This window comes from Mauremys reevesii, linkage group 15 (assembly GCF_016161935.1).
Source record: "Mauremys reevesii isolate NIE-2019 linkage group 15, ASM1616193v1, whole genome shotgun sequence".
Lineage (NCBI taxonomy): Eukaryota > Metazoa > Chordata > Testudines > Geoemydidae > Mauremys > Mauremys reevesii.
Genome location: NC_052637.1, coordinates 3,875,636 through 4,016,704, shown reverse-complemented (window position 1 = coordinate 4,016,704; position 141,069 = coordinate 3,875,636). Strand labels below are relative to the sequence as shown.

The 141,069-nt window shown below is 52.8% G+C and overlaps 4 protein-coding genes, 2 long non-coding RNA genes and 1 pseudogene across 6 annotated transcripts; 5 read left to right on the top strand and 2 right to left on the bottom strand.

The window, feature by feature from the left end:
• Nucleotides 1–19,482: 19,482 nt before the first annotated feature.
• On the top strand, nt 19,483–31,508 carry LOC120383924 (tripartite motif-containing protein 10-like). The gene is made up of 7 exons (XM_039502252.1): nt 19,483–20,381; nt 24,146–24,241; nt 24,806–25,036; nt 25,336–25,358; nt 26,250–26,365; nt 29,079–29,138; nt 30,558–31,508. Exons 1-7 carry the CDS (start codon nt 19,965–19,967, stop codon nt 31,070–31,072), a joined length of 1,458 nt encoding a protein of 485 aa, XP_039358186.1. The 5' UTR covers nt 19,483–19,964; the 3' UTR covers nt 31,073–31,508.
• On the bottom strand, nt 28,065–37,096 carry LOC120384004. Its single transcript, XR_005588591.1, has 3 exons — nt 37,058–37,096; nt 35,979–36,179; nt 28,065–28,930 (listed from the first exon to the last, which is right to left on the bottom strand). It is a non-coding gene; the product is annotated as an uncharacterized LOC120384004 (long non-coding RNA).
• Nucleotides 37,097–77,294: 40,198 nt separating this feature from the next.
• On the top strand, nt 77,295–97,389 carry LOC120383505 (tripartite motif-containing protein 15-like). The gene is made up of 4 exons (XM_039501677.1): nt 77,295–77,680; nt 88,060–88,119; nt 89,745–89,832; nt 97,386–97,389. The coding sequence occupies exons 1-4, from the start codon at nt 77,518–77,520 to the stop codon at nt 97,387–97,389; spliced, it is 315 nt and encodes a 104-aa protein (XP_039357611.1). The 5' UTR covers nt 77,295–77,517.
• Nucleotides 97,390–101,899: 4,510 nt separating this feature from the next.
• LOC120383953 lies at nt 101,900–115,357 on the top strand (annotated as a pseudogene).
• Nucleotides 115,358–118,920: 3,563 nt separating this feature from the next.
• Nucleotides 118,921–119,236, bottom strand: LOC120383502 (cystatin-B-like). The gene has a single exon (XM_039501670.1). It carries the CDS (start codon nt 119,234–119,236, stop codon nt 118,943–118,945), a length of 294 nt encoding a protein of 97 aa, XP_039357604.1. The 3' UTR covers nt 118,921–118,942.
• Nucleotides 119,237–130,047: 10,811 nt separating this feature from the next.
• On the top strand, nt 130,048–133,015 carry LOC120383501 (zinc finger protein RFP-like). The gene is made up of 2 exons (XM_039501669.1): nt 130,048–130,587; nt 132,956–133,015. Exons 1-2 carry the CDS (start codon nt 130,171–130,173, stop codon nt 133,013–133,015), a joined length of 477 nt encoding a protein of 158 aa, XP_039357603.1. The 5' UTR covers nt 130,048–130,170.
• A 703-nt stretch (nt 133,016–133,718) lies between these two features.
• On the top strand, nt 133,719–136,078 carry LOC120384009. The gene is made up of 3 exons (XR_005588597.1): nt 133,719–133,851; nt 135,314–135,336; nt 136,067–136,078. It is a non-coding gene; the product is annotated as an uncharacterized LOC120384009 (long non-coding RNA).
• The last annotated feature ends 4,991 nt before the right edge of the window (nt 136,079–141,069 follow it).

Genomic DNA, 141,069 nt, shown 5'->3' with positions numbered 1-141,069 from the left:
GCTTAGGAGTCAGAGTCAGCATTAGCCGCATTTGGCAGATGGGATCTAGGGTACACAGAGGTGAAGTGACTTTCCCAGGGCTAAGCAGAGAGTCAGTGGCAGAGCAAAGAACCAAACCCAGCACACCTGAGCCTCAGGCCTGTGTCTTAACCGCTGGGTCTCCCTTCCTATCCGAGGAGGGGGAACCACCCTCTGGTGCTTTGAATGGGTGGGTGGGAGCAGGCACTAGACAGAGCCACCAGGAGATGGGGAGCAGAGAGTCATGAGAAAATGGACATGGGTGGGAAGCAAGAAGGGGAAACATCAGGAAGGGGAGCAAGGACTTAGAGAAGAAACAAGAGGGAGGGAAAGGGGCAGGGAGAGTGATAGGAAGGGAGAGAGGAAAACTCCCCTCTGCTTGTGCCTCCCATCCACCTTCTTCCCACAGCCATCAGTGGCCCTCAGCTCCCAAACAGGCCCTAAGCAGGGGTGAAGCACAGAGACTGGGGTGTTACTGAAGACAGCTTGTAGCTGAGTGCAATGATTTTAATACACTGGAATTCATGGTAATGTAATGCTGTAGTTCACTGCTACTTTAATAATGACATTGCTGTGATACCTATGATAGACACACATTCAGTAACTAGAGTATGAAAGAAGTGTATAAATATGCTGAAAACTGTCAGTTCTGGGGACAGACTGAGCCCCCCCCCCCAGACACACACGCCTCACCCTTAAGGCAGGAGGGGGCAGAAAGGAGTGAGCAGTGAGTAGAAGGAGGCTGTCAGGGGAGGAGACTTGGGGGAGGGGGCAGAGCAGGGGCAGGAAGCGGTGGAGTGGGGTGAAGTGGGGGCTTGGCCTTGGGGAAGGAGGAGGAGCCGGGATGGGGCACCCACTGGCACAACCAAAAGTCAGCACCTATGGCGCATGGGGTGGAACTAGTGGCAGGAGCGAAGGCAGGCGGGTGGGCATGTGGAAGCCCTGGCCATGCCAGAAGAGCCCCCAGCAGCGCAGTTGAGTGGGGGCCCTGAGTGCAGTCTAGCGCAGGCGCAGCACCACCCAAATGTCAGGCGGACGGGTCCACGTGGGCGCAACTTGTGCATGCGGGCACCAGTGGGGGCCCATTGACTGTTCTGCCCTGGGGCCTGGAATTGGTGTTGTTGGGCCTGGGGGTACTGTGCTCATGTCCTGCTTGGGGCCCACAGCCCAGCTCTGTGAGTTCCCATAGCTTGTTCTCTATCTGTTTCCTTTTCTGTTTACTGTGCTGTGTTAGATCAATGATGACACTCATTTAGGGGATTCCCTTGGGTAACTGAGAGAGATTTATGGTCTGAATTCTCACCGTCACAGCACTGCCAACCCCAGGCATTTAAAAATCTTAAATCAGGCCAGCCCCTCAAAATCATGAGATTTAAGAATAATAAATAGTAACTATTAGTATTATTTTATTTGCCTTTTGGTTTCTCAGAGCTTTAGACTGCACTCAGGGCCCCCACATGGGGTGTATGTGTGGAGAGAAGGATACACTTTACCAAGGCCGGAGACCCTGGGGCCCAGCCCAGACTGCAACCCCCATTACCATGTGTGAGAGGTGGCCTGAGTTACAAGTTTGTACAGGGCCCAAAAAAATTATGCTTGAGCCCTGACTGCACTGGGGTGACATTTTTATGGTTTTTTCTGCCACAAAGAGAGCTAGATACAAAAACAATAGCTAGAAAACAAAAGCTGAGAGTCTCACCTCCTCACATGCTTCCAGGAGCTGGGGCTTCATCAAACACACCAAATATTGCAAAACTCATGATAAAATTATGACAGTTGGTGATGCTGCAGCCCCTTTCCACTGAGCCAAAGCAGCATTAGTGTAAATGAGAATCGGGTCTTGAAAACACTGATTCCAGCTTAACCCAGCTTTTAGCTCTGAGAGTTTATCACCACAAGGCTTGGAAGATATTATCTTTTATTCATAAATGTTGGCAAACGTTGCTTTTGCTGTCTACACACAGACCAATGAAAAATATTTCAATTGATAATAAATAATTAGAGATACGCAAAGTAAGAACAAGGCTGCTTGAGAACTTATTCACATTTGATTGACTCTGCATCTTTTGACAGGTGATGTGACCATCTGTGTTTTTATGGTTATAAAGCTTCAACTTTTTGAATCTTGGTGTCTAGTGACATTAAATCATTGGGGTCTGACTCACTATTGATGTATCTCCCCCTAATTTCCCGTAACTGTGAAAACTGAAATTGAGAACAATTGGAAGGAAATGCTAAACCCAGAGTTTTGTGTAATTGTGAAAATTTAACTCAATATTGAAAAAATGCTTAAAACTAGCAGTGACATATAATTAAATCAAAAACTAGCTGCAATACTCTATTATATATATATATATATATATATATATATATATATATATAATAGAGTATTGCAGCTAGTTTTTGATATATATATTTGATATATATATAAGGAATTCTGCCAAGTCTGATTATTCTTCCTTAGACACACACACTCTGCTCCTTCAAGGGCACCGCGATAGGTGGATGCCCCCCGGCCACAGGGCCCTGGGGCACATGTCACACAAACGCCTGCAGGCTGCAATGTGCCCGGGGCTCCTCCCCGCCCAGCAGCAGCCGAGTCAGTCCCAGGAAGGGAAACACCCAGCGGCTGCTGCAGGAGCTGCCAAGGCAGAGCCCGGCCGGCCTCATGCGGCTTCTCTCCTGCAGCGAATGTTGCTTGTTCTGGGGCTGCCCCTGGGGGCGGGGCTTCTGCCCTGTTTGGTTGATTGGTTTTTAATTTCCCTCCCGAGAGCGTGATTGGCTCCCAGTTACCCAATCGGCTTTAAAAAGGCTTTAAAGGCTCGTTACTGCACCTGCGCGAGGTTTGGTTTCGCTTTCGTGTTTCCCCGACTGCTGCTGGCCCTGTTCCTCGCTCCTCCTGCAGCGACACGTTGCTGCTGCTGGTGCCTGGCTCGGTTGCAGGGCCCAGGTGCCTTTACTTGCTGTATGTGAGGGGGCTCCTGGCTCACTGCAGGGGGGGTTCTGGTTTGGGGGGGGGGCGGATGTGAATAGTTGTAGCTGCAACGGGGAAGGATCGATTTACCTGCCCTTGCCCTGCTCGCCTGGCAACTGCTGTGCGCCAGTCGGGGGGCAGCTGCGGGGAGGGGAACACCCACGCTGTGGGGGGGAGGGGCTGGCGAAGGTTGCAGCAGAGTTTGAGGGTGTTGCAGGGGATTGGCCGGGCTGGGATGGGGGAGGGGTGGCTCTGCAGGGCTGGTTGGGGGGAGGGGAGTGCCACCCACTGTCCTGTGCTAATTTTTGGTCAGTCTTTGGTCATCTGGGGTGCACCAGCCTCAGGTAGGGTCTAGTGGGGCCTGCTACAGGTGTGTAATGGCTGCACCTCGAGTTGCCCCCCCCCCCACTTAAAAAAAACAACAACAAAAGTTGTGCTCTTTATGTTGGTCTGTCTTTCTCTTGGTGTTGGTTGTTGGGTCCTGATGGGCACACTGGACGGGCGGGGGGGGGGGGGAGGGCTGAGAGAGTCAAGGTGGATGCTGACTGTGGGGGTTTAGAAAGGTGTTGCTTGAGGCGAACCCCAGAATGTATGGGGGGAGGTATTTGAATGCAGAATGAGGAGGGGGTGCTGGCATTGGCTGTGTGGGGCATTTATGGTGGGGGACTTGGTCCAGGGTGGTGGGGCTGCATGGGGCCCTGACTGGGGCAGAGTGGGCTGGAGGCATGGTGGTCTGGCTCTGGCAGTGTGGGGTGCATTGTGGGGGCCCTGGCTGGGGCAGTTGGTGCACAAGGCTTTTGTTTTGGGTTTTTATTTGGATTTTTTTCACCGTCAGTGCTAGTACATCACCCCCACCACTAACCTGCCCCTACATTCCTGACATCAGGAAAGTGAAACTACCCTGCTACACTGCCCAGAGGGAGCCATGGCTGCAGAGAACCCCGTGGAAAGTCTCCAGGAGGAAGCGACATGTCCCGTCTGTCTGGAGTATGTCACAGAATCTGTCAGTCTGGAGTGTGGGCACAATTTCTGCCGAGCCTGCATCAGCCAGTGCTGGGGGGGATCTGATACAGCTGCCTCCTGCCCTCAGTGCAGAGAAACTGTGCAACAGGGAAACTTCAGGCTCAAAAGGCAGCTGGCAAATCTAGAAATAGCCAAAGGGCTGCGTTTACAGGCAGCAAAAGGAGCAGGAGGGGATGGGGTGTGTGGGGAGCACCAGGAGACTCTGAAACTGCTCTGTGAAGAGGATCAAAACTTCCATCTGTCTGGTGTGTGACAGAGCTCACAGGGTGGTTCCCATACAGGAAGCTACCCAGGAGTACAAGGTAGGGAATTGCTGTCAAATTTAATGGGTAATAACTTTGGATTTTAGGTACAAGATTCATTTCACTGGAAGTTGCCTGTTACATGTGCATCTGCATCATTCAGCTCTCCAGAGCCTTCACTGAAGGGGAGATACTATTGAAAAATAAATGATCTGGCACAGTGGCAAGAAGGGCAAAAAATAGTCTTGAAAGGTACCTGACATGGGAGACTTTTATCTGAGATGCTGAATCCTTGTCAAACCAGCTTCCACTGGTGAAATAAGGGAACCTTTTTACCATAGGTGCTGACCGCATGGGTCCTGCTAGCAGGCCCTGCTGATCAGTGCCTCCCTGTGCCTCCCAAGGCCTGTTGAGCTCACATGTGCGGGAGGAATAAGGAGTGGTGCCTCAGGGGATGGGGCAGAATGGGATGAGTAGAGTTGGGGGGAGGGCCTGGGGGGGGAGTGGGGACAGAGCCAGGTGTCTAGCCCCTGGCACATTGGAAAGTTGGTACCTGTGCTTCTTACAGAACTGAAGCTGTTAAATGACCAGTGAGGCTTGAATCACAAGAGCTGCAGGCTGGTCTAGCTGAGAGTGCTGCCTTCAGGCTGGAGATGGGGAAGTTGCAAGTTGTTGATTGGAGGGAGGAATAGCTCAGTGGTCTGAGTATTGGCCTGCTTAAGCCTAGGGTTGTGAGTTCAATCCTTGAGGTAGCTACTTTGGGATCTGGGGAAAAAATCTCTCTGGGGATTGGTCCTGTTTTGAGCAGGGGGTTGGACTAGATGATTTCCTGAGGTCCCTTCCAACCCAATAGTCTATGAAATCAAAAACTCTGTTACTGATTTGTATCACAGAACTTATTATTAGTTTTATTTGGATCACAGTCCCCACATCCCCCAAACGAGATCTGGGCCCTGCATAAAACATGAGGGACAATGTTGTAGACAAGACAAAACAAAGGGTGGGGAAGGGAAACTGAGGCACAGAGAGGGCAGTGACTTGTCCAAGGTCATGTAGCAGGTCAGTAGAATTGGGAATACAACCAAGGTATTTGAAGGCCCAGTCCCATGACTAAACCAGGCTGCCACCCCCACAACAGCACTGAGCGGTGATGAAATGTGGCCATTAGGAAGGAAAGACTCCTTGATAAACACCCCAGGCCCAGCAGGGCGATGAGGTTTCTCACTGGGATTCTGAATTCCCTTTTTGGTCCATGAAGGGTTAAACTCAGATGCCGGCCTGCACTAGAGGAGATCACTGGGCTAAATGCTGCATTGACCCTGAGCACCTTCAGTCCACACACAAAAGGGCTCTAGACAGCTCAGGTCCATGCCAAGTACCACTGGGATTACACTGGATTGTAGCAAAACTAACTGCTGGGCGGTGCCAGGGCCGGCTCCAGACCCCAGCGCGGCAAGCACGCGCGTGGGGCGGCCCTTTCCCGGGGGGGCGGCAGGTTGGGCAGGACCTCCAGCTGCGGCAACTCAACCGGAGCCGCCGGAGCTGCGAACCGTCCGCAGCTGCGGGAGGTCCAGCCAAGCCGCGCGACCAGCGGACCCTCCGCAGTCATGCCCGCGGGAGGTCCGCTGCTCCCGGGGCGCCTCCCGCGCATGACTGCTTGGGGCGGCCAAAAAGGTAGAGCCGCCCCTGGGCGGTGCTGACCTGGGTCAGTCTGACCTGTTCCGTGGTGTACGTGGGCAAAGATCAGCTACAGTGGTTTCATGAGTCCCACAATGCAGCCTCTTCACATCTCTCAGGATCCGCTGTTCTGTGATCTTTCCAGGGACTGGGACTGTAGGTAGCTACCCAGAAGGCATTGCTGCTGCTGAGCGTGTTCAGAACAGAACTAGGGCAAAGCCCAATCGTTCTTACCACAAATCAGCCTGTCTCATGGGGCTTGGCCCTAATGCTTAGACCAGGTCTGTCCAACCAGTGCAAGCCCCAGGGCTTCAGGGCAGGAATTCAATGGGGACTTGGCTCCTGAGAGAATCCCAGCCCATATTTTGAGCCTGGCTGGTCTCTGGGATTTCTGTCTCTTTGTTAATGTAGTCTTCTGAAAACCACATTAATTGAGTTACCACCATGTGACTGAAAAGACTGAACCTGAATTGGTACCAATTCAGAATATGATACGCTCCCAGTCGCCAGTGTCAGATTTCATTTCCCAGGTGGCTCTAATGTCATCAGCTATTTAGGACCAACAGTCACCTTGGGTTTGGGAGGAAAAAACATCCCCCTACACACCCTTCTGAACCCTCAGAATGAAACCTCCCAATCATCTCTTTTTCTACAGGAGAAAATCCAGGCCCAATTGAAGACTCTGAGGGAAGAGAGAGAAAAGCTCCTGGGATTTAAAGAGACTGGAGAGGGGGAAAGCTAGGAATATCTGGTAGGTGCCTCTTGTTGTTAACCTGTGGAGACTTGTGGTGAGAGGTCTGTTTGGAGGTAGATTACTCCGTGGTCTTGGTGAATGTGGGCATGTCTGTGTTTCTCCATGATCATGGATTTTCTGGGTTAGGTTCATGAGCAGAATCTAAGCTTTCATTTCAGTGAATGAGTTAAATTCTAGCCCTTGTGGCTTTCTCTGTGTCTGTGTCATTTCTTGCATTGTTGAATTATTTGATTCTTTTTTCCCCCTGAACTTCTCTCTGTGTAATGCCGAGTCCTGTCTCCTGCTGCTCAGGATCTCTGTGCTCAGAGGCGATTGATAACGCGATGTCATAACCACATCAGCCATGGAAGCATCCCTTTTCAGAGACATTGGGGAGGAATGAGAAAGGGATGAGAGAATCCTCTCCCAGGAACCACAGGGTAGAGTCCAGTTTCAGAAATCTTAGGGTTTGCAAAGAAGTTCTCCCTCCTGCGCACTCAGTGAAAGGATCCCCCAGGCTGCCTCCATGTCCCTGACCAGCCCTTTCCCTGTTGCTTTACATAAAAGGATAGAAAAGAAGAGGCAGCAAATTGTGACTGATTTTCAGCATCTGCACCAATTCCTGGAGGAACAAGAGCAGCTCCTGCTGGCCCAGCTGGAAAAGCTGGAAAAGGAGATAAAGATACAGAATGAAAATGTCACCAAACTCTCCGAGCAGATTTCCCGTCTCAATGAGCTGATCAGTGAGCTGGAGGGGCAGTGTCAGAAGCCACCGGGTGAATTCCTGCAGGTGAGATTGAGTTAGAAATACCCAGTATCCCAACACAGGGACAGGACAGCTCCTAAAATGTGGGCATGGGAGTCCTGCAGTCACAGACAACAGTGTAACTCTGTGTGTGCGTTCCGGAAATGTAAATGGCAATCGCTTATTGCAGAGTCACAGACATATAGATATTGAGAGACAAAAGCCCCATTAGTTCAGTGACTATATAGCAGTGTGCTCAGGGCAGGGCCTCTCTTCATATTTGCAAAATCTCTTCCTTGGAATGTTGTGTGTGTCAGTGGGACTGAAATTCTCTTCCCCCCCCCTCACCCCTCCCATGGCTTCTAATGCTTTGCTGCATGTTTGCTGGCAGAAGAGTCCCGCGTGTATCTGTGAATGACTGTCTGCTTTTGAAGCAACACAGAAAAAGCAACAGAAATCAGGGGAAATAGTGAATTTTTCACTAATCCAGTAACTTGGGAGCTCTGCTGCCCACATGGTGCTGATCTTCCTCCTTGCCAGCTGGGAACTTGTATTCAAAGGCAGTTATAGTGTGTGAAATACGTTGTCCATGTGGCACTGACAGACCAGCTCAGATCAGAGCAATAATTCACTTGTCTGAATATCAAAGGGTTAAGGGTATCAATATGTATTCAGTCCAATTCACTTGTGCAGATAGACACCAAACCAGAGATGTTAAGTGTATTGGTTTTGCTTGTCTAAATCTTGTTTATTATGACATTACTGTTCCTTTCTGTAGGCCCTGGCAATTAGATAACTCTAAATTGAAGTGGTTGTTAGTGTTAAGATGAGAAGATGTCTAATGTGGAAACTTTATGAAAACTAATAAAGGGTTGTTTATCTTACATTTAGATTGCATATACCCCTGTAATTATGTTTTCATTGTATATTTATTTGCAACGAAATAACCCATTAAACATAGATGAAACTTTGTGGGATACAAATAAAGAAGTGGCCACCTTCCATGCCAGGGGTGAACCCTGCGGAGTCATGACCCAGACTTTGAAAACCACTGATTTAAATCGTGTCTCTTCAGAACCCCACCTCATCACTTCAGCTTTGGGAATAATTGTTGGGTGGTGTGTGGGCCAGCTGCTGGAGGGAACATGACACATGCCGTGCTAATGGTTTACACAAGTATTTGCCAGTCACCAGTAGAACATTTGCGATCAGGACTCTGGTCTCCTGCTGCTGGCTCTGATGTGGTGTAACTGTTAGCAAGAGGAGAACCAATGAACAGATACTTGACACTTTCAGCTGAGGCAGGAGGGTGAGTAACTAAGACCTGGGGAATCCATTTGGAGACCCCGTTTCTATTCCCCATTTTGACTTCAGTGACTTTGTGCAACTTCTGTTAATTTATTAGCAAAATGGGCTGCAAAGGCGTCCACTACTAGGTTGCCTTCTAGGGCTGGGAATACGAAGTCATGGTCAGTCATAAGGGCCGGGAGGTGCCTGCACACACACACAACACGCAGTAGAAGTGAGATTATTTGTACTCATGGCCTCTAGCTTGTTCCTCTCTCCCCCAGCCCTTGTTTTTTGTCCTTGTTGTTGGAGAGCATCCCCACTCTCCCATCCCACGGTTCCACTAAACAGTCTGGGAACTGTCTCATCGGCACAGTCAGCTGCAAGTGACGTGGGATGAGGGATTCATGTCTCCAGCCTCCACCTCAGCCCCTGGAGGCCACTTCCGTTGGCCAAACATAACTGCATGTTGCATGTGTCTGACTGATGACTGCAATTCCCAGGCAACATGTTCACCAGCAACAAAACCCAGCAGCAGAGAGATCCTCTGCCTGAGCCCCTGAACCAGAGCTGACAGCATCTGGACACCATGAAGCAGCAAGGCTGGTTAGAAGCAAGTTTACAGCCATGTAACCAGTTTGTCTTGCCTAATGGTAACAATGTGTCTCATCACAATGGGAGTCAGGATCTGTAACAATATTGTATCTGGTTGCTCTTGAAGTGACCAGCTGCTTCCCCAGCAGCATCTCCCTCCAGTATGTCTTTCCCGTCTCAGTTGCAGCTTCTTTTCTAGTTCCAGAAGGCCACTCCCCAGATTCCCTATTGAATCTGATCTCAGATCCACTCTGCCACAACAGAGTCCTGGCTGCAGCGCCCAACCACAGGAAACAGCAGCAGAATGAAGGTGTGTGACTGATGGCTCCAGATCTCCAGCCCTGCGTTCTCCAGCAAAACATGGAGCAGTGCCAGCCTTGCCCTTAAGGAAAATAATTTCAGTTCACACCATCCAGCTGCAAGAACATACAAATTCCACAGTATAATGCATTAAATAGCTGCAAAATTGTATCCAGCTGTACAGTAGCCCATTTAACCAGCCACATCCCTGGCAAGCTCTCCTTTCTCACCACAGCTGGATTTCCATTTCTGGTCCCATGTGGCAGCTCCCCAGACACTCCCAGACCCCCTCTGTCTGTCCCCACATCCCCTCCTGCAGCCAGGCTGGACAAGTGGCCTAAGAGCCTTGGGGACAGGAGAGCTCTGGTTAGCCCATCCCCTGTACAGTCCAGGAGACCCAGCGCCAGCTCCCCTCACACCGGCTGCCATCTACAGAGAGCCAGGAGTCCCCGAGAGCTGGGGAGACTGTGCAGGGAAACAGAAGCAGTGTCTGCCCGGGCCGGCTATGAACAGGGGTGACAGCTGCCCTCTTGGCCAGCACACCCAGCACTGAACCTGGGACCCCTAGAGCTAAAAGCACAGGCTGCCCCAGCTTATGCTAAATATTCAACCCTTTGTAACTGTATCAGCTCCACACACACACCCCAGTGGATTACATAAGCACCAGAGAGACATGGGTCTTAAGGAGCCTGAATGCCAGGTAGGGAACAGGCAGTAGGAGTCAGCAGCTGTGATTCTCACCCTCCTTCTCACGCTGCTCCACCATATCCTCATGTCAGGCAGTGAAACTCCCAAGTCGATAGTTACCCTTTTTGACCCAAGTGACTAGTCCCAAAGTTTGGGGCCTGGCAGATGTTTTGGAGGAGCTGGTGACAATTTGGACTCATCATACTTGATTCAAAGGCTCTTTACAGTCCACAGAGAAGAAATCACAAGACTGCACCCAGAAAGGAATCAGCTAATGGTACAAAGTTCAATCAGCCCATTTCTGAGCAGAAGGAAGTGAAACTAAACTCCTCTCTTGTCTCTTTCCTGCACTAGACGCCATGGCTGCTGCAAATCCAGCAAAAACTCTCCAGGATGAACTGACCTGTCCCATCTGTCTGGAGTATTTTAAAGATCCGGTGCCTCTAGAGTGTGATCAAGTATCTACCGAGCCTGCTGTGACATTATATGATTATATCTCATGAAAATGTGCCACATGGCCACAAAGGGTTAACTAACCCATAGGCTGACATGACCCATGGTCGACCTTTAAAGGCTTGTTAGGAAGCTGGGTAACTAAGAGTTGGGCTCTCCCATTCGGATAGAATAGTACTTTGAAATGCAAACCTGCATTGGTAGAGCAGTAGAATGGCAGGTGTTTGCTCGGGTCTTGCGATGTAAACCAGGGGTTCTTAACCTTGAGCCATGCCCCCAGCTTGTTCAGGGAAAGCCTGAGCGTCTGCAGGTTTGGCGGTTTGCCATTCCCGGACAATGGGAGCTGCAAGTGAGCCTGAGCTAGAAACATCCCAGATGCCAACACAGGGACAGGGGTCCAGGAGTCACAGATCACAGTGTAACTCAGTGTGTGTGTTGCTGAAATGTGAATGATGATTGTTCATTGCAGACTCACAGACACATTGATATTAGAGATGGAAAACCCCCATTAGCTCGATGAAACCATGGCCCTGAATCCCAAGTGGGTGTGAAGTGGTCCTGAGATTTTCTTTTAAATCTCTCTCTCCTCTCTCTTTCCTCTAGGATGTCAGAAGCACCTTGACCAGGTGTGTGGCTCTCTGTCAGTCCCCCTCACACTTGGCAATGCCGGGAAAGAGCATTTCTGAGTAAGGAAATTGCCGGCAGTTGTTTGTTTCTACCATGTTCAGGGCACAGGAATGTGTGGACGTTGTTTGTAAATAATAAAGACTGCAACAAAGAAATAATCCATTTCTCCTGCCAATGGAAGAACCTAGAATGCCCCAAACACTGGCAAACTGCTTAGGTCAAAGGATCAGTGATACAACCTGAGTTAGAATCTAGATCTATGGTGGCGAATGCCTTGGTGGGAAACATTTGCGGGAAGCTCCAGCAGCAAAGAGCCTGTGCAGAGGAGCAGATTGCTGCTAACTGTGGACTTGAGCATGTCCAGCTTTGCGTGCTGAGCAGTCCCCATTGTCCCTTCTCTCCGGCCTGACACTCCTCTGCCCACAGTCAGACAAAACCCAAACTAGGATCCCTGGCTCGTATTTCCCCCCAGCAGAACCAGCCCAGACAGACAGTGATGATGGGCTCAGTATTGGCCCAAGGAGAAAAAAGGACATGAAGAGCCTGGGGCAGCTGGAATGGGCTGGGGGGGGGGGGGAGTGGGCAGGATTGTTACAGATTTTAAACCTGTAAATCTTCTTTCCAGCTCTTAGCTGGCGTTTTGAAGGGGCTGGGCTGTGACCTTTAGACTGCACAGTCATAAAGCTGAAATATTAGCCATAAAATCACCCTGCAGCTCAAGGGTTGCTCCTCCAGATTAATGAGCTGTTTACGGTTTCCTGCCTTGTCACTAGCACACACCAGCTGCCTCTGCCCTTAACCCAGGGAGCCCCTGTAGCCCAGCTGGTCCCAGGCGGGTGGTTAGATGTTCAGCAGGACACAGCCACGCCAAGGCTCCTCTGCACACACATTGTCACTGAACTCACTCAAGGGGGTTCAGTTCCCATCTTGTGTTGTTCCAGTGCAAGTCTGTGAGTGACTGTGGACACCCTCACTGTGAATTAAGAATGGCCTGGTTCTACTGAGGGCACGTCTACACAGCACCTGGGAGGTGTGAGTCCCAGCTTGGGTACACATACACATGCTGACTGCTGGTTCAACCACACTACCAAGAGCAATGTGGCCACAGCACCAAGGGGGTGGCTTGGATTAGCTGCACGAGGACAGTCCTGCCTGACCCCCACCTGGACACGTGCTGTGTAGAAAGACCCTGAGTTTAAGTTTTTGTGATCTTGTTTGTATCCGTCCCACCTTTTCCTTTCCTTCCCTTTCTGCTCCTTTACCCCCTATTCCTTGCCTATGTAGTTCCTGCTTCTTTCTTTCCTTATCTTTCTCCTGCTCCACCTCCCGGCCTCTCCTTTCTCTTCACCTCATTCTGAACCGGTGCAGCTGATAAGAAGTGGGTCAGGCAGGGCCGGCTCCAGGCACCAGCCTACCAAGCATGTGCTTGGGGCAGCACCTTGGGAGGGGGCGGCGATCGGGGTTTGGTTTGGTTGTTTTTGGTTTGGGCTGGCGGCACTGCGGAGGGAGGGGTGGGGACTTGGGCGGTGCGACGCGGCGCTCGGGGGGCAGGGACTTGGGCGGTGCTGGGGAGGGGGCGGGGACTTGGGCGGCACGACGCTCAGGGGGCGGGGACTTGGGCGGTGCGATGCGACGCTGGGGGGGGCGGGGACTTGGGCGGCTCGAAGGGCAGGGACTTGGACGGTGTGGCGTGACGCTCGGGGGGCGGGGACTTGGGCGCTGCAACGTGGTGCTTGCGGGGGCAGGGCGGCGCTCTTTTTTTTTGCTTGGGGTGGCAGAAATGTTAGAGCCGGTGTGACGGCACATTGCGAAACCCTCACATTTTGCTACTAGTAGCAGTTTCTGCCGCACAACGTGACCATCTGGGCTCCTGCTCAGGACTTGCTGCCATCTGATCCATGGGGTTGCGAATCAGGGTTTGTGGTTGAAAACTCTCACATTCTGCTTCCTCCTGGCTAATGTGCCAAATTGACCTATTGCAGGGGTCTGGGAGGGTTCTGCGTTTTAATTTAATTTTAAATGAATCTTCTTAAGCATTTTAAAAACCTTATTTTCTTTATATACAACAATAGTTTAGTTATATATTATAGCCCGAAAAAGAGACCTTCTAAAAATATTAAAATGTATTACTGGCATGCGAAACCTTAAATCAGAGAGACTAAATGAAGACTCGGCACAGCTCTTCTGAAAGGTTGCCAAACCCTGATCTTTTGGGTGCTTGAGGTGCGTGCTTTCACTTTTTTGTGTGTGAATACGTGAAAAGGGAGGTAAGGTTTGGGGGTACAGAGCACACCCCTTACCCAAGGTGATAACCAGAGTGGCCCCATTCATTTTCTCCACTGGCTTGCTCCTTGATTATTTCCAATGACTTGGCTGCCTATGCACCTGTCACTGGTCCGGGGATGGTTGTGCCCCTGTCACTGGTCCAGGGATGGTTGTGCCCCTATCACTGGTCCAGGGTTGGTTGCAAATCTGGATGGATGGGGTTTGCGGTCGAAAACGCTCATGATTTGCTTCCTCCTGGCTAATGTGCCAAATTGACCTATTGGATGATTGAGGTGCGCACTTTCACTTTTTTTTGTGTGAATATGTGAAAAGGGGAGGTAAGGTTTGGGGGTACAGAGCACTCCCCTGACCCCAAGGTGGTAACCAGAGTGGCCCCATTCATTTTTTCCACTGGCTTCCTCCTTGATTATTTCCATTGACTTGGCTCCCTATGCACCTGTCACTGGTCCGGGGATGGTTGCAAATCTGGAGGGATGGGGTTTGCGGTCAAAAATGCTCACAATCTGCTTCCTCCTGGCTAATGTGCCAAATTGACCTATTGGATGAGTGAGGTGCACGCTTTCCCTTGTTTGTGTGTGAATACGTGAAAAGGGAGGTAAGGTTTGGGAGTATGGAGAACGCCCATGATGAGACCACTTTCTTTTTTTAAATTTATTTTTATAATTTTATAATTTGCATTATATATATGGACACAAAACCTAGGAAAAGTTTATTCTTTCTGCATCTTATTTAAAGTTTTACAGTAATCTCTTGCTTCAGAATGCCTCATGGGTCACCCATACTGTTTGCAATAGGATTCAACATGTGGCTTGTCATCTGACTCTTTACTGATTCCTGAACAGCTGGTAGCTCAATATTAATCTGAGATAGATACTATATGCAGAAGCACAACTCTGTATATATGGGGAGGGGGTGATTATTGACTTTTGTGCATATGTAATAATTTTTGGTGTTTGTAAGGCAAGGTATAATAATGAACTTTCGGAAAAGTTCCTGTTTGGTGTGAGAGATGTTACTTGTACCTAAATGCACTCCCCTTCCCCACTCCCAGCCCTATGCATGCTGGCTTGGGAATATCACTACTGTAGTGTCAGCTTTTAAGAGAGCTTCACATGCAGAGCCGTAAATAGGGATTTTTGCACACAAGGCAAGGAACAGAGGCAGCATGTCCGGCTCTTCCCTATTGGAAGGAAGGATCCACCAACGAATTTCTGCAAAAGAGCCGCCCCTCTCCATTGCTGACGACCAGCAGCAATTCGGCAACAGGTCCCCCAGTCCCTCTCAGAGGGAAGGACTTGCTGCCGAATTGCCACTGAAGGAGAGACTGTCTGAGCCCCTCACTTTCCGTGCCCGAGGCAAGTGCCTCACTCGCCTTGCCCTCGTTACGGCAATGTTCACATGCACCACTTCTAGTATTGCAGTAAGTTAAAACAAGCTACAGTACATTGGGACATTGATGCTCTATTACAGTGTTTGCATTAGCATACTAAAAGCTATAACACTTAACAGACTAGTTAGGGTTGGCTTTAGGAAGTTTGGGGCCCACCCAATTCAAAAATTTTCAGCAGGGCCCCAGCAGGGATGACTTTTAAAAAAAGAAAAAAAAGGTTAAAAAAAAGCCTTTCCTTTCTTAGCAACCGGTTCCCTATAAAAAGTTCTGATTTAAGGGATGTGCCAGAGTATGTATTTTTGGTACCAATAGGGTTACCATATGTCCATATTTAAAAATTCCTCCCGGACAGCAATTTAAGAACCAAAAAGTCTGACATGTCTGGGAAAATGCGGCTGTATGTTAACCCTACCTACAGTTATTTTTTAAAAAGATGGGACTGAACTAGAAATGAACTCCATTTCACATGTGTGGGTCCCCACCACTCCCAGGGAGTGTGCTAGGGTGACCACATGTCCCGATTTTATAGAGACAGTCCCAATTTTGAGGTCTTTTTCTTATATAGGATCCTATTAACCTCTACTCCCTCCTTTATTAAAAGGATTTTGCTACACTCGGACTCCTTGCTTGCGAGTGGGGAAGTATTGCCTCCTAGAGGTGCCCGGGGGGGTGGTATGTAATTGTCCCAGGTCACTGGGTGGGGGCTCGAGCTGGTTTTGCATTGTGTTATTGAAACGGAACCCCTGGATACTGAACCCGGCCCTTGTTGCTGCCAACTCAGAGGGGCAGAAGGGCTACACCCCATCCCGATTTTTCACACTTGCTGTCTGGTCACCCTAGGGTGTGCACATGTGTGGGTACCAGCTGCTCTCTTCTCCCATCATTGAAGCAGGTATGCAGGGTTACTGCCCAGGGAATTGCAGGACACCAGTGGACATGGGGCTGGCTGCAGGCAGGGCAAGGGGTGCAGCAATGGCTGGAGAAAGGGGTGTGTGGGGTAGAGTGGGGTGGGCTGGCTGGCTTCAAGCAGGGCCATAGGGGGGTGCGGCAGGGGTTGGCTGGAGATAGGGCAGGGGGTGCAGGTACAGGGTGTAGAGACCACCCGGTATGGTAAGTGCTCCCTCCTCCTCCTCCCTCCCCCACCAGGGTAGCAGCAGCCGCCTGGGGCTCCCCCACTTCCACGGCCCTGGCCATGTACATAGCTGCCGGAGCCCTGGGGAAGCGGCGGGGCTCCAGTGGCTATTTAAAGGGCTGGGACGATAGAAGCAACGGGAGCCACGGACTTTGTAAGTAGCCCACAGATCCCCACAGTCCTACCCCAGGGCTCCAGCAGTGTGGCTGTGGTGGCAATTTAAAAGGCCCCCAGGCCCTTTAAATTGTCCCCTGGAGAAGCCGGGCCACCCCGGTACAGTGCACCGACTCTTGCCAATACACCGAACTGGGGCTTGGGCGCGGGACCCTCTTAGGGGCAGGGCCCGATTCAGGGGAATTGGTTGAATTGGCCTAAAGCCAGCCCTGCCAGTATATCCAGGACATTACTAGCACACTTTTCCCCCACCAATACCTAGTAGTTGCACTGTCTTCTCCCATAGCTACTTACGTTGGAGCTTTATTGTTAAAACTAAATTGAGAAGAAAGACGACTGATTCAGAACTTGTTTAATGGTTACTTTATTGCTAAAGGGTGTAGTGGGGTGTAGACTTGGAGAGAGGAAGGTTTCTATAATGTAGGCAAGATCAAGTATTTTATCCAAAACCAGAATATGAATGGTGCTGGTCTTCTTGGTGTCTGACCTTGAGCTATTGTCAAAAGTTTGAGCGTGACTCTTCTCCTTCCTCATATTTTGGTTAGGATTCCATTGATAAAGGGATTGGCCTCAAATACCTGGTTGTAGGACTCTTCTACAGTGTAGTTTTCATCTTGGGTTGCCCAGTCCTAATTATATTAAAGCATGTACGTTAGTCTTTGTAATTATCTGTTAAAACTCTGTAGCTTTTTATGAAGGCAGGAGTAAAAGAAAAGTAGCTGCAATAGTTCCACAGTTAACTAACACTGAAAAGGTACATAATTTAAATCAGACTCCTAATCTTAATTTTTGCTTAATAAATAAATCCATAAGAAAACTATGTTGGGAAACTGCTATAGGGAAGTGCACTTCTCCTATATAGGTCATAAGGATCCTATCTGTCTGAAACTGGCTGTTCTTTCTTTCTTTGATCTGCAGACTGACTGATGCTTTTCAAACATCAGTTGTGGATACAGAAGGGTTTCATTGCATCTTCTCTCTTGGCACCAGCTACTGTTCTCCCTTCTTGTTGTATTGATAGTGGGTGGGTGTGTCTCACCTTTCTTTAAAATCATATATGCTAGGGACAGTCTTGTCCTCTTCTCCTCTCCTGATGTCACTGTAGATGCAGGCAGTGCAAAGTGTACTACAGTCATATAGTATCTCAAATGCAAAGCTGCATTTCAATGATCTGAGGTTTGAAGAACAATGTGGAACTAGCTGTTTTACGGGATGTCTCGATTTCATTCCTGTAGTAACATAACTGGTGATAGGAAAGCAGGGAGAGAGAGAGGTGTGTGCTCTGCAAGGCTGCTGGCCACGGGACCAATGGATGTGGGTGGGCTGGGTAGGATCTCGGGAGTCACGTCTCAGGGATCTGCCCCGCTACTCAGCACTGCTCCAGCTCTGAGCTGTCTCCACTGCCTGGGACCTGTGTGGCCCCACCTGCCTCCCTGGGGGAAGAGCCACCTGGGACTGGTGCAGAGGCTGGGCCAGTCTCAGCCACTCACAGGGAACAGTCGGGGAGGGGGGAGGCTCAGCTGGGTCCTGAGAGAGCCTGGCCTGGGTAGGCTCTGCTCCTGCTCTAGCCTGGCTGCTTCCACCACTCCCAAGAGGCCAGAGTTATCCTGCCCCAGGACCAGCTCTGGCTGCGCTGCCATCTCAGCCTGGCAGCCTGGCTGGGGGTTAGGGTGTAGGAGAGTAGGTCTCTAGTGGGTCTGGGTAGGTGCTGGGCACTGGGGGTGGGGAGATCTGTGTGTTGGGGGACTTTCAGTGGGGAAGATCTGTGTGTGTGTGTGTGGGCGCTGGGAAGTGTGGGGGGTCTGTGCGGGTCACTGTGCAGTTGTGGTGGGGGGGGCACTGAACAGTGAGGGGATCTGTAGAGGGGCTCTGGGTGGGAAGGTGCGGGGCACTGTGCAGTTGTGGGAGGGCTGTGGGGGGTCTTCAGCTGGGAGGCACTGGTCAGTGAGAGGATCTGTGGGGGTTCTAAGTGGGTGGGGGAGTGATCTGGGAGCGCACTGGGCAGGGGGTTTGTGGAAGTCTCTGGGTGGTGTGGCACTGGGCATAGGGAGCCAGAGGGGTGCTGGGCAGGGGGTAGCATGGTGCAGCATGGGCCCACCCACAAGGGGAAGAAGCACAATGGCAGCGCTGGGATGGGCTGGACAGCGTGGGTCTGGCAGCTCCCGGTTTGTAAACAGTGCCCTTGAACTGGGCTGGGTGGAGTGGGCCTGTCCCTGCCGTGCCATGACTCATCTCCCATTGCCCCCGGCCAGCCCCTCGCTCTGAGGACTCTGCCCCCATGCCCCATGTCCCCATTTCCCCAATGGGGACCCACAAATATGTTTAGCACCGGGCCCACAACAGGTTAATCTGGCCCTGTTTGGGGTGCAGGCTCTGGGATGGAGTTGGGGTGCAGGAGGGTAGCAGGCTATGTATAGTTTGAGTGACGGGTGCAGGCTCTGACCTGGGGCAGGGGATTCGGGTACAGGAGGGGGTATAGACATGTGGGCTCTGGGAGGGAGTTACCAAATCAGGACGTTGTATAAGAGAAAGGAGCTGCAGTGATTTCATATAGACATAGAAACTGATAGAAGACACTTTTCCATAGTCAAAATGTGAGAGGCAGAGTGTGAGGGAGGGAGGGGGCGTCTGTACAATATTTCACCGCATTCAGTCTCCTGGCTGGAGCAGTAAGAGCCCCGCAGCACTTGTACAGGATCGAGAGGAGCTGCGGTGTCTGAGCTTTGACAGTCTGGAAATTGGGCTGCCGGTGCCTTTAAGACCCAGCCCCAGGAACCCGCCCCCTGCTCCGGGGCTGACACGCGGCAGAACTGAAAACAGCCTCTGCCCCCCCCCACAGCCCCGACACCCCCAGATCTGCGAGCCCAGCAGGTGGCTCATCCCGAGGGGCCACTGTGCCCCCACCCTCCTAAATGGGGTTTTGTCCCGCACAGGGTCTGGCAGCGTCTCCCGGGCTTAACCCGGCTACCACCCCCACCCCGATTTTTCCCCTTCAGCCTCTCTCCTGCCGCTGCCTACAGCAGCTTGACCCCTCCCCGCTCAGACCCTGGCAGCCCCTCGGCTGCGATTTGCCCCCTTGAGCCTTTTAAACCCCCCCAAAGAGGAGGCAGCAAATCCTAAGTAGAAGTGAGGGCAGAGAGAGGGCAGCGGTGACAGCGAAGATTACTGGGCATGCTCAGTTCAGGTGCACATGCTCAGTGCAGCGGCGACAGCGAAGGTTACTGCGCATGCTCAGTGCAGCCAAAGTAGCGAATCTGGAGTGGTTCATGTGTCTGTCCTTACACCTGCCCTGGGGGAGCTGCACGAGGACAGTCCTGCCTGACTCCCGCCTGGACACGTGCTGTGTAGAAAGACCCTGAGTTTAAGTTCTTGTGATCTTGTTTGTATCCGTCCCACCTTTTCCTTTCCTTCCCTTTCTGCTCCTTTACCCCCTATTCCTGGCCTGTGTAGTTCCTGCTTCCTTCTTTCCTTATCTTTCTCCTGCTCCACCTCCCGGCCTCTCCTTTCTCTTCACCTTCATTCTGCACCAGTGCAGCTGATAAGAGGTGGGTCAGGGTCTGCCCATGATCAGCAAAACCATTTCTGCTGCAGAGAGAACAGAAGCCCAGAGATCCCAGCAGCCATGGCCTCAGCGACTCCGGTACAGGAAATCCAAGAGGAAACCTACTGTCCCATCTGCCAGGAATATCTGACGGACCCAGTGATCACAGAGTGTGGGCACAACTTCTGCCGAGGCTGCATCACTCAGCACTGTGAGACATGGACAGAGAAGGACTCTGACCCTTTGTGCTGCCCCAGCTGCGGAGTCCAAATCCGGAAAGGGTCTCTCCGGAATAACTATCAGCTAGGAAATAGAGTGGAAAAAATCAAACAACTGGATTTCAAACCTGGAAAAGAGACTCTGTGTGAGAGACACGGCAAAGCCCTGGATCTGTTCTGTGAAGAGGACGGGGAAGCCGTGTGTGTGGTTTGTGAGAGATCCCCCCAGCACAGTTCTCACATGGTGCGTCTCATGGATGATGCTGCCCAGAAATACAAGGTAGGAGACACTCTGGATCCGGGTTAATTCAATCCTTCCCTTTTCGGACTCAGTCTCTCAGAGCCACAGAATCTCCCAGTTTCCCAGATTTTCTCCCCTGTTCTCTGGCTCCATCTAAATCTCTGCCCTGCAGGCTCCTTCCTCTGGGCAGGTGCAGGGAGCCTTGCCCACGGATGGCACCCAGCCTATCAACCCCACATTGTTCATTAGGGAGAGGTGGGCACTAGAGCTCTGGGTGAGGCACTTTCCTCGCACACAGGACTGAAGCAAGATGCAGGGAGGCACTGCCAGCAGGGCATTCACATGAATAATGAACAAATCAGCCCCCACTCGGCTGCATGGAACAGACGGGCTCTGGAACAGAGAGGGCCAAGGGGTCATGGCTCTCCCACTTTTCCCCACAGCCCGGCTCCCTGCCTCTCCTCTTCCCTCTAAGGCCCCACCCAGGTTGGAAGCTGGAGCCCAGCCTGAGTAAGCCCAGGGAGCCAAGGCATCTGTGGGGAGCCGCAGACTCTTTACCTGCCCAGGGCAGGCTGAGGGTCCATGGCTCCCCACAGGTGCCAGTGCAGCTCTTCTTCTGACCCAGCTCCAGCTTCCAGCTTGGCCCGGGCGGGGGTTGGGACTCAGGAGCCAAAGAGCCACAGCCAGGCCATGGTAAGAGCTGTGCGCAGCTGCAGGGAGCCACAGACCCTCCACTTGCGCAGGGCAGGGAGCCTGGGGGTCAGGGACATGGGCTGGGGGCTGCTCTCGGATCCCCCCAACCCTGGGCAGATGGAGGGACCTGGGCTCCGCAACTCAGCTCCAGCTTCTGGGTTGGCCGGGTACAGGGCCTTTGGGGAAGAGGCAGGCAGGGCAGGGCCACAGAGGGGGCAGGCCTCATGGCACCTCCAATTTTAGGAAGAATCTTTCACCCCTGATGGAACATATCTACAGGAGTGGGTTTAAGCACTGGTACTATGGGTTCTTCCCTAGGGACCCACCTCTGGAGTCACATGATTAAAACAGAACTTCAGGTTTCATAATAAAAAAATCCACAACAAAAAGTAATTTTCTAGCCCATAGGATTGAAAAGAAAAGTTTGAGTGAGTTATAACTTTAAAGCCTCACTAACAGAGTGCCTTGTGCCTGAGTCTGCAGAGAGCCTGAGCCAATAGCTCTGGGAAGAGGTAACTGCCCCACGGATCTCAATAGGGTGGTCACTCCAAGAACTACTGTTCTGGGGTCCTCAGCCACCTTGCCCCATGTGGTGGGGAAAGGGCTCAGCTGGCAGTAAGCCACTCTGCTGTTTTCTTCCTCCCTCCATGACCGACAGGGGCAGCGCTACTGCCAGGGGAAATGCTGCCTCCTTGCTGTTGGGTGTCCCTGCCACAGGCATCCCAATACATCTGGGGGCACATGCCTCCACCACATATTGCCTCTTTAGCCTTGGGTAGGCACGGAGCAGCAGGGGCTGTGACATCAGTGCCTTCTCCTGGTGGGGGAGGGACTGAGGTGGGCCTTAGTTCCTCCATCACCATGGGACCCTGCCCCCGATCCTCCTCTGCCCACTCCCCCTCCCCCTCCAAGAAGGCACCTAAGAGCTACCCAGGGAGACCAGGCCCTCCAGATGCCCTGGGCAGCACATGGGCCAGAGGCTGCTCTCAGGCCCTCCAGTCCCCCACCCAGGGCAAATGAAGGGTCAGAGGCTCCCCACAGTTGCCTGGGCTCCCTGAGGGGCTCTCACTGTGGTCTGGCTCTCATTTCCAGCCTGGCTTGGGGGAGGGCCCTTGGGAGAAAAGGAAGAGCAGGGGACAGGGCCACAGATCTTGTGGTTGTTGCCCTCCCACCTTCTACACAAGTTCCAACACTCCCGGGCAGGGCTGTCCCTAGCCATTTTGGTTCCCTACGCAGTCTTCCTGGGGTGGGGGGGGGGGGCTGTGTGGGGCCCCAGGCCTCCGTGGGAGGGGCTGGCTTTAGGGGTCAAGGGGGAAACACCCCCCAGCACGGCCAGTGGAGCGGGTTGGGGCCGGGGTGCTCCACTTCCTGCTGCTGGGTGAGTGCAGGCTGCCCCCTGCTGCAGTCCTCAGGGGAGCTGGGGCAGGAAGAGGCAGAGCAGGGGTGGGGGCTTTGGGGAATGGGTGGAGTGGGGCGGGGCTAGAGCAGAGCAGGGGTGGGAAGAGGAGGCGCTGTGGCAGGGCCATGCTGAATAGGCTGGGCAGGGGCTGGAGCACCACGCAGCGGTGTTGGGCACCAGGAAATGTGGTGCCCCAAATTTCCTGGTGCCCTACACAGCTGCGTCCTTTGCATGTGGGTACAGACAGCCCTGCTCTTGGGCCCAAGATTGGCCGGGACTCAGTGGCCCTGCGTGTTAATCTGCCACTGGCCCTTAGTAAAGAGAAATGGTGCAACATAGAAACCTCAGGCCAAACAGGCAGCTGGTGAAGGAGACAGAAACAGCTGGGATTAGAGGCAGCGAAGGGAGCAGGAAGGCAACGGGTGTGTGCGGAACACCAGAAGCCTCTGCAAATCTTCTGTGAAGAGGATCAAACTTCTTCATGCCTGGTTTGAGACAGAGCTTACATGTTTCAGACTAGTAGCCGTGCTAGTCTGTATTCACAAAAAGAACGTGGAGTACTTGTGGCACCTTAGAGATGTCTACTCTACCCACCGGATCAGCGGGTAGCGATCGGTTTATCGGGGATTGATATATCGCGTCTCATCTAGACGCGATATATCGATCCCCGAACGTGCTCCTGTCGACTCCGGAACTCCACCAGGGCGAGTGGCGGTAGCAGAGTCCACAGGGGGAACTGCGGCCATTGATCCCGTGCCGTGAGGATGGGAGGTAAATCAAAATAAGATACTTTGACTTCAGCTAAGCTATTCCAGTAGCTGAAGTTGCATATCTTACATCAACTCCTCCCCCTGGTGTAGGCCTTAGAGACTAACACATTTATTTGGGGATAAGCTTTCAGGGGCTAGAACCCACTTCATCAGATGCATCGAGTGGAACATACAGTAGGAAGATTGTATATATATGATTGTATATACATATACGCACACAAAGAGAACATGAAAAGGTGGAGGTTGCCATGCCAACTCCAAGGCCTGGTCTACACTGGGGGAGGGGGGGGGTCGATCTAAGGTACGCAACTTCAGCTACGCGAATAGCGTAGCTGAAGTCGAAGTACCTTAGTTTGAAGTACTTACCCGTCCTCACGGCGCGGGATCGACGTCCGTGGCTCCCCCGTCGACTCCACCATCGCCGTTAGCGGTGGTGGAGTTCCGGAGTTAGGTCTCCCAAGTTGAGCAACCACACCACTAGGCCATGCTGCCACTCCAGCAGCAGCCCTGAGCAATGATGAAGTGAGGCCATTAAAAGGGACAGACGCCCTGATAAAACTCCCAGGCCAAGCAGGGAGACGAGGTTTCTGGTATTTGTCTCTTTGGTAGTTTGATCTTTTCAAAATTAAATGTAGTGATTCACCACCATGTGTTCCCATTTTCCTGTTCTGTTCTGTAATACGAATGAATTAATAAATACCAGGCAAGCTTGGATAATTCAGGTCTTTCTCCAGTTACTAAAAAGACTGAACCTGAATTGGTAACAAGCCAGAATATGACACATCCCCAGTCTTCATTCTTAGATTTCTTTTCCTTGGTGACTCTAATGTCATGAACCTATTAGGACAAACAGTTAAATTGGATTTGTGTGGGAAAATATTCCCCTACGCACCCCTCTCAAACTCGAAATAAAACGTCCCAAATCATCTCTGTTTCTACAGGAAAAAATCCAGGCTCATTTGAAGACTCTGAGGGAGGAGAGAGAAAAGCTGCTGGGATCTAAAGTGACTAGAGAGGAGAAAAGCCCGAAGTATATGGTAGGTGCCTCTTGTTACTGATGTGCAAAGACTTGTGGTGAGAGGTCTGTTTGTAGGCAGATTCCTCTGTGGCATTGGTGAATGTGGGCATGTCTGTTTCTCCATGATCATGGATTTTTCTCTGTTAGATTCATGTGCAGAATCTAGACTTCCTTCCATTCCAGTGAATGAATGAATTTCTAGTGGCTTTGCCTGTGTCTGTGTCATTTCTTGCATTATTAAATCATTTGATTTTCCTCCCCCACCCCCTGGGAACTTCTATCAGTGTAATGCTGATTCCTGACTCCTGCTGCTCAGGATCTTCATGCTCAGGGTTCATTGATAATGCAAAGTTTTAACCAGGTCAGATGTGAAAACATTCCTTTTTAGAGACACGGGGAGAAATGAAAAAGGTGTGAGGGAAACTTTTTCCTGGTAACCACAGGGTAGAGTCAAGTGTCAGAAACCTTAAGGGTTACAAAGAAGTTTTCCCTCCTGCACACTCAGCACTCAATGAAAGGATCCTCTCCCCCCCTCCAGGCTGCCTCCATGTCCCTGACCAGCCCTTTCCCTGTTGCTTTACAGAAACAGATAGAAAAGAAGAGGCAGCAAATTGTAGCTGATTTTCAGCAACTGCACCAATTCCTGGACGAACAAGAGGAGCTCCTGCTGGCCCAACTGGAAAAGCTGGAGAAGGAGATAATGAAGATACAGAATGAAAATATCACCAAAGTCTCTGAGGAAATTTCCCATCTCAGTAACCTGATCAGTGAGCTGGAGGGGAAGTGTCAGAAGCCAGCAAGTGAATTCCTGCAGGTGAGACTGAGTTAGAAATACTCCAGATCCCAACACAGGGACAGGAGAGCTCCTAAAACATGGGTACAAGTGTCCAGCAGTCAGAGATCACAGAATAACTCCATGTGTGCATTACTGAAATGTGAATGACTATTGTTCATTGCAAAGTCGCAGACACATTGACACTAGAAATAGAAAAGACTCATTACCTTGGCTCTGGGACCAGGACAGAGCCTCTCTTCCCCATACTTGCAAAATCCCTTCTTTGGAATTTGAAGTGTGTGTCAGGTGGGCCTGAAATTCTCTCTCTTTCTCTCCAGGACATCAGAAGCACCTTGTCCAGGTATGTGTCTCTTTCTCACTCCCCCTTACACTTCACAATGCTGGGAAAGAGCTTGCACCACATCTCCACATGAATCTACAGCATAAGAATGGCCATACTGGGTCAGATCAAAGGTCCACGTAGCCCAGCAGCCTGTCTTCTGATGATGCTCAGTGTCAGGTGTCCCAGAGGGAATGAACAGAACAGGGAATCACCAAGTGATCCATCCCCTGTTGCTTATTCCCAGCTTCTGGCAAACAGGCCAGGGACACCATCCCTGCCAAAATGTGTGGGGAAGGTCATGTGTTGGACACAAAATTCTCAAATGAACTTTATCCTGATGTTCTCACCCTTTTATAGAAGACTCTGGAATTCTCCAGTCAGTGGGAAGGCCTGACCTCAAGTATTTCCGTGAGATGTCACGTCCCTGGGGGACTGGCTGCATCAGGATTGTGGGGATGGACTATGGGCCTGTCACTGCTGGGTCCTGGTCACTATTCAGCCCAGGGCAGCAGTTTTCAAGAGCCTTTCCCCATCTGAGGGCTGTTTGGAGACCTGTGTGGAATGAGCTGGGGAAGGGGTAGTTGGTGTCTCAGTCTAGTTCCTAGAGGCAGATTTCTACAGCACTTCACCTGGGAACCTCCTGTCCCTCAGAGCTTGGAGGCCAAGGAGCGAATTGGCCATGGAGACTCAATTCCCCTTTTATCCCCAGAGCTGGTCTCTCCAGGCCAGAGTTAAAGGGGATCTTCAGAGTGCAGGTTTGACTGGCAGAGCGTGAACTACACCTGCTCTGAGGCTGGGAGAAGCAGAGGAATTCTAACTCCAGGCCCATTAGAGCAGCAACTTTCACTGACAACAAATTATAAAGTGTCACTAAGTAAAATGTAACCATGTGAAATTGTTTCTCTCCAGGTGTGAGAAGGGGAAATTCCAGCAGCCGGAGGAGATTTCTCCTGAACTGGAAAAGAGACTCAGCGATTTGTCCCAGAAAACTCTTGCTCTCATGGAGCCTCTGAGGAAGTTCAAAGGTACCTAGAAGGGATCTAGAGTGGAAATTGGGAAAAGCTTTTGTGGCTGTGGGAGGAGAATGGCTCTTGGCAATTGGTTCATAGTTAGATGATGCTTCTCTTTAATTCTTGGGTGAGAATGTCACACACTTGGGGTCCAAGTCACCCTCATTGATTGATTCAAACCTTTGTTTCTACCAAAAGCCTGCCTTGCCATTACAGTTACTCTTAAAGTAAGAAATGACAGACATACAGAAAGAAGAACTAGCCAATTATCTTCTCCTGGGCCATAGGCAGGTCACAGTGAATTTCTCCTATGAAGCTCTGAGAACCCCTTACAATGTCTGACATATTATACGTGTCCAAATGATGTATGTATTAGTTCTTTTCCAATCATCTTTGAGTGTTATGAATATTAAATAGCGTATATAGCTCATACAATACACATACATGAACTTCCTAATTGGCAGGTCTTTGGACGTCCAAGCTATGTTCATGTTGTTGTTCTCTTTTCTGATTGAAATATTATTAAGACTCAGATTTCAGCTCAGATTTTTTTAGTAAAAATCACAGAAAGGTCCCGAGCAATAAACAAAACTTCACGGAAGCCTGTGACCTGTCCGTGATTTTTACTAAAAATATCCCTGACAAAATAGGGAAGAAGGAGGGTCCAGCACCCACAGTGACTGGGGACTCTGGGGTCCCCTCCCCCCACAGCAGTTGGGAGCTCCGAGGCATCTGCTGCAGCTAGGAACTGCTGAGGGCCCGCTGCCAGCAGCAGCTGAGAGCTGCAAGGCTCCCTGCTGATCTCCATGACATAATAAACCTTATTTCTTACCACTGATGCCCAGGTCACTTTCAAGCTTGTTTCCATATCGCAGTTTTTGGACTTTGCTAACTGCTCCTGGACAGTACATTTTGGGGGTGTTGTCTTTGACCTCTTTGTGTGATCAAAACATCTTTGTCCCACAGAGCAACTTATGAACACATCACTTCATAACAAGGTCACTTAAGGCAACACTTCCCTTACGTCCAGCAAACTGCTCACCAGGCCAAAGCCGAGTCAGTCAGTGCAAACACACAATCGTGGTCTGTCCAAACTGCTGCATAAGAAATGACCCTTGTAGCATTCTCAATACTTAGCATAACAAACAGTGGAAAGAAGACAAATGGAGCAGATGTAGCAGGGGCCCAGGAGTCGGGATGGCTCACAAGAATTCGTGATTTATTGAAGGTCATGACATTCGGGCCCCAATTAGCAAAATGGACTAATTTGGGGCAGCTACGTTTCTCTGTCCCATCTAGAGAGCTGCAGGTGGAGTCAATGCAGGTGTCCCACTCCTCTGAGAACCAGGCCCTAGGGCCTAAAAGTCGCCATCCAAGATATAGACCAGAAATGAGAGGCCGTCTGTTAAAGCTGGACCCAGCCCATCACTCTGCTCTGGTACTGGATGGCAGCTGTGCTGAGCCAATGGGCTGTGGGGAAGGAGAAAGCTCCTCCCACACAGTGAGGAATCCTCCAGCCATGGGTGGCAGGTAATGAAGGCAAGGGAAGGCATCGCTTCCCCAAAAAGACATGGGTGGCCCCGCACACGCTCCAGCCCAGCTCAGGCCCCCTCTTAGCTATGTGCAGCAGGCTGCTCTTGGCCCTTCACTGGGCCTGGCGGCTGCAGAGGGAGGAGTGGCCGGGGTCGGGTCTGGCAGCGCGGCCCCTGCTTCCCGGCCCCCTGGTGCTCTGTGACTGGGAAGGCTGGAGCTGGCCGACACTCCATGGGCTGGGTGTGCTGGGCAGGAGCTAGCGGCTACAATGGGTCTGGGTGGGCTCCAGTGGGCATGGAAGTAGCTTCAGTAGAAAGGACAGGACTTGGGGGGGACGACTGGCCTCCCCAAACCAGCCATTCACCCACCTGCCATCTCTCTAGCACAAGAGCCTCTGGTGCCTCCTCCCCAGCAGCTGCAGGCACAAGGCGTGTTCCTGAGAGGGCTGGGAATGGGGTGGGGGTGGTGAGGGTGAGTGGAAGAGGGAGCAGGTGGACGAGGGACAGAGCGACATGGGCCGTGTAAAGCTGGGCCTCTGACACTCTGCACACTGGACAAGACACACAGGGGCCATTATCATAGGGATGTAGCGCTGGCTGGTTCAGAACTTCCTCTGCCTGTGCCAAGGTCTGCACCAGCCCCTGCAGCCACTGAATAGCAGAGTCACAAATGGCCCCTCCCCTCTCTCCTTTTGCCAGCATTGGGGTGAATCTGGCCCATAGAGTCAACCTTCCCCTGCCTCAGTTTCCACATTTATGAAATGATTTTATTATTATTCCTATATCTGCCTGTGGAGGATGGGGGCCCCTTCATGTTGCTCTCTGTAGTGTCAAAGGGACTCAAGTGGGTAAAGTTATTTTTATGCCAAAGTCTTTGTATGATCTGAGTCTAGGTTATGACAAAAGGCCGTAAGTGAATGAGAGAAACCAACTGGAGTCTGAAGGGAGGGAGGGGATGAGGAGGGGAAAAGTAAATCTCAGTTGCAGATTGTCTGTCCTGGGATGGTTGTGAGGCTGCAAGGATGTTGGTTCCATTGCTGGGAGATGTCTGAATGAGAGAGGAAAGAGACGGTTTCAGACCTTTCTATATTAAATAACTGAGTGTCTCTGTCATAATTATAAAAGTTACAGAGTGGGGATGCTGTTATAAGTATGAAAGTCTGAAATCTCCCCTCTCTTATCCTTTCCCCCTCCAGACACTCTGCCGTCCGCACTGGAGAGAAAAAGCGGGGAACCCCTAGGAGCCCCCGGACTGGGTGAGTTTGCAGGTGGAGATTGTCTTTAAATTATGAGAAAATTCCAGAGAAAACATCTTCATGAGATTGTAGCTAAAGTTACCAACCAAACTGACAGCGATCATGACACACACAGCCCTAAAAATAACACATTCAATGGATCCAGGAGCCCATGTCCCCCCCCCCCCCCCCACTCCCTGCCCCACACACACTTTTAAAAGTGGGATGTTCAGGACACTTTTTGACATGGGCATAGTTTGAGGGCAGGGTGCCACGTTCCCCTTCCCCCTCCCCGCACTGCAAGCCTCGGGCAGGCATGGAGTGTCATGAACAGTGTCTGTGCTTTGGGCAGGGCAACTGATCAGCTCCTCCCTGTGTAGCGCAGCCCCTGCCCGCGGCGCCAGCCTCTTTCCAGTCCTGGCCCCTCTCAAAGGCCCCACCCCTGCTCCTCTTTCCCAGAGGCCCTGCCCCATGGCCAGGCCTGAAGCAAGAACCGGGGCCACCACCCAGGTAGGCCAGGCTGCACTGGGGGGCCCTGCACCCTCCACCTGCCCAGGATGCCACACCCTGGAGAGCGGGCACATGGGCCGGAGGTTGCTCTCACAGCCCCCCGTACCCATGTCCAGGGCAGATGGAGTGTCAGGGGCTCTCCATAGTGGGCAAGTCTCCCAGCCTGGCCAGGGGACACGGCCTCGGTCCGTGCCACGGAGGGGGCGGGGACACACAAACAGTCCTGACACCACCCTTAGTGCTGAGTTCATGTCCATTCTGATGACCAGAAACACTCTTAACTGAGTCGCTCCCGAACAGAGCTCCCTGCCACATCCCTCTGTTTCACCTGGTGCAGGGGTCTCCCCATCGCTCTTCTCCAACATCCTGCCTTTCCTTTGGGCGGGGCTGGGCTCTCGCATTGGAGTTGCTCCCTGCTTCCTGGATTGGGGAGCTGCTCTTCCTGTGATGTTGGCAGCTCCTCCCTTCTCTCTGGGCTGGGAATGGGGCTCCCCCAACCAATCCTTCCTCCTCCTCTCTGGTGATAAGTGGCACTTACGCAACACTGCACCTTCCTCTATGTTCCCTGGCCTGGGAGTGGAGGCTGCATTAGGGGAGGGAGTTTCTCGCTCAGTTTTTTAACTCCTCCATAAAAGCTTCTGACACCTTCCTGGCTGTGCCTCTGCTGCTGGGAATGGAGCAGTCCCAAGAGGGGGAGCAGGGAGCTGAAGCTTTTGCAGGCAACAGAGAAACTAATGAAGTTGGTCGTATTACATAGATTGAGGAACTGCAGTGACATCTCTGCTCAGTCTCAGGTACCCAGGACAGAGGCAGCTCCCTGGGATCCAGGCCTGTCCCAGCCAGGACAGGGCTGCTGGGGGGTGTGAAAAATGGTCCCAGCCTCCCCCAGGGCTGAGCCCTGCCCCTAATGCTCTGATTCTCTCTCCCCAGTGCATGTGACTCTGGATCCAGACACGGCTCATCCCATCCTCGTCCTGTCTGAGGATCGGAAAAGTGTGAGACGGAGAGACACACGGCAGCGACTGCCTGACAACCCTGAGAGATTTGACACTGTGTTCTGTGTGCTGGGCTGTGAGGGATTCACCTCGGGGAGACATTGCTGGGAGGTGGAGGTGGGGGATGAGGAGTTCTGGGCTGTGGGGGTGGCCAGAGAGTCTGTGGAGAGGAAGGGATGGATCAGCCCTAGCCCTAAGGGGGGGATCTGGGCTGTGGAGCAGTGCTGGGGTCGGTTGCAGGCTTTCACCTCCCCTCGCACCCGCCTGCCCCTGATCTGGGGCTCCAGCAGGATCCGGGTTTGTCTGGACTGTGACCGGGGGCAGGTGACATTTATCGATGCTGGTGACGAGGCCCCGATCTTCACTTTCCCGCCGGGCTCCGTCCCTGGGGAGAGAATCCGACCCTGGTTCTGGGTGGGGCGGGGATCCCGGCTCAGCCTGTGTCCCTGAGACACGCAGCAGAGGCAGGAACCGGAAATCAGCCTCTCTAGCCTGATGGACCCCAGTCTGTATGACCTTGGAGGACTCCCATCTACCCAGCCCTCAGCACCTCATCTATGTCCCCTGCAAGATCCTCCCCCTCCCCCTCTGGGGCTGCAGGTTGGGGAGAGATGGGGGGCTGGGTAGAGGGCAAAACTAACAGCTGGGATGGGGGTGGCAGGGACACAGCATGAATCAATCAGGGTTCGGGGGGTTGGGGAGAAGCAGCAGCAGGGGGGAGCGTTTTGTACAGATCTGTGGGATTAGATCTAACCAGGATCAGGGCCGGCTCTAACATTTTTGCCGCCCCAAGCAAAAAAAAAAAATAGCACCGCCCGACCTCTCCCTGAGCGTCATACCGCCCGAGTCCCCGCAACCCCCAGCGCCATGTCGGGCCACCCAAATCCCCGCCTGAGCATCGTGTCGGGCCACCCAAGTCGTCTGCCCCTCCCCCAGCGCCGCTTGGCCAAACCACAAACAACAAAAACAAACCCCGATTGCCACCCCCTCCCGAGGTGCCACCCCAGGCACGTGCTTGGTAGGCTGGTGCCTGGAGCCGGCCCTGCCCAGGATCAGCACGAGGGGAAGGGGTAAGATCAGGGAAAGAAGAGAGCAGCCGAGGGGGATGATCTGTGACAGGGGGAAGAGACACAGGGAAATAAAGAGGGATGGAAAGTGAGGCTAGAACAATAATGACTAGAAAAGGACAGTATGGAAGGAAAGGGAACGTGAGCGGGGCAGGGAGATTTATTACATGTTACTGAAAGTGAAACTGTAACTCATTAATTCCCTATATTAATTCCTGGCCATTGGTGCAATTTTAGTGCCATAAAGAAAACTGTTCTCAGTAGCTGGGGATCTCCTGGCCGTGCTGCGGTTATTAAGGCTCCTTCTTAGCTCCTTTTACTTTGCTACGTTCCAGCTACTTACTGTAAATAAAACATTACAAACAATTCTTCATGTTTGTTCCACTTTACTGTCCCAGCTGCAGGTGCTGGGGGCAGCATCATGGGATTTGTTTCCCGACTTGGTTGTGTCCCCCCAGCACCCACAGGGAATCAGGGCTGGCTTTAGGAAGTGCGGGGCCCAATTTGAACATTTTCGGCAGAGCCCCGGCAGCGGTGACTAAAAACAAAATCACATTAAAAAAACGTTTTCATTTCCTCCATGTATTATTTACTTTCCATAACTATATAAATAATAATAAAATGATATATTACGTACATTGCTGGCTGGAGGCAGGGCAGGGGCTGACTGGAGGTAGGGTCTGGCTGGAGGCAGGGCAAGGGGTATGGGGCTGGCTGCGGGCAGAGCAGGGGGTGCGGGGCTGGAAGCAAGGCAGGAGGTGCAGCAGGGACTGGTGTGGGCAGGGGGTGCAGGGCTGGCTGGAGACGGGCTGGCTGCGGGCAGGGCAGAGGGTGCGGAGTGTGGGGCTGATGCGGGCAGGGGGTGCAGCAAGGGTTGGCTGTGGGCAGGGCAGGGATTCCCCTGCTTCTACCATCCCGGCCCTTTAAATAGCCGCCAGAGCCCTGGGGAAGCAGCGGGGCTCTCATGGCTATTTAAAGGACCAGAACGGCAGAGGCAGCTGGAGCCTCAGCCCTTTAAATAGCCCCCGGAGCCCCCCACTACCCCAGGGCTCCAGCAGCTATTTAAAGGGTCCCAGGCTCCCCTCCTTCTATCGCCCCAGCCCTTTAAATAGCTGAGGGAGCCCTGGAGAAGTGGCGGGGCTCCAGCGGCTATTTAAAGGGCTGGGGGTGGGGGGGGGTAGAAGCAACGGGAGCCCCGGACTTTTTAAATAGCCCCCAGAGCCCCACAGCCCTACCCCAGGGCTCCAGCAGTGGGGCTCTGGTGGCAATTTAAAGAGTCTGGGGCTCCAGCCTCTGCTGGGAGTCCCAGGCCCATTAAATTGCCCCCTGGGAAGCCGGACTGCCCCGTTATGGCGTACCAGCGGCGGCAAGGGTGTGGGGCCCTCTTAGGCGCAGGGCCTGATTCAGGGGAATTGGCTGAATCAGCCTAAAGCCGGCCCTGCAGGGAATATTGAACCTCTAGAAGGAGAGTTTGGGTTTTGCTGTGGTGTGCATAAGCACTGACTCCGTGTGTGCTCCGGGCCTGGAGCACCCACGGAAAAAAATTGGTGGGTGCTCAGCACCCACCGGCAGCTCCCCGTGGCCCCACCCCCCTACTCCAGCTTACCTCCGTCTCCTCTACGAGCGCGCCACCACGTCCTGCTTCTCCCCCTCCCTCCCTCCCTCCCAGCGCTTGTGCCGTGACACAGCTGATTCACGGGGCAGGGAGGGAGTGGGAACGTGGTGCGCTGGGGGAAGAGGCGAGGCCGGGGCGGGGATTTGGGGAAGGGATCCAATAGGTTCAGGGAGGGGGCGGAGTTAGGGCAGGGACTTTGGGGATGGGGTTGGAAAGGAGGCAGGGCCAGGGATGCGGTGGAGTCAGGGGGGCCGGGGCGGGGAAAGTTGTTGGTGGGGTGCAGGCACTCACCAGCGCTGAGAAAGTTGGCGCCTATGGTGATGTGTCACTCTCCAGCCTGTGCTCTGTCCCTATCCTGTGCACACCCCTATCAATCAGGAATTGCTCATCTGTGCTCTGCAGAGCGGTGACTGGTTACACAGGGTGTGAGCCATGCAGGGACTCGGGTGTTGCAATGCTGAGTGTTACAGGGCCTAATTTTTAGGCAGCTAGAAAATCACAGGAACAGCAGCGCTGTGACCCTCAGAGCTGAGTCAGGTGTGTAAACTCCCTAGACAATCCATGGGCAACACAGGCACCTTACAATGCGTTACATGAAAGCCCCCCTCAGTAGGCGGGGAGCCCTGTCAGCTGGCCAATGGGAGATGCCAACAAGAGGGGAAGTGGTGCCCCAAATCACACCCCTCTCACGAATAGGTGTCTAAATCTGGGCTGCAGCTTTGCAATCCACAAACAGGAACCCACCGTCTGACATCCGGGGCCTCCAATCGCAGCAACTGCCAGTGCCTGGTAGTGGTGGCAATGGCTGGGAGCCCCAGGCTCTTTGAAATTGCCCCAGCAGGCCGCAGGGCTCCTAGGTGCACGCGCTGGATTGGTGCAGTGGCAGATTAGGGGAAGGAGAAGCCCCGGACCACAGCAGGAGCCACACTGGATGAGGTGGGGGGTGAGAAGAAGCCCATGACCTCAGCAGATGTGGGGCTGAAGTCCTGACCTCCCTCTGTGCAGAGCTGGCTTGAACCCCTTCCTTTCCCGTGACCCCTGCACGGAGCTGGCTGTCACTGTCAGGCTGTGGAGTAATTCAGCCCAAATCTACTTACCTTGGTATCATTATTTCCCTCATCACCACACAGCTATGAACGGATTTAGCCTAGGAGGCAGGGTCAGCATTAGCCCCATGTGGCAGGTGGGAATCTAGGGTACACAGAGGTGACGTAACTTTCCCAAGGCTAAGCAGTGAGTCAGTGGCAGAGCAGAGAAGCAAACCCAGCACACCTGAGCCCCAGGCCTCTTCCTGAATCACTGGGCCACCCTTCCTCCCCAAGGAAGGGGAATCTCCTCTGCCGCTTTGAGTGTGTTGGTGGGAGCAGGCACTAGAAAGAGCCCCCAGGAGGTGGGGAGCAGAGAGAGATGGGTAAAAGGACATGGGTGGGAAGCAAGAAGAGGGAAACATCAGGAAGGGGAGCAAGGACTTAGAGAAGAAACAAGAGGGAGGGAAAGGGGCAGGGAGAGCGATAGGAAAGGAGAGGAGAAAAGAGGAAGGAGCGGGGGAAAGACTCCCCACTGCTTGTGCCTCCCGTCCACCTTCTTCCCACAGCCATCAGTGGCCCTCAGCTCCCAAACAGGCCCTAAGCAGGAGTAAAGCACAGAGTGAACACAGTGTCTTTACACAGGGGTGTTAGTGGTGATGAGCTGCCAAAATCTTAACAACCGGTTCCCTCCTCACCCCACGAGGGGGTCGGGCCCGCCCCCGGGACTCCTGCTCCATCCAACCCCCCGCATTCCTTGATGCCCCCCCAGGACCCCTGCACCATCCACCCCCCTTCCCTGTCCCCTGACTGCTCCCCGCCACTCCATCCAACCCCTCCTGTCATTCCTGATGGCCCCCCGGGACCCCTGCCCCATCCAACCACCCCTGACTGCCCCGGAACCCCTGCCCCTGACTGCCTCCCACTGCCCCATCCAACCTCTGCTCCTTCCTGACTGTCCCCCTGGGACCCTTGTCCTCATTCAATCCCCCTGTTCCCTGCCCTCTGACCGCCCTGACCCCTATCTACCCCCCCCCACCACCCCGAACTCTCCTGCCCTCTCTCCAACACCCGCTCCCTGATCCCTGCCGCCTTACTGCGCTGCCTGGAGGTGGCTGGTGGAGCTACAGCCACGCCACTCGGCTGGAGCCGGGCCAGGCTGCATGGCTGGAGCTGGGCAGAGCCAGGCCACACCGCGGGAGCTGGGCCGGGCCAGGCTGGGCCGCACCACACAGCTGGAGCCAGGCTGAGCCAGGACACGCAGCTGGAGCTGGGCCCGGCCAGGCCACGCTGCACACCTGAAGCTGGGCTGGGCCGCCGCCTTGCAGCGCCTGGAGCTGAGTCACGTCGCTCAGCTGGATCCGGGCCACACAGCACCTGGCTCCAGTCGGGCCACGCCGTCACCTTGTAGCGCCTGGAGCACCGGGTCAGACTGAGCTCGCAGCCCGTCGCCCAGAGCATGCGCCAGCGGCGGAGCGAGCTGAAGTTGCAGGGGATGGGGAACAGCCGGGGACTAGCCTCCCTGGCCGGGAGTTCAGGGGCCGGGCAGGAGGGTCTCGTGGGCCACCGTAGTGGGTGCCCACCCTGCCCCGCCCCAACGAGCCAGAGCGACCTGCGGGGATGAGGTGAGGAGTCCCGGCAGTGCTTACCTGGAGCAGCGCCTGGGAAGAATCTGGCAGGTCCCTCTGGCTCCTGGGGTAGTGTAGCTGTGGGGGAAGCAGGGGGTTACCTGCCACGGCCTGTGGCCCTCCTTGTGCCTGCCGCCGCAACTCACCTCCGCTCCATCTCCCTGACCTGAGCGTGAAGCCACCGCTTGCTTCTCAGCCCTCCCAGGCTTCCCACGCAAACAGCTGATTTGCAGAAAGAGGGGGGGGCAAGAAGGGGAGAAGCGGGGCAGAGCGTTCAGGGATGGAGGCAGAGCAGAGGTGAGCTGGGGCTGGGGGCAGGGCAGGGAGCTGCCGGAGCTTTACTGGTCGTTAAATTTAAAAGTCCTTTTAGAACCGGTTGTCCCGTGTAGGACAACCAGTTCTAAAATGGCTTCTAAATTTAACAACTGGCTCCAGCTCACCATTGGGTGTTAGCGAAGGCAGCTTGTATCTGAGTGTAATTATTCTAATACTCTGTAATTCATGGTAATGTAATGATGTAGTTCTACTATTTTAATGACAACATTGTTAGGATACCAATGATATACACACATTCAATACCTAGAATATGAAGGAAGTGTATAAATATGCTGAAAATTGTCAGTTTGGGGGGGATGCTGAGCCCCCCCCCCCCGGCACACACATCTCACCCTTGAGGCAGGAGGGGGCATAAAGGAGTGAGCAGTAGGCGGGAGGCACTTGGGGGGCAGGGACCTAGGGGGAGGAGGGCAGAGCAGGGGCAGGAAGAGGTGGAGTGGGGCAAAGTGGGGGCTTGGCCTTGGAAGGGGGCAGAGCCATGGGCACCAACTTATATGGGCTCTTGGAGCTAAAGCCCCAGGAATATTCACAGTCAGGGGCTCTGCTCCACCAATATTTAGAGCTAGGTTTCGCCCCTTTAAATCCCAGCGGCGGCTGGGAATTAAAAGGCTCTGGGTTGCCTGCAGCCGCGGGGAGCCCACAGGCCTTTAAATCTCAGCCGCGGCCGGGAATCAGAGGGCTGTGCTTGGCAGCCCTCCCCTCCCCTGCCCCTACCTGGAGGAGACATGAAGGGGACTTCCGGCCAGGAGACGGACATCACTCACCTTAGCAGCTGCTGTGAGTGTTTGACCCTATGATTCCCCCCCAGCCCCAGCCCCCACTCCTGCCCAACGCTGAGGAAGGGGCAGCCCCATGCCATCCCCTCCCACCGTACCCCAGTGAAGCTATGGTGAGGGGCAGCAGGCTGCACAGGGGAGGCAGGATGCCACATGTGAAGGCAATGCCCTCTCCCCCAGCCACAGGAGGGATGGAAGAGGGAGGCTTCCTGGACCTGAGCAGCTGGGGCTTGGGTGAATTTTATGACACCCTGCTCCCCCACCCCATAGCCACCACCCTGCAGACCCCACTTCTGCCCCATGCTGGGCAAGGGGCAGCCCCATCCCCCATCCACAGTGAAGTTATGGTGAGGGGCAGCAACATGGAAGGCCACCTGTGATGGCAACCCCCCACACACACCCAGTACCCATCATAGGGGAGGTGATGAGCTTTCTGGACCTGAGATGGGCCCTAGGAGCATGTGCAGTGACTGTGGTGCAGAGTGAGTGTGCTCTGGGGGGTAGGGGAGGAGAGGAGGGGTCCATAGGCGGTAGGTTTGTATAATTTTTGGTGGGGCCCAAAATGGTGGTGCCCCCCCGCTCCCACCCTGTAAGCCAATATAAAATGAAGCTACAACACGTCAGCGCCACAAGATTACAAGGGTCAATTAAAAGTGGAAAGTCAGAAGCAGCACTTGCCTACTTCAATATACAGTATTATATTTTGTTGCACCTGTTGTGATGAAGTGGGAATGTTCTTAATATTTTTTCTGAATACTGTCTGGGTGCCTCAGTTTCCCCTGCAAGATGCCAACTGAAGGTGTTGGGGACAAAGAGATCAGGTGGCCTCCTTGTCCAGAAGAGACACAGAGGCCAGAGGAGGGAGTGTCAGTTTGGAGCTGGCTGGGGAAATGGGGAGAGACCCAGAACTTGGTTCTGGGCTCCCCACCCCGCAAGATGGACTTGACAGAGGGGTTCTGTTTTCTGTACCAACAAGCTCTGTTTAAACTGTGTTCCCGTCATCTAATAAATCTTCTGTTTTACAGTCTGGCTGAGAGTCACATCTGACTGTGGAGTTGGGGTGCAGGGACCTCTGGCTGCCCCAGGACCCAGCCTGGGCGGACTCACTGCGGAAAGTGCATGGTGTGGAAAGGCATGCTGAATGCTCTGAGGTCAGACCCAGGAAGGTGTAAGCTTCTTGCCCTGGAGACAGTCTGCTCAGAGAGGAGGCTCTCCCAGAGTCCTGACTGGCTTTGAAGGAGTGGTTCCAGAGCATCCCAGCATCCCCTTCCACCCCATGCACTTCCCAGAAGTCCGCACAGGCACTAACACTCCCTCCTCTGGCCTTTGTCAAGAAGGCTAACAGCATTTTGGGCTGTATAAGTAGGGGCATTGCCAGCAGATCGAGGGACATGATCATTCTCCTCTATTCAACATTGGTGAGGCCTCCTCTAGAGTACTACGTGCAGTTTTGGGCCCCACATTGCAAGAAGGATGTGGAAAAATTGGAAAATCCAGTGGAGGGCAACAAAAATGATTAGGGGGCTGGAGCACATGACTTCTGAGGAGAGGCTGAGGGAACTGGGATGGTTTAGTCTGCAGAAGAGAAGAATGAGGGAGGATTTGATAGCTGCTTTCAACTACCTGATAGGGGGTTACAAAGAGGATGGATCTAGACTGTTCTCAGTGGTAGCAGAGGACAGAACAAGGAGTAATGGTCTCAAGTTGCAGTGGGGGAGGTTTAGATTGGATATTAAGAAAAACTTTTTCACTAGGAGAGTGGTGAAACACTGGAATGGGTTACCTAGGGAGGTGGTGGAATCTCCTTCCTTAGAGGTTTTTAAGGTCCGGCTTGACAAAGCCCTGGCTGGGATGATTTAGTTGGGAATTGGTCCTGTTTTGAGCATGAGGTTGGACTAGATGACCTCCTGAGGCCCCTTCCAACCCTGATATTCTATGATACTCTAAACTGACCACCAAATTTAAGTTGCATGTTTTCCCGTCAGGTGAGGACTCTGGGGCAGGGCTGGGTATAAGGAACTTGGGGTGCAGACAGGCTGCCCCAGGGCTAGGGCCAAAGAGGACTCCCCTCCACCCTCCCTGGCAGCAGCAAGCTCCAGGGGAGGGACCCCTCCTCTCCCCCGCAGTTCACTGCACATGCTACTAGGTCCCTCTCAGGTCCAGAAAGCCCACTCGCCTCCCCTATGGTGGGTACCGAGGGGGGAGTTTGCCATCACGTGTGGCCTCCCCTGCTGCCACCCCTCACCATAGCCTCACTGGGGATGGGGCTGCCCCTTGCCCAGCATGGTGCAGGAGTGGGGACTGCAGGGTGGTAGCTGGGGAGGGGCACAGTATCACAAAATTCACCTAAGCCCCAGCTGCACAGGTCTAGGAAGCTCCCCTCCCCAGTGGTGTAGCCAGGTTCTAACATCAGGGGGAGCGAACACGTTAAAAAAAATGCCAGCCAACATATCCAATTACTAATCAGGTAGTTCTATAACAGGCTATAACAGGCTGCCCTGGACCCCATCACCCCCTGAAGCACAAGGTAGGGGTAGGCACCACCATGTTGTGCAACAAACACTTGACAAAATTACTGGACTTAGTGATGGACAATGCGGGCAGATGGGTATTATGTCATTCAATCATTCAACCCATAAAATTGCACATATTTTGCCTCAGTGAAATTAAATATCCAGAGAATTACTGGGCCTGTGATGATGACCAGGGCTTGCTCACCTGTGGCTCCCCCTCCCTGTGCTGGCTGAGCCGTGTGTTCTGGGCTGTGAGGGATTCACCTTGGGGAGACATTGCTGGGAGGTGGAGATGGGGGGTGTGGGAGGCTGGGCTGTGGGGGTGGCCAGAGAGTCTGTGGGGAGGAAGGGAGAGATCAGCCTTAGCCCAGAGGGGGGGATCTGGGCTGTGGAGCGGGACTGGAGTCAGTTCCAGGCTCTCACCTCCCCTGCGACCCCCCTGCCCCTGAGCTGGGCCACCAGCAGGATCCGGGTTTGTCTGGACTGTGACCGGGGGCAGGTGACATTTATCGATGCTGGTGACCAGGCCCCGATCTTCACTTTCTCGCCGGGCTCCGTCCCTGGGGGGAGAATCCAACCCTGGCTCCGGGTGTGGTGGGAATCCCGGCTCAGCCTGTGTCCCTGAGACACACAGCAGAGGGGAACCGGAAATCAGCGTCTCTAGCCTCATGGACCCCAGTCTCTATGATCTTGGAGGACTCCTATCTACCCAGCCCCTGGCTCCTCATCTCTATGGTACCTGGAAGCTCCTCCCCCTCCCTCTATTCAGCCCCAGGGATGGGAGGGGGAGGGGGGAAGGGGAAGGAAGAACAACCCCTGGAGCTGCAGGAGGGGCAGAGGGGCCCCGAGGGGCAGAGGTGGGGGTTGGGCAGGGGGCAGAACTAGCAACTGGGCAGGGGACAGGCAGAGGTGGGGGCGGTGGGGACACAGCATGAATCAATCTGGTTTGGGAAGGTTGTGGTGGAGCAACAGCAGGGAGCGTTTTGTACAGATCTAAAACAACAAGTAGTACTTGTGGCACCTTAGAGACTAACACATTTATTTGGGCATAAGCTTTCATGGGCTACAACCCACTTCATCAGATGCTTAGAATGGAACATATATTTCAAACTTTTAAGTCTGTTATTGAGTGTCCAGGGTGGTTGAAGTGTTCTCCGACTGTTTTTTTTAATGCTATAATTCTTGATGTCTGGTTTGTTTCCATTTATTCTTTTGTGTAGAGACTGTCCAGTTTGACCAATATACATGGCAGAGGGGCATTGCTGGCACATGATGGCATATATCACATTGGTAGATGTGCAGGTGAACGAGCCCCTGATGGCGTGGCTGATGTGATTAGGTCCTATGATGGTGTCACTTGAATAGATATGTGGACAGAGTTGGCAACGGGGTTTGTTGCAGGGATTGGTTCCTGGGTTAGTGTTTTTATTGTGTGGTGTGTAGTTGCTGGTGAGTATTTGCTTCAGGTTGTGGGGCTGTCTGTAAGCAAGGACTGGCCTGTCTCCCAAGGTCTGTGAGAGTGAGGGATCATCTTTCATGATATGTTGTAGATCTTTGAAGATGTGCTGGAGAGGTTTTAGTTGGGGGCTGAAGGTGACGGCTAGTGGCTGTAGACTGCATTTGCTCCACTCCCTCAGACAGAGACAAACACCCGTTGCTAACTGTGTCCACATATCTATTCAAGTGACACCATCATAGGACCTAACCACATCAGCCACACCATCAGGAGCTTGTTCACCTGCACAACTAGCATGTACATTGGCCAAACCAGACAGTCTCTATGCAAAAGTGGCACTTCTTCAACAAAAAAACCACCTGCCCCTGGACATTTCCACTGCTTGCATCCGAAGAAGTGGGTATTCACCCACGAAAGCTCATGCTGCAAAACGTCTGTTAGTCTATAAGGTGCCACAGGATTCTTTGCTGCTTCTACAGAACCAGACTAACACGGCTACCCCTCTGATACTTCAAAAACAGACTCCCATGAGAAACTGCAGAACTGGAATTAATTTGCAAACTGGACACCGTCAAATTAGACCTCAATAAAGACTGGGAGTGGATGGGTCATTACAAGAACTAAAAAAAAACGAATTTCCCCATGCTAATTTGCCCCTACTGTTATGCACACCTTCTTGTTTGAAATGAGCCACCCTGATTACCACTACAAAAGTGATTTTTCATCCTGTTGATAACAGCCCACTTTAAATGATTTGTCTCAACCTCCCACTGGGTAAGGCAACTCCCATCTTTTCATATAATGTGTTATATATCTTCCTACTATATTTTCCACTCCATGCATCTGATGAAGTGGATTTTAGCCCATGAAATCCCAAATAAATTTGTTAGTCTATAAGGTGCCACATGGACTCCTCATTGTTTTTCCTGATACAGACTAACATGGTAGCCAGTCTGAAACTTTGTACAGATCTGTGTCCTTAGCTCTCACTGGGGGCTCCCAGCCCAGGATCAGCACGAGGGGAAGGGATAAGATCAGGGAAAGAAGGGAGCAACAGGATGATCCGGCCCACGGACCAGAGTTCTTTGCCCACCCCCGGCCCTTTAACAATCGGTTTTCCATGGAGGTGTAATTTTAGCAACCGGTTCTTGAGAACCTGTGGGAACCAGCTCCAGCTCACCACTGCTTGGGTCTGGCTTCCACCCCCTCTCCAAGGGTTGCGGCTGTCTGGAGGTGCTGCCTTCCACCCTTTATTCTTTCACACCTCATTCATTCAACAGGGCAATTGATTAAGGGAGTGGGGGTGGGGAAGATCTTATTCTACTCCTAGCAAAAAGACGTTTCTTCTACTTTAACTATCCTTAGGGGCTATAACGTTATACCAGGGCTTAACACAGGGCTGGTCCACACTAGCACTTTAAATCGAATTTAGCAGCGTTAAATCGAATTAAGCGTGCACCCGTCCACACCAGGAAGCCATTTAATTCGACATAGAGGGCTCTTTAGTTCGACTTCGGTACTCCACCTCGACAAGGGGAGTAGCGCTAAATTCGACATGGCTATGTCGAATTACGCTAGGTGTGGATGCGAATCGATCTTAGTAGCTCCGGGAACTATCCCAGAGTGCAACACTCTGCTGACGCTCTGGACGCCAGTCCGAGCTTGGATGCTCTGACCAGCCACACAGTCAATGCCCCTGGAAAATTTGAATTCCTTTTCCTGTCTGGACAGTTTGAATCCCATGTCCTGGTTGCTCATCGGGGCGAGCTCAGCAGCACCGGCAACGATGCAAAGTTCTCCACCAGAGGAGTCCAGGCAATCTCACACTACAAAGAGGTCCCCAGCATGGACTGACCGGGAAGTCTCGGATCTGATTGCTGTGTGGGGCGATGAGTCTGTGCTTTCGGAGCTGCGCTCCAGCAAACGGAATGCAAAGACCTTCGAGAAGGTCTCCAAAGCCATGAGAGACAGAGGATACAGCCGGGATACAACGCAGTGCCACGTGAAAGTCAAGGAGCTGAGAGAAGGCTACCAGAAACTCAGAGTGGCAAACGGACGCTCCGGAGCCCAGCCCCAGACATGCCGCTTCTACGAGGCACTGCATGCCATTCTCGGTGGGTCTGCCACCACTGCCCCACCAGTGACCGTGGACTGAGAGGATGGGATACTGTCGACGGACTGTTCCTCGGAGATGTTCGCGTACGGGAAAGTTTAAGAGGACGAGGCAGTCGACAGCGCTTACAACACAGATTTCCCCGACACCCAGGATCTCTTCGTCACCGTCAATGAGATCCCCTACCAACACTCCCCACCCGTTACCACGGACCCTGAATCAGGAGAAGGATCAATCGGTAACTGCTTCAAACATGTTAACATTTATTTTTTAAATAAACTGGGAAAACAACTAGGCGAACAAAGGTCTATGTACAGGTGGATGGAACTGTCATCTTCCTCTGACATCTCCAGGAAGCTCTCCAGGAGGTAATCGCCAAGCCTCTGCATGAGGTTCCTGGGCAGGGCTTGCTTATTGGGTGCCCCGAGGAAGCACACTTTTCCACGCAACGCTCTCAGCTGGAACTCGGGGACCAGCGCCTTCACGAGCATGGCAGCATAGGCCCCAGGGTTGTGTTGGCTTTCCTCCAGCATGCGCGCTCTCTCTCTCCGTGACACTCTCCTCAGTGTGATGTCGCGCGCAGACTCCTGCATGTAATTAGAGTAATTTGTGTACCATTAGTAATGGTTGTGCTTAACTGTTCCTTTGCATAACAAGAATCATAGAATCATAGAATCATAGAATTCAAGATCAGAAGGGACCATTATGATCATCTAGTCTGACCTCCTGCAAGATGCAGGCCACATAAGCCGATCCACCCACTCCTTAGCCAGAGACCCCTGCCCCATGCTTCGGAGGAAGGCGAAAAACCTCCAGGGCCATTGCCAATCTTCCCTGGAGGAAAATTCCTTCCTGACCCCAAATATGGCGGTCAGCTGAACCCCGAGCATGCGGGCAAGACTCTCCAGCCATACCCTCTGGAAAAAGGTTATATCATATCATTGACCCATTGTACTGTTTACCAGTGTGGCACTTAATTGACCTATTGACTAAGCCCGTTATCCTATCATACCATCTCCTAGAAGCGTCACTGTACAGCCACGTGTAGGAGGCTGCAGAGTGGGAGAATACAGGGATCTCTAACAGGGAACGGCCACGAGGGGCTGCAACAGGGGCACCGATTCTGCTTTCATGTTTGCCTGCAGCAGGAGGACAGTGCTGTAGATGCAACTTAAAGCTGCAAAAAAAAATTGGCTTACCATGCCTGGCCGCTCCATGGATTCTTCTTTCCTGCCCCGCTTCTCTGGTCTGCAGTGCAATACCACAGGCAATGAAAGCGAACCCAGAGAAATCGAACTTTCCCCGAGTGAGTCCTCATGAGAGAGGTGCTGTGCTTGCTCTTGTTCACACACACTGAGTAGACTGTTTCTTTTTTGACCAAAAATATCTCTCTATGGAATTCACTCACTTTTTCCCGTCACACAGGTGCAACTGTATCCCTACCTGATCCAGGCGCCTTGTCGATGTTCTGCAGCACCGCAGGAAGGAGGACGGAGCTCCCCTTCACTGCATCTGCAACCGCCGCCCCCCGCCGCAAAGTCCAATCCCACCATCACCCAAAATGACAAGAGGAAGGGGCACCAGGGGCCGTGAAAAATGTTAATGCACCACAGCAGAATGCTAAACTTACAAAACGCTCTCAGTACCTTACTTTTGAGAAGTCCTTCCCTTAATGTGCTGTTCATTATAAAAAGTTTTTATTTTTTGGTAATTTCTTTTCCCGTCAGGTTTCTTTGCAGAATACTTTCCGTGAAGGGGGGAGAATGGTTTGGGAATTGCATAGGACTTTCACCGTTAATAGTGGTACAGATATGGGGGCAAGATCAACAGCTGGTCACTCACAGAGTGCAGCCTCTAGTCACCCTGGTCAGTCTGTGGGGTGATTTTCATGTTCTGCTCATAGGCGGAAAGTGCCCTGCGCCAGGTATATTTGCAGGTGGGTCTCTCCACCGGCCATGCCTGGATCGTGCCCTGTCCCACGCGGGTCTCCCCCAGCCCCGTCAATTCCCTGCCTGGAGCAGGTACCAGCCCCCACCTGCCACCCCTCCCCCGGCATGTCATCTCACACACCCCCCGCCACGCCGCGTCCCTGTCTCACAGTAGAGAGGCTACCCGCAGAAATGCTGTCTGCTGCCCCAGGGTCATTGAGCATGCCATCCACAAGTGGCAAGGCAGGTTGCCCTCACCCTGCCCTTCTATCGTAGCCCTGAGCCTCTACAATGCATCAAACCATCAGTCCCCAGCCCGCAACCCCCTACACCTCCTCCCCATTATCACACACCACTCACACCTTCCTATGCCCCCAACCCCCAGCCCAGAGCCTGCACCCAAACTCCGTCGCAAAGCCTGCACCACTCACCCATTCCTGCACACGCACCTGTACCAGTCCTCACCACAGAGACCGCTGTACGAGCAGGAGCCTATCAGTCCTATAGTCTAGAAGCGGTCTCTACATCACTGCACACCCAACCCACCACAGTCACCGTCCCTGTGTCAACCCTTTCACGCGAAGTCAGTAGTCCAGAGAAGGTTGTTGCTGAACAATGCTCTATTAACTTTATTTGTACACGTGTGTTGGAAGGGGGCAAACGGGGTGAACGGGATATGAAACTGTAGAGGAGAGTCAACAGAAACTGGGTAAAGAAACAGGGGCAGGTTCCGCTTCTCTATACACAAAGTTAATAGTCACAGGTTACCCTGCTCGCTGAGGAACCTGGCTTTCAAAGCCTCCCTGATGCACACGGCTTCCCGCTGTGCTCTTCTAATCGCACGGGTGTCTGGCTGAGCGTAATCAGCAGCCAGACGATGTGCCTCAAGCTCCCATCCCGCCATAAACGTCTCCCCCTTGCTCTCACACAGATTGTGGAGCACACAGCAAGCTGCAATGACAATGGGGATATTGTTTTCGCTGAGATCCGAGCGAGTCAGTAAGCTCCTCCATCTCCCCTTCAGACGTCCGAAAGCACACTCCACCACCATTCTGCACTTGCTCAGCCGGTAGTTGAAGAGTTCCTTGTCAGTGTCCAAGGCGCCTGTATAGGGCTTCATGAGCCAGGGCATTAGCGGGTAGGCTGGGTCCCCGAGGATCACTGTAGGCATCTGCACATCCCCAACATTTATTTTGTAGTCTGGGAAGAAACTACCTTCCTGCAGGCGTCTAAACAGACCAGAGTTCTTGAACACACGCGCGTCATGAACCTTGCCCGGCCACCCGACGTTGATGTTGGTAAACCGTCCCCTATGGTCCACGAGTGCTTGCAGCACCATGGAAAAGTAGCCCTTGCGGTTTATATACTGGCTGGCCTGGTGGGCCGGTCCCAGGATAGGAATGTGAGTCCCATCTATAGCCCCACCGCAGTTTGGGAATCCCATTGCGGCGAAGCCATCTATGACAACCTGTACGTTTCCCAGGGTCACCACCTTCGAGAGCAGGAGATCAACGATTGCGTTGGCTACTTGCATCACAGCAAGCCCCACGGTAGATTTGCCCACACCAAAGTGGTTCGCTGCTGAGCGGTAGCTGTCTGGCGTTGCAAGTTTCCAGAGGGCTATGGCCACTCGCTTCTGCACAGTCAGTGCTGCTCGCATCCGGGTGTCCTTGCGCGTCAGAGCAGGGGCCAGCAAGTCACACAGTTCAAGGAAAGTGCCCTTACGCATCCTGAAGTTTCGCAGCCACTGTGATTCATCCCAGACCTGCAGCACTATGCGGTCCCACCAGTCCGTGCTTGTTTCCCGGGCCCAGAATCGACGTCCCATAGCATGAACATGACCCATTGCCACCATGATCTCCATGGCGCGGCGTACCGTGCTTTCTGAGAGGTCTGTGCCACTCTGAGACTTCATGTCCTCACCACGCTGCCGTTGCCTTCTCGACCGAGTTCTCAACATCTCACTGTGGAAGAGGTGTTCGATAAGGTGCGAGGAGTTGACAACGGCCATAAGTGCAGCGATGATCGCAGCGGGCTCCATGGTCGCAGTGGAGTGCTGTGGCGTCCGCGCTGTCACTTATAACAGGAAAAGTGCGCGAACTGATTTCCCGCTGGCGGGAGTGATGGTTGAATGATGACAGTTACCCAAAACCACCCTCGACACAGTTTCTCCCCCCCCCCCCAGCATGCATTGGTGGGAAATCCCAGCATTCCGATGGGCGGCGGGTAGTGCGGGAACTGTGGGATAGCTTCCCACAGTGCACCGCTTCAAAAGTCGACGCTTCACCCGTTACTGTGGACTCACACAGTCGAATTACTGTATTTATTGTGGATACACAACTTCGACTACATTAGGTTGATTCCAGAAATTCGAATTAAGATGAATCGAAATAGTCTTGTAGTGTAGACGTACCCACAAAGTTTCTATATGAGGCTTTGATATAAAGTTTCCATATACCAAGGCTCATCAGTACAAGGTTTCTATATGAGGCTTTGATACAAAGTCTCATGAAACAAAGGTCACACGTGGATAGACGCACTACAAGGTTATATGAAGAGGCACAATGTAAAGTCATATGAAAATTATCAGATTTATCCACATTGTCCCAGCTGCAGTTGTTGTGGGCAGAGTCATGGGATTTGCTTCCTGACTTTGTTGTGTCCCCCCAACCCACACAGGGAATACTGTGCCTAGGAGGAGAGTTTGGGTTTTACTGTGATGTGTCACGATCCAGCCTTTGCTCTTCCTCTCACCTGTACACACCAATGTGCATCAGGAATTTCTCAGCTGCGCTCTGCGGAGAGGTGACTGGTTACACAGGGTGCGATCCATGCAGGGACTCGGGTGTTGCAATGCTGAGTGTCACAGGGCCTAGTTTTAGTATTTCGGCAGTTAGAAAATCACAGGAACAGACCTGTGACTGCAAAGCTGAGTCAGGGGCCTAAATTCCCTGGACAGTGCATGAGCATCATGGGCACCTTATAGTGTGATTCAGAAAAACACAGCTCACTAGGCAGGAAGCCATCTAAGCTAGACAAGGGGAGATGCTGACAAGGGGAGGGCTGTCCTGAGCCCTTCCCCCTTCCCGGATAGGTGACTAAATCAGGGGTGCAGAGGGGTGTCTATCCCCGCTTAACCACAGTCTCTGGCATTTCTTGCTGGAATGAGGTAGGCACCTGCGTTGTTTTTGTGATGTCACCTACCTTATAACTTTTACCCTCTCTGTGGTTAGAGCACTCAGCTGGCATGTGGGACAGCCAAGTTCAATCCTCCCATCACACTGTCTAGAGTAGCTCACAAATGTGAGTACCAACCTCAGGGCAAACAGTTACAAACCAAGGCACAAACCCCACGCTGGTTGTGAGTTCTGTATTTAGATTTCACTACCAGGTATCAAGTGTGAACCCCTCAATCAATATAACAGCCTGAACGTGGAGTCACAGACAGTCCCCTTGGGTACTCCTGTCTATCTGGCTGTTTTTCTGCCTCCTCTGCTCAGGGGCGGCTCTAGGAATCCGGCCGCCTCAAGCACGGCAGCATGCCGCAGGGGACGTGCTGCCGGTCGCCGGTCCCGCGGCTCCAGTGGAGCTTCCGCAGTCATGCCTGCGGGAGGTCCACCGGAGCTGCGGGACTAGTGGACCCTCTGCAGTCATGCCTGCGGGAGGTCCGCGGCTCCGGTGGACCTCCCGCAGGCATGACTGCGGAAGGTCCGCTGGAGCCGCCTGCCGCCCTGCTGGCAAAATGCCGCCCCAAGCTCGCGCTTGGCACACTGGGGTCTGGAGCCGGCCCTGCCTCTGCTGCATCTCCCTGCCCCTCCTGGTGGGGCGGCCACATTCCCAGCTGCAGAGTCAGGGAAGCTCCTGCACACAGTTTCTATGGTTAAAGCCACCAGCTTTAACCTGGCCACAGAGAACAGTGGAAGACGTGGAACAGCAGGCAGCCTCTCCCCAGACCAGGAAAACCATGAATACAAACCTTCCCACCCCAAGGCAAAGGGAGCAGGAGGTGGCAGCACTTAAGGCAGAGCCTCTCCCTCATCCAGAAACAGGAAAGAGCCCCCCTCAGCCCAAGGCAAAGGGATGCAATAGCCCTGAGGGGGAGACCTCTCCATTCATGTCTCTGAATTTAATATTTCAGACATGTAGAAATAGTCACCAGAACCCACCTGGGCAGAGTTAAGGGTGTTTGGATGCTCGGCACTGAGAAGGTTTCTGCCAGCGCAGGCTCTAGGCACCAGCAAAGCAAGCAGATACTTGGGGTGGCACATTTGCAGAGGGCAGCATTCGGGCCATTTTTTTTTGTGCTGGGGGGCCAGCTGTAGAGCCCCATAACACTCACTTCCTCCCCTCTCACAACACTGCAGAAGCAGAGAACCCAGGGGAGTGGACCCTGGGAGCTGTAGTTCCTTGGCTAGCTCCCTGCCTATAGAGCCAGCCCTGGAGCAGGGAAAGAACTACATTTCCCAGCAATCCCTTGGTAGCTATCAACAGGAAAGGGATGGGGAGGCAGTGAGGCAGCTGAGCCATGTCACACCATACTGTGAGTCCAGAGCTGCTAGAAGGGGGTCGCACTGTGAATGAGGAACAAGTGTGCCCAAGGAGTAGAAGGCTTTGGCCCAGATATCCCCTTCAGAAGACTTCCCCAGACTGGATTAGGGATACTGGTGTGACCTCACCTTGCAGCCCCCCAAAGAAGGAATTGGGTGGACTAAATGGACAGTGCCCTTCTCTATCTGAAGCCTAGCAAGGGAGGTACGTGGATCCCACTAGAATTTAAAATGAAAAGTAAGGGAGGGGAGGTTCTGGACCTGGGCAGCTTTAGATACAGTACCAGGCATGTAGGAGGAGCCATGGAAGCAGAAATTGACTTTTCCTTTTCAGATTTAGCTAATATTCAGAAAGGGAATCTAGCACTTGCCTTCCAGATTTGAACATCTCAAAATTCAAGAGGGCTCAAGCTCCATTTGGGCAGCTGTTACTTAATTTCTCCCAAATCAAATATACTGATTCAATGTAACTTGCTGTAGAAAAAGTAGGATACAATTGAGCAAGAAATGTTTCCCAGTGGTTTTTAGGACTGGAATTGCTATTTTCAACAGCCATTGCCTTTTTTTATAGTTTAGTTTAGTTTTATTTGTTTAAAAGGAAGACAGTGATTTGCATTGGCAAATTCCCCATAGAAAGAAAGAGTGGAACAAAAGAATAATAAAGTCACCTCAACTTTTCCTCATTTATGGAGGACAGTCTTATAATATGCATCCAGATACCCTACAATCACACAAGCTGAAAATTGTTCCACTTTACTGCATTTCTGTAACCATACGGGAACCAATCCTGTCTGTGTTCTGTGCACATCCAAAATTCCTGCTGAATGACCCACCCTGGGAGCAAGTTACCAGTTACCCAGGGCTGGGACAGCACGAGGGTGCAGGTTGGGGGGGAAGAGCCCAGGGCTGGGGCAGCACGGGGGGGCGTGGGGGGAGGGCAGGAGCCCAGGCCTGGGGGCGGGCAGCCAAAAATTTTTTTGCCTGGGTCGGCAGAAAACCTAGAGTCGGCCCTGGAGCTGACCCTCCAGACTCCCACATGTCTGAACGCACCATCTCCCAGAACTCCACGCTAAGGTGAGAGCCTGCTGGTTTCAGCTGAACTCTCTCCGGAGGCACACAGTAGTTGTGAAGCATTTAACACATGGAGAGACTCTTTGCACACGTCCAACACACTAGTGCTCTTTCACTTAACCAGCTAAAGCACAAGAGAGTTCAAATAATGTAGCACAAAACAACCAACCTAACTACAGTGCCCCTCACTAGCTCCCCCTTCCCTTGGGAGTCCTGGGGGCCATCTGGGTCTAGGAAAGCAGGCCGGGCCTCCAGCCTCATGAAGCAGCTGCATGCTGGGGGACTTTGATCTCTACTTTAGAGTAGGAGAGAAAGAACAGGATTCATGAAGGGATTCAGGTGAATGTCACCGCATCTAAATTCTAACTGCCTAGAAAATCACTGGAACGACACTGTGAGCCACAAAGTCTGAGTTATGGGGGGCTGTAAGTGCCTTAGAATGGGATCCAGAAAAGTCAGCCTGCTAGGCAGGGAGTTATCTAACTGATGGGAGATGCTGAGCAGAGGGGAATGGCATAGGGAGTCTAGGCACCTCACTCAGCGTTGTGGATTGCAGGGCTGTTCCTGTGGTGGTCTAGTGGCCATTGTCCCTTGAAAATTTTGTTTCTAGATTTAATAATTTAGCCAGAGTGGAGCAGTTCGATCAGAAGAGATTGCGGGAGCCCCACATCAGAATATCCCAGACCCCCATGGTTAGGGCAGTCACCGGAGAGGTGACAAATCTCTGTTCAAACCTTCCTCCCCATCAGGCAGAGCAGGGAATAGAACCTGAGTCTCCCATACACCTGGTGAGTGCCCTAACCACTGGGCTCAGTGTTATAAAGGAGTCTCTGCCAGCACCTCCTCTGGGTTTTGCCTGAGCCGGATCCAAAAGCTGTGCTCAGCGCACTCCTACAGGATTGGGCCCCACAGGCATGATAGGCTTTCCTCTGCCTGCCTTCTGCTTGGAGGATCCTTCTTGGGTTTAGGTGTGAGGCCGGTGTCTGGATGCCTAGCATGAGGCAGCAGCAGTGCCCATGCCCAGAAGCAGAAATTTAGGAACCTTGGGAAATTTTACGACAGAAATGTTGGTGCTGAGTGAGTTTAGACCCCTGCAGAGTTAGGGGCAGCCAGGCAGAGGTTTTCTGGATTTCAGTGGCACCTAATTCCGGGAGTCAGGGGTCTAAACGTGGGCTTTAGGCACCTAAGTCCCATTGCAGATTTGGGTCTTCACCATTCCATGCCTCAGTTTCCCATCTGTGAAATGGGGATAACGTCACTTACCTTCACTGTAAAATGCTTGAGCACTACAGATGAAAAGTGCTATGTAAGCGCTAGGGGACAATGCTGATGATGAAATGACCCACGAGTCTCCTTATGTCTGTGACCTGCCATCAGAGGGGAAGAGAAACTTACGGGCAGGAAATTATCTCTCATTTTGACTCTCTGGGCTGGTGTATCCAGGACCAAGAGCAATTCCTGCTGGCTCAGCTGGGGGAACTGGACAGGGAGATTGGGAAGAAACTAAGTGAAAATGCCTCCAACTTTTCCAAGCCAATATCTCATCTCAACAAGCTGATCAGTGAGCTGGAGGGGCAGGGCCAGCAGCCAGCAAGTGAATTCCTGCAGGTGAGACTGTTCCAGCCACCCAGATCCCTGCACAGAGACAGGACAGCTCCTGAATCCTGGGCACTGGCGTCCAGCACTCAGAGATCGCAGTGTAAATCGGCGAGTGCACGGCAGAGACGGGAATTATAACAGTTCTTTGCAGAGTTACAGACGTGCAGATGATAGAGATGAAAAGCCCCATTCGCTCAGACAATCCATGGCTTTGGGGCCAGGGCAGGGTCTCTGTTTTCGGTGTTTGTAAAATCCCTTCTGATCCCCATTGACGCCTGGCGGTTACCGTTTCACTGCTTTGCTTGTTTTCCCTAACTCTTTCCCTGCAGCCTTTACTGTCCCTGAATAGTCTTGTTTCTTAGGCTGCCTCCCCCTTTCCATTCCCAGGACAGGCTGGTTTAGCCTCTGTGACGATGCGGTTCTGGCAGGACCCAACTGAGAGTGCCAAATCAGGACCAATTGCTCAAACAGGGCAGTCACAGCCCTAGGCTGAGGTTTTTCCACCTCTAAGGCAAACCAAACCAGCCAGATAAAAGGGACTTCGGTCTCACCCCACTGGCTAGCCACAAGTCACACAAGCCATTTCCTTAGACACTCCAGTCTCCCAGTATCACCACCAGTGCACTCGTCCTGGGGATAAATGGTTATGAAAACCAACACCCCAATAAAAGAAAAAGGTTCTCTCGATCCCAAAGGACCAAGCCCCAGACCCAGGTCAATATACACATTAGATCTTACCCACAAATCACACTGTTGCCAATCCTTCAGAATCTAAATCTAAAGGTTTATTTACAAAGGAAAAAAGGTAGAGATGAGAGGTAGAATTGGTTAAATGGAATCAATTACATACAGTAATGGCAAAGTTCTTAGTTCAGGCTTGCAGCAGTGATGGAGTAAACTGCAGGTTCAAATCAAGTCTCTGGAGTACATCCCCCACTGGGATAGGTCCTCAGTCCTTTGTGCAGAGCTTCAGCTTGTAGCAAAGTCCCTCCAGAGGTAAGAAGCAGGACTGAAGACAAGATGGAGACGATGCATCAGCCTTATATAGGCTTTTCCAGGTGTAAGAACCTCCATTCGTCCTTGTGGAAAATTACAGCAAAATGGAGTCTGGAGTCACATGGGCCAGTCCCTGCATACTTCGCTGAGTCATAAGGAGTGTTTGCCTTCGCTCCATGGGTCAATTGTGTAGCTGATGGTCCTTAATGGGCCATCAAGCAGGCTAAGCAGAGCTAACACCAACTTGTCTGGGATATCACCCAGAAGCACATCACCAACTTGAAATACAGACAGTATAGAGCCAATATACCTAACTTCAACTAAAAATGATACATGCACACAGACAGCATAATCATAACCAGCAACCCATAACCTGGTCTTAGACACCTTATATGACCCCCTTTACCTAAGATTTGGTGCCACTACAGGACCTTGGTTGCAACCCATGTTCTATATGGTCCCAATTTATATCAATAACGTCACAGCGTCAGACCTCGGGACAACCCCCTAGGGAGCCACTGCCTGATTCTCAGTCCTGCTCTCAGCTCAGCATTGTCAGGGCAGTCACAGGCTGGTGCTGGCCTTGAATTCAGTGGGCCAGACCCAGCCAGCCATTTTTATGCAGAACTCCCCAGTGTGCTGAGAGCTGCATTGATAACACCTGTATCCAGGTGCTCTGCTGGGCTGGGGCCTTTCACAGATTGGATTCTACAACTGCCAGCATGTGGTTTGCTGAAATCTCATCCCCTGGTGCTGCTGCAAACTCTGATCCCTTCCCTCATTCTGTAAAGAGGGTCTAAACTTACCATGCACAGGGCAATCACCCTGGATCCCAGAGTGTGACAGCCCCACCCATAGGCAGCGACTCCCTGGGTGCTCTGGAGCTGGAGCACCCACAGGGAAAAACTGGTGGATGCTGAACACTCACCGGCAGCCCCCTATCAGCACCTCCCCATCCTCCCAGCGCCTCCTGCCCACAGACGGGTCCAATTAGTGCTTCCCCCTCCCCTTCCCGTGCCTCCCACCTGCCGCAACCAGCTGTTTTGTGGGATGCAGGAACGAGGCTGAGGGGAGAAGGGAGGAGCAAGGACACGGCACACTCAGGGGAGGGGGCAGAAATGGGCTGGATTGTAGCCCTGATGGAAGGGGTGGAGTGGGGGTGGGGCCAGGGGCAGAGATGGAAGTCGAGCACCCCCTCCTCCCCCCGGCATAATGGAAGGCTCCCCACTGTGTGAGGTATTAGACTGAGAGCTCTTTTCTCTCTTCCCCCTCTAGGACATCAGAGGCACCTCAAACAGGCACGTGGCTCCTTCTCACCCCCCCTCACACTTCTTGAGCCTGGGCAGGGCTTGGACACCAGGTGAAGCCACGTCTCCCCAGGGCACCTCAGCACAGTGTGCGGCGCAGGGGTCCCATTTCCGCTACTTTCACTTTGTTCAAATTAACCTTGAGGTTCTCAGCCCATGAACAAAACAGTGAATTCACCCATCCCCTGGGAAAGATTATAAGAACATAAGAACGGCCACACTGGGTCAGACCAAAGGTCCATGTAGCCCAGTGTCCTGTCTGCTGACAATGGCCAGTGCCAGGTGCCCCAGAGGCAATGAACAGAACAGGCAACGATCAAATGAACAGAACAGGTAATCGTCAATTATGAACTTATTACAACCTGGGGGGACTGGCTGCCTGTAGACACTGGGGATGTAACATGAGCCTTTCACTGCCAGCTCTCTGCTTACCATAGGTGCAGACTTTTATTTTTCCCTCAGAGTGCTCCACTCCCGCTCAGCCCTGAGCCCCGCCCTCTCTGCACCGCTTCCTACCCCTGATCCAACACTTCCCCAGAAGCGCCTCCCCCCACCTGCGGCTTCCTGCTCTCTGCCCTCACCCAAGCACTTTCTCCAGCTGCCAAACAGCTGATCAACGGCCCCATCGAACAGCTGTAGCAGCTGGGTTCTGAGCACCTGCTATTTTTTTCTGTGGGGGGTTGAGCTCCAGAGCACCCCTGGAGTTGGTTCCTCTTCTGCTTAGAATAACAGGATTGAGCAGAGACCAAGTATAAACAGGGATATACAATGAGTCTTAGCCCACGTACTGCTGTTAATGGGTATAACAAGGCATGCTCTTGGGGGATACTACTGAGAGGATCAATTCAGGAAAGAGCAGGGCATTCACAGCCCAAGGCTACACCCAAGCAGCCAAACAGAGCGGACTTCACTTTCATCCCAGTGGCTAACCAGAAGTCAAACAAGCAATTCCCTCCAGATTCCCAATATCACCACCGGCCCCACTCTATATGGGGATGAACAGTTATGAAAACCAATACCCCAGTAAAAGAAAAAAAAGGTTACAAGTCCCATACCCAGGTCAATATACAAGTCAAATCTTACCCACAAATCACACTGTTGCCAATCCTTTAGAATCTAAAACCTAAAGATTTATTCGTAAAAAGAAAGAAATATAGATGAGAGTTAAAATTGGTTAACTGGAATCAAATACATACAACAATTGCAAAGTTCTTGGTTCAAGCTTATAGCAGTGGTGGAATAAACTGAAAGCTCAAATCAAGTCTCTGGAGTACAATCAAAACAGCTTTGGATGGATCATTCAGTCCTTTCTTCAGAGCTTCAGTTTCTAGCAAAGTTCCTCCAGATGTCAGAAGCAGGACTGACAATCAAAATATAGGGGTTTCCAGACCCTTTTATATCCTCTGCCATGTGGACGGAAACCCCTTTGTTCTTACTGTGGAAAATCACAGCAGCAAAATGGAGTTTGGAGTCACTTGGGCGAGTCACAGGTCCATGCATGACTCAGTTTGCTGGTAGAGCAGCCATTGCTCACATGCTATCTTGAACATTCCCAGGAAGGCTCCTCAGAAGTGGATTGGAGTCTCCCAAGGTCCACTGTCAGTTAAGTGTTTCTTGATTTGGCACTTACTCAGAAGAGTCCTTTCTCAAGAAGCTAACCAAATGCTTCACTGATGCTACTTCAAATCAAACACATTGAGAAACAAGCAGATAGCCACTATTCATAACTTCAAATACAAAAACAATACACACATACAGACAGCATAACCATAACCAGCAAATTACAACCTTTTCATGGACAGCTTACTTGACCTTCTTTGTATAATATTTGGTGCAGCTCTAGGACCTTGGTTGCAACAATGATCTATACGGTCACAGATCATTTCAGTAACATCACAATGGGCAAATCGGTAAGGCCTAAATTTTAAACAATGGCCTAATTCTGTATGTCTTGAAATACCTCTTCAAAATACGGGACTCCAGGGCACGTGTTCCAGCTGCATCCACAGCAGGAACTGGAGTCAGTGGGCACTGCGGGTGCCCAGCCCCTTGGAGAACCAGCCCCTCAGCACTTAGGTCAGTACCCAAATTAGGACCCTAAATCAAAAGAGATTCTTGACATTTGGATCCAGCCCCTCAGTGTGCTCTGGCTCCTGTGCCGGCTAGAACGGCTGTTTGTGCCTCCTCCCCAGCAGCTGCAGGCACAGGGAGCGCCCCTGGGAGGGGCGGGAGAGAGTGGGGTTGGGGCAGGGACAGGCTGGAGGAGGGAGGGGTGGAAAGGACTAGAGGGGTGTGGCCAGGATGAAGCTGCTTGTCTTATATCCTGCACCTTGGCAAAGCTCCTTAGGACCATTAAAGCTGTGATGCAGCTCCTCTGGCTGGAGCTCAGGACTTGCCTGGCGGCTGCTAAGGTCTGCACTGGCCCTTGCAGTTACTGAGTAGGGAGCCTATTGAACCACCCCTCTCTCTGCCTCAGTTTCCCCATCTCTACAATGCCTCTGTGTCTCTTCGCATTACAGTCTATGGAAGACGAGGGCCACATGATGCTGAGCTCTGAGCAGACGCTGAGCAAGTAGACCCAGAAAGCGAATGAGTCAGTGTCCTGATCCTGAAAAGCCTCAGTTTACTGAGAAAGGGGCAGAGCACAAAAATATCACCATAGCTGTCTAACTGAATGTCTCTCAGTAACCAGCTGCACACGGTACATCCCCAGGGCCCGGGGAGAGAAATGACAGGTACGATATGCACCATTCCAGTCTTTTTCCTTCTTGTAACCCTGTACCAAAGCACTGAATCTGCTTTGCTCTGCAATGCTGAGTGAAGACCCAGGTACCTGAGGGAGCAGCAGGAGAAAGGTGTTTGAATGATGTCTGCAAATCTCAAGCCCCACGGAGACCAGCGAAAGATCAGCACTTCCCTGCGCTGAGCTGCAACGTCTCTATTAAGCACGTTGTTAAACTGCTGCAATGCTGGACCCGGGTAACTAGCTGCATCCGCAGCAGCGTCTCTGCCCAGCACGGCTCCCCCACCACAGCTGAATTCCTTCTCCTTGTCCCTGATGGTGGCTTCCATACTGCGAAGGTTGGACAGGCCTGTGACCAGGGCCGATCCTGAGAACAGAAGGGTGTGCTGTCTACCGGGTGCTAAAATACGGGATGTGGACCTGAGGTTGAAAAGGATCCTAAGAGGAGCGGGTAAGAACCCTTTGATCATCCTTCATGTAGGAACGAATGACACAGCTAGATTCTCGCTAGAGAGGATCAAGGGAGACTATGCCAGGTTGGGTAAGACGCTCAAGGAAATTGAGGCTCAGGTGATCTTCAGTGGGATTCTACCTGTCCCTAGGGAAGGGCGGCAAAGGGGTGAGAGGATCGTGACGATTAATAGTTGGCTGAGGGAGTGGTGTTACAAGGAGGGCTTTGGGATGTATGGGCACTGGGAGGCTTTTGGGGACAGACAACTGTTCTCAAGGGATGGGCTCCACCTAAGTAGGGAAGGAAGTAGACTTCTAGGAGGGAGGCTGGCTCATCTGATTAAAAGAGCTTTAAACTAGACACTGGGGGGAGACGGTCGGGAGAGGTCCTAGTGCTCTCCACGCCAAATTTTCACATTGGGAGTGAGGACAACAAGATAACAACAGATATAGCCAGAGGGGGGCGGTTACGTGTAAGGAAGAGGGGGGGGACAGATACTAGATCTACAAGTCATACTGGTAGTACTGTGTCCCTACCGAGTTGGGTGAAAAGAGTGAGAGGAGCCCAACAGGAAAAATTAGGATGTTTGTTCACCAATGCGAGAAGCTTAGGTAACAAAATGGAGGAACTGGAGCTCCTGGTCCGGGAATTGAAACCGGATATCGTAGGCATAACAGAAACATGGTGGAACAGTAGCCATGACTGGAGTACAGGTATGGAAGGTTATGTGCTGTTTAGGAAAGACCGATGCAAAGGTAAAGGTGGGGGAGTAGCACTGTATATCAATAATGAGGTGAAATGTAATGAGATAACTAGCACTGCAATGGACAATACAGAGTCTGTTTGGGCAATGGTCACATTGGGGAAGAAAAATACCAGAGCCTCACCCGGGATAGTGATTGGGGTGTGCTATAGACCGCCAGGATCTAGCTTAGAGATGGATAGAGAGCTCTTTAATATTTTTAAGGAGGTAAACACTAATAGGAACTGCTTGATCATGGGGGACTTTAACTTCCCGGATATAGATTGGGAAACAAGTGCTAGTAATAATAATAGGGCTCAGCTTTTCCTAGACGTGATAGCTAATGAATTCCTTCATCAAGTGGTTGCTGAACCGACGAGGGGGGATGCCATTTTAGATTTGATTTTGGTGAGTAACGAGGACCTTGTTGAGGACATTGTTGTAGGGGACAACCTTGGCTCGAGTGATCATGAGCTAATTTGTTTCCAAATAAATGGGAGGATAATCAATAGTGCATCTGAGACTAGGGTGTATGATTTCAAAAGGGCTAATTTTACTAAATTAAGGCGACTAGTTAGGGAAGTGGACTGGGCTAACATATTTAGGGATCTAAGGGCAGATGACGCCTGGGGTTACTTCAGGTTGAAGTTGCAGGAGTTGTCAGAGGCATGTATCCCGAGAAGGGGGAAACGGCTCGTAGGTAGCAGTTTTAGACCGAGCTGGATGAGCAAGCATCTTAGAGGAGTGATTAAGAAAAAACAGAAAGCGTACCAGGAGTGGAAAATGGGAGGGATCAGCAAGGAAACCTACCTTATTGAGGTCAGAGGGTGCAGGGAAGCTGTGAGAAAGGCAAAGCGACGAGTGGAGATGGACCTAGCGAAGGGGATTAAAACCAATAGCAAACGGTTTTTTAGCCATATAAATAGGAAGAAAACCAAGAAAGAAGAAGTGGGACCGCTTAAAACTTTAAACGGAGTGGAGATTAGGGATAATCTTGGAATGGCACAATATCTGAACGAATACTTTGCCTCGGTCTTTAATGAGGCTAATGAAGGGCTAAGGAATAGTGATAGAGGGACTGATGGGAATGAAGATATGGGGGTAGACATTACTGTATCTGAGGTAGAAGCCAAACTTGAACAGCTTAACGGAAGTAAATCGGGGGGCCCGGATAATCTTCATCCTAGAATATTAAGGGAATTGGCGAGGGATATTGCTAGCCCGTTAGCGATAATCTTTAATAAATCCCTAAATTCGATTGTACCGACTGACTGGAGATTAGCTAATGTAGTTCCTATATTCAAGAAGGGAAAAAGTGACCCGGGGAATTATAGGCCTGTTAGTCTAACATCTGTAGTATGCAAAGTCATGGAAAAATCTTAAAAGAGAGAGTGGTTCCGAGCATGAGGCCGATGGCAACTGGGATAGATGACAGCATGGATTTACGAAAGGTAGATCGTGCCAAACCAACTTGATCTCCTTCTTTGAGAAAGTAACAGATTTTTAGACAAGGGAAATGCGGTGGATCTAATATATCTGGATTTCAGTAAGGCGTTTGATACGGTACCGCATGAAGAATTACTGGTTAAATTGGAAAAGATGGGGATCGAAATGAAACTCCAGAGGTGGATAAGGAGCTGGTTAAAGGGAGACTGCAGAGGGTAGTATTGAAGGGGAACTGTCCGGTTGGAGGGTTACCAGTGGAGTTCCTCAAGGCTCGGTTTTGGGTCCGATTTTATTCAATCTATTTATTGCTGACCTGGGAACCAAGAGTAGGAGTGGGCTGATAAAGTTTGCGGATGACACCAAGTTGGGGGGTATTGCCAATTCGGAAGAGGATCGGGATATTCTCCAGGAGATTTAGATGACCTTGTAAACTGGAGTATTAGTAACAGGATGAAATTCAATAGTGAGAAGTGTAAGGTTATGCATTTAGGGATGTCTAACAAGAACTTTAGTTATAAGCTGGGGACACACCAGTTGGAAGTAACGGAGGAGGAGAAGGACCTAGGAGTCCTGGTTGATCGCAGGATGACTATGAGTAGGCAATGTGATGTGGCCGTTAAAAAAGCTAATGCGGTCTTGGGTTGCATTAGGCGAGGTATTTCTAGTAGGGATAAGGAGGTGCTAGTCCCGTTATATAAGGCGTTAGTGAGACCTCATTTGGAGTATTGTGTGCAGTTTTGGTCTCCCATGTTTAAGAAGGATGAATTCAAACTAGAACGGGTACAAAGAAGGGCCACTAGAATGATCCGTGGAATGGAAGGCCTTTCGTATGAAAGGAGACTTGAGGAGCTCGGTTTGTTTTCCTTAACCAAAAGAAGGATAAGAGGAGATATGATTACACTCTTTAAATATATCAGAGGGATAAATACCAGGGAAGGAGAAGAATTATTTCAGCTCAGTGCTAATGTGGACACGAGGACAAACGGATATAAACTGTCAGTCAGGAAATTCAGGCTTGAAATTAGACGAAGGTTTCTAACCATCAGGGGAGTGCAATACTGGAACAGCCTACCGAGGGAAACAGTGGGGCGAAGGACCTCCATGACTTTAAGATTAAGCTAGATAAGTTTATGGAGGGGATGGTATGATAGGATAACGGGCTTAGTCAATAGGTCAATTAAGTGCCACACTGGTAAATAGTACAATGGGTCAATGGTATGATATAACCTTTTCCAGAGGGTTTGGCTGGAGAGTCTTGCCCGCATGCTCGGGGTTCAGCTGACCGCCATATTTGGGGTCGGGAAGGAATTTTCCTCCAGGGAAGATTGGCAATGGCCCTGGAGGTTTTTCGCCTTCCTCCGAAGCATGGGGCAGGGGTCGCTTGCTAAGGAGTGGGTGGATCGGCTTCTGTGGCCTGCATCTTGCAGGAGGTCAGACTAGATGATCATAATGGTCCCTTCTGATCTTGAATTCTATGATTCTATGATTCTATGATTCCCAGACTGCCCCAGGCCTCCTCAGTCTGTCCCCACATCCTTCCTGCTCTACAAACAGCATGAGTCATTTTCTGGCAAGGAACCACCCCCTTGCTGCTGCAGGCGGGGCAGAGTGTGAATTCAGGAAATTGAAACTAACCCTGATCCACTGCCCAGAGGAAGCCATGGCTGCAGAGAACCCCGTGGAAAGGCTCCAGGAGGAAGCGACATGTCCCGTCTGTCTGGAGTATTTCACAGAACCTGTCAGTCTGGAGTGTGGGCACAATTTCTGCCGAGCCTGCATCAGCCAGTGCTGGGAGGGATCCGATACAGCCGCCTCCTGCCCTCAGTGCAGAGAAACTGTGCAGCAGAGAAACCTCAGGCCCAACAGGCAGCTGGCAAATGTCGTAGAACTCGTCAAGCAGTTGAGTTTACAGACAGCAAAGGGAGCAGGAGGGGAAGGGGAGTGTGAGAGACACCAGGAGGCTCTGAAACTGCTCTGTGAAGAGGATCAAACCCCCATCTGTGTGGTGTGTGACAGATCCTGGGCTCACCGCGCTCACACAGTGGTTCCCATAGAGGAGGTTGCCCAGGAGTACAAGGTACCGAATTGCTCTCAGATTTAATGGGTTAACTTTGGGGTTTTAATTAATTTCACTGAGAGTTCCCTGTCACGGGTGTGACCCATCATTCAGCTCTGTAAAGTCTTCATTGTGTGGGGAGATGCTATAACAAAATTAATGATCTGACAATGTGGCAACAGAGGCAAAATATCAAATCTTGAAAGCAGAATCTACACCCCGCCCCCGAAGCACCGCTCACTCCATACCCCCCCTCTCTCCATTGCTTGCTCTCCCCCACCCTCACTCATGTTCACCGGTCTGTGGCAGGAGGTTGGGATTCTGGTGGGGGTGCGGGCTCTGGGCTGGGGCCGAGGGGTTTGCAGTCTGGGAGGGGGCTCTGGGCTGAGCCTGGGGCAGGGAATTGGGTACAGGAGGGGGCTCCAGGCTGGGGCAGTGTTGGGGTGCAGAAAAGGATATGGGGTGCTGGCTCTGGGAGGAGGGTCAGGGCTGCGGCAGCAGGTTAGGGTGCAGGAGGGGGTATGGGATGCTGGCTCCAGCTGGGCGACACTGGGGGTACGTCCAGACTACCCGCCATATCGGCGGGTAGCAATCGATTTCTCGGGGATCGATATATCGCATCTCATCTAAACACGATATATCGATCCCCGAAAGCACTCCTGTTGACTCCGGAACTCCACCAACCCGAACGGCAGTAGCGGAGTCAACATGGGGAGCTGCGGACATCGATCCCGCGCCGTGAGGACGGTAGGTAATTCGATCTAAGATACTTCGGCTTCAGCTACATTATTCACGTAGCTGAAGTTGCGTATCTTAGATCGATTTCCCCCCGTAGTGTAGACCAGCCCTGACTTACTTCAGGTGGCTCATGGTCAGTAGTGCAGCGGGGCTAACGCAGGCTCCCTGCCTGTCCCAACCCTATGCCACTCCTTGAAGGCGCCAATGTGCCCCTGTGGCCCCTTGGGGGGGGGGGAATGTGGCTACGCGCGCTACCCCTCTCTGCAGGAACCACTCCCGCAGCTCCCATTGGCCACAGTTCCCCATTTCCAGCCAATGGGAGCTGTGGCGGCGGTGCTTGCAGGCAGGAGCCACATGAAGAAAACCCTGCCCTCACCCCAGACTGTGGGGGCATGATGGCCCCTTCTGGGAGTTCCGCACGGCTGGGGCAGGCAGGGAGCCTGCCTGCGCTGCCGGAAACCGCGATCGACTGGGAGAATCTCCAGGATCTACTAGTCAATTGCAATTGACTGGTAGGTGACCACTGGTCTATCTAGACAAAAGGTGGGATGGGAAATAGAGGCACAAAGCGGGGCAGCAAAGTTGCAGTCACCCAGCATGTCCGTGACAGAGCTTAGCATAGAACCCAGATCTCCTTAGACCCTATCCAAGGCCCAAACCACTTTGCCATGCTGCCATCTTAGCATCAGCCCCACCCAGTGATGAATTGTGTCCGTTAGGAGGGAGAGACGCCTTGATAAAGGTCCCAGGCCCACCAGGGAGAGGAGGTTTCCCACTGGGATTCTGAACTCCTGTGTCCCTCCACGAGGGATTTAACTCAGATGCTGCCGGCCTGCACTAGAGGAGATCACTGGGCTAAACGCTGTGTGGGACCCCGAGCACCTTCAGTCCGCACACACAAGGGCTCCAGACAGCTCAGGTCCATGCCAAGTACCACTGGGATTTCACTGGGTTGTAGCAAAACTGTCACGGAGTGTAGGGGAGTCAGGCCCTGTACCCCCGGGCTCCCTGCCGATTCACCAGGACTCTCAGCCAGCTAGTAAAGCAGAAGGTTTATTTTGATGACAGGAACACAGTCCAACACAGGTCTTGCAGGCACAGATAACCAGATCCCCCCGGTTAGGTCCATCTTGGGGCCTCACAGCCCCCCTCGGGGAACAGAGCCCTCTCTCCCTGCTTCCCCTCTTTCCCCAGTCTGCCCAACCCCCTCCGGCCCCTCCTCTCTCCTCCGCTTCTTTCCCGGGCCAGGAGGTCACCTGACCCCTTTGTCTCCAACACCTTTAGCCAGAACCTTTGCAGGGAGGGGCCCGGCCATCAGTTGCTAGGCGACAGAACGTCAGGCATTTGCTGTATGGACTTTTGCTACTAGATACTTAGGATCTGTACCCAGCCCCCAGTAAGACCAGTCCCACTTTGTCACACCTCTCCCCCCTTCGAGACCGAACTGAGCGGGGTCACTCCAGCCAGTGACCTGGGGAAGTTTGAACCCACCTACATTCCCACAGAGGCCCCAGGGTCCCCCCCGTTCTGGGGGGAGAGTTACCCCAGGTCATTCCAGTTTCCTGTCCCCCTGTAGGTCGGGGGGACTCGAGGGCACTTGCAGGTTACAGGGGGGAAGCCTTATGTCACCCGCGCCCTTTCCCCACCCCAATACCCCTGGGGTGCACGCTGGGCTGGGGCCTTCTTCCCACGTTCCAATCTGGGGGGCTGTGATTCGGGCTCTCTCGGTTCAGAGCCCCCCTTTTGACCCTGGCCCCCCTTTTGACAGGCTCCTCCGGGCGGGGCAAGGGTCTTACAGCCATCTTCCCCCTGTCCCGGGCCTTCCTCCCCCTCTGGCAGAAGTCACAGGAGTGACAGTGCTGCCGGACATGGGCAAAGACCCCAGGCCAGTAAAAGCTCCATAGCAGCTTCTGCTGGGTACGCCAGGCTCCCTGGTGCCCTGAGGGGGGAATGTCATGGGCCTGGCACAGCAGCTGGTGGTGATACTCCTGGGGTACCACCAGCTGCCTCCTGATCCCCACTGACTCCATCTTCCCTGGGGTAGCCCATTCTCGGTACAGGAACCCCTTCTCCCACAGGAACCTTTTCCGGCCACCTCGACCCATGGTCTGTCCCCCCCCCCGAGGCTGGCCAGGTCCCCTATCCTCCGCAAGGAGGGGTCTTCCCGCACCGCGGCCTGGTACTCAGCCGCAGGGGCAGGGACAGGGATCTGCTCTCTCTCACCGGCTGGGTCTGAGGCCACAACCTCTCTGAGCCCTGTCCCTGGGCGTTCCCTCCCCACCGGGTCAGGGTCCGGTGCCTCGGGCAGAGTACCTTCCCCGGTGTCAGGGTGCAGAGTCCTGCGTCGACTCTGATTACGGTTCACGGCCAGGGCACCCCGGGTGTTACTGGGCCAGTCCTCGAGATCCCCCCCCATTAACACCTCCGTGGGCAAATGTGGGTGCACCCCCACGTCCTTGGGGCCCTCCTTGTCTCCCCACTTTAGGTGTACCCTCACCACAGGCACCTTGAATGGGGTCCCGATCACACCCCTCAGGGTCAGGTAGGTGTTGGGCACCATCCGATCTGAGTCCACCACCTCGGGCCGGGCCAGCGTCACCTCTGCGTCCGTGTCCCAATACCCAGTGACCTCCCTCCCGTCTACCTCCAGGGGGACAAGGCACTCGCTCCGGAGGGGCAGCCCTGTGCCCACCCTGTAAACCCAAAACTCAGGGCGGGGAGCATCCAGCCCCTTGGAGGGGCCGACCCGGGGCCCCCCTCCCTCCTTCGCAGGTGGTACGCGGCCAGCCCCCATTTCCTGCGAACGCTGCCCCTCATCCGGCTGGGTCTCTACCAAGTTGACCCGGTGTGGGGTTGGTCCGCTCAGTTTGTCCCAGAGCTTGGGGCACTGGGCCCGTATGTGGCCTTGTTGGCCACATTGATAGCAGCCCATGTCTCGTGGGTCCCCTTGAGTGGGACGGCTGGACCCGACGCCAGATGTTTCCCTTTGGTGGGGGCCCTCCCTCGGCCCCTTCTGGGAGGTCCCATGGTGACTCTCTCTCTGCGTTGAGGCAGACCTGCTCCTTCGAGACGCCTCCCTATTATCCCTTGCCCAACTGTCCATGTATTCGTCGGCCAGCTGGCCTGCATGCTGCGGGTTCTCCGGCTTCTGGTCCATCAACCACAGCCTCAGGTCCGACGGGCACTGCTCATACAGGTGCTCCAGTATGAATAGGTCAAGCAGGTCCTCTTTAGTTTGGGCCCGAGCCGTCCACTTGCGGGCATATCTCTGCGCCCGGTTGACCAGTTGTAGGTATGTGACCTCCCGGGTCTTATGTTGACTCCGGAACCTCTTCCGGTACATCTCCGGGGTCAGCCCAAACTCACGGAGCAGGGCCTCTTTGAACAGGTTGTAGTCCCCCGCCTCCGCCCCTCTCATTAGGCTGTACAACTCCACGGCGGTGGAGTCCAGTAAGGGGGTGAGAAACTGGATCCTGTCTGCAGGGTCAACCTGGTGCAGCTCGCAGGCATTCTCAAAGGCCGTCAGGAAGGTATCTATGTGTTGCGTTGCATGCGGGCCGGATAAAGCACAACAACCAATATGATTGCAAGCAGAATCATTTATTAAGTACAATGCACCATATTATATAGACTTCTCCATATTAGCAAACATCAGACACACCAACATCACATTGCTGCTGATTGGTTCTTTGTCTGATACACACGCTTTTCACACGCATGGCCCTTTGCTTACTGATTTCCCATTTCCCATGCAACTTATCTGATCCCAGCTAGGCCACCTGGCATTTGCCTCGCTCTGGCAGTTCCCTACTTTCTCATAACAACTTTATCTCATCCCTCTGTTCTTGTGACCACGCTGCTGTAACTTTCCACCAAGGCAGCATAGGGAAGATGCAACCCCACATCTCCCCCTCTTTTCTTAAAAAGACATCCAATAAACTGCTCCAAACTTCATAGCAAAAGGCATGCAAAACAGGGCAAGCAAATAATAATAATAAAAAAAAAAACTCCCAACGCAATTATTCCCATATGGAAAAGAAAAACACCAAAATTACACAAAAAGCAGAGAAAACTACAATTTAAGCCAGATTTTTCCACTTCTATTACATTGTCCGTCACAGGGGGCGGGACAGCAAAATCTCAGGACAACCTCAGAACTTCATCGCACACATGGCTTCCACTCCGAGGAATTACGAACGAGAAGTTCAGTTCCGCCCACACACCTAACGCCCAAATGAACAGAGCAGAAAAACAACAATAACCGGTTAAACAAAACAGAATCAGAACCAAATAGTATTTCCTTATTCTATAGGGCTCACCTATAACCATGCAATTCTTAACATATAACACCAACAGCACCAAACAAAACAAACATAAAATAACAAGGGTAAAACAGATAGATGGTGTAAATTCTGCAGGGTTCCCCCATACTCTATTGCTCACCAAACTGTGACAAATTTCTGTTACCAATTCATCCCTCATATGTCAGGTGATCAAACTGACACTGGGGGGGGGGGGGAAATAGAGGAAACACACCATGTAACCACATTTTAAATCTTCATTAAAAATAACACAACAACAATTCTGGCCACAAGACAAACACCACAAAACAGAACATAGAACACAAAACATAAATTTTAACTCTGTGAGTAAATGCATGGTACATTAAATGCTATGCAGCTAGCATCAATTTCCTTTAATATCTAAAAAACAAAAACAAATCTACCCCTACTGGGCAATCAATCATTACTTAAAATATACAAATACCCTATTGATTTCAGGCAAAACAGGGGAATCACTTCATCAATTAAATCATTTACATTAATACAGTTGCTTCCTGGCTTGCTTCTGGATTCAAAGCTATTCACAGCTTAAAATTTCTTACTTTAACCTCTATTTTTAAACACTGAAGGACAACATCACCACTTATATGCCCTTAGGACCTAATACAATCTCAATTACATAGCACTATATACATTCTTCAGCTAATACAACAAAATTATTTATAGCCAAACAATTGCAAACTAATTTCTTTGCCTAAATATATATACAAACATTTCAAAAACACCAAAAACTGTTCTCTTTAGCATTTTACAAAATTCAGTTGCTATTCCCTCTAGCAACTACAAAATTAACTTTTTACTCTGCCTTAAATTACTCGCTTGTACTCCAACAGCCACCTTTCTCAACTTAAATCACCATTCCAAGTATCCCCCTGAATATTTGAAATTCCCAAGCTTGTGCTTGATTACCTTTTCTTTCTACTACACCCTCAAAAGTTTCCAACCAGTTTTCTAATCTCTTTATTTATTGCCTGCCCGTCTGGGCCCGATCCTTTTTTCCTCATCAAGTTCTCCGTCTATTGCCTGGCCGCCCGGGCCCGATCCTTATTTCCTCTTGCTAAACCGTTCCTTTCAAGGATACCAACTTATTTTACTACCAATTTAGCTAGGAGGGTGTACCTTTTAACTAGCCCCCATCCTTCTGGTATTCTGTAAACAATTATCTGTACTTTTCCACCGTGGGGGCTACATTCTCATGCATATAACTTTAATTACAACATCTACTTTCAGCCTATCTATTTCAATATAGGCTACATTAAATATAAAGCAATCTTACAACTACCAATAATTAGCACATCACACAAAATTTACAAAAATCTAATAAGGCTAACAAAATCACTTTACATAAAGGTACTTAGGGTCACATAAATTCAAAGCCATTCTTCCAAATTACCTAAATTTATGCCTAATAACCTACAACTCCCCCCTTTGAGAATACTCAACAAACCTTTTGGCTGAGTTTTCTCAAACTTTAAGAACAAAAAACAATTAAGCTCTAAAAAACTGGGGTTAGTAATGGGGGGGGGGGTAATATCATTTACAATCCAATTAGGGAGGGCAATACATGCTAAAAATTTTATCCAAAACACAGGGCGCAGCCTGTAGAATAAATCCCAAAATCCAATTAATATCACACTTCTCAGCAGGAGTCCCAAATTTCTTCCTGCCAGTGTACAATTCTTTGTTTCTTCACCAGGGTCAGTTCTCAATGTCCTTTTAGTCAGGAATTTCTGGACTTTGGCAATGTCAATGATGTGAGTGTTTTTTCTTCTGTTCCACCACCGTCGTGAGACAGTTTTTACGGGGGAAATTACCAGGACATTATTGCGTAGTGGTTTTGCTTCTTTCGGAAGAGAAAAAAAATCCAATAACACAATGGGGGCTGCAGCGGACAAGGGAGAGGTTTGCCAGCACGTCACCTTGTCCTTTTTTCCTGCCATTAAAAAGCACAATGGAGCTAATAAAAAAAATTAGGCCAATCATCAGTAGCAGAATTCTCCTGATGTGAAGGGGTCTTTTCGCAGTAAAAATCATGGGTCCAGGCAGTCAGTCTCCTGGTTGCAAAAAGTGGTAGGGCTGCTAGGATCTTTGGGCAGCTCTTCCATACCTGTGAGAAAAGACAGCTAACACATTCTGTTAGTGCCTGGCAGCGTTTTGCTGCTCTCATTAGCTTTTTTGGGTGGTTTTTCAGCTCTCATTAATCTTAGCTGTGAGCAATGTGTCCTTGACCGGGGCCAGAAAAGAATGAGCTGTCTTCGGTTAGCTCATTCTGTTCCTTTTCTTTCCCTGCTTGGCTTCTTTTAAACTGTAAATCCTGTGTCAGAACACCCAGCTATTGCAGCTCCTACCGGAGAAGCATAACGGTTTTCTCGGCATTGTCCCAGGCTTAGACCAGCCAGCGTAGGACACCTTCTCCGGGCTCCTGCCAAAACAACTTACTTGCTTGTAGGCCCGAACGACCTCCGGGGCCACAGCACGAGCCTCTGCCTGCGCCGTGCACTCCAAAGTCTTCCCGTCCAGGGCTCGCTTCCAACGGAGCACCTCCTCGTCCTGTGCCCGACGGGCGGTCAGGAGGAGCCTCTCCAGCTCCCCCTCTTTGGGAAGACGCGACCGCGATGATCCAGCTGGAAGACCTTGCATTTGATTTAACCTGTTATAAATGGCCTGCAGCTGTTGACCCCGGCGCTCCATTTCCTTATAAAAGGCATTAAACTGGGTACACTGAATAAGCGTAGTCGAATTGGGATATACCTGTGATGACACGTGTTTCACCCGAGCCTCCTTTGTTTCCCCGCATTCGTGACACCCCCAGGTCCCGTGGACACGGCATGGCTTGGGAGGGGGTGCATACGGCAAAGCTGTCTCCATAGGTTCGGGCGTATCGGGGGGTAGTGGGACCGTAGCAGGATCAGTCATGTCGGGGCCGAGGGCCACATTGGAGGGTAGTGGAGCCGTAACAGGGGCAACATCATCCAGGGCGGAAGCCAAAGGTATCACCGTGTCCTCGCCACCGAAAAACTCCCTGGCTCCAACCGGCAACACAGAAGGCATTTCGGGCGTTGGGCGGAAAAGCTCAGAAAGGGCCGCCTGCACTCCTGCCTCGGCCGCAAGAGTTTTCACTATCTTCTTTGTCTTATTCCATACTGGACTCAGGGAAAAGGCTTCCTTACCGCCCTGAGCCACCGACTTCCAAAGCTTGGAGCCTAGCCGCTCCCACACAGTTTTATTAAAAATTGTACTCGGCTTAACAAAAAGTTCCCTTCTCTGTCCCCACCGCAGCAGGCGGGATAACGTATCAGAGGGGAGCTTTTCTCCCTGCCATTCCGCGATGCGTCTTAAATATTTATGCACCGTTTTTTCTTCCGCTGATGCAGCGGTTCCCATATTAGCTGCTCTGCCCTTCTCCGCCGCGGCTTATAGCCGCCCTTTTCCTCCGCGACTTATAGCCGCCGCTTTTCTCCGCGACTTATAGCCGCCTTTCTCCTCCGCGACTTATAGCCGCCGCTTTCCTCCGCGACTTATAGCCGCCCTTCTCCTCCGCGGCTTATAGCCGCTCTCCTCAGGGCTCAGGTGCGCCTCTCTTTTCGGACGCCCGGGGGCTTCTCCAGCACTCCCCACCGCAGCTCCTCCGCCTGGAACAGGTCACCGACACTAGGCCACCGACACTATCATCATTCGATTCGAATCACGTCGGGGTCACCATTTGTTGCGTTGCATGCGGGCCGGATAAAGCACAACAACCAATATGATTGCAAGCAGAATCGTTTATTAAGTACAATGCATCATATTATATAGACTTCTCCATATTAGCAAACGTCAGACACACCAACATCACATTGCTGCTGATTGGTTCTTTGTCTGATACACACGCTTTTCACACGCATGGCCCTTTGCTTACTGATTTCCCATTTCCCATGCAACTTATCTGATCCCAGCTAGGCCACCTGGCATTTGCCTCGCTCTGGCAGTTCCCTACTTTCTCATAACAACTTTATCTCATCCCTCTGTTCTTGTGACCACGCTGCTGTAACTTTCCACCAAGGCAGCATAGGGAAGATGCAACCCCACATCTATGTCCTCCCCCTCCTTACGCTGGGCCAGGAAGCTCTCATCAAAGCTCTTTGTAGGCTTGGGTCCCCCCTCACTCACCGCAGCCGGGGCCTTACTGTTGTTCAGCTGGGCCAGGTCCAGCTCATGTTTACGTTGCCTCTCCTTCTCCCTCTCCTCGTGTTCGCGTTGCTTCTCCTTCTCCCTCTCCTCGTATTTACGCTGGTTCTCCTTCTCCTCCAGCTCACGCTGGCTTTGTCTCTCCTCATGTTCCCTCTGTTCCTTACGCTCCTCCAGCTCTCTCAGTTTTATCTCTCTCTCCAAGTCCAGCCGCCTGCGCTCCACGGAGGCTGAGCGTCACCGGGCCGATCCCTGGCTGGGGGGTGAGCTTTACCGGGCTGATCCCCTGCTGGCCGGGGGGGTCACGGTGGCCTCGGTAGCTGGGCTCCTCCTCCCCCTCCCCCTAGGCCTAGGGTTGGGAGGTCTCGGGAAGCCCTCAGCGGCCGGCTGACCACTCCCAGCGGGGACAGACACTGGTGCCTGTGCTGCATCTGCTGGGCTGCTTCCCTCAGAGACAGGGATTGGTTCATTCACACGATCCCCCTTCTCCAGCTGGGCAATTAGCTGGGCCTTGGTGAGCTTCCCACTGTGCAGCCCTCTCCGCTGGCACAGCCCCACCAGGTCACACTTGCGCTGCGTGACATACATCTTCCTGCTGGCCGCTCGCAGGCCGGGGTGCTCGCCGCTCCCCACGGGTTCCAGGGGGACCCCTAGTATGCCAGTCCTTGAGGTCACCCCCTCTCTGCCAGGGTCAAGCTGCAGACTCCCCCGCCCCTGGGACCGCTCGCTGTGATCCCCCGGGGGACCCTTGTTACTGCAAAGTCCTGCTCTCTGGTCACACTCTCCCAGGGGTTAATCGCCCCTTCGTTTGACTGCTCCCCAGTCACTTACTCCAGGAAGCGCCGTCCACGGAGTGCAGTAGATCCCACCGCTGCCACCAGTTGTCACGGAGTGTAGGGGAGTCAGGCCCTGCACCCCCGGGCTCCCTGCCGATTCACCAGGACTCTCAGCCAGCCAGTAAAGCAGAAGGTTTATTTAGACGACAGGAACACAGTCCAACACAGGTCTTGCAGGCACAGATAACCGGATCCCCCCGGTTAGGTCCATCTTGGGGCCTCACAGCCCCCCTCGGAGAACAGAGCCCTCTCTCCCTGCTTCCCCTCTTTCCCCAGCCAACTCCAGTCTGCCCAACCCCCTCCGGCCCCTCCTCTCTCCTCCGCTTCTTTCCCGGGCCAGGAGGTCACCTGACTCCTTTATCTCCAACACCTTTAGCCAGCACCTTTGCAGGGACGGGCCCGGCCATCAGTTGCTAGGCGACAGAACGTCAGGCATTTGCTGTATGGACTTTTGCTACTAGATACTTAGGATCTGTACCCAGCCCCCAGTAAGACCAATCCCACTTCGTCACACCCAACCCCAGGCTGGAGCTGACCGGTGCCAGTCTGACCTGTTCTGTTGTGTACGTGGGCAAGGACCAGCCAAAGTGGTTCCATTAGTCCAGGGTCTCAAACACGTGCCCGCGAGGTTATTTTCTGTGGCCCGCGAGCTCCTCGCGGCCTCCCCGTAGCATTTATCTAGAGCGGCTCTGGCCCCACGCGCACCAGGGGCAGGGCAGGTTCCCTTCCTGTCGGCCGGCTCTGCCCCGGCGCTGCTCCGGGAAGCGTATGGAACCTGGGGGAGCAGAGGCGCAGGGGTGTGTGTGTTGATTTTGCTTTAGGCACCACCCCCAGCAGATCCCATTGGCCAAGGTTCCCCGTTCCCAACCAATGGGAGATGTTGGGGGCAGTGCCTGAAGCAACAGCAACACACACACCCCGTGCCCCTGCTCCCGCACGTTCCATCCGCTTCCCGGAGTGGTGCAGGGGCAGGGCAGGCAGGCAGGGAGCCTGCCCTTCCCCCAGTGCACGCTGGGACAGAGCCCGCCCCCCAAACTGCTCCTGCAGTCGAATCTCCTGCCCTGAGCCCCCTGCTGCACCCTGCACCCCGACCCCCTGCCATACCCCTCCTGCATCTGAACTCACTGCCCTGACCCCCCCTGCCGCACTCTGCACCCAACCTCCTGCCCTGACCCCCTGCTGCACCCCTCATCCCTCCTGCACCCCACACCCCAACTCCCTGCCCTGAGCCCCTGCCTCACCCCACACCTGGGGGCAGGGAGGGGGCGGAGTTGGGGTGGGGATTTCGGGAAAGGGGTGGAATGAGTACAGGGCCAAAGGCGGCAGGAGGAGGTGTCAGTAATGCGGCCCTCAGGCCAATGTACTAGTCCTCATGTGGCCCTTGTGGTCATGTGAGTTTGAAACCCCTGCATGAGTCCCACCAGGCAGCCTTTTGAAATCTCCCAGAATGCACTGCTTCCGGGATCTTTACCAGGGAATGGGACAGTGGGGCATCTGGCAGGAGGCACTGACACGGAAAGGCTTTAGGACAGTAGTAGGGCAAACCCAAAGCCGTTCTTTATACAAATCTGCATCATGTCTAATTAGGGTGGTCACTGACACATCCCCAGAACATCGGACATGCCCACACCTGCCTGCATGGGCCCGTCCTCACCAGTATCAGTCACCCTGTGTGGGCCCCACCACCGCTTTTTTCAGTGTGCCACCTGCCTGCATCATTCTGCATGAAGGTGCCACTCCCATCCTCATGGATGTCCTCCTGCATCCTCCGTCTCCTCCTCTCCCTTTTACACCAGACAAAGCCACGTTCAGTGCCGAGTCCCTACCGGACAGGGACAGTGCTCCACAAAACTGGGATTGCGCAGCTTCAAACCAGACGAATGGCCTCCCGACGTCTCATGGGGTTTGCCCTGGTGCTTAAACCAGCTCTGCCCAACCAATGCAGTCCCCAGGGCTTCAAGGGTGAAACCTGGGTGGCTTCGAGGAATTCTATCACTTGGTTCATTAAACCTACTACGAAACAGGTTTATTGATTCACCCCCATGTAACTCCAGTGCCCTGTTATGCTCTGTACCACTAATCAGTTCACAAATACCAGTAAAGCTTGGTTATAATTAAAATCTCTAATTACTAAAAACACTGAACCAGAATTGGTAATGAGTCTGAATGTGACACGCTCCCAGTCTCTATTAATGAGGTTTGATCTCCTTGGTGGCCCTGATGTCACAAAGCGATTAGAACCACAGTCATCTTGGGTTTTAGGTGCAAAAAAACCCACTTCCAAGCACCTCTCAACTATCCAGATGAAACCACCCAAATCATTTCTGTTTCTTCAGGAAAGAATCCAGGCCCATTTGAAGACTCTGAGGGAAGAGAGAGAAAAGCTGCTGGGATTGAAAGCGACTGGAGAGGGGAATAGCCGGGAGTATCTGGTAGGTGCCTGTTGTTATGAACCAGCAGGGACTGGTAGTGGGAGGTCTGTTTGGAGGCAAACTCCTGTGTGGCCTTGGTGAACATGGGCTTATGTGTGTGTTTCTCCATGACCATGGATTGTTGGGTTAGATTCATGTGTATACAAGCCCTAAGCTTCCCTTTCAATTGATGAGTAGCCTTTGTGGCTTACCCAGAAATCCACCCAAGTGAACTGAATGTCTCTGTGAAGTGCTGTCCACTGGGTCTAGACATTTTGTGCATTTTTAAAACGTTTGTTTCTTTTAACTCCCCTGATGTCTGTGTCAGTGTAGTGCTGAGTCCTGCCTCCTGCTGCTCTGGGTCTGAATTTCCACAGACCATAAATAACAGAAGATGCTGACCATGACTGACAGAGAAACTTCCCTTTCAGAGGGATACCGGGGCCAAAGGGGAAGGTGTGAGAGAATCCCCTGCCTAGTACCCACAGGGTAGCGTCAAATGTCAGAAATCTGAGGATTTTCAAAGAAAATCACCCTCCTGCACACTCAGCTCTCCATGAAAGGACTCCGGGCTCCATACATGTCCCTGACCAGCTCTTTTCCCTGTTTTCATACAGAAACAAACACAAACCGAGAGGCAGAAGATTGTATCTGAATTTCAGCAATTGCAGCAGTTCCTGGAGGAACAAGAGCGACTCCTGCTGACCCAGCTGGAGAAGCTGGATGAGGAGATTGTGAGGATCCAGAATGAAAATGTCAGTAAACTCTCTGAGCAGATTTCCCGTCTGAGTGAGCTGATCAGTGAGCTGGAGGGGAAGTGTCAGAAGCCAGCGAGTGAATTCCTACAGGTGAGACTGATTGAGAAACATAGGTGGGTGCTTCAGGACAGCCAGCTCTCCCACTCAGTGCTACCAACCGTCAGACCTGCCGATTAACTCCTCCTCCTTCTTCCAGCACCATCTGCCTGCTGCAATCAGCTGTTCCACTATGTGCAGGAGATGCTGGGAGGGAGCGGGAGGAGGGACTGTGCTCATGTTAGGATTCCCTCCCCACTTTGAACTCTGGGGGACAGATGTGGGGACCCACATGAAAGACCCCCTAATCTTATATTCCATCAGCTTAGGTTAAAAACTTCCCCAAGGCACAAATTCCTTTGCTTGTCCTTGCTGCCACCACCAAGTGATTTAAACAAAAATTCAGAGATGGGTCACTTGGAATCCCTATTCCCTCAAAATAACCCTCCAAACCCCTTCACCCCCGTTCCTGGGGAGGCTTGAGAATAATATAGCAACCAATTGCCTTTAATGTAAGTACAGACCAGACCCTTATCTTTAGGACACTAAAATCAATCAGGTTCTTTAAAGAAGAAATTTATTATAAAGAAAGAAGTACAAGAATCACACCTGCAAAATCAGGATGGAAGGTAACTTTACAGGGTAATAAAAAGATTTAAAACACAGAGGACTCCCCTCTGGACTCAGCTTCACAGTTACAAAAACAGGAATAAAACAATCTCTTAGCATAGGGAAAATTCACAAACTAAAACAAAAAAATAACCTAATGCATTTCCTTGCCTTAGTTAGAATTTTTGTAATCTTAGATGGATCATTACAGGTAGCTTTTCAGGAGATGTTGTACCTGCTTGGTCTCTCTCTCTCTATCAGGAGAGGGAACAAACAAACAGAGCCCAAACAAAACCTCCTGCAACCCACCAGATGTGAAAGTATCTTCTTTCCTTATCGGTCCTTCTGGTCAGGAGCCAACCAGGTTATCTGAGCTTCTTAATCCCTTAGAGGTAAAGCGATTCAGTACAGCTGCAAGGAGATATTTTATGTAACTCTTTCCTTTATATTTATGGCAGCTCACAAGAGGAGGCGAGAAAGAGAGAGTGTGGAGGTTGAGTGGGAGGGGGAAGAGTTGGGTTGGGGTGTGGCATTGGGGAAAGGTTTGGAGTGGAGGTGGGGCATGGGGTTGAGCACCCCCAGGGACTATTGGAAACCGCCACTCATCATTAGAAACATGCTAGACTCCCACAGAGGGAGGAGCGGGCTGCTGAATCATAAGCACTGGAATCCAGCAGTCGGAGATCTCAGTGTAACTCGGCGTGTGCATTACTGACATCTAAGTGAGTATTATTCGTAGCAGAGTCACAGAGATATGAAAGATGGAAAAGCCCCATTAGCTCAGGGAATCAATGGCCCTGGGGCCAGGGCAGGGTGTCTTTCCCCCATACTTCCTAAATCCCTTCCCTGGAATCCCCCGTGTGTGTGTGTCAGAGGGGACTGAAATTCTTTTGTCTCTCTCTCCTCTAGGATGTCAGAACCACCTTGAGCAGGTATGTGGCTCCCTCGCACTCCACAATGCTGGGAAAGAGCTTGATGATGAGGGTAGTACCGCATCTCCCCAGGGCTCTACAGCAAAATGTGTGGGGAGATCACATGTTGGATACAAATCTCTCTGATCAACTCCATCCTGGGGTGCTCACTCTTGTACAGAAGGCTCTAGAATTCTCCAGTCAGTGGGAAGGACTGACCTCAAGTATTTTCTAGAGATGTCACATCCCTGGGGGACTGGCTGCCTCAGGATGGTGGAGATGGATTATGGGCCTGTCACTGCAGGGCACTGGTCTCTATTCAGCCCAGGGCAGTAGTTTTCAAGAGCCTTTCCCCATCTGAGGGCTGTTTGGAGACCTGTGTGGAATGACCTGCGGAAGGGGTAGCTGGTGTCTCAGTCTAGTACCTAGAGGCAGATTTCTACAGCACTTCACCTGGGAACCTCCTGTCCCTCAGAGCATGGAGGCCAAGGAGCGAATTGGCAATGGAGACTCAATTCCCCTTTTGTCCCCAGAGTTGAAGAATATTAATGACCTTTGAAGGGAAGGCTGCTTCGCCCTGGGTTGTGTTGCACCTGCTCTGAGGCTGGGAGAAGTCGAGGAATTCTAACTCCAGGCCCATGAGAGCAGCGACTCACTAGCCAGAACTTATAATGAGTCACACAGTAAAATATAATCACGTGAAATTGTTTCCCTCCAGGTGTGAGAAGGGGAAGTTCCAGCAGCCAGAGGAGATTTCTCCTGAACTGGAAGAGCGAGTCAGTGATTTCTCCCAGAAAACGATTGTGCTAATGGAGATTCTGGGGAAGTTCAAAGGTACCTAGAAGGGATCTAGGAATGGAAATTGGGATGAGCCTCTGTAAGCAGTTGGTCGGGGCTCAACCCTCCGGCTGGCGGGAGGGGAGCCACACCGACTCGCTCCTTGTCCCCTCTAACTGGTGGGGCGGCAAGAAATCAGGGTTAGCACTGTCTCACGGCTCAGGCCCTGTGGATCAGGGGGCTGACCAGCAGTCAGTCTCAGTACCGTCAGGCCCTCTGTGTCAGGAGGGCTGAACAGCAATCCAATACAAGCCCAGGCCCTCTGGAGCAGGGGCCGGATAACAGCAGTTCGATATAAGTCCAGGCCCTCTGGAGCAGGGGGGGCTGGATAACAACAGTTCAATATAAGTCCAGGCCCTCTGGAGCAGGGGGCTGGATAACAGCAATCAGTCTCAGGAAGGTTCTCAGGTGCAGGCCCTCAGGCAGGGGCTGCACAGAAGGCACACAGTCAGTCAGTCTAAGCCCAGACCCTTAACCGGGGCGGGGCAGCACAATAGCTCAGAACAAACCCAGGCCCTCTGGAGCAGGGGCCAGGCCACAGTAGTCCAAGATAAACCCAGGCCCTCTGGAGCAGGGGGCTGGATAACAGTAGTTCAATGGGGCTCAGGTCCTGGTGGCAGGACTGAGCAGCAATTCAGTTTATAAAGCCCAAGCCCTAGCTCAGGGCGGGGCAGCAACAGGTACAGGGCTCAGACCTTCTGGCAGGGCTGAGCGATGACAACAACTCAGACTAGTGCAGGCCTCTCTGTCTGCACTGGGGTGAGGGGGAGACTGCCACCCGTGCGTGGGGTGGCAGGGGGGACACAGGCCCACCCACTCCACTGTGTCCCAGCCCGGGGCCCATTTAGCGGCTAACACTGCCGCTGGTCAGTGGGGTCCTGACCGCAACACACTGACATGGGCACCTCGGTGCCTATAGCCTGACATGGGTCGGCTATCCCCGGGCTACACTCCATTTCCCCCTCCGTGGGTACCTGCTCCTCGGTCGCCGGGAGTTCGGGCCAGTCCATCTGCATGGGCTCCTCGGGACCAGGGCTTGGGGGCAGGTCCGGCAACTCCTGCTGGAAGTCCGGCCAGGCGTGCTCAGGCGGCTCCTCCGGATAACAGCAGGGCGGAAGCGGCGGCGGCGGCTCCTCTTCGTAGCCGGCGCGAGGGAGTCTCAGCGGCTCCTCAGGGTACCGATCCCGGGGCAGCTCTGCTGGTTCCTCATCGTACCAGGCGCGGGGTAGCGGGAGCCAGTCTGGATCGCCGCCTCGGGTCCTAGAGGGCTCCCAGTCTGGAGCCCCTGCCGGCACGTCTGCTCCCGGCGGTGGCTGGTTCCTGACCGAGCTTTGGCGTCCTCCTTTTCTACTTCCTGTCCCGCCCCTTGACTTCCGGGGGGGCGGGGACAGGAAGTGGTGGCTCAGCCCAGCTGGGCTTCTGGGAGGGAGCGCCCTCTGCTGGGCAGGAGGGGAGCCACACCGACTCGCTACACACCCCCCCCTTAAGGCTGGCGCCCGCCGGTCGGGGCCAGGCTCTTCCATTCCCCCAATACGGGACATGAAGTCCGCGTTGGCATGGTCCTTGCCAGCTCGATGCAGAATAGTAAAAGCATACGGCTGCAAGGCCAAGTACCACCGCATAATGCGGGCATTCTTGTCCTTCATCCGCGTCAGCCAGGTGAGGGGGGCATGGTCCGTGACCAGGATGAAGGGCGCCCCCAAAAGGTAGAAACGGAGGGCTTCGCAGGCCCACTTTATGGCCAGCGTCTCCTTCTCTACCACCGCATAGTTCCTCTCACGGGGGAACAGCTTGCGGCTCAGGTACAGTACGGGGTGGTCCTGCCCATCTATTTCCTGGGACAGGACAGCCCCCAGTCCTACCTCGGAGGCGTCAGTCTGCAGGACGAATCCTTGGTGGAAGTCCGGGCTGTACAGGACTGGTTCTCGGCAGAGGCATCCCTGGAGGCGCCGGAAAGCTGTCTCGCACTCCTGGGTCCATCTCACCTGCCGAGGGCTGTCCTTCGTGAGCAGGCCGGTGAGGGGTGCCGCTATGGAGGCGAACTGCGGGATGAACCTTCTGTAATACCCGACCAGGCCTAAGAACTGCCGGACATGTCGTTTGGTGGTTGGGGTCGGGCAGTCCATTAGGGCCTGGACCTTTCCCACCAGGGGTTTTACCTGCCCCCACCGACGGTGTAACCTAGGTAGGTAGTTTCCTGCCACGCAATCCGGCACTTCTTGGGATTAGCCATCAACCCTGCTTGTCTTAGGGACCTCAGGACGGCCGCGACCCGGGGTAGATGGTCTTCCCATCGACGACTATAGATGACCACGTCATCCAGGTACGCGGCAGCATAGTCGTGATGGGTTTGGAGTAGGCGGTCCATCAGCCTTTGGAAGGTCGCGGGGGCTCCATGGAGACCGAAGGGCATCCTGGTGAATTGATACAGCCCCGTCGGGGTGGCAAAAGCTGTTTTCTCCTTAGAGGTCTCTTCAAGGGGGATTTGCCAGTACCCCTTGCTGAGGTCCAAGGTGGTGATAAATCAGGCCTCTCCCAACCGGTCCAACAGCTCGTCCACTCGGGGCATCGGGTATGCGTCAAAGTGTGAGATGGCGTTTACCCGCCGGAAATCGATGCAGAACCGACGGGTGCCATCGGGCTTGGGCACCAGGACCACGGGGCTACACCATTCACTTACGGAGGGCTCGATAACGCCCAAGGCCAGCATTGCTTGTACCTCTTCTTCGACGGCCTCCCGCATTCGGTAGGGCAGCGGCCGAGTTGTTTCTCATATCACCTTTCCCGGTTCCGTTTGAATGGAGTGGCAGCCCAGGGTGGTATACCCCGGGACGGCGGTGAAAGTCTTACGGAAGGCCCTCAGGAGACAATTCGCTTGCTTGCGTTGTTCTTCGGAGAGTGACTCCCCAAGCATGGGGGTCAGGGGGTCCTCCCCCTGGGGCACCCGAGGACCCAGTTCCGGCTCGGGCGGACATGGGTTGATCAAGAGGCCTTCTCGGTCTCGCCAGGGTTTTAACAGATTTACGTGGTAACGCTGTGTTTCTTTACGTCTATCAGGTTGGCGCACCTCGTAGTTGACTGCCCCCACCTTTCGGACGACCTCGTATGGTCCCTGCCAGCGAGCCAACAATTTGGACTCGCTGGACGGCAGGAGGAGCAAGACTCGGTCCCCTGGCTTAAACTCCCGAACCTGAGCCTCTCGGTTGTAGGTCTGCTCCTGTCGCTCCTGGGCCTTCTTCAAATTCTCCCGTGCCAGGGTCCCAGCCTGGGATAGGTATCCCTGTAACTGTAGAACATACTCCAGGAGGCCCTGGGCTGGGGAGGCCGTCTGTTCCCAGGTCTCCCGCACTAGGTCGAGGAGGCCGCGTGGCCTGCGCCCGTATAACAGCTCAAAGGGGGAGAACCTTGTCGAGGACTGGGGGACTTCCCGGACGGCCAGCAGCAGGGCAGGTAGAAACTGGTCCCAGCGGCGGAGCTCCCCTGGTGGGAATTTCCGCAACATCCCCTTGAGGGTCCGGTTGAAACGCTCCACCAGGCCGTCAGTTTGCGGATGGTATACGGAGGTGCGGAGCTGTTTTATCCCCAAGAGAGTACATACTTGCTTCAATAGCCGGGAGGTAAAATTATTTCCCTGGTCCGTCAGAATCTCCCGCGGGAGTCCGACTCTGGCGAAGATTTTTAGTAGTTCGCCGGCAATAGTCCGGGCGGTCGTGCTACGTAGCGGGACAGCCTCTGGAAACCGGGTGGCATAGTCGACGAGGACTAGAACATACTGGAACCCAGCCGTGCTCTTCGGGAGAGGCCCTACAAGGTCCATGGCAATTCTCTCGAAGGGTACTTCCATTAGTGGCATAGGAACCAGTGGCGCTCGAGGGACCCCCGGTGGCGCGGCAAGTTGGCACGCTGGGAACGAGCCACAATACCTTCGGACGTCTTGGTGGATCCCTGGCCAGAAGAACCGTCCCAATATCCGGGCCAGTGTCTTTTCTTGCCCCAGATGCCCGGCGGCCGGTACATCATGTGCCAACTTTAGGACGGCCCGCCTATAACACTGCGGAACTACCAGCTGGGTTTGCGGCTAGCGGGTGCGGGGATCCCGGTCGATCCGATACAGGCGGTCCTGCCGTAGCTCGAAATGCGGCCATCGGGCGGCTTGTTGGGGGTCCCGGACTACCCCATCCACCGCCGCGAGCTGCTCATAATAGCGGCCGAGCGTGGGGTCTGCTCGTTGGTCCCTGCAGAAATCAGTGTAGAGGCGGGGGTCCCGGGGGGGTTCCATGGGCTTTTCCGCGTCGGTGGTAACTTCGGGTTCAGCCTCAGAGGCGTCCCCAGTGGGCTCGGGTAGGGGCTCCCGGGGTTCCGCTTCGAGGGTCGGCGTAGCGCGTAGCACATCTTCGAAGGCAGGCCAGTCCCGCCCCAGGACAACGGGATATGCTAAATGAGGAGCTAGGCCGACGATCAAACGCCGGGTGACCCCTGCGACCGTCAGGGAGATGCGGGCACTGGGATAAGGCCGGATATCTCCGTGAATGCATTGCAGGTGTATTGGCTGCAGACCGGGGTCCGGCGGGGGTCCCAAGCTCTGGCGGATTAGTGTCTGGCCACAGCCGGAGTCGATCAGGGCCTTGACCGCCTGGCCCTCGACGACGGCAGCGATGGTAAGTTTGGGACTCAGGGCGGGCCGAGCTCGGTTGTGTCCTGCCCAAACCTGCCCGTAACTGCAGTCCATGTCTGGACAGTCCCTCTGGAGGTGTCCTAGCTTCCCGCAGCCAAAGCAGGGACCGAGCTCCGGCCGTTTACTTCGGGTGGCCCCTCGGTTTGGACTTCGGGGTGGACTCCGTCGGACCCCCGGGGTTCCTGGACCGGGACCGGCAGGTCCGATTCGGGTGGCGGCGTCCCGCCAACGGGCTTGAGGTTCCGGCTGCGAGGTAAGTCCGCGGCCGGGATTTCGCACCGCCTTCGCGGGGCTCCCCTTTTTCTCCGGGCGAGCGGTCTCAGGCCTGGGGCTGGGTCGCGGGAGCGTCGGCCCCATCGGCGGCGAGGAAATCCTCCATAAGTGTCACTGCTGCCGCGAGCGTCGTCGGTCGATGGCGGAGCACCCAACCTCGTCCGCGGGAGGGCAGGATGCTAATAAACTGTTCTAAGACGACCTGCTCTGTCACCTGCTCTGCAGTCCGGAGATCGGGGAGGAGCCAGCGTCGGCCGGCCTCCTTTAGCATCTGGGCCACCGCCCGCGGCCGGGCGCCTTGCGGATACATCTGGCCCCGGAATCTCTGCCTGAACGTCTCGGGGCTGACGTCCAGCGTGTCTAGTATAGCAGCTTTAACCCGGTCATAATCGCATGCGTCCTCAGTCGCGAGGTCTCGATAAGCCATCTGGGCCGCCCCGGTCAAGTACGGGGCTAACAGTGTAGCCCAATGTTCTCGGGCCCATCCAGCGACTAGGGCTACGCGCTCGAAAGTAACCAGGAACGCTTCAGGGTCATCATTCGGGCCCATCTTGGTCAAGCTGAGGGGAGCCGCCATCCGGGGGGTTCCGGCCCCCTCACCACCCGGTCCTTCTGCGGGGCGCAGGAGGGTGACCAGGAGCTGCTGGAGCTGAGTCCCCAGCTGCTGTAGCAGTTGCTGCTGCTGCTCCAGCTGGGCCGCGTGTAGCTCCTGGGTGAGCCGGAGGTGGGCGGCATCCCGCTGCTGCTGCTGCTCCTGCTGAACAGCCTGTTGTTGCTGTTGCTGTTGCAATTGAGCAGCCTGCTGTCTCTCTCGGCTCTCCACGAGGCGTTGAATTAAACGCTCCATCTCCATGTCGTTCCGGGGAGGGGTAGACAAACCCCCACCCCGCTCGTTACCCTTTCTCACAGGGTAGGGTTCGGGGTCCTCAGAGAAGGCACCAGTGTAAGCGGTTGGTCGGGGCTCAACCCTCCGGCTGGCGGGAGGGGAGCCACACCGACTCGCTCCTTGTCCCCTCTAACTGGTGGGGCGGCAAGAAATCAGGGTTAGCACTGTCTCACGGCTCAGGCCCTCTGGATCAGGGGGCTGACCAGCAGTCAGTCTCAGTACCGTCAGGCCCTCTGTGTCAGGGGGGCTGAACAGCAATCCAATACAAGCCCAGGCCCTCTGGAGCAGGGGCCGGATAACAGCAATCAGTCTCAGTATGAGTCCAGGCCCTCTGGAGCAGGGGGCCGGATAACAGCAGTTCGATATAAGTCCAGGCCCTCTGGAGCAGGGGGGGCTGGATAACAGCAGTTCGATATAAGTCTAGGCCCTCTGGAGCAGGGGGGGCTGGATAACAACAGTTCAATATAAGTCCAGGCCCTCTGGAGCAGGGGGCTGGATAACAGCAATCAGTCTCAGGAAGGTTCTCAGGTGCAGGCCCTCAGGCAGGGGCTGCACAGAAGGCACACAGTCAGTCAGTCTAAGCCCAGACCCTTAACCGGGGCGGGGCAGCACAATAGCTCAGAACAAACCCAGGCCCTCTGGAGCAGGGGCCAGGCCACAGTAGTCCAAGATAAACCCAGGCCCTCTGGAGCAGGGGCCAGGCCACAGTAGTCCAAGATAAACCCAGGCCCTCTGGAGCAGGGGGCTGGATAACAGTAGTTCAATGGGGCTCAGGTCCTGGTGGCAGGACTGAGCAGCAATTCAGTTTATAAAGCCCAAGCCCTAGCTCAGGGCGGGGCAGCAACAGGTACAGGGCTCAGACCTTCTGGCAGGGCTGAGCGATGACAACAACTCAGACTAGTGCAGGCCTCTCTGTCTGCACTGGGGTGAGGGGGAGACTGCCACCCGTGCGTGGGGTGGCAGGGGGGACACAGGCCCACCCACTCCACTGTGTCCCAGCCCGGGGCCCATTTAGCGGCTAACACTGCCGCTGGTCAGTGGGGTCCTGACCGCAACACACTGACATGGGCACCTCGGTGCCTATAGCCTGACATGGGTCGGCTATCCCCGGGCTACACTCCATTTCCCCCTCCGTGGGTACCTGCTCCTCGGTCGCCGGGAGTTCGGGCCAGTCCATCTGCATGGGCTCCTCGGGACCAGGGCTTGGGGGCAGGTCCGGCAACTCCTGCTGGAAGTCCGGCCAGGCGTGCTCAGGCGGCTCCTCCGGATAACAGCAGGGCGGAAGCGGCGGCGGCGGCTCCTCTTCGTAGCCGGCGCGAGGGAGTCTCAGCGGCTCCTCAGGGTACCGATCCCGGGGCAGCTCTGCTGGTTCCTCATCGTACCGGGCGCGGGGTAGTGGGGGCCAGTCTGGATCGCCGCCTCAGGTCCTAGAGGGCTCCCAGTCTGGAGCCCCTGCCGGCACATCTGCTCCCGGCGGTGGCTGGTTCCTGACTGAGCTTTGGCGTCCTCCTTTTCTACTTCCTGTCCCGCCCCTTGACTTCCGGGGGGCGGGGACAGGAAGTGGTGGCTCAGCCCAGCTGGGCTTCTGGGAGGGAGCGCCCTCTGCTGGGCAGGAGGGGAGCCACACCGACTCGCTACAGCCTCTGAGAAGAGAATGGTGCTGATCAATTGGTTCACACTTACATGATGCTGTTAAATTAAGAAATGACTCAAAGACTTTAAGGCCAGAAGGGACCATCACGATCATCCAGTCTGACCAACTGCACACTGCAGGCCACAGAATCTCACCCACCCACTCCTGCAATTGACCCCTAACCTCTGGCCAAGTTACTGAAGTCCTTAAATCATGATTTTAAAACTTCAAGTGTAACTGGTTGAGCACTCAGCAGTGCGGCGCCTCCTGCTGGTCAGTCAGGGAATTAGCTTTCCCGCTCCAGAGTGCCCCCTGCTGGCCAGTATCTCTCCTGCCTCAAGCCCCTCCATGTCCCTCCTGGACTCCAGTGCCCCTTACCTTGGGGTTCTGCCCACAGCACTACCCCCACACTCTGGGTCTCCTCTCCCAGGGGCATCCCAACCCTCTATACCCACCTTGCCTCAGTGGTTACTGCCAGTCATCTAGCCCCCTTTCTCTGGGGCAGCCTGCAGTCCGCAATGTCCACTCATCATTAGCAAGGGGGTTGGACCTACTGCCTTTCTAGCTCTAGTACCATCCCTGGCCCTTAACAAGGCCTCAGCCTGGGGACTTGCCAGGCCAGAGCTCCCCAGCTCTGCCTGCCTCACCCCAGCCCTGCTCTGTGTAAGGCACCTTGTGCTCTGCTCCCAAGCAGTCCTGCAGTGAGACTCTTGCCTGCCTAGCTCCCAGCCCTTTGATCAGGGCCAGTTGTGACCGAATTGGGTGTGGCCCCAGCTGTGGCTGCCTCCCCAGTCAGCCGACCTCAGCTGCTTTTCACCTTTTACCTCATTTTATCCCAGGATGGGAGTAAGTGCCCCGCTACACAAATTACAGAGAATCCACCATTGACTCTAGTTCAAATCTGCAACTGACCCATGCCCCACGCTGCAGAGGAAGGAAGGAAAAAAATCCCCAGGCTCTCTGTCAATCTGACTTGTGGGGAAATTCCTTCCCCACCCCAGACATGATGGTCAGTTGGATACCGAGCATTTTGGCAAGACCCAACAGCCAGACACATGGCAAAGAATTCTCTATAGCTCGGAGCCCTCCCTGTCTACTGCCCCATCACCAGCCATAGGGCACATTTCTCAAAGTGGATCCAGCCCATCACTGAGCTCTGGTCCCGTTTGCAGCTAGTTTGGGCCAAATGGGTTGTAGGGAAGGAGAAAGCCCCTCCCCTATGATCAGGGATCCCTTCAGCACAGGAGCCTCTGGTGTCTCCTCCACAGCAGTTGCAGGCACAAGGCGTGTTCCTGAGAGGGCTGGGAATGGGGTGGGGTTGGTGAGGGCGGGTGGAAGAGGGAGGGGGTGGACGAGGAATAGAGGGAGGTGGGCAGTGTAAAGCTGGGCCTCGGACACTGCAGGCTGGGCAAGACACACGGGGGCCATTGTCACAGGGATGTAGCTCGGGCTGGCTTCAGAACTTCCTCAGCCTGTGCCAAGGTCTACACCGGCCCCTGCAGCCACTGAACAGCAGAGTCACAAAAGGCCCCTCTCCTCTCCTTTTCCTTTTCCTTTGAGCCAATCCTCCCCCACCTCAATTTCCACCTTGATAAAATAATTTTACTATTATTTCCATTTCTGCCTATGGAGGACGAGGTCCCGTCGTGCTGCTCTCTGTAGAGGCGCTGCGTAAACAAACCCAACAGTTCACAATTAGAGCCAGAATTTCACAAACTCTGAACATCTCGTTAGTGTCAAAGGGAACCAAGTGGGTAAAGTTACTTTTATGCCAAAGTCTTTGCAGGCTCTGGGTCTAGGTTACGACAAAAGGCAGTAAGTGAATGAGACAAACCAACTGGAGTCTGAAGGGATGAAGGGGATGAGGAGGGAAAAGTAAATCTCTTACAGATTGTGTGTCCTGGGATAGTTGTGAGTTTGCAAGGATGCTGGCTCCATTGCTGAGAGATGCCTGATTGAGAGGGGAAAATTTCAGACCTTTTTATATTAAATACCTGAGTTTGTCTCTGTGCGTCTGTCATAAATAGTTAGTTAAGGGTTAAGTTTACACCTGTAAAGGGTTAACACATAGTACCTGGTGAACACCTGACCTGAGGACCAATCAGGGAAGAGAATTTAAAATTCCTAGGAGGGAACTTTTTCTCTCTGCTCTTGTGTGTATTGTTCTTAGCCGTTTGGAGTTACAAGGGTCCAGATATTTAGTCAAGTCTTCTGCAAGTTTCCATCTTTCTGAACTAATTTCTTCTAGTCAAGATAGTGAGTATTAGAAAGGTACTTTGTGTCCTCATCTAATAATCCTATGTTTGCAATTCTGTGTGTTTGTTATTGATTATTCTTAATTCTGCCTGTATTGTTGTACTGAGAAGGAGAGAGGATTCTCTCCAGAACTTAGCAAGGTTATACCCTATGAGTGTCCAGCTTGGGCTCATAGAGATTATGTATTTTTTTTGTTTTTCTTTTAATAAATTCTTTCTATAAAGATTTGATTAAATCCCTTCTACTGTGGGTACAGGGGGAGGGAGCTAAGAAACTCTCTCTCGGTGGTGAGACAAGCTTATCTCCGGGCAGAGAGGGGAGGGAGGAGACGGGGAGGTTTCTCCCTCTGTGAGTTGATCTGTGTTTCCCCAGGGAACGTCTTTGGAAAGAGGAGGGGGAAAACAGGGGTGTCTCGGCCCACGTAAATTGACCGAGTGGTGGCAGCAAAAAGGAGACCTACCCTAGGATTTTAGGGTGGGGGGGAGATACATGCTGGTCCTCAACTTGAAACCCCCCAGTTTCAAGTGAGGGTGAGACCATGACAGAGTCTCTGTCTGTTTCTCTGTCATAATTATGAAACAGTTTCAGAGAGGGGATGCTCTTATGAATATGAAAGTCAGAAATCTCACCTCTCTTCTCCTTTCTCCCCCAAGACACTCTGCCGTCTGAACTGGAGAGAAAAAGGGGAGAATCATTTGGAGCACACAGACAGGGTGAGTCTGCAGGTGAAGATTGCCTTTAAATTATGAGAAAATTCCAGAGAAAACGTCTTCATGAGATTGTAGCTGAAGTTACCAACCAAACTGACAGCGACCGTGACACACACAGCCCTAAAAATAACACATTAAACGGTATGGAGATCCAGGGGCCCATGTCTCCCCCACCAACACACACACAATTTTAAAGGTGGGATGACCAGGACACTTTTCAGCATGGGCATAGTTTGGGGGAAGAGGGCCACGTTGCCTCCACACACTGCAAGCCTTGGCAGGGGTGGAGCATGGCAGGCAGTGTCTGTGCTTTGGGCAGGGCAGCTGAGCAGCTCCTCTCTGTGTAGTGCAGCCCCTGCCCACAGCACCAATCTCTCCCTGGTGCTGGCTTCTCTCAATGGCCCCACCCCTGCTCCTCTTTCCCTGAGGCCCTGGCCAGGCCAGAAGCCAGAACCAGGCTGCCATCCAGGGACTGCACTGGGGAGCCCTGGATCCTCCACCTGCCCAGGGTGGTGCACCTCGGGGAGTGGGGACATGGGCTGGGGACTGCTGCCAAAGGCCCATGGATCCATGTCCAGGGCAGGTGGAGTGTCAGGGGCTCTCCATAGCGGGCAAGTCTCCCAGCCTGGCCGGGGGCAGGGCCTCGGTCAGGGCCATGGAGCGGGCGGGGACACAAAAACAGTCCTGACACCACCCTTAGTGCTGAGTTCATGCCCATTCTGATGAACAGAAACACTCTTAACTAAGTCACACGCGAACAGAGCTCCCTGCCAGATCCCTCTGCTTCACCCCGGTGCAGGAGGTCTCCCCATCGCTCTTCTCCAACATCCTGCCTTTCCTGTGGGCAGACTGTGAAACTGGCAACTCTTCCTTTCTCTCTAGGCTGGAGATGGTGCTACCCCACCCAGTGCCACCTCCTACTCTCTGGTCTTAAGTGGCTGTTCCCCATTGCTGCACCTTCCTCTCTGTTCTCTGGCCTGGGACTGGAGGCTGCATTAGGGGAGGGAGCTTCCCTCTGGGGTTTAAAGCTGGTACCTGCCACTTCTGCTCCCTCAATAAAAACTTCTGACGCCTTCCTGGCTGTGTCTGTGCTGCTGGGAATGGGGCAACACCAGCAGCGGGATGTGGGAGCTGAAGCCTCTGTGATAAATGAGAAACTAATGAAGTGGGACCCGTTACAAAGACTGAGGAGCTGCAGTGACATCTCTGCTCAGTCTCAGGGCTGGTCTCCACTGGGTGGGGGTGTGGGGTCGATCTGAGATACGCAACTTCAGCTACGTGAATAGCGTAGCTGAAGTCGAAGTATCTTAGATTGATTTACCTCTCGTCCTCACGGCGTGGGATCGACGTCCGTGGCTCCCCCTGTCGACTGCTCTACCGCCGTTCATGCTGGTGGAATTCCGGAGTCAACAGGAGCGCGTTTGGGGATCGATATATTGTGTCTCAATCGATCGCTACCTGCCTATACGGCAGGTAGTCTAGACGTACCCTCAGGTGTCCAGGACAGAGGCAGTTCCCTGGGATCCGGGACTGTCCCAGCCTGAACGGGGCTGCTGGGGAGTGTGAGAAATGGCCCCAGACTCCCCCAGGGCTGAGCTCTGCCCCTAACGCTCTGATTCTCTCTCCAGTGAATGTGACTCTGGATCCAGACACGGCTCATCCCAACCTTGTCCTGTCTGAGGATCGGAAAAGTGTGAGAGGGGGAAACACACGACAGCGACTGCCCAACAACCCTGAGAGATTTGACACTGCGCTGTGTGTGCTGGGCTGTGAGGGATTCACCTCTGGGAGACATTGCTGGGAGGTGGAGGTGGGGGGTTGGAGAGACTGGGCTGTGGGGGTGGCCAGCGATTCTGTGAGGAGGAAGGGAAGGATCAGGTATCGCCCTGATGGGGGTATCTGGGCTGTGGAGCGGCACTGGCTGGGTCAGTTCCAAGCTCTCACCTACTGTGTGACCCCCCTGCCCCTGAGCCGGACCCCCAGCAGGATCCGGGTTTGTCTGGACTGTGACCGGGGGCAGGTGACATTTATCGATGCTGGTGACGAGGCCCCAATCTTCACATTCCCGCCGGACTCCGACTTTGGGGGGAAAATCCGACCCTGGTTCTTTGTGGGGCCAGGATCACGGCTCTGCCTGTGTCCCTGAGACATGCAGCAGAGGCAGGAACTGGAAATCAGCCTCTCTAGACACACACAGCCCAGTCTGTATGACCTCTGGCTCCTCATCTCTATGGCCCCTGGAAGCACCTCCCCTCCCTCTCGGCAGCCTCAGGGATGGGGGAGGAGGGGGAAGACCCCTGGGGCTGCAGGAGGGGCCCTGAGGGGCAGAGGTGGGGGCTGGGCAGGGGGTAGCACTAATAGCCAGGCAGGGGACAGGCAGAGGTGGGGGTGGCAGGGACACAGCATGAATCAATCAGGGTTTGGGGAGTGGGGAGAAGCAGCAGCAGCAGCAGGGAGCGTTTTGTACAGATCTGTGTCCTTAGATTTCACTGGTGGCTCCCAGCCCAGGATCAGCAGGAGGGGAAGGGATAAGATCAGGGAAAAAAGGGAGCAGGTGAGGGGGTGATCTGTGACAGGGAGGAGAGACACAGGGAAATAACAGGGATGGGAAGTGAGGCTAGAACAATGATGAATAGAAAAGGACAGTACGAAAGGAAAGGGAACATGAGCGGGGCGGGGAGATTTATTACATGTTTATGAAAGTGAGACTGTAACTCATTAATTCCCTATATTAATTCCTGGCCATTGGTTCAATTTTAGTGCCATAAAGAAAACTGTTCTCTGTAGTTGGGGATCTCCTGGCTGTGCTGTGGTTATTAAAGCTCCTTCTTAGCTCCTTTTACTTTGCTACTTTCCAGCAACTTATTGTAAATAAAACATTACAAACAATAATTCTTGTTTGTTCCACTTTAATGTCCCAGCTGCAAGGAATATTGTGCCTCTGGGAAGAGAGTTTGGATTTTACTGTCTGATGTGTCACTAACCAGCCTGTGCTCTGCCTCTGTCCTGTGCACACCCATGTCAATCAGGAATTGCTCAGCTGTCTTTTAGGCATTGAGAAAATCACAGGGACAGCAGCACTGTGACCCTCAGAGCTGAGTCAGGGGCCTAGAACTCCCTAGACAATGCCAGAGCGACACAGGCACCTTACAATGTGATTCACAAAAGCCACCTCAGTAGGCGGGCAGCCATGTCAGCTAGCCAATGAGAGATGCCGACAAGGGGGGAAGGGGTGTCCTAAGTCACGCCCCTCTCACAGTTAGGTGCCTATATCTGGGCTGCAGAGGGGTGTGTCTCTCTGCTTAGCAACCCACAAACAGGAACCCACTGTCTGATGTCTGGGGCCTCCAGTTGCAGCAGCTGCCAGTGCCTGGTAGTGATGGTGGCAGCAGCTGGGAGCCCCAGGCCCTTTGAAATCGCCCCAGCAGGCTGCAGGGCTCCTAGGCGCATGCGCTGGATGGGTGCAGTGGCACATTAGGGGAAGGAAAAGCTCTGGACCTTGGCAGGAGCCGCACTGAGCAGGGGTGGGGAGAAGAAGCCCTGGACCGTGGTAGCTGGGTGGGGGGTTGGGCAGAGTGAGTAGGAGAAGCCCTGGACTCCAGCAGGAACCATGCAGGGTGGGGTGGGGGGCAGAAGCTCTGACAGCTGAGTCCCTCTCTCTCCCATGCCCTCGGCGTGGAGCTGGCTCTCACTCTCCGGCTGTGGAGAAATTCAGCCCAAACTACTCACCTTGGTATCTCCAGTTCCCCCCTCACCACACAGCCATGAAGGGATTCAGCCTCGGAGGCAGGGTCAGCATTAGCCCCACGTGGCAGGTTGGATCTAGGGTACACAGAGGTGAAGTGACTTTCCCTTGGCTAAGCAGGGAGTCAGTGGCAGAGCAGAGAATCAAACCCAGCACACCTGACCCCAGGCCTGTGCTTGAACCACTAGGCCACCCTTCCTACGTGAGGAGGGGGAACCTCCTCTGCTGTTTTGAGTGGGTGGGTGGGAGTGGGCACTAGACAGAGCCCCCAGGAGATGGGGAGCAGAGAGACATGAGAAAATGGACATGGGTGCATAGGCGGCAGGTTTGTATAATTTTTGGTGGTGCCCAAAATGGTGGTCCCCCCGCTCTCGCCCTGTAAGCTGATATAAAATGAAGCTACAACGCGTCGGCACCACAAGATTACAAGGGTCAATTAAAAGTGGAAAGTCAGGAGCAGCACTTGCCTGCTTCAATATACGGTATTATATTTTGTTGCACCTGTTGTGACAAAGTGGGAATGTTCTTAATGTTTTCTCTGAATCCTGTGTGGGTGCCTCAGTTTCCCCTGCAAGGTACCAACTGAAGGTGTTGGGGACAAAGAGATCAAGTGGCCTCCTTGCCCAGAAGAGAGACAAAGGCTAGAGGAGGGAGTGTCAGTTTGGAGCTGGCTGGGGAAATGGGGAGAGACCCAGAACTTGGGTCTGGGCTCCCCACCCTCCAAGATGGACCTGACTGAGGGCTCCTGTTTTCTGTACCTACAAGCTCTGTTTTAGACTGTGATCCTGTCGTCTAATAAACCTTCTGTTTCACCGGCTGGCTGAGAGTCACGTCTGACTGCAGAGTAGGGGTGCAGGGACCTCTGGTTGCCCCAGGACCTGCCTGGGCAGACTCGCTGCGGAAAGCGCACGGTGTGGAAGGACATGCTGAATGCTCTGAGGTCAGACCCAGGAAGGTGTAAGCTTCTTGCCCTGGAGACAGTACGCTCAGAGAGAGGAGGCTCCCCCAAAGTCCTAACTGGCTTTGAAGGAGTGGTTCCAAAGCATCCCAGCATCCCCTTCCATACCATGTGCTTCCCGGAAGTCCACTCAGGCACTGACACTCCCTCCTCTGGCCTTTGTCTCTTTTCCAGGCATTAGGAGGCCACCTGATCTCTTTGTTCTCCAACACCTTCAGTTGGCAGCTTTCAGGAGTGCGGCCCAGGCCATCAGTTGCCCGGAGACAGGGTTTCGGCCATTCTCTGTGCAGATGGCATCACACTGGCACTCTAGGGCTCTACAACAATCACACCCCCTTATCCCACCATCTAGATCCTTGAGAAATGCATAGGGGAAACTGAGGCACCAACACAGTATTCAGAGAAACCATTAAGAACATTCCCACTTTGTAACACCTGTATATGACTATATACTTTAAAGGGGTGTAAAATAATCAAGTATTGTGCTAAACACAATGATACTCCAAACTGACCACCAAGTTTAAATTGCACGTTTTTCCCCTCAGGTGAGGGCTCTGGGGTGGGGCTGGGGATGAGGGGTTCACAGTGCAGGAGGGTGCTCAGGGTTGGGGTGCTGGGGGGCACAGGCTCTGGGGTGAGGCAGGGCTGGGGATAAGGAACTTGGGCTGCAGACAGGCTGCCCCAGGGCTAGGGCCAGAGAGGACTCCCCCGCCACCCCGTTACCAGCTGCAGCAAGCTCCAGGGGAGGGACCCCTCCTCTCCCCTGTCCGCAGCATACTCACTCTGCACCACAGTCAAGGCACATGCTCCTAGGGACTCTCTTAGGTCCAGAAAGCCCACTCGCCCTCCTGGTGGGTACCGGGTGTCATGGAGTCCCCGGGTGATGCTCTGGAACTGCGCCCCACAAAGCCAGTCAGGACTTTGGGGAGCCTCCTCTCCCTCGGAGCAGACTTTTTCAGGGCAAGAAGCTCACACGTCTTCACCAGGCATGACTGCGGATGGTTCGCTGGTCGCGCGGCTCGGCTGGACCTCTCGCAGGCATGACTGCGGAAGCTCCACTGGAGCTGCGGGACCAGCGAACCCTCCGCAGCTGCGGGAGGTCCAGCCGAGCCGCACGACCAGTGGACCCTCCACAGTCATGCCCGCGGGAGGTCCGCTGCTCCCGGGGTTCTGGTGCACCTCCCGCGCATGACTGCTTGGGGCGGACAAATTCGTAGAGCCGCCCCTGCTTCTTCCCACAGCCATCAGTGGCCCTCAGCTCCCAAACAAGCCCTAAGCAGGGGTGAGGCACAGAGTGAACACAGTGTCTTTACACAGGGGTGTCAGTGAAGGCAGCTTGTAGCTGAGTGTAATGATTTTAATACACTGTAATTCATGATAATGTAATGCTGTCGTTCACTGCTATTTTAATAATGACATTGCTGCGATACCAGTGATAGACACACATTCAATAACTAGAGTATGAAAGAAGTGTATAAATATGCTGAAAACTGTCAGTTCTGGGGACAGACTGAGCCCCCCCAGACACACACCCCTCACCCTTAAGGCAGGAGGTGGCAGAAAGGAGTGAGCAGTGGGTAGGAGGAGGCTGTCAGGGGAGGCGACTTGTGGGAGGAGGCAGAGCAGGGGCAGGAAGCGGTGGAGTGGGGTGAAATGGGGGCTTGGCCTCAGGGAAGGAGGAGGAGCCGGGATGGGGCACCCACCGGCACAACCAAAAGTCAGCACCTATGGCACGAGGGGTGGTTCTAGCGGCAGGAGCGAAGGCAGGCGGGTGGGCATGTGGAAGTCCTGGCTGTGCCGGAAGAGCCCCCAGCAGCGCAGTTGACAGCTCACTGGGCACCAGCCAGCACAGGCGCAGCACCGCCCAAATGTCAGGCGGACGGGTCCACATGGGCGCAGCTTGTGCATGCGGGCACCAGTGGGGGCCCATTGACTGTTCTGCCCTGGGGTCCGGAATTGCTGTTGTTGGGCCTGGGGGGACTGTGCTCATGTCCTGCTTGGGGCCCACAGCCCAGCTCCCTGCGCGTTCCCATAGCTTGTCCTCGGTGTCCGTTTCCCTTTCTGTTCACTGTGCTGTGTTAGATCAACGATGACACTCATTTAGGGGATTCCCTTGGGTAACTGAGAGAGATTTATGGTCTGAATTCTCACTGGCACAGCGCTGCCAACCCCAGGCATTTAAAAATCTTAAATCAGGCCAGCCCCCCAAAATCATGAGATTTAATAATAATAAATAGTAACTATTAGTATTATTTTATTTGCCTTTTGGTTTCTCAGAGCTTTAGATGGCGCTCAGGGCCCCCACATGGTGGGGGTGGGGGGGAGGATTGGTACACTTTTCCAAGGCCCGGAGACCCTGGGGGCCCAGCCCAGGCTGCAACCCCCATTACCATGTGTGGGAGGTGGCCTGAGTTACAAGTTTGTACTGGGCCTGAAAAAATTATGCTTGAGCATTGACTGCACTGGGGTGAAATTTTTATGTTTTATTTCTGCAACAAAAAGAGCTAGATATTTCCTTTGCTTAGAAAACAAAAGCTGAGAGTCTCACCTCCTCACATGCTTCCAGGAGCTGGGGCTTCATCAAACACACCAAATATTATAAAACTCATGATAAAATCATGAATTTGGTGATGCTGCAGCTCCTTTCCACTGAGCGAAAACAGTGTTAGTGTAAATGAGAATCGAGTCTCAAAACACTTATTCCAGCTTAACCAAGCTTTTAGCCTGAGAGTTTATCATCACAAGGTTGGGAAGAATTAGCTTTTATTCATAAATGTTGGCAAGCGTAGCTTTTGCTGTCTACACACAGACCAACGAATAAAATATTTCTATTGATAATAAATGATAATTGGAGATACACAAAGTAAGAACAAGGCTGCTTCAGAACTTATTTGTGTTTGATTGAAGGACAGCGACTCTGCATCTTTTGACAAGTGATGTGACCATCTGTGTTTTCATGGTTATAAAGCTTCAACTTTTTGAATCTCGCTGTCTGCTGACATTAAATCATTGGGATCTGACTCGCTATTGACGTATCCCCCCATAATTTCCCGCAACTGTGAAAAATGAAATTGAGAACAATTGGAAGGAAATGCTAAACCCAGAGTTTTGTGCAATTGTGAACATTTAACTCAATAAATATTGGGAAAAAATGCTTAAAACTGGCAGCTATATATATTTAATATATCAGTGAATTCTGGGTCTCTCTCATCAGACACACAGACTCTGCTCCTTCAAGTGCATCACCTAGTGTGACCAGACAGCCAGTGTGAAAAATCGTGACGTGGTGGGGGGTAATAGGATCCTATATAAGAAAAAGACCCAAAAATCGGGACTGTCCCTATAAAATTGGGACAGCTGGTCATGCTAGCATCACCATAGGGAGATGCCCACCAGCCACAGGGCCCTGCCCTGGGGGCACATGTCACACAAACGCCTGCAGGCTGCAATGTTCCCGTGGGCTCCTCCCCGCCCAGCAGCAGCCGAGTCAGTCCCAGGAAGGGAAACACCCGGCAGCTGCTGCAGGAGCTGCCAATGCAGAGCCCGGCCGGCCTCGCTCGGCTTCTCTCCTGCAGCGAATGTCGCTTGTTCTGGGGCTGCCCCTGGGGGCGGGGCTTCTGCCTCTTCTGTTGGTTGGTTTTTAATTTCCCTCCCGAGAGCGTGATTGGCTCCCGGTTACCCAATCGGCTTTAAAAAAGCTTTAAATGCTTGTTACTGCGCTTGCACGATTTTTGGTTTTGGTTTCGCTTTCACAATCCTCTGACTGCTGCTGGTCCTGTTCCTTGAGCCTTCTGCGGCGCCATGCGGCTGCTGCGGGCGCCTGGCTCGTGTGCAGGGACCTTGACTTGTTCTTAGATGCGGGGCCGGGGGAGGGCTGCTGGCTGCCCCACGCCTGCACTCCCCCGCCCCTACGTGGCTGTACCTGGCTCACTGCAGGGAGGTTGTTGGTTGGGGGTTGTGGTTTGCAGGGGGGAATAGCGGTAGCTGTAGTGGGGCAGCATCGATTTACCTGCCCTTTTCCTGCTCACCTGGCAGTTGCTGTGCACCAGTAGGGGAGCAGCTGCGGGGAGGGGAACTCCCAGGCTGTGTGGGGAGGGGCTGGCAAAGGCTGCAGCTGGGTTTGAGGGAGTTGCGGGGGATTGGCCTGGTTGGGATGGGGATGGGGGGAGAGGTGGCTTTATGGGGTTCGTTGAGGAAGGGGAGTGGCACCCACTGTCCTGTGCTAATTCTTGGTCGGTCTTTGGTCATCTGGGGTGCATCAGCCAGGGGTAGGGTCTGCTCTGGGTGTGTACTGGCGGTACCTCGTGTCGCCTCTCCCCCCACTTAAAAAAAAATTAAAAGTTCTGTCCTTTGTGTTGATCTGTCTTTCTCTTGGTTTTGGTTGGTAGGTATATTGGACTGGTGGTGTTGTGTGGAGGAGGGCTCAGAGAGGCAAGGGGGACATTGGCTGTGGGGATTTCTGGGGGGCACAGAGAGCTGTTGCTTGAGGGTGATGGGGATTTTCAGGGACCCGCCCCCGTACCCCGGATTGCGTTTACCCTGAAACTGTGTCTTGTCTGCCCCAAGCTAAGTTAGCTAAGCATAAGTAACAGAAGGCCATTGCAGGCCAATTTGACCTTAAGGCATAAGAAAGATTTGTAAGAACTTGTGTGACACAATTGGAAGCCTGCATGGCATAATCAAAAGGTCAACAGGAGGAAAAGGAGAACCCACCCCTACTGGTAATTGGGTAACCTGACCTAAAATAACAGCTTATTAGCTATGGAAAATTAATAAAAGCAGAAGAGTCTTGTACAATGGAAACCGCAAATAGGTGGGCATACAATTAGGAAAGTGCTTATTGTACAACTCTATTGGAAAATAGTTGCATTAGGTAATTTAGTGCTCAAGATAACGCAAGAGAAGGTATTGCAAGAAGGGGGGACGTGGCAAAAAACGGGCCTCTAGAGACAAAAACAGGAAAACCCCTAGATGGTAGGGGGTCCGAGTCACAGCCCCAGAGGGGCTCTGATTGGCTTGCTGATAAATATACCAAATAAGGCTGATAAAATTTGTAATGCATGATTACGTGTTGCAGTTTTTACCTTTATAAGCTTGAAGCTGTGTGATTTATGCAAGGCGGCTAACCCCCCTTGCTTGGGGATACGCCGACCTTCCCTTTATGCATAATTGTATTGTGTACCCTAATAAAGGTGCCTTGTGTGTCTGACCCAAAATCAAAGGTGTGGTCAATTTTTCCATGACAAGGGGGACCCCTGAGTGCATGGGGGGAGGTATTTGAATGCAGAATGAGGAGGGGGCACTGGCTTGGGCTGGGGTGTTAGGGGTGCATGGGGCCCTGACTGGGACAGAGTGGGGTGGAGGCATGAGAGTCTGTCTCTGGCAGTGTGGGGTGCATTGTGGGGGCCTGGATGGGGCAGTTGAGGGGCAAGACTTTTGATTTTTGTTTTTATTTAGATTTTTTTCACCATCAGTGCTGGTAAATCATCCCCATCACTAACCTGCCCCTACATTCCTGACATCAGGAAAGTGAAACTGTTCCTGTTCCACTGCCCAGAGGGAGCCATGGCTGCAGAGAACCCCGTGGAAAAGTCTCCAGGAGGAAGCTACATGTCCTGTCTGTCTGGAGTATTTCACAGAACCAGTCAGTCTGGAGTGTGGGCACAATCTCTACCGAGCCTGCATCAGCCAGTGCTGGGAGGGATACAGCCGCCTCCTGCCCTCAGTGCGGAGAAACTGTGCAAAAGAGAAACCTCAGGCCCAACAGGCAGTTGGAAAATGTCCTAGAAATCGCCAAGCAACTGAGTTTACAGGCAGCAAAGGGAACAGGAGGGGACGGGGTGTGTGGGGAACACCAGGAGACTCTGAAACTGTTCTGTGAAGAGGATCAAACACCCATCTGTGTGGTGTGCGACAGATCCCGGGCTCACCGCGCTCACACAGTGGTTCCCATACAGGAGGCTGCCCAGGAGTACAAGGTATCGAGTTGCTGTCCAGTCTAATGGGTGATAACTTTGGATGTTAATTACAGGTTAATGGTGTAACTGTGTCATTCAGATGTGTGTAGCCTTCATTGTATGAAAGCTGGTGGGGGAATTATGAGCTGTGGCTGGTATTACTGGTTGTATCACAGTGTTTATTGTTATTTGCATCCCCTACAGACCCCAGATGAGCTCTGACCTCAATTGTGGGGGACCCTGCACAAAACCCATTGAAGGACAATCCCTGCCCTGAGCCTTTTACAGTCCAACTGGACAAGACAGACAAAGGGTGGGAGGGGAAACTGAGGCACAGTGAGGGGAAGTGATTTGTCCAAGGTGACTCAGCAGATCTGTGGCAGAGCTGGATATAAAAACCTGGTTTTCCAAGGCCCAGTTCAGTGCCCTAACCACTAGCTACTCTGCCCCTTTCAGCAGCACTGAGCAGTGAAGAAGTTCAGAGATTAGGAGGAAAAGACTCCTTGATACAGGCCCTAGGCCTAGCAGGGAGAGGAGGTTTCCCAGAGGGATTCTGAACTCCTGTGCTGCTCCACAAAGAGTTAAACTCAGATGCTGCCGGCCTGCACTAGAGGAGATCACTGGGCTAAACGCTGTGTGGGACCCCGAGCAACAAAAAACGTCCACCCCGTGACAGGTTCAGTCACAGAGACCCCTTTGAGACTGTCACTTGATGCGCTGGGGTACCACTGAGAACAACCGTCCTGCCAGAACAGGCACGCCTCCAGCAGGGGCAGCGAGTTATATGGGCCCGTGGTGCCCGGGCTCCAGCAATATTCAGGGCCAGGCCTCACTAGTGTTCAGGGCCAGGTCTCTCTCCTGTCCCTGCCTGCTGCCCCTGTGCCTCTCCCAGGTCCCAGAGAGTCCCTGCAGCTCCACGTAGGCATCAACTGCCGCCATAGGGTCCTAGTGCCCCCCACCACTACTGCCAGGGCAGACTGATCCTGAGCCTGCCTTCCCCCTCGGACCCTTTCATTTTCTGGGGGGACCCTCCTGCCTGCAGTCACCGCTCCTGCCCCACGCTGGACAAGGGGTAGCCCCAGCCCCCACCCCGAGTGAGGCTACAGTGAGGGGCAGCAGCAGGGGAGCAGGCACACATGTGATGACAACCCCTCCCCTGCCCCCACCACAGGGGAGGCGAGGGGACTTCCTGGACCTGAGAGGGGCCCTTGGAGCACATGCACTGACAGTGGTGTGAGGTGAGCATGGTGCTGGGGGGATGTAGGGACCCCTCCCCCAGAGCTCGCTGCTGCCTGCGAAGAGAGGGCTGGGGGGAGTCCTCCTCTCTGGCCTGCCTGCACCCGAAACTCCTCATCCCCAGCTCTCACCCTAGCCTTCTGCCCTAGCCCTGAGTCCCCTCCCACACACTAAACCTCTCATCACCAACCCCACCCCCAAGCCCTCACATTTTTACATTTTTAAAAAATATACAGTAACTCCTCACTTAACATTGTAGTTCTGTTCCTGAAAAATTCTACTTTAAGCAAAACGATGTTAAACAAATTCAATTTCCCCATAAGAATTAATGTAAATGGGGGAGGGGGGTTAGGTTCCAGGGATTTTTTTTTTTTGCCAGACAAAACACTATACTTTATTTTTATATAGATAGATAGATAGACATAGACACACACAGGATAAGTTTTAAACAATTTAATACTGTACACAGCAGTGATGATTGTGAAGCTTGGTGGAGGTGGTGGAGTCAGAGGGTGGCTATTTCCCAGGGAATGCCTTACTGCTAAATGAGGAACTAGCACTCGGCTGAGCCCTCAAGAGTTAACACATTGTTGCTAATGTAGCCTCACATGCTACAAGGCTGCCCGAATGGAGGGAGGGGAGACAACATGGCAGAGAGAGACAGAGACACACGCCCTGTGTGTGAGAGACACGCATTGCCCCTTTAAAGTACGCTGACCCGACGCTAACTACATTGCCTTTTTAAGTAGATTGGCAAGTTGAGACAGCAGCTGCTGCCAGCAAGCTGCCTCTGTCCTGAGTCCTGTCGTGTCCTCTCACCTGCTCTGTGGAGATGGGGGGCAAGAGCAGGGGAGGAGGACACCCTGACATCAGCACCCCTCCCCCCCCCCCCCCCCGCACCCTCTGCAAGCAGGAGGTTCCCGGGAATAGCTCCAAGGCCACACAGGGAACTCAGGGGAGCTGTTGTGAGGCTGCCGGTCCACCCTGGTTCCAAGCCCCCACCACTAGCTCCAACAGGCTGCTCTTTCTGCAAGCAGTGGACAAAGCAGGTGGCTGCTAAACAACGTTATAAGGGATCATTGTGCAACTTTAAATGAGCATGTTCCCTAATTCAGAGGTTCTCAAACTGTGGTCCATGGACCACCAGTGGTCTGCGAGCTCCATTCAGGTGGTCCGTGGATAGTTCCCTCTAAAGGTGCGTGCCTGAGTGGCTGTACATGAGAGAATGAAGGGCCACCCACCTAATTAGTGGAGTCGCGCAGGTGTGGCTCCCAGCACATTCCACAGGACCCTGAGCTGCCATCAGATGGACTTTCAGCCTCAGTCCCTGTGGTGGTGGTGGGGGAGGCACTGGGTTACTGCCCTGGGGGAGCTGCTGGGGGAGGGAGGAGACTTACCTGCTCACAGACAATTTTAACAGTTCTAAAGCTTCAACTTTTCGAATCTCAGTGTCTAATGTCATTAGTTATTGTGTGACCAAAATATTGTCTGATCCCCCACATAATTTCCCACAACCGTGAACATTTTACTTGGAATGAAATGCTTAAAACCCAGATTGTTGTGTCGCTGGGAAAGTTTAAATCAATAAATATAACAATTGCTTAAAACAAACATCTGTCAAAACTATATATTATAAAAAAATTCTGCCCAGCCTGACTATCACTCCTAACACACAGCTCCTGCAGGCTCATCCTCAGAGAGGGATGCCTCAGTGACCCTCCCCACCAGCACAGGGGCTGATTGCAGGACCAGAGCCCTAGTGATACATTTTTTCACTAAAGCTTTCAGGGGTGAAATTAGTTGGGTCCTTCCTGCTCTGCAAACAGCAGGAGTCATTTTCAGGCAAGGAAACACCCCCTTGCTGCTGCAGGCGGGGCATGGTGTGAATTCAGGAAATTGAAACTAACCCTGATCCACTGCCCAGAGGGAGCCATGGCTGCAGAGAACCCTGTGGAAAGTCTCCAGGAGGAAGCGACATGTCCCGTCTGTCTGGAGTATTTCACAGAACCTGTCAGTCTGGAGTGTGGGCACAATCTCTGCCGAGCCTGCATCAGCCAGTGCTGGGAGGGATCTGACACAGCTGCCTCCTGCCCTCAGTGCAGAGAAACTGTGCAAAAGAGAAACCTCAGGCCCAACTGGCAGCTGGAAAATGTCCTAGAAATTGCCAAGCGACTGAGTTTACAGGCAGCAAAGGGAGCAGGAGGGGACAGGGCGTGTGTGTAACACCAGGAGGCTCTGAAACTGTTCTGTGAAGAGGATCAAACCCCCATCTGTGTGGTGTGCAGCAGATCCCGAGCTCACCGCACTCACACGGTGGTTCCCATACAGGAAGCTGCCCAGGAGTACAAGGTACAGAGTTGCTGTCCAGTCTAATGGGTAATAACTTTGGATGTTAATTATAGGTTAATGTTGTAACTGCGTCATTCAGCTGTGTGTAGCCTTCATTGCATGAAAGCTGATAGGGGGCGTTACAAGCTGTGGCTGGTATTACTGGTTGTATCACAGTGTTTATTGTTATTTGCATCCCCTACAGACCCCAGATAAGCTCTGACCTCAATTGTAGGAGGTCTTGCACAAAACCCAGTGATGGCCAATCCCTGCCCTGAGCCATTTACAGTCCAACTGGACAAGACAGACAAAGGGTGGGAGGGGAAACTGAGGCACGGTAAGGGGAAGTCACTTGTCCAAGGTGACTCAGCAGATCCTGGCAGAGCTGAATATAAAAACCTGGTTTTCCAAGGCCCAGTTCAATGCCCTAACCACTAGCTACTCTGCCCCTTTCAGCAGCACTGAGCAGTGATGAAGTGCAGACAGTAGGAGGAAAAGACTCCTTGATACAGGCCCTAGGCCCAGCAGGGAGATGAGGTTTCCCACTGGGATTGTGAACTCCTGTGCTGCTCCATGAGGGGTTAAACGCAGATGCTGCCGGCCTGCACTAGAGGAGATCACTGGGCTAAACACTGTGTGGGACCCCGAGCACCTTGAGTCCACACCCACAAGGGCTCCAGACAGCGCAGGTCCATGCCAAGTACCACTGGGATTCGACTTATCTTCAGCAAAACTAACCCCTGGGCAGTGCGGACCTGTGCCAGTCTGACCTGTTCTCGTGTGTTCGTGGGCAAGGACCAGCCAAGGTGGTTCCATTAGTCCCACCAGGCAGCCTTTTCAAATCTCCCAGAATCCACTGCTTCCGGAGCCTTTGCTGGGGACGCTGGGGTAGCTACCCAGAGGCCATTGCCACGGAAAGGGGCTAGGACAGCACTAGGGGAAACCCCAGCTATTCCTAACACAAACCAACACACCTAATGGGGTTTGCCCTACTCCAGCCAGTCCAATCCCCAGGGGGCTGAAAGTCAATGGGGTTGGACTCCCGTGAGCATCCCGGCCTGTATGGCTGCCCCCGGTGGCTTATGGGGTTGGTATCACTGTTCATTAAATCTTCTCAAAAACATCTTTATAGATTCACTGCCATGGGACACCAGTTTTCCACTGGTTCGACTCAATGGAGAGAGTGGACGTAATAACTTCAAACAATCTGAATACAAAACCCACCCAATTTCCATAAATAAGGTTTCATTTCCTTGGTGTCTCTGATGTCCTACCTCTAGAAAGACCCACTGTTGTACACAGTATTGTAACTGCGCTGGTCCCGGGATATTAGAGAGACAAGGTAGGTGAAGTAATATCTGCTCATGGCCAACTTCTGTGGGTGAATGACAAGCTTTCAAACTTACACAGAGCTCTTCTTCAGACCTGGGAAAGAGTATGTTCCCCAGAGCTGAGTTGTGTGTAACTCTCTTACCAACAGGAGCTGTCCCAGCAGAAGATATTGCCTTACCCACCTAGTCTATCTAGGACGACTGACTGTTATCTTGAACTTTGGGTGGAAAACACCTCATCTACCCCCCTACAATCCTCAAAATAAACCCACCAAATCATTTCTGTTTGTCAGGAAAAAATACAAGCCCATTTGAAGACTCAGGGAAGAGAGAGAAAAGCTGCTGGGATTTAAAGTGACTGGAGAGAAGAGAAGCCAGGAGTATCTGGTAGGTGCCTGTTGTTCTTCGCCTGCTGGGACATGGAAGTGAGAGGGATATTTATTGGTAGATTTCTCTGTGGCCTTGTGTGTGTTTCTCCATGATCATGGGATATTGTGTGTGTGTGTGTGTGTGTGTGTGTGTGTGTGTGTGTGTGTGTGTGTGTGTGTGTGTGTGTGTGTGTGTGTGTGTGTGTGTGTGTGTACACACAGGTGTGCATATCTCAACTGTTCTTTCCCTGGAGAAGGACAACAGCATCTTCTGCAGGATCTAAGATGAATTTTAATTAATGAGTTAATTACTACCCCTTGTGGCTTTCACAACATGTCTCCCAAACTGCACTGACTATACCCCCGTAGCCATGGAGACAGCCCTTTCAGAGAGATTGGGGCCCAATGGGAAGCTGTAAGGAAATCCTCTCCCTTGTGATCACAGTGTATAGTCAAGTGTCAGGATGTGAAGAATGGTGGGTTTTGAACCTCAGTCCACAGAGACTGTCATTACAACCCAGCCGCTCTCCAGAGCCAGCACGGGAGGGGCTAGTGGAACTCTGGCCCACCAGAGGATCTGCCTACGAAGCTCCCGATTGGAGCAGACGTTCGGATACATGAATTATGCCGGCAAGAGTCACATGAAGTTGTCCAAACAACTGCGTGAACTTCCCATCTGCTGCTGGACTGGACCCTGACTCTGGCTTGGCCCTGGCGTTGTCCCTGACTCAGGTTTGACCTGCAGTACTGTTATCTGACTCCAGCTTAACCCTTCGTGTGGCTGCCTGACTCCAACTCCAGTCCTGATCCCCTGTGTGACTCCAGACACTGATTCTGACTCAGCCGTTGGCATGACTCCTGAGCTCGACTGTAGCCCCAACCCTCGCGGAGATCCTGACTTTGACTCCAGCTCTGATTTTGGCTGCAGTTCCCGATTTCCAGCTGCAGCTCTGAGCAGTAGGCCTGACGGCTCATGTCCTGGTCTCTACACAGATGTGTTAGAGATTGTAAAGAAACTCTCTCTTCTAAGTCTGTGTGGAAGGTCATCAGGCTCCGTCCATGTTCCTGACCAGCCCTTTCCTTATTTCTTATAGAAACAGACAGAAACTGAGAGGCAAAAGATTGTGTCTGAATTTCAGGAACTCCAGCAGTTCCTGGAGGAGCAAGAGCGACTCCTGCTGGCCCAGCTGGAGAAGCTGGACAAGGAGATTGTGAAGATACAGAATGAAAATATCACCAAACTCTCCAAGCAGATTTCCCATCTCAGTGAGCTGATCAGTGAGCTGGAGGGGAAGTGTGAGAAGCCATCAAGTGAATTCCTGCAGGTGAGACTGAGCTAGAAACATCCCAAATCCCAACACAGGGACAGGACAGCTCCTGAACCACGGGCACAGGAGTCCAGCAGTCAGAGATCTCAGTGTAACTCAATGTGTGCATTGCTGACATGTGAATGACAATTGTTCTTTGCAGACTCACAGACGCATTGATATTAGAGATGGAAAAGCCCCATTAGCTCAGTGAAACCATGGCCCCGTGTCCAGGGCAGGGCTGATTTTCCCTGGATTTGCAAAATCCCGTTCCTGGAATCCCAAGTGTGTTTCAGGTGGTACTGAGATTTTTTTAATCTCTCTCCTCTCTCTCTCCTCTAGGATGTCAAAAGCACCTTGAGTAGGTACGTGGCTCTCTCTCCCTCCCACACATACTTGGCAATGCTGGGAAAGAGCATGGACATGATGTTAGCACTGCATCTCCACAACAACATGTGTGGGGAAGATCACATGTTGGATACAAATCTCTCAGATAAACGTAATCCTGAGGTTCTCACCCTGGAATTCTCCATTCAGTGGGAAGGACTAACCTCACGTATTTCCAAGAGATGTCACGTCCATAGGGACTGGCTGCCTCAGGATTGTGGGGATGGATTATGGGCCTCTCACTGCTGAGGCACTGGTCACTATTCAGCCCAGGCAGCAGCGGTCAAGAGTCTTTTCCAGCCTGAGGCTTGGTAGGAGACCTGTGTGGAATGAGGTGGGGAGGGGGGGAATTGGCATCTCAGTCTAGTTCCTAGTGGAAAGATTTCTACAGCACTTCACGTAGGAATTTCCTGCCCCTCAGAGCATGGAGGCCAAGGAGTAAATTGGCCATGGAGATTCAATTCCCCTTTTGTCCCCACAGCTGAAGAATATTAATGAGCCCTTTGAAGGGAAGGTTGTACGGCCAGGGGCTGTGTTGCACCTACTTTGAGGCTGGGAAAAGTCGAGGAATTCTGACTCCAGGCATATTAGAGCAGGGACTCACTAGCCAGAACTTATAATGAATCACACAATGAAATATAATCACGTGAAATTGTTTCTCTCTAGGTGTGAGAAGAGGAAGTTCCAGCAGCCAGAGGAGACTTCTCCTGAACTGAAAGAACGAGTCAGCGATTTCTCCCAGAAAACTATTGTGCTATTGGCGACTCTGAGGAAATGCAAAGGTACCTAAAATGGATCTAGGAATGCAAATTGGGATGTACCTCTGAGACTATGGGAAGAAAATGGTGCTGGTCAATTGGTTCACACTTAGATGATGCTTCTATTTAATGTTAGGTGAGAAGGCCAGACACTTGGTCCAAGACATTCAGGTTGATTCATTCAAACCTTTGTTTGCACCACAAACATACCTTTCAATTACAATTCTAAAGTAAGAAATGACTCACAGACTTTAAGGTCAGAACAAATCTCTCAGATAAACTTAAGCAGATCCATCTGCTCTGACCTCCTGCACATTGCAGGCCACAGAACCGCCTCACCGGCTCCTGCAATTTACCCATAAACTCTGGCTGAATTACTGAAGTCCTCAAATACTGATTTAAAGACTTCAAGTTACAGAGACTCCACCATTTATTTTAGTATAGCATCTGTACAAAAAAAAACAAAATAAAACCAGGGTCTCTGGCAATTTGACTTGGTGGAAAATTCCTTCCCTATCCCAAATATGGTGGTCAGTTGGACATTGAGCATTTCAGCAAGACCCAACAGCCAGACACCTGGGAAAGAATTTTCTCTAACTCAGAGCCCTCCCCATCTAGTGCCCCATCACCAGCCGTTGGGATATTTGCTACTAGCCATCGCATATAGAAAGAAGTGCTGGCCAGTTCCCTTCTCCCGGGGCATAGGCGGGTCATGGGGGATTTTTCTTATGAAGCTCTGATTACCCCTTACAATGTCTGACATATTATACACATCCAAATTGCATATTTATTAGTTCTTGTCCAATCACCTTTGAGTGATATGAATATGAAGTACCTTATATAGGTCATACACTGCACATGCATGAACATTTCATTGGCAGGGCTTTTTTCTTCAAGCTATTTTCATGTTCTTGTTCTCTTCTCTCTTGTGGTTTATTACCACTGATTATGCACACGTCACTTTGACCCTTGTCTCCACACAGGGGGTATTGGACTTCTCTGTGGCTGGATGCACAGCCCCCCTCAGCCTAGCTCCAGCCCTTCAGTGCCGCCCCCCACTGCACAGCCCCCCTCAGCCCAGCTCCAGCCCTGCAGTGCTGCCCCCCACTGCACAGCCCCCCTCAGCTTAGCTCCAGCCCTTCAGTGCCACCCCCCTCTGCACAGCTCCCCTCAGCCCAGCTCCCTCCAGGCCTTCAGTGCTGCCTCCATATTGCACAGCTCCCCTCAGCCTAGCTCCAGCCCCTCAGTGCTACCCCTCCCCCAGCTGCACAGACCCCCTCAGCAGGGCCGGCTCCAGGCCCCAGCATGCCAAGCACATGCTTGGGGCGGCATGCCGTGGGGGGCGCTCCGCCGGTCGCCGGGAGGGCGGCAGACGGCTCCGGTGGCCCTCCCGTAGGCACGTCTGCAGGAGGTACACCGGAGCCGCGGGACCGGCGACCGCCAGAGCGCCCCCCGCAGCGTGCCACCGTGCTTGGGGTGGCGAAATTGCTAGAGCCGCCCCTGCCCCTCAGCCTAGCTCTGCAGCAGCAGCAGGGATGAGAGACAAAGGGAAGCCACTTTGGGGGGCTACCGGAGGTGAGCCTCCCTGTCATGGAGTCCCTGTGTGATGCTCCAGAACTGCTCCCTACAAAGCCAGTCAGGACTTTGGGGAGCCTCCTCTCCCTCGGAGCAGACTGTCTTCAGGGTAAGAAGCTCACACAGCTTCACCTCCTGGGTCGCTCCTTGGAGCATTCAGCATCCTCTGCCCCTCCGTGTGCTTCCCACAGAGCCCACCCAGCGGGGTCCTGGGGAAGCCACCGGGTCCTTCCCCCCCACTTCACAGTCAGACGTGACTCTCAGCCAGCCAGTAAAACAGAGGTTTATTAGATGACAGGAACACGGTCTAACACAGAGCTTGTAGGTACAGCGAACGGGACCCCTCGGCTGGGTCTGTTCTGGGGGGCAGTGAGCCAGACACCCACATCTGCACTTCACTTCTCATCCCCAGCCAGCTCCAGACTCCCAAACCCCCTCCAGCCCCTCCTCTCTGCTCAGTTCCTCTCCCAGGCCAGGAGGCCACCTGACCTCTTTGTCTCCAACACCTTCAGTTGGCACCCTTGCAGAGAAGGGGCCCAGGCCATCAGTTGCTAGGAGACAGTGTCAGGCATTTATGTGCACTGGCCCTTTGCTCTGCAGCAATCACACACCCTTATTCCACCACCTAGATACTTAAGAACTGCATAAGGGACATTGAGGTACCAACACAGTATTCAGAGAAAACATTAAGAACATTCCCACTTCGTCACACACACACTCCCACACAAGAATTTGTTCCATCCCCGCTCACAAGAGACCCCTGCCCCCAGCAGAGATTGTCCTTGTCAGGCGTCAGAGGAGGTTCCCACTCACTCTGGGATAACCCCTGCCTGGAGAGGGGTGCCCTGGTCACAGTGACGGGGTGGGAAACCCTGCTCCCCTGAGAGACTCCCCTCCTCTGCTTCCCATGTCCTGTGACATGATGGGGGATCTCCCATGTAAGGGACACAGACAGGGCAGAGACATGGGGTAAGCGGTGTAGAGGTGGGAAACACACACACACACCACCCTCCTCCTCCTCCTCCTCCTCCCATAAAACAAATTGTTTAAACAAGAAAGTAGTGACAACAATGCACTGAAATATGGTTTTAGGATAAATATTTATTTCAGTGCCCCAATCCTACAAAAAAAATATTGACTGTGGCAGTGAGGTACATTCAAAAACACTAAAGTGACTAGAATTTATTATTGTTGTTATAGTTTTATTTATTAACTACCTAGCCAGGTTATGGTTTTTTCAGTGTGGAAAATTGTGTGTTAATTTACGGGTTGAATGATGACTGAATGACATAACATTCTGCCAATGTCCATCAATAGCGGCTTGGCTACACTTGAGAGTTGCAGCATCGGTGGTGGCTTTACAGCGCTTTAAGTTACTCCCCGTCCACACTGGCAAGGCACATACAGCGCTGCGTCTCCCTGGCTACAGCGCTGGTTGTACTCCACCTCGAGGAGAGGAATAAAGAGAACAGCGCTGGTGCTGCAGCGCTGGGGTGCCAGTGTAAACAGTGATTAATCTTACTACGCTGTAACTGACCTCCAGAACTTTCCCATAATTCTTTTAAGTTAAGATAACTCTCTTTGTTTTGTTGTGATGCCTCTGTTTGTTTTGTTGTGAACTGGGGCTCCCGGAGCTGCTTATCTAAAAAACAAACACAGCTCCTGTTTGCTCGAGCAGAGGCAGGGAGCTCCCTTTGGAAAGCCCACAGCTAGTGTTTGCTTGAAGAGGGGGGAGGGAAGGGGCTTGAGGAGTGAAGCATTGCGGCACGGGAGAGGGGGGGTCCGTTTCGGGGAGGCTGCTTATCTGGTCTGTGAAGAAAAAAACAAAGAGGCTATTTGCATTTAGTGAATGAGAGAGGGGTGGGGGAAGGGGTCAGAATTTGCAAGGCAGGGAGCTGACACAGTGTCAGCTCCAAAAATCCACTCTCTCTGTCTCCCCCACGCTCCCTGTCACACTCCACCCCACCCCCCTCTTTTGAAAAGCACGGTGACGCCACTTGAACGCTGGGATAGCTGCCCATAATGCACCACTCCCAACACTGCTGCAAATGCAGCAAATGTGGCCACACTTCAGCACTGGTAGCTGTCAGTGTGGCCACACTGCAGCGCTTTCCCTACACAGCTGTACGAAGACAGCTGTAACTCCCAGCGCTGTACAGCTGCAAGTGTAGCCAAACCCTAGGTTTGGTAATTTTGTCAAGTGTCTGTCGTACAATATGATGCCGCCTACCCCTGGCCAAAGAGACCAAAGTGGGTAAAGTTACTTTTATGATAAAGTCTTTGTATGATCTGGGTCTAGGGTACGACAAAAGGCAGTGAGTGAATGAGACAAACCAACTGGAGTCTCAGGGGTGGGAGGGGATGATGAGGGGAAAAATAAATCTCACTTACAGATTGTGGGTCCTGGGATGGTTGTGAGGCTGCAAGGATGTTGGTTCTATTGCTGGGAAATGCCTGAATGAGAGAGGAAATAGAAGGTTTCAGTTAGTTTATATTAAATGCCTGAGTGTGTCTCTGGGCCTCTCAGTCTGTTCTGTCATGATGAAAACACAGTTCTATGTGTTCAGAGTGGGGACGCTGTTACAAATATGAAAGCCTGAAATCTCGTCTCTTTTCTCCTTTCCCCCACCAGACACTCTGCTGTCTGCATTGGAGACAGAAATTGGAGAACCCCTAGGAGCACACAGACAGGGTGAGTTCTTCTTCGAGTGATTGCTCATGTCTATTCCACAATAGGTGTGCGTGCTCGCCACGTGCGCCAGTGCTGGATGTTTTTCCCCTAGCAGTACCCGTGTGCGGGGAGCAGCCCCTGCAACCCCTGGATTCAGGGTCGGCTCTAGGTTTTTTGCCGCCCCAAGCAAAAAAATTTTTGGCTACCCCACACCCCAGCCCAAGCCCCCCACACCACCCCAGCACTGGGCTTTCTCTCCCCCACTCACCCACACTCCAGCACTAGGCTCCCCACCCCCAAATGTGGGATCCGCTACCAGCACACGGGAGCTGAGCTCTGACCCAGCCGCGACTCCTTCCCCATGCGGATGGAGCTGCTGGGGGGCGCGGAGAACACGGCCCCCTCCCTGGGCTTCGCGGTGCTGTTGGTGGCCGAGATGGATCAGTTCGTGCTCACCGCCCTCACTCCCGACATGCTGGCGGCCGAGGACCTGGAGAGCCCCCCGGACCTGCTGCTCTTCAGCCTCACGGTGCCCTGGCCCAGCCCCGGCGGGCGGGAAGGCTAGTATCTCCGGCTGCAGGGCTGCCTGCTCAGCACCGATGAGCCCTACCGGCCACTCACCTCTTCACACACTCCAGGATCCCCTCTCGCCCCCACAGCCTGGGCTCGGCTCCAGGGGACCCCGCTTCCCTCCCTCACCAGCTCCTCACACACTCCAGGAGCCCCTCTCACCGCCGCAGCTCGGGCTCAGCTTCAGGGGACCCTGCTTCGCTCCAGGGCCTGGGCTGCGGCGGTGGCAAGAGGGGCTCCCGGAGCACGTGAGGAGCCGGGGAGTGGGGGAGCCGAGCCCGGGCTGCGGCTGCGCGAGAGGAGCTCCCAGAGTGTGTGAGGAGCCGAGGAGGGAGGGAAGCGGGACCTGGGATGCAGGGAGGGGGGACGGGTCCTACTGCTGCTGCCGCTCTGAGTCTCCCCAGGGCAGCGCGGCGTTTCCCTGCCCGAGTGGGCTGGGCAGGGCGCCACCAGGCTGGGCAGGGGGCACGGATCCCGGCTCGTGCACTGACAGGGCGAGTGGCTTTTTGTCACTCCAAGCAAAAAAAACAAAAACAAAAAAGGGAGGGGGGGTGGATTTTGCCGCCCCTTAGAAAGTGACGCCCCAAGCACATGCTTGGAGGGCTGGTGCCTAGATCCGGCCCTGCCTGAATTGGTGCCTGGCTGGCGCGGTAGAAGGGGAGCTGCCCCACGCTCCAGAGGCAAGCCACCGCTGGGATCGCTGCAGTCGCCGCCGGCCCGGTACTGGTCTCGGTCTCGGGAACTTTCCCAGCACTCACTGCCCAGCAACTGTTCAGGGCCCAGTCCATGTGGATCACTCTCAACGCCGCCCAGACTCCCGGCACTGCTCCTCTTCGCAGAGCAAATATCGACGGGACTGTGGCGGAGGTCGCCAGCGGTCCTCATCTCGAAGGAGGTACTGCAGTTGGTCGCGGCACGATTGTCGATGCCGTTCCCACTCGGACTCCCGCTCCAAGTCTCCGCCAAGGCACCGTAGCCCTGGGTGTCGATCATCGGCGTCCCGCTGTCGTAGGTCCGCCCGTCGAGACCAATCACGGAGCAGCTACTACCGTTGGTGCCATTCCTCCGCATTGAGATCGCGGTCCTGTGGCTGACGCAGATCCCGACACCACCTCTACTCCCAGTTCAGAAACAGCAGAGAGTCATATGCCAGCCCAGCCTCTGGTCACGGCCGTTCATCTACAGGCCAGGCTAGCCAACTCGAACAGCCAGATCCACCGGTGCTGCAGCAAGTGTGATGGCACTGAGCATCATTGCCAGCCCAGTGGTACCAGTGGTCACCGTGGCCTCCGGTGCAGCCCCCAAATGTGGGCTCGCTCGGTGGCCAGGGCATCAGAAGCCCTGTTGGCCTCCACTACACCACCAGGAAAGGAATCGGTGGGACCCGTGTCCTCAGTACCGTGCCCAGAGTCCAAACAGATGGTGGATCCTCCAGTGCCAGCCAACACCCAAAGCACCGCACCGGCCTCCTCGCCCTGTCCGGACGACCTGATTGTGACCCTGCTCCCCTCCATCCCGCAGGAGGACTAGGTCCTCACCGTGCCAAACTCAGTGCTCACCACCCTCCCCCCCGCCCGCCACCCATTGTGAGGGCACACTCGACTCGGGCACAGGCCTCGTCAGCTGCCTTCATGGCCCATCTCCCTGTACAGGACATTTGTAGGGCCGCCACCTGGTCTTCAGTTCACACGTTCACCGCACACTATGCAATAGTCTCCCAAACCAGGGATGATGCCAGGTTTGGCTGGGCGGTACTCCGTCTCGAGAACTTGTGAACTCCTAATCACCTCCAGCACATATAACTTGGAATCACCTATTGGAATACACATATTTAATTTGGAATACACATGAGCAATCACTTGAAGAAGAAAAGACAGTTACCTTTTCCATTTTTCGAGATGTGTTGCTCATGTCTATTCCACATCCCGCCCTCCTTCCCCTTTGCCGGAGTTCTCTGGCAAGAAAGAACTGAGGGTAGGGGGAATGCGCAGCTCCCCTTATACCACGCCAGGTAGGCGCCACTCCAGGGGTCGTGGGGGGCGCTCCCCCCCTACGGGTACTGCTAGGGGAAAAACTTCCGGCACTGGTGCACGTGGCGAGCACACACACCTACTGTGGAATACACATGAGCAACACATCTCAAAGAACACCAGTTACGGAAAAGGTAATTGTCTTTTTGCAGCTGGAGATTGTCTTTAAATTATGAGAAAATTCCATTGAAATCATCTTCATGAGATTGTAATGAAAGTTACCAACCAAATCAACAGTGGCCATGACACACACACAGCCCTACAAATAACCCCATTAAACAGCGAGGAGATCCAGGGGCACTGGAACATGGGGGGCCAGGGGGCCAAGCCCACCCACTTTTTAACATGGGCATAGTTTGGGGGCACGGGAACATGTTGCTCCCCCAAACTGCAAGCCTTGGGCCGGCGTGGAGCATCACAGGCAGTGGCTGTGCTTCATGGTGAGGCAGCCGATCAGTTCCCCCCCCCCCCCCCCGCCGTGTAGCACAGCATCTTCCTGGAGCTGGCCCCTCTCAGTGGCCCCACCTCTGCTCCTCTTCCTCCTGGACCCTCCACCTGCCCTGGGTGGTGCACGCGGGAAAGTGGGGACATGGGAAGGTGAAGGGTCAGGGGCTCTCCATAGTGGCCAAGGCTCCCAGCCTGGCCAGGGGCAGGGCCTCTGCGGGAAGATGAAGAGTGGGGCAGGGAAGGGAGAGGGCAGGTCCAGAGGTGGTGCGACCTAGTACCCCCCTCCCCAACTTCTACCAAGCTGACATCACACAAATAATCCTGACACCAACCTTAGTGCTGAGTTCATGCCCATGCTAATGAACAGAAACACTCTCCCTGAGCAGCACATGAACAGAGCTCTCTGCCCCAAGGGCTGACACATCCCTCTGCTTTGTCCAGGTTGCAGGGGGTCTCCCTATCGCTCTTCTCCAACATCCTGCCTTTCCTCTGGGCAGAGCTGGGCTCTCCCATTGGAGCTGCTCACTGCTTCCTGGATTGGGGAGATCCTCTCCTTCTAATGCTGGCAGCTCCTCCCTTCTCTCTAGGCTGGGGATGGGGCTACTTCACCCAATGCCACCTCCTACTTTTTGGTGTTAAGCAGCTCTTCCCCAATGCTGCATCATCCTCTCTGTTCCCTGGCCTGGGAGTGGAGGCTGCATTAGAGGAGGGAGATTCCCTCTGGGGTTCAAAACTGTAGCTGCTTCCTCTTCTCCCTCGTCACTAAAACCTTCCTGGCTGTGTCTCTCCTGCAGGGAATGGAGCAGAACCAACATGGGTAGCTGGGAGCTGAAGCTTATGCAAGCAAATGGGAAACTAATGAAGTGGGTCTCCTTACACAGACTGAGGAGCTGCAGTAACATCCCTGCTCAGTCTCAGGTGCCCAGGACAGAGGCAGATCCCTGGGATCCAGGCCTGTCCCAGCCAGGACAGGGCTGCTTGGGAGTGTGAGAAATGGTCCCAGCCTCCCCCAGGACCAAGCTCTGCCCCTAACGCTCTGATTCTCTCTCCCCAGTGAATGTGACTCTGGATCCAGACACGGCTCATCCCAATCTCGTCCTGTCTGAGGATCGGAAAAGTGTGACACGGGGAAACACACGACAGCGACTGCCTAACAACCCTGAGAGATTTGACTCTTGGGCCTGTGTGCTGGGCTGTGAGGGATTCACCTCGGGGAGACATTGCTGGGAGGTGGAAGTGGGGGATGGGGGATGCTGGGCTGTGGGGGTGGCCAGAGGGTCTGTGAGGAGGAAGGGACGGATCAGCCATAGCCCTGAGGGGGGGTATCTGGGCTGTGGAGTGGTGCAGGGGTAAGTTCCAGGCTCTCACCTCCCCTGTGACCCCCCTGCCCCTGAGCTGGGCCCCCAGCAGGATCCGGGTTTGTCTGGACTGTGACCGGGGGCAGGTGACATTTATCGATGCTGGTGACGGGGCCCCGATCTTCACTTTCCCGCCGGGCTCCGTCCCCGGGGAGAGAATCCGACCCTGGCTCTGGGTGTGGGACAGAGACACCCGGCTCCGACTGTGTCCCTGAGACACACAGTCAAGTGTGGAACTGGAAATCAGCCTCTCTAGCCTCACAGAACCCAGTCTCTATGACCTTGGAGGAATCCCATCTACTCAGCCCTTTCTCCTCATCTCTATGACCCCTAGAAGCGCCTCCACCTCCCTCTCTTGAGTCCCAGGGATGGGACCGGAGCGGGTGGGGGAGAACCACTGGGGCTGCAGGAGGGGCCTTGAGGGGCACAGGTAGGGGCTGGGTAGTGGGTAGTACTAACAGCTGGGCAGGGGGCAGGCGGAGATGGGGGTGGCAGGGACACAGCATGAATCAATCAGGGTTTCGGGGGTTGGGGAGAAGCAGCAGCAGGGAGCGTTTGTACAGATCTGTGGGATTAGATCTCACTGGGGTCTCCCAGCCAGAGTTCCTGACGCAGGGACCACGGTCACTACAAGGCAACTGGTAACATTGTAATGGTCACACACACCCATGGGGGGGAGGGGGAGATCGGTGCAGATTGATGAAAAACCATTATATAACCTTTAAAAAAATCATAATTGGGTCAGTCTCATGATTCTTTTTAAACTCCTGAGGTTGGCAGCACTGGGAGAAGCAGGGACAGGGCAGGTTTAAGCAGAGGGAATTAGAAGATGCAAGAAGAAAATGTGAATGAAAATAAAACAAGAATAAAGGGAAAGTCTATGAGAAATGGTGGAAAACGGAAATGAGAAGAGTGACAGGAAAATATCCCTGCCAGGGGAACCAGCCAGGGGCAGCAAGAGGGGAAGGGATAAAATCAGGGAAAGAAGAGAGCAGCCGAGAGGGATGATCTGTGACGGGGGGAGAGACACAGGGAAATAAACGGGGATAGGAAGTGAGGCTAGAACAATAATGAATAGAAAAGGACAGTATGGAAGGAAAGGGAACGTGAGCGGGACGGGGAGATTTATTACATTACTGAAAGTGACACTGTAACTCATTAATTCCCTGTATTAATTCCTCGATGACTGTCCTCATTAAGAAAACTGTTTTCTGTGGCTGGGGAATCTCCTTTCCATGCTGTGGTTATTAAGGCTCCTTCTCGGCTCCATTTACTTACCACCTTTAGTTACTGACTGTAAATAAAACTTTACAAACAATTTTTTGTTTGTTTGTTCCACTTTACTGTCCCAGCTGCAGGTGCTGGTGGCAGAGTCCTGGGATTTGCTTCCTGACTTGGTTGTGTCTCCTCAACCCCCACAGGGAATATTGTGCCCCTATGGTGAGTTTGGGTTTTACTGGGATGTGTCATGCTCCAGCCGGGGCTCTGTCTCTGTCCTTAATTTGTAGGCAACTAGAAAATCAAAGTCTGCAAAGCTGAGTTAGGGGCCTAAACTCCCTATACAATGGATGGGCATCACAGGCACCTTACAGTGCAATTCACAAAAGCCAGCTCACTAGGCGGGGAGCCATCTCAGCTAGGCAATGGGAGAGGCGACAAGGGGGGAGGGGAGTCCTAAGCCCTGCCCCATCTCACAGACAGGTGCCTAAATCGGGGCTGCAGAGGGGTGTCTACGTCTGCTTAGCCACCCAGAGACGGGAACCCAGCATCTGACGTCAGGTGGCTCAGGCGCCTAAGGTGTTTCTTGCTGGAATGAGGTCAGCACCTGCCTCGCTCCACAGGAAAGGGTGAGAGGAGAGAAGCAGGAGGTGGTTTTGGTGCCTTCTAACAGCCCCATGGTGAGAGCACTCGGCTGGCACGTGGGAGACCCATGTTCAGTTCTCCCACCAAGCTGTGTGCAGCAGCTCACGAACGTGAGTACCAACCTCAGGGCAAACAGTTATAAACCAGGGCACAGACTCCCACTGGTCGTGTGTCCTGTATTTAGACCTCACCTCCCAGGTATCAGGTGAGAACACTCAAGCACTAGAACAGCCTGAACATGGAGTCACAGACAGTCCCCTTGGGTTCTCCCGTCTGTCTCGCTGCTTTTCTGCCTCCTCCCCTGCTTCGTCTGCCTGCTCCCCCTGCCGTAGTACCGCAGCCCTGTGCCGCTCTCAGAAGCGGCTCGCACCAGGTCCCTGGGGCCCCCCCGGGGGGGGGAAGGTCTCCATGTGCTGTTCCAGGCACCACCCCCAGCAGCTCCCATAGGCTGGGAACAGGAACTGTGGCCAATGGGAGCTTCGAGGGAGGTACCTGGAGGCATGACAAGGGCAGCACACAGAGTCCTGGGGCCACGCAGGGGCCTCGCAGGGATGGGGTGAGTGGTGCGGCGTCGAGCCAGGGCAGGCACGCAGGGAGCGTGCCGCTGCAGGTAAGCGGCGCCAGGTCAGAGCCCAAATCCCTCCTGCACCATGCCCCCCAACTTTCTGCCCTGAGGCCCCTGCCTGCACCTTGCACCCCAACCCCCTGTCCTGAGGCCCCTGCCTGAACCTTGTACCCCTCCTGCACCCCAATTCCCTGTCCTGAGCCCCTTCCCTGAAACTCGCCCCCCTCCTGCACCCCAATTTCCTGTCCTGAGGCCCCTGCCTGAACCTTGCCCCCCTCCTGCACCCCAACTCCCTGTCCTGAGCCCCTTCCTGCACACCGCACCCCTCCTGCACCCCAACTCCCTGTCCTGAGCCCCTTCCTGCACACCGCACCCCCTCACACACACCAACCTTTATGATGTTCGCATTTAAAAAAATAAATAAAATTCCCGGGGTGCACACCCGAATGAAATGTGCTGCGCATGCCTGTGAGTGTGATCCTGCAGCGCCAGGAGACACAGACAGGAGGGAGCAGAAGCAGCAGGCTCTTTTTTTTTTTTTAGCATTTTTAATCTGTACTTTAATGGCAGCTCGTCTGTCAGGGAGATTGCCCTTTCTTGGGGCTGTGAGGAAGATGGCCCTTATAAATAAAACAATCCAAATCAACACATACATTTTCAACAACAGCTAAGAGAACAGAGTGAAACTCCTGTTAAATACACCCTGTACCTTCTGTAGAAATATTATCTGTTTAGAAGTGCCTATGTGGTTCTACTACCTTACAAGGACTTTTGGTTAAGATCTGGTGAAGAAGCGCTGTCATATGTGACATTTCCTCTATGGAGAACTACATCATATCCTTGTAGGGGGATGGATTTGATTGCCTAGGAAATGCTTCTATTTCAAATGACTATGATCCTATTTCTTTTCACTTTTTCAGGTTTGCTCCAGTGTTGTAAGCCTCCATCTTTAGCTCCCTAACAATAACATGTGTTTGTTCTCTACTATGTATTGAGTAACATTGCATTCTGTAACAGGGCTAGAAGAAATTCTAATGATTATACTGCTCTATGTCACAGTTGTACTGATTACACTCCCTTTTCTCTTTAGCTCACAACAGATTATATGGGCATGAGTCTCTAGTCACTTACATGGAATTTATGCCAGTGTAAATCCGTTGATTTCAGTGGAACTTCGCCTGTTTTACACTAGTGTAAGTGAGAGGAAAACCAGCCCCTTCTTTGGGATACTGAGGAGGGAGGGAACTCTAGAAAAGGAATTGATATTTCAGACAAGATTTTTAAATGCACTTTCATTATATTCATTGGTATAGGAAACATCACTTTGTAGCCTATAAAAAAAAGAATTGAGAGAGGCTCTTCCAAAGAGCCACTAAAAGTAAGTCAGCTCATCATGCTTAGTCTTGCTGCTCTGATAACTGGAGAGGCTCAGAGGTTTGTTCTCATGAGGAAGGCTTTTGAACCCCCGCAAGAACTCCTCATTGCCAACATGGACCTTGATGAAGTAGTTTATTCCTGCAACCACCTGAGTTTTAAACTCCACAGCAGTGAAGACCTCAAATTTCTTCCCTTCTTTTTCTTCCACCTGAAGTTGCACCTCGTCGGCAACCTGCTGTGCTTCCAGGGTGGCCGGCTGGGCGCCCGTCAGCCCCCCGCACCTCCTCATCGTGGCGGCGGAACCCGCAGCCCACCGCAAGCCAAAGCGCAGCTGCCAGCTGAGCAGCTTCCAAGCCACAGGGGGCTGCTCTGCCTTTGCTGCTGGCTCCAGCAGGGCTCCCGCAGCAAGCTCACTCCCCAGTCCCCAACCCACTCAGCCCGGCCCCCTGCCTGACCAGTAGGGCCTAAAAATAGGAGGGCCTAAGGCTAAAGCCCTCCTAGCCTAATGGGTAATCGGGCCCTGCCTGGAGCAGAAGACAGTGTCTGCCCAGCCCAGGAAGAGCCATTAATAGAACCCGTTGTACCCGAAGACAAAGGGAGCAGGAAGTGACAGCACTGGAGGGAGAGACTCTCCCTAATCAAGGAACAGGAAAGAGCCCCCGTCAGCCCAAGGCAAAGGGATGTGGCAGCCTGGAAGGGGAGACGTCTCCATTTGTGTCTCTGAATTTAATATTTCAGACATGTAGAAATAGTCACCAGAACTCAGCCAGTCAGAGTTAAGGGTGTTTGAATGCTGGGCAATGAGAAGATTTCTCTTTACGTGTGTGTGTGTGTCTATATATAGATATATATATAGATATATATATATATATATATATATATATATATATATATATCCCGGACCTGGTTAGGTGCCACCGGACTGCAGTAAGGGGAACCCAAGCAAGTGGGCCCCAGGATCCCCAGATAATTCAAGCCTCTGGGACTGCATCAGAGCCCATCCACTGCTCCAGTCTTGGGGTCCCTAGGCACATTCTTGGGGGGCTCTCTAGCTCCCTATCTGAGGTGTGAAACCCGCTGCCTAACCCCCAATGCCGAGCTGACCCTCCAGACTCCCACATGCGTGAATGCACCATCTCCCAGAACTCCATGCTAAGGTGAGAGCCTGCTGGTTTCAGCTGAATTCTCTCCGGGGGCACATTGTGACCATTTAACACATGGAGAGACTCTTTGCACACATCCAACGTTATTGCTCTTTCACTTAATCTCTTAACCAGATAAAGCACAGGAGAGTTCAGATCACGTAGCACAAAATGACCAACCTAACTGCAGTGCCCCCCACTAGCTCCCCCTTCCCTTGGGAGTCCTGGGGGCCATCTGGGCTCAGGAAAAGCAGGCAGGGCCCCCTCACCTCATAAACCTGCTGCATACTGGAGGATTTTCTCTCTCCTTTTGAGTTGGAGACAAAGAGCGGGATCCAGGAAGGGACTCAGGTATTACAAGGGTGTATGTCACCACGTCTAAGGGTATGGCTACACTGGCGAGTTGCAGTGCTGGTGGAGGCTTTCCAGCGCTGCAATTAGTAAGTGGCCACACCTGCAGGGCACTTCCAGCGCTGCAACTCCCTGGCTGCAGTGCTGGCCGTACACCTTGCTCAGCATGGGGAATAAGGATTGCAGTGCTGGTGCTGCAGAGCTGGTCATCAAGTGTGGCCACACACCAGCGCTGTTATTGGCCTCCAGGGTATAAGGATGTATCCCAGAATGCCTGTTCAGCCAGTCTGTTCATCAGGTCAGACTCTACTGCCCTGGCCTCAGGTGACCCGCTCTTTAAATGCCCCGGGAATTTTAAAAATCCCCTTCCTGTTTGCTCAGCCAGGTGTGAGTGCAATCAGTGAATCTTTACAGGTGACCATGCCTCCACGTGGCAAATGAGCCCCAGCATGGAGCAATGGCGAGCTGATGGACCTCATCAGTGTTTGGGGGGAAGAATCTGTGCAGGCACAGCTGCGCTCTAGCCATAAGAATTATGATACCTTTGCCCAGGTAGCAAGAGCCATGCTGGAAAGGGGCCATGAGCGTGACGCGCTGCAGTGCAGGGTTAAAGTAAAGGAGCTGCGGAGTGCCTACTGCAAAGCACGCGAGGGAAACCGCCGCTCCGGTGCTGCCCCCACGACCTGCCGGTTTTACAAGGAGCTGGATGCGATTTATGGCGGTGATCCCTCTGTAAATCCAAGGACCACGATGGACAGTTCAGAGCCGATAGAGGAGAGGGAGGTGGAGGGGGAGATCCAAACAGACAGTGAGGCTACTGTGGTGGGGGGAGACACCCCGGAGTCCCAGGAGGCATGCAGTCAGGAGTTCTTCTCAAGCCAGGAGGAAGCTAGCCAGTCGCAGCACCTGGAACTTGGTGCAGAAGAATCACAGGAGCAGGAGCAGGTCCAGGTCCCAGGTAAGCAGCTTTTATTGCAATGCAAATGTTTTGGGAGAGGAGGGGGTGGTATGGCTGCATGCTTGCATGCCTAGATCTGGAATATCCCATTGATGTGGTCTATCACGTCGCAGTAATCTGCCTCTGTAATCTCTTCAAAAGTTTCTGCAAGAGCATAGGCAATTCGCTTGAGCAAGTTTAAAGGTAGAGCCAGTGTGGTCCCTGTCCCAGTCAGGCTAATGCGTCCGCGCCACTGTTCCAGGAGGGGTGGGGGGACCATGGCTGCACACAGGCAAGCTGCATAGGGGCCAGGGCGGAATCTGCATTATTGTAGGAGACCCTCCCTTGCTTCCCAGGTAACTCGCAGCAGGGAGATATCTTCAAGTATTAACTCCTGTTTGAAATGGAGGGAGGCACAGTGTTTCAATGCAAGTCCAAGCAGCAGCTTCCTGCATTTTCCAAAGCCCACAAACAGCAGTGCACCCATGAAGCAATAAGCCCCCTCCCAGGATTTATTGATTTCTACTCTTCTGCCTTTCTACTCTTCGACTTTCCCACTCCAAACTGGTTCCCGACCGACCGGTAGCTGTCTGGAGTTGCCAGCTTCCAGATTGCAATAGCCACCCGCTTTTCCACCGTCAGGGCAGCTCTCAATCTCGTGTCCTTGCGCCGCAGGGTGGGGGCGAGCTCAGCACACAGTCCCATGAAAGTGGCTTTTCTCATACGAAAGTTCTGCAGCCACTGCTCGTCATCCCAGACTTCCATGACGATGTGATTCCACCACTCAGTGCTTGTTTCCCGAGCCCAAAAGCGGCGTTCCACGGTGCTGAGCATTTCCGTTACCGCCACAAGCAATTTCATGTCACCCGCATAAGGCAAATCCTGATCATCGTCGGACTCCTCACTGTCACTCTGGAGCTGAAGGAATAGCTCAACTGCCAAACGTGATGTGCTGGCGACAGTCATCAGCACAGTCCTCAGCAGCTCAGGCTCCATTTCACATAGAAAGCGTGCTGCACTCGCAATGGCAAGAAACGTGGACGGGGAAACTGTGACTGCTGGGAAGTGAAACGATGCACCACGGGGCGTTGGCACAGGAAGCGGAATGACCCACACACTTCCTTCCCCTTCCCACAATACTCAGCGCCAAAACGGCGCCAAAACAGGATGAGGTGCTCTGTGGGATAGCTGCCCACAATGCACCTCTCAGTACAGCGCTGCAAATTCTGCAAATGTGGCCACACTGCAGCGCTGGCCCTGCACAGCTGGACGACCAGCGCTGCAAACTACCAGCGCTGCAACTCGCCAGTGTAGCCATACCCTGAATTGCAGCTGCCTAGAAAGTCACTGGAATGACACTGTGAGCCACAAAGCCTGAGTTATGGGGAGATGTAAGTGCCTTAGAATGGGTGACACAAAAGCCAGCATGCTAGGCAGGGAGCTGCCTAAGCCAGTCAATGGGAGATGCTGACCAGAGGGATGTTGTATAGGGAGTCTAGGCCCCTCACTCAGCTTTGTGGATTGCAGGGCTGTTCCTGTGACTGGCTAGTGCCCAATGTCCTTTGATAAATTTTGTTCCTGAGGTAAATCTGCCAAAATACAGAAAATTCAGAAGCAGCTTTCTCTTCTTAGGATCAAATGTGGAGCTGTTTGGGGGGTTTGAAGAAAGAGGGAGATGAGAATATGGTGTTTAACTAGAGGGGGGCGAAGAAAAATCGAGCAACTGCTGGTAGGTGCCATTGTTACTCACCAATAAATCTGCACAGGAACATTATCAATGCTCAGATCTTTGTGAATAACAGCGAGTAACATGCTCCTCCCTTTGAGAGGCTATTGATTGTTTCCTCTGTGCAAAGCAATTTCTGTAAACTGAACAGGAGGAAGGAGAATGAAGGACATTATATTATTTGCTGAATAATGCAAGTCATTTTCTTAAAAACATGATGTGACCAGGGTCACAAGGGAGCAACTGAGGTTACTCAATTCTGGCCAGACTGTAAAAATGGGGGAGCCACTCCCCAAAGCTGGTGGATTTTCCAATATTTAGATTTACCAAGTCAGCATGAAACCGCCTCTATGGTACCTCACTGGTTACCCAGAAGCCAACAACAAAGTTAAAGAAACCCAGCCTTAAGCCTCCACCCAGACACCCAAGGCAAATATGATGATCATTACTGAAAATCTTATTCATCATATAAAAAAGTTCTACCAATCCCGAAAGGTCAGACACTTTACCTCCCAAGTTAATGAATATTTCAGATCTTATCCAAATTCATGCTTACAGCCAATTCTTATTAACTAAACTAATGTTTATTAAAGAAGAAAATAGGTTAAAAGAGAGATCAGCACACAGACAGATGAGTACAGTTCTGAGATCAGACTCATAGTAGAGATGTTGAGCTTTGCAGTTGGAAAGCGTTCTTACAGAATTAGGGCTTGTCTACACCATGCAGCTTCTAGTGACAGGGCTGTGTCAACACACAGTCTTGTTGCTAAAACTCAGTGCGTGTAAACGCTTTTTTTCAGTATTTTGTGGGCACTTTTGCTGAAAAAAAATGCTTCCACGCCTGCAAGCAGTGTTCGCTTTTTCAGTGGGAGTGGCATTCACACTGCCACTTGCCGCGGCAAAACTTTTGTCTTTCGAAGAATGGGGATGGGGGGGCTTTTTAAAGCACCTGTGAAAGACAAAAGTTTTGTCGACAACTTGGTAATATAGACAAACCCTTTGTCCATAGGTTACAGTCCAATGTCCATATTCAGGGTGATCCAGGTGGGATTGGAGATCTCAATCTTATGATTTAAAGCTTTCCCTGATAAAGCACCAAGCAGATCTGAGATTAAAAGGATCAGGTCCCAAGGGTCTCTATATAATCCCAGGCTTCTCTTTACAGTTCAGTCTTTAGGCGAACTTATTTCCTAAGCATCATCGGTAACTAGCTACACAGACTAACATAAGGCAACTGCCCATTTACTAGCATTCACAGGTGATTTGCAGACATTTAGGAACCTTGGGTAATTTTACTATAGAAATGTGGTGCTGAGTGAGCAGCCAGGCAGAGGGTTTCTGGATTTCAGTGGCACCTAATTCTGGGAGTCAGGGGTCTAAACCTGGGCTTTAGGCACCTAAGTCCAATTGCAGATTTGGGTCTTCACCGCTCCATGCCTCAGTTTCCCATCTGTGAAATGGGGATAACGTCACTTACCTTCACTGTAAAATGCTTGAGCGCTACAGATGAAAAGTGCTATGTAAGCGCTAGGGGACAATGCTGATGATGAAATGACCCACGAGTGTCCTTATGTCCGTGACTTGCCATCACAGGGAAAGAGAAACTTACGGGCAGGAAATTGTTTCTCATTTTGACACTCTGGGCTGGTGTATCCAGGACCAAGAGCAATTCCTGCTGGCTCAGCTGGGGGAACTAGACAGGGAGATTGGGAAGAAACTAGGTGAAAATGCCACCAACTTTTCCAAGCCAATATCTCATCTCAACAAGCTGATTAGTGAGCTGGCGGGGCAATGCCAGCAGCCAGCGAGTGAATTCCTGCAGGTGAGACTGTTCCAGTGACCCAGACCCCTGCAAAGAGACAGGACAGCTCCTGAATCCTGGGCACTGGCGTCCAGCACTCAGAGATCACAGTATAACTCGGCAAGTGCATGGCAGAGATGGGAATTATAACAGTTCTTTGCAGAGTTACAGACGTGCAGATGATAGAGATGAAAAGCCCCATTCGCTCAGACAATCCATGGCTTTGGGGCCAGGTCAGGGTCTCTATTTTCGGTGTTTGTAAAATCCCTTCTGATCCAGGTTGACGCCTGGCGGTTACCGTTTCACTGCTTTGCTTGTTTTCCCTAATTCTTTCCCTGCAGCCTTTACTGTCCCTGAATAGTCTTATTTCTTAGGATGCCTCCCCCTTTCCATTCCCAGGACAGGTTGGTTTAGCCTCAGACCTCGGGACAACCCCCTAGGGAGCCACTGCCTGATTCTCAGTCCTGCTCTCAGCTCTGTGTTGTCAGGGCAGTCACAGGCTGGTGCTGGCCTTGAGTTCAGTGGGCCAGACCCAGCCAGCCATTTTTATGCAGAACTCCCCAGTGTGCTGACAGCTGCATTGATAACACCTGTATCCAGGGGCTCTGCTGGGCTGGGGCCTTTCACAGATTGGATTCCACAACTGCCAGCATGTAGTTTGCTGAAATCTCATCCCCTGGTGCTGCTGCAAACTCTGATCCCTTCCCTCATTCTATAAAGAGGGTCTAAACTTTCCATGCACAGGGCAATCACCCTGGATCCCCACCCATAGGCAGCGACTCCATCCCTGGGTGCTCAGGGGCTGGAGCCCGCACAGGGGAAAACTGGTGGATGCTGAGCACCCACCGGCAGCCCCCTATCAGCACCTCCCATCCTCCCAGCGCCTCCTGCCCACAGACGGGTCCGATTAGTGCTTCCCCCTCCCCTTCCCGTGCCTCCCACCTGCCGCAACCAGCTGTTTTGTGGCATGCAGGAAGGAGGCTGAGGGGGGAGGGGAGGAGCGAGGACAGGGCACACTCAGGGGAGGGGGCAGAAATGGGCTGGATTGTAGCCCTGATGGAAGGGGTGGAGTGTGGGCTGGAGCCAGGGGCAGAGATGGAAGTCGAGCACCGCCCCCCCCCCCAGCATAATGGAAGGCTCCCCACAGTGTGACGTATTAGACTGAGAGCTCTTTTCTCTCCTTTCCCCCTCTAGGACATCAGAGGCACCGCAAACAGGCACGTGGCTCCTTCTCACCCCCCCTCCCACTTCTTGAGCCTGGGCAGGGGCTTGGACACCAGGTGAAAGCCACGTCTCCCCAGGGCACCTCAGCACAGTGTGCGGCGCAGGGGTCCCATTTCCGCTACTTTCACTTTGTTCAAATTAACCTTGAGGTTCTCAGCCCATGAACAAAACAGTGGATTTTCCCATCCCCTGGGAAAGATTATAAGAACATAAGAACGGCCACACTGGGTCAAACCAAAGGTCCATGTAGCCCAGTGTCCTGTCTGTTGACAATGGCCAGTGCCAGGTGCCCCAGAGGCAATGAACAGAACAGGCAACGATCAAATGAACAGAACAGGTCATCGTCAATTATGAACTTATTACATCCGGGGGGGACTGGCTGCCTGTAGACCCTGGGGATGTAACATGGGCCTTTCACTGCTAGCTCTCTGCTTACCATAGGTGCAGACTTTTATATTTCCCTCAGAGTGCTCCACTCCCGCTCAGCCCCCAGCCCCGACCTCTCTCCACCGCTTCCTACCCCTGATCCAACCCTTCCCCAGAAGCCCCCTCCCACCTGTGGCTTGCTGTTCTCTGCCCTCACCCAAGCACTTTCCCCAGCTGCCAAACAGCTGATCAACGGCCCCATCAAACAGCTATAGCAGGTGGGTTCTGAGCACCTGCTATTTTTTTCTGTGGGGGGTTGAGCTCCAGAGCACCCCTGGAGTTGGTTCCTCTTCTGCTTAGAATAACAGGATTGAGCAGAGACCAAGTATAAACAGGGATATACAATGAGTCGTAGCCCACGTACTGCTGTTAATGGGTATAACAAGGCATGCTTTTGGGGGACACTACTGAGAGGACCAATTCAGGAAAGAGCAGGGCATTCACAGCCCAAGGCTACACCCAACCAGCCAAACAGAGAGGACTTCACTTTCATCCCAGTGGCTAACCAGAAGTCAAACAAGCAATTCCCTCCAGATTCCCAGTATCACCACCAGCACCACTCTATATGGGGATGAACAGTTATGAAAACCAATACCCGAGTAAAAGAAAAAATAAAGGTTACAAGCCTCATACCCAGGTCAATATACAAGTCAAATCTTACCCACAAATCACGCTGTTGCCAGTCCTTTAGAATCTAAAACCTAAAGGTTTGTTCATAAAAAGAAGGAAATATAGATGAGAGTTAAAATTGGTTAACTGGAATCAAATACATACAACAATTGCAAAGTTCTTGGTTCAGGCTTATAGCAGTGATGGAATAAACTGCAAGCTCCTATCAAGTCTCTGGAGTACAATGAAAACAGCTTTGGATGGGTCGTTCAGTCCTTTCTTCAGAGCTTCAGTTTCTAGCAAAGTTCCTCCAGATGTCAGAAGCAGGACTGAAGATCAAAATATAGGGGTTTCCAGGGCCTTTTATATCCTCTGCCATGTGGACGGAAATCCCTTTGTTCTTACTGTGGAAAATCACAGCAGCAAAATGGTGTTTGGAGTCACATGGGCGAGTCACAGGTCCATGCATGACTCAGTTTGCTGGTAGAGCAGCCATTGCTCACATGCTATCTTGAACGTTCCCAGGAAGGCTCCTCAGAAGTGGATTGGAGTCTCCCAAGGTCCACTGTCAGTTAAGTGTTTCTTGATTTGGCACTTACTCAGAAGAGTCCTTTCTCAAGAAGCTGACCAAATGCTTCACTGATGCTACTTAAAATCAAACACATTGAGAAACAAGCAGATAGCCACTATTCATAACTTCAAATACAAAAACGATACACACATACAGACAGCATAACCGTAACTAGCAAATTACAACCTTTTCATAGACACCTTACTTGACCTTCTTTGTATAATATTTGGTGCAGCTCTAGGACCTTGGTTGCAACAATGATCTATACGGTCACAGTTCATTTCAATAACATCACAATAGGCAAATCGGTAAGGCCTAAATTTTAAACAATGGCCTAATTCTGTATGTCTTGAAATACCTCTTCAAAATACAGGACTCCAGGGCACGTGTTCCAGCTGCATCCACAGCAGGACCTGGAGTCAGTGGGCTCTGTGGGTGCCCAGCCCCTTAGAGAACCAGCCCCTCAGCACTTAGGTCAGTACCCAAATTAGGACCCTAAATCAAAAGAGATTCTTGACATTTGGATCCAGCTCCTCAGTGTGCTCTGGCTCCTGTGCGGGCCAGAACGGCTGTTTGTGCCTCCTCCCCAGCAGCTGCAGGCACAGGGAGCGCCCCTGGGAGGGGCGGGAGGGAGTGGGGTTGAGGCATGGACAGGCTGGAGGAGGGAGGGGTGGAAAGGACTAGAGGGGTGTGGCCAGGATGAAGCTGCATCTCTTATATTCTGCACCTTGGCAAAGCCCCTTAGGACCATTACAGCAGCGATGTGGCTCTGGTTGGAGCTCAGGACTTGCCTGGCTGCTGCTAAGGTCTGCACTGGCCCTTGCAGCCACTGAATAGGGGCCTACTGAACCACCCCTCTCTCTGCCTCAGTTTCCCCATCTATAAAATGCCTGTGTGTCTCTTCACATTACAGTCTATGGAGGACGAAGGCCTCACGGTTCTGAGCTCTGAGCAGACACTGAGCAAGTAGACCCAGAAAGCGAATGAGTCAGTGTCCTGATCCTGAAAAGTCTCAATTTACTGAGAAAGGGGCAAAGCACAAAAATGCCACCCCAGCTGTCTGACTGAATGTCTCTAAGTAACCAGCTGCACACGGTACATCCCCAGGGCCCGGGGAGAGAAATGACAGGTACAATATGCACCATTCCAGTCTTTTTCCTTCCTGTAACCCTGTACCAAAGCACTGAATCTGCTCTGCTCTGCAATGCTGAGTGAAGACCCAGGTACCTGAGACAGCCGCAGGGGAAAGGTGTTTGAACGATGCCTGCAAATCTCAAGCCCCGTGGAGACCAGCGATAGATCAGCACTTCCCTCCGCTGAGCTGCAGTGTCTATTAACCACGTTGTTAAACTGCTGCAATGCTGGACCCAGGTAACTAGCTGCATCCGCAGCAGCATCTCTGCACAGCACGGCTTCCCCACCACAGCTGAATTCTCCATCCTTGTCCCTGATGGCGGCTTCCCAGACTGCCCCAGGCCTCCTCAGTCTGTCCCCACATCCCCTCCTGCAGCCGCAATGGGCAAGTGGCCTGAGAGGTCTCTGTTTATCCCACACCAGGTACCCTGCAGCCCCTAGTGCGAGCTCCCCGCACACCCGCTGCCCTCGGCCATTGGGCCCCAGCCCTCACCTGGGAGACAGGAGCTTGGTCTCCCTGCAGTCCCTGGTCTCTCTGCCTAGACTGACAAACAGGGAGAAAATGGGGGCAGGGCCTTGCTGGGAGTGGTTGCGTTACAGGGGCACCTGCCCCACTAAGGCCCAGGCTGAGATCCCAGCACATTCCACAGCCCCCTGAGCTGCCATCAGATGGACTTTCAGCCTTGGTCCTGTGGTGGGGGGGAGGCACTGGGTTACTGCCCTGGGGGAGCTGCTGGGGGAGGGAGGAGATTTACCTGCTCACAGACAATTTTAACAGTTCTAAAGCTTCAATTTTTTGAATCTCAGTGTCCAGTGTCATTAAATAGTTCTGGTCTGACCAAAGTATTGTCTGATCCCCCCCTAATTTCCCACAACTGTGAAAATTTTAATTGGAATGAAATGCTTAAAACCCAGATTGTTGTGCAGCTGTGAAAGTTTAAATCAATAAATAAAAAAATTGCTTAAAATAAACATCATCTGTCAAAATTATATATTATAACAAAATTCTGCCCAGCCTGACTATCACTCCTGACACACAGCTCCTGCTCCTGCAGGCTCATCCTCACAGAGGGATGGCTCAATGACCTTCCACACCCGCACAGGGGCTGATTGCAGAACCAAAGCCCTAGTGATACCTTTTTTCAGTAAAGCCTCCAGGGGTGAAATTGGTTCGGTCCTTCCTGCTCTGCAAACAGCCTGAGTCATTTTCAGACAAGGAAACACCCCCTTGCTGCTGCAGGCGGGGCAGAGTGTGAATTCAGGAAATTGAAACTAACCCTGATCCACTGCCCAGAGGGAGCCATGGCTGCAGAGAACCCCGTGGAAAGGCTCCAGGAGGAAGCGACATGTCCCGTCTGTCTGGAGTATTTCACAGAACCTGTCACTCTGGAGTGTGGGCACAATCTCTGCCGAGCCTGCATCAGCCAGTGCTGGGAGGGATCCGATACAGCCGCCTCCTGCCCTCAGTGCAGAGAAACTATGCAACAGGGAAACCTCAGGCCCAACAGGCAGCTGGCAAATGTCGTAGAAATCGCCAAGCGGTTGAGTTTACAAGCAGCAAAGGGAGCAGAAGGGGATGGGGTGTGTGGGGAACACCAGGAGGCTCTGAAACTGTTCTGTGAGGAAGATCAAACCCCCATCTGTGTGATCTGCAGAGAGTCCCGGGCTCACCGCGCTCACATGGTGGTCCCCATCCAGGAGGCTGCCCAGGAGTACAAGGTTGGGAATTGCTGTTAGATTTAATGGGTTAACTTTGGGGTTTTAATTACAGGCTAATTTCACTGAGAGTTACCTGGCATATATGTTACTCATCATTCAGCTCTGTAAAGTTTTCATTGTGTGGGGAGATGCTGTAACAAAATTAATGATCTGGCAGTGCGGCAACAGAGGCAAACTATCAAATCTTGAAAGCAGGATCTACACCACTACCCCCGAAGCACCGCTCACTCCATACCCCCGCTCTCTCCATTGCTTGCTCTCCCCCACCCTGACTCACGTTCACCGGTCTGTCGCAGGAGGTTGGTTTTCCGGAGGGGGTGGGGGTTCGGGGCGGGGGCCGTGGGGTTTGCAGGGGGGGTGGGGGCTCTGGGCTGAGCCTGGGGCAGGGGGTTGGGGTGCAGGAGAGGGCTCCAGGCTCAGGCAGGGGGTTGGGGTGCAGGTGAGGGCACCGTGTGCTGGCTCGGGGCGGAGGGTCAGGCTGGAGTAGGGGTTGGGAGGCAGGAGGGGTCTGGGAAGCTGGTTCGAGCTGGGCAGCACTGACTTACCGCAGGCGGCTCCCGGTCAGTAGTGCAGCGGGCTAACGCAGCAGGCTCCCTGCCTGTCCCAACACTGCGCCACTCCTGGAAGGGGCCAATGTGCCCCTGTGGCCCCTGGAGGGGAGCATGTGGCTACGCACGCTGCCCCTCTCTGCAGGAACCACTCCCGCAGCTCCCATTGGCCACAGTTCCCCGTTTCCAGCCAATAGGAGCTGTGGGGGCGGTGCTTGCAGGCAGGAGCCCTGTGAAGAGAACCCTGCCCTCACCCCAGGCTGCGGAGGCAAGCTGGCCCCTTCTGGGAGTGCCGCACGGCTGCCAGAGATTGCGATCGACTGGGAGAATCTCCAGGATCAACTAGCGGATTGCAATCGACTGGTAGGTGACCACTGGTCTAGCTAGACAAAAGGTGGGAAGGGAAACTGAGGCACAAAGCGTGGCAGCAAGTTGCACATAGTCACTGAGCATGTCAGTGACAGAGCTTAGCATAGAACCCAGATATCCCCAGACCCAGTCCAAGACCTGAACCACTTTGCCATGCTGCCATCTTAGCATCAGCCCCACCCAGTGATGAATTGTGTCTGTTAGGAGGCAGAGACACCTTGATAAAGGTCCCAGGCGCACCAGGGAGAGGAGGTTTCTCACTGGGATTCTGAACTCCTGTGTTGCTCCATGAGGGGTTAAACTCTAGAGGAGATCACTGGGCTAAATGCTGTGAGGGACCCCGAGCACCATCAGTCCGCACACAAAAGGGCTCCAGACAGCTCAGGTCCATGCCAAGTACCACTGGGATTACACTGGATTGTAGCAAAACTAACCCCAGGCTGGAGCTGACCGGTTCTGTTGTGTACGTGGGCAAGGACCAGTCAGAGTGGTTCCATTAGTCCCACCAGGCAGCCTTTTGAAATCTCCCAGAATGCACTGCTTCCGGGATCTTTACCAGGGAATGGGACCGTGGGGTACCTGCCCAGGGGGCATTGCCATGGAGAGGGGTTAGGACAGCACTGGGGCAACCCCCAACCCGTACTTTATACAAATCTGCATCATGTCTAATTAGGGAGGTCACTGAGGCATCCCCAGAACACGGGACACCCTCACACCTGCCTGCATGGGCCCGTCCTCACCAGTATCAGTCACCCTGTGTGGACCCCACCACCGTTTTTTCCAGTGTGCCACCCACCTGCATCATTCTGCATGAAGGTGCCACCCCAGCCGTGCCCCCACCCTCACGGGTGTCCTCCTGCATCCTCAGTCTCCTCCTCTCCCTTTTGCACCAGAGAAAGCCAAGTCCAGTGCTGAGTCCCTGCCGGACAGGGACAGTGCTCCACAAAACTGGACTGCGCAGCTTCCAACCAGACGAACGGCCTCCCGACATCTCACGAGTTTTGCCCTGGTGCTTAGACCAGCTCTGTCCAACCAGTGCAGCCCCAGGGCTTCAGGGCTGAAATCCCAGCCCATATTTAACCCCTGGTGGCTTCTGAGATTTGTATCACTTTGTTTGTTAAACCTTCAACAAACAGGTTTCTTGATTCACCCCCATGTGACTCCAGTGCCCTGTTATGCTCTGTACCATTAATCAATTCACAAATACCAGTAAAGCTTGGGTATAATTGAGATCTCTTGCTAATTAATAAAAACACTGAACCAGAATTGGTAACGAGTCTGAATGTGACACGCTCCTAGTTTCCATTAATGAGGTTTCATCACCTTGGTGGTCCTGATGTCGCAAAGTGATTAGAACCATAGTCATCTTGGGGTTTCGGTGGAAAACACCCACTTCCAAGCACCTCTCAACTATCCAGATGAAACTTCCCAAATCATTTCTGTTTCTTCAGGAAAGAATCCAGGCCCATTTGAAAACTCTGAGGGAAGAGAGAGAAAGCTGCTGGGATTGAAAGCGACGGAGAGAGGAATTGCCGGAATATCTGGTAGGTGCCTGTTGTTATGAACCAGCTGTGGGACTGGCAGTGGAGGTCTGTTTGGAGGCAGACTCCTGTGTGCCCTACGTGAACATGGGCTTGTGTGTGTTTCTCCATGATCACGGATTGCTGGGTTTGATTCATGTGTAGACAAGCCCTAAGCTTCCATTTCAGTTGATGAGTAGCCCTTGTGGCTTGCCTGAATTCACACAAATGTCCCGTGAAGTGCTCGTCCCCTGTCTCTAGACATTTTGTGCATTTTTAAAACATTTGTTTCTTTTAACTCCCCTGACGTCTCTGTTAGTGTAGTGCTGAGTCCTGCCTCCTGCTGCTCTGGGTCTGAATTTCCACAGACCATAAATAACAGAAGATGGTGACCATGACTGACAGAGAAACATCCCTTTCACAGGGATACAGGGGCCAAAAGGGAAGGTGTGAGAGAATCCCCTGCCTAGTACACACAGGGTAGAGTCAATCTTAGGATTTTCAAAGAAAATCACCCTCCTGCACACTCAGCTCTCCATGAAAGGACCCGGGCTCCGTCCATATGTCCCTGACCAGCCCTTGCCCTATTTCATACAGAAACAAACACAAACCGAGAGGCAGAAGATTGTGTCTGAATTTCAGCACTGCAGCAGTTCCTGGAGGAACAAGAGCGACTCCTGCTGGTCCAGCTGGAGAAGCTGGATGAGGAGATTGTGAGGATCCAGAATGAAAATGTCAGTAAACTCTCCAAGCAGATTTCCCATCTCAGTGAGCTGCTCAATGAGATGGAGGGGAAGTGTCAGAAGCCAGCGAGTGAATTCCTACAGGTGAGACTGAATGAGAAAGATAGGTGGGTGCTCCAGGACAGCCAGCTCTCCCCCTCAGTGCTACCCACCGTCAGCCCTGCCGATTAACTCCTCCTCCTCCTTCGAGCACCATCTGCCTGCTGCAATCAGCTGTTCCACTGTGTGCAGGAGATGCTGGGAGGGAGTGGGAGGAGCGGGGAGGGAGTGTGCTCATGTTAGGATTCCCTCCCCGCTTTGAACTCTCGGGGACAGAGGTGGGTACCCACATGAAAGACCCCCTAATCTTATATTCCATCATCTTAGGTTAAAAACTTCCCCAAGGCACAAATTCCTTTCCTTGTCCTTGCTGCCACCACCAAGTGATTTAAACAAAAATTCAGAGATGGGACACTTGGAATCCCTATTCCCCCAAAATATCCCCCCAAGCCCGTTCACACCCTTTCCTGGGAGACTTGGGAATAATATACCAACCAATTGCCTTTAATGTAAGTACAGACCAGACCCTTATCTTTAGGACACTAAAATCAATGGGGTTCTTTAAAGAATAACTTTATTATAAAGAAAGAAGTACAAGAATCACACCTGCAAAATCAGGATGGAAGGTAACTTTACAGGGTAATAAAAAGATTTAAAACATAGAGGACTCCCCTCTGGACTCAGCTTCACAGTTACAAAAACAGGAATAAAACTACCTCTTAGCATAGGGAAAATTCACAAGCTAAAACAAAAAAAATAAGCTAATGCATTTCCTTGCCTTGGTTAGAATTGTTGTAATCTTAGATGGATCATTTCAGGTAGGTTTTCAGGAGCTGTTGTCCCTGCTTGGTCTATCTCGCCATCAGGAGAGGGAACAAACAAACAGAGCCCAAACAAAACCTCCACCAACCCACCAGATTTGAAAGTAACTTCTTTCCTTATCAGTCCTTCTGGTCAGGAGCCAACCAGGTTATCTGAGCTTCTTAACCCCTTAGAGGTAAAGCGATTCAGTACAGCTGCAAGGAGGTATTTTATGTGACTCTTTCCTTTATATTTATGGCAGCTCACAAGAGGAGACGAGGAAGAGACAGGGTGGAGGTTGAGTGGGAGTGGGAAGAGTTGGGTTGGGGTGTGGCATTGGGGAAAGGTTTGGAGTGGAGGTGGGGCATGGGGTTGAGCACCCCAGGACAATTGGAAACCGGCACTCATCATTAGAAACATGCCAGACCCCACAGAGGGAGGAGCGGGCTGCTGAATCATAAGCACTGGAGTCCAGCAGTCGGAGATCTCAGTGTCACTCAGCATGTGCATTGCTGACATCTGAGTGAGTATTATTCTTAGCAGAGTCACAGAGATATGAAAGATGGAAAAGCCCCATTAGCTCAGGGAATCAATGGCCCTGGGGCCAGGGCAGGGTCCCTTCCCCATACTTCCTAAATCACTTCCTGGAATCCCTGTGTGTGTGTGTCAGAGAAGACTGAAATTCTTTTGTCTCTCTCTCCTCTAGGACGTCAGAACCACCTTGAGCAGGTATGTGGCTCCTCGCACTCCACAATGCTGGGAAAGAGCTTGATGATGAGGGTAGCACCGCATCTCCCCGGGGCTCTACAGCAAAATGTGTGGGGAGATCACATGTTGGATACAAATCTCTCTGATCAGCTCCATCCTGGGGTGCTCACTCTTGTACAGAAGACTCTGGAATTCTCCAGTCAGTGGGAAGGATGGACCTCAAGTATTTTGTAGAGATGTCACATCCCTGGGGGACTGGCTGCCTCAGGATTGTGGGGATGGAATATGGGCCTGTCACTGCTGGGTCCTGGTTACTATTCAGCCCAGGGCAGTAGTTTTCAAGAGCCTTTCCCGATCTGAGGGCTGTTTGGAGACCTGTGTGGAATGAGTTGGGGAAGGGGTAGTTGGTGTCTCAGTCTAGTTCCTAGAGGCAGATTTCTACAGCACTTCACCTGGGAACCTTCTGTCCTCAGAACATGGAGGCCAAGGAGCGAATTGGCCATGGAGACTCACCCCTTTGTCCCCAGAGCTGGTCTCTCCAGACCAGAGTTGAAGAATATTAATGACCTTTGAAGAGAAGGTTGCTTGGGCCTGGGTTGTGTTGCTTGGCCATGGCCTGTGAGGAACCTGCTCTGAGGCTGGGAGAAGTTGAGGAATTCTAACTCCAGGGCCATTAGAGCAGCGACTCACTAGCCAGAACTTATAATGAGTCACACAGTAAAATATAATCAAGTGAAATTGTTTCCTCCAGGTGTGAGAAGGGAAGTTCCAGCAGCCAGAGGAGATTTCTCCTGAACTGGAAGAGCGAGTCAGTGGTTTCTCCAAGAAAACGACTGTGCTAATGGAGATTCTGGGAAGTTCAAAGGTACTTAGAAGGGATTTAGGAATGGAAATTGGGATAAGCCTCTGAGAAGAGAATGGTGCTGATCAATTGGTTCACACTTAGATGATGCTGTTAAATTAAGAAATGACTCAAAGACTTTAAGGCCAGAAGGGACCATCATGATCATCCAGTCTGACCAACTGCACACTGCAGGCCACAGAACCTCACCCACCCACTCCTGCAATTGACCCCTAACCTCTGGGCAAGTTAGTGACGTCCTTAAATCATGATTTTAAAACTTCAAGTGTAACTGGTTGAGCACTCAGCAGTGCGCGCTCCTGCTGGTCAGTCAGGGAATTAGCTTTCCTGCTCCAGAGCGCCCACTGCTGGCCAGTGTCTCTCCTGCCTCAGGCCCTCCATGTCCCTCCTGGACCCCAGTGCCCTTAGCTTGGGGTTCTGCCCACAGCAGTACCCCCACACTCTGGGTCTCCTCTCCCAGGGGCATCCCAACCCTCTATACCCACCTTGCCTCAGTGGTTACTGCCAGTCATCTAGCCCCCTTTCTCTGGGGCAGCCTGCAGTCCACAATGTCCACTCATCATTAGCAAAGAGGTTGGACCTACTGCCTTTCTAACCCTAGTACCATCCCGGGCCCTTAACAAGGCCTCAGCCTTGTCCCAGCTCTGCCTGCCCCACCCCAGCCCTGCTCTGTGTAAGGTACCTTGTGCTCTGCTCCCAGGCAGCCCTGCAGTGAGACTCTTGCCTGCCTAGCTCCCAGCCCTTTGATCAGGGCCAGTTGTGGCCTAATTGGGTGTGGCCCCAGCTGTGGCTGCCTCCCAGTCAGCCGACCTCAGCTGCTTTTCACCTTTTACCTCCTTTTATCCCAGGAGGGTGATAACTGCCCCACTACACAAGTTACAGAGAATCCACCATTGACTCTAGTTTAAATCTGCAACTGACTCGTGCCCCAGGCTGCAGAGGAAGGAAAGAAAAAAATCCCCCGGCTCTCTGTCAATCTGACTTGGGGGACAATTCCTTCCCCACCCCAGATATGATGGTCAGTTGGATACCGAGCATTTTGGCAAGACCCAACAGCCAGACACGTGGCAAAGAACTCTCTATTGCTCAGAGCCCTCCTGTCTACTGCCCCATCACCAGCCATGGGGCACATTTCTCACAGGTGGATCCAGCACATCTCTGAGCTCTGGTCCCATTTGCAGCTAGTTTCTGCCAAATGGGCTGGAGGGAAGGAGAAAGCCCCTCCCCTATGGTCAGGGATTCCTTCAGCACAGGAGCCTCTGGTGCCTCCTCCACAGCAGCTACAGGGACAAGGCGGGTTCCTGAGAGGGCTGGGAATGGGGTGGGGGTGGTGACGGTGGGTGGAAGACGGAGGGGGTGGACGAGGGACAGAGGGAGGTGGGCCATGTAAAGCTGGGCCTCTCACACTCTGCACAGTGGCTAAAACACACGGGGGCCATTGTCATAGGGATGTAGCTCTGGCTGGCTTCAGAACTTCCTCAGCCTGTGCCAAGGTCTTCACCGGCCCCTGCAGCCACTGAACAGCAGAGTCACAAAGGCCCCTCCTCTCTCCTTTTCCCGGTACAGGGGAATCGGACCCTTTGAGCCAACCCTCCCCACCTCAATTTCCACCTTGATAAAATAATTTTACTATTATTTCCATTTCTGCCTATGGAGGACAAGGTCCCGCTGCTGCTCTCTGTAGAGGCGCTGAGTAAACAGACCCAACAGCTCACAATTAGAGCCAGGATTTCACAAACTCTGAACATCCCGTTAGTGTCAAAGGGACCCAAGTGGGTAAAGTTACTTTATGCCAAAGTCTTTGTATGATCTGGGTCTAGGTTACGAAAAGGCAGCAAGTGAATGAGACAAACCAACTGGATTCTGAAGGGAGGGAGGGATGAGGAGGGAAAAGTAAATCTCTTACAGATTGTGTGTCCTGGGATAGCTGTGAGGCTGTAAGGCTGCTGGCTCCATTGCTGAGAGATGCCTGATTGAGAGGTGAAATAGATTTTAGACCTTTTTATATTAAATACCTGAGTGTGTCTCTGGGCCTCTCTGTCTGTTTCTCTGTCATAATTATAAAACCGTTTCAGAGTGGGGATGCTCTTATGAATATGAAATTCTCACCTCTCTTCTCCTTTCTCCCCCAAGACACTCTGCCATCTCAACTGAGAAAAAGGAGAATTGTTTGGACCACACAGACAGGGTGAGTTTGTGGGTGAAGATTGCCTTTAAATTATGAGAAAATTCCAGAGAAAATGTCTTCATGAGATTGTAGCTAAAGTTACCAACCAAACTGACAGCGACCATGACACACACAGCCCTAAAAATAACACTTTAAATGGTAAGGAGATCCAAGGACCCATGTCTCCCCTCCACAACACACACACACTTTTAAAGGTGGGATGACCAGGACACTTTTCAGCATGGTCTCCCATTGGAGCTGCTCCCTGCTTCCTGGATTGGGGAGATGCTCTTCCTGTGAGACTGGCAGCTCCTCCTTTCTCTTTAGGATGGAGATGGTGCTACCACACCCAGTGCCACCTCCTACTCTCTGGTTTTAAGTGGCTGTTCCCCATTGCTGCACCTTCCTCTCTGTTCCTGGCCTGGGAGTGGAGGCTGCATTAGGAGGGAGCTCCCCAGGGCTGAGCTCTGCCCCTAACTCTCTGATTCTCTCTCCCAGTGAATGTGACTCTGGATCCAGACACGGCTCATCCCCAACTCGTCCTGTCTGAGGATCAGAAAAGTGTGAGATGTGGAGACACACGACAGCAACTGCCCAACAACCCCGAGAGATTTGACACTGCGCTGTGTGTGCTGGGCTGTGGGGGATTCACCTCGGGGAGACATTGCTGGGAGGTGGAGGTGGGGGGTGAGGGAGGCTGGGCTGTGGGGGTGGCCAGATGGTCTGTGGTGAGGAAGGGAGGTTTCAGCCGAGCCCTGACGGGGATCTGGGCTGTGGAGTGGTCGTGTGGGGGGGGTCAGTGACGGGCTCTCACCTCCCCTTCAATCCTCCTGCCCCTGAGCCGGGCCCCCAGCAGGATCCGGGTTTGTCTGGACTGTGGCCGGGGGCAGGTGACATTTATCGATGCTGGGGACGAGGCCCCAATCCTCACTTTCCCGCCGGGCTCCGTCCCTGGGGGGAGAATCCGACCCTGGTTCTGGGTGGGGCTGGGATCCCAGCTCAGCCTGTGTCCCTGAGACACGCAGCAGAGGCAGGAACCGGAAATCAGCCTCTCTAGCCACACACAGCCCAGTCTCTATGACCTTGGAGGACTCCCATCTACCCAGCTTCTGGATCCTCATCTCTATGGCCCCTGGAAGCACCTCCCCCTCCCTCTCTGCAGCCTCAGGGATGGGGGCAGGAGGGGGAAGACCCCTGGGGCTGCAGGAGGGGCCCTGAGGGGCAGAGGTGGGGGCTGGGCAGGGGGCAGCACTAACAGCCGGGCAGGGGACAGGCGGAGGGGGGGGTGGCAGGGACACAGCATGAATCAATCAGGGTTTGGGCTGTTGGGGAGAAGCAGCAGCAGCCAGGAGCGTTTTGTATAGATCTGTTGCCAGCACAGAATGCTCGAGGACAGCAACAGTGGTTCATTGCCCGGTGTGCTTCGCTTCAATAAACACACCAAGGTGGAGAAGCAGACAAAGTTTATTTGAGATCTCAAAGCTTGTGCAAGGAGACGGAGGTGTCTCAAATCATGCACACAGATACAAGCAGCTTTCTCTCTTTATACATGATTTCAGCTAAGCATTCTCATTACCCCCCACTACTCCTCCCCCTCTACCCCCCCCCTATTTCCCATATAGCGGATACATTATACGGCTAGCAATTACACTAAGCAGGTTAAATCATTCTTGGCAACAAACAAATCATCTCGTTAGTGACTTTCTCTTGACCGGTTATTTTGTTTTACTCCCTCTGATTTGTTATCCTGCCTTCCCCGCCCCCTTGCCAGGTGCAAGCAGGTCTCATTATTGCCTCCTGGTATCAGTGTTGCACTGATAACTAGCTGCTACACATTCCATTCTCGGTTACTGGCTTGTAAGGTCGATTATGGCATGTCTACACTACAGGAGTAGTTCGATTCAACTTAATTCGAATTTGTGGAATCGACCTTACGAAGTCGAATTTGTGTATCCACACTAAGGACAGTAATTCGACTTTGTGAGTCCACACTAACGGGCCAGCGTCAACTTTGAAGCGGTGCACTGTGGGAAGCTATCCCACAGTTCCCGCAGTCCCCGCTGCCCATTGGAATGCTGGGTAGAGCCCCAATGCCTGCTGGGGAAAAATGTGTCGAGGGTGGTTTTGGGTAACTGTCATCATTGAACCGTCAATCTCGCCTCCCCTCCCTCCTCCCTGAAAGCGCCGCGGGCAATCTGTTCGTGCACTTTTCTGGTCAGTGACGCCACAGCCCTGCGAGCATGGAGCCCGCTGCAGTTATGGCCGTTCACCTCCTCACACCTTATCGTCCCACCTCTTCCACAGTCATCTGCTGAGAAATCGGGCTACTTTTCAATGGTGCTGCAAGCACTGGTGGACCATAGGGGACGTTTTACCAACATCAACATCGGGTGGCCAGGCAAGGTTCATGATGCGCGTGTTTTCAGTAACTGTGGTCTGTTTAGATGCCTGCAGGAAGGTAGTTTCTTCTCGGACCACAAAATAACTGTTGGGGATGTGCAGATGCCTACAGTGATCCTTGGGGACCCAGCCTACCTGCTAATGCCCTGGCTTGTGAAGCACTATACAGGCGCCTTGACAGTGACAAGGAACTCTTCAAGTACCAGTGAGCAGCGTGACCTGTGATTGTTCAGTTTCTTTACAGAGAAGCTGAACCTGCCCCTGTTTCTTTACCAAGTTACTGTTGACTAGCATCTGCAGTTACATACCCTGTCCACCCCGCTTC

Coding starts and splice junctions, on each gene's coding strand:
- LOC120383924 (XM_039502252.1), top strand. CDS start 19,965: ATGGCCTCAGCGACTCCGGTACAGGAAATCCAAGAGGAAACCTACTGT. Junction 25,037..25,335: donor CAGCAAGTGAATTCCTGCAG/GTGAGACTGAGT, acceptor CTTTCTCTCCAG/GACATCAGAAGCACCTTGTC. Junction 25,359..26,249: donor ATCAGAAGCACCTTGTCCAG/GTATGTGTCTCT, acceptor GTTTCTCTCCAG/GTGTGAGAAGGGGAAATTCC.
- LOC120383505 (XM_039501677.1), top strand. CDS start 77,518: ATGAGTCACACAGTAAAATATAATCACGTGAAATTGTTTCCCTCCAGG. Junction 77,681..88,059: donor GATTCTGGGGAAGTTCAAAG/GTACCTAGAAGG, acceptor TTCTCCCCCAAG/ACACTCTGCCGTCTGAACTG. Junction 88,120..89,744: donor ATTTGGAGCACACAGACAGG/GTGAGTCTGCAG, acceptor TTCTCTCTCCAG/TGAATGTGACTCTGGATCCA.
- LOC120383502 (XM_039501670.1), bottom strand. CDS start 119,236: ATGAGGAGGTGCGGGGGGCTGACGGGCGCCCAGCCGGCCACCCTGGAA.
- LOC120383501 (XM_039501669.1), top strand. CDS start 130,171: ATGGCTGCAGAGAACCCCGTGGAAAGGCTCCAGGAGGAAGCGACATGT. Junction 130,588..132,955: donor AGGCTGCCCAGGAGTACAAG/GTTGGGAATTGC, acceptor CTGTTTCTTCAG/GAAAGAATCCAGGCCCATTT.